Here is a 144,179-nt window from a genome sequence, read left to right as displayed (position 1 = left end):
GCCATTCACCGTGCAGACCGATGCAAGTGAGTATGGCATCGGCGCAGTCTTGCTTCAGAAGCACCAAGGAAAGCTTCACCCTCTGGCTTTTGCAAGTCGCACTCTCACAGGAGCAGAGCGGAACTATACCGTAACAGAGAAAGAGTGCCTAGCAATTGTATTTGCACTAAAGAAATTTGACATGTATCTGGATGGGGCTGACTTTACTATTCAGACTGACCACCAGGCCCTGACGTGGCTGTCAAAGCTACAAAACCCAGCCGGCCGTTTAGCCCGCTGGGCCCTCTCTCTTCAGAAGTATAATTACAGAGTAGAATACAGGAAAGGCACCTTCAACAAGGTAGCTGACGCCCTGTCCCGAGCACCACTCTCCGGGGATGGCGAGCCGGCACCCGAAGTCCTGGCTGTGGCAGTGCCTGTGGACGCCTGGGGGACACTGATCTCCCGCCAGCAGCTACTCGACGCCCAGCTATGCGACGACCAGTGCAACTTGATACGCAAGGGACTGGACGGCGCCAACCCTGCCGGTAGCGGCAACTACGACTGCTACATGCAAGCAGACGATGGCCTGCTCTTGCGGTATATACCTGCTGCCGATACGGATTGCGGTGAGTCCCCATTCCGCGTCGTTGTGCCTAGGAAGCTGCGCAAGCCTTTTCTAGAGTACTTTCATGACACCCGGCTCGCCGGTCATAGCGACGGCAAGAAAACATTCGAAAAGTTGTGTCGCGTCGCGACATGGCCGCACATGAGAAAGGATGTCTTCAGATACGTTCGCACATGTCCTACCTGCCAGACCGTGAAACCGAGGGGAGGGAAGCCACCGGGCTTCATGCAACCAGTTGAGAGTCGATACCCATGGGAAATTGTGGCATGTGATGTTATGGGCCCATACCCCAGGTCAGCTAAAGGGAATCGATACTTGTTAGTGGTTACTGACCATTTCTCCAAATGGGTAGAGCTGTACCCGCTACGCAAGCTGGATTCTAAGATAATCTGGGATAGGTTGTTGGAAGCATTCACCCGTTTCGGTTTCCCAGCGCAGCTTATCACGGACAATGCCACGTATTTCACAGGCAGGATATTCGTGGACACCTGCAAAGCTCTTGGCGTGCAGCACAAAAGGACGACACCATACCACCCTCAAGCCAACATCACGGAGCGTGTCAACAGAAACCTTAAGACAATGCTGGTGGCTTTCACCGAGCGGCACAAGGACTGGGACGTTCGTATCCAGGAGATGGCTTTCGCCACAAGAACCACAGTAAACCGGTCGACAGGGTTTACGCCAGCGGCTATTCTTCTCGGTCGCGAGCTCCGTTTTCCTATTGAGCATGCATTCACCAACGGCTCTGAATTGCCAACTTGCAATTACTCCACGTTCACACAAAATCTTTCCAGCCGCCTGGCCCACACTCTGAAGGAGGCCAGGGAAAACTTGGACCTTGCCCGCCTGGAACATGGCAACCAATACAACAAAGGCAGGCGGCCCCTGGAGTTCGCGGTCGGCGACGAAGTGCTCCGCCGAACGCACCCACTCAGCGATGCTGCAAAAGGGTTTGCTGCTTCCCTCTCGCCTAGATGGGATGGCCCTTACGTGATCACGAAACGTATTTCTAGCTTGGTGTACCTACTGCGGGAAAAACATGGCAGCAGAGTAGTAGGGCCCGTCAGCTTGCACGACCTCAAAGCGTACTACGAGCGCCCATCAGACAGCTAACCGTGCTTCCGTCATTATACGAGTCCAGCAGTTAACGCGGCTGTGTCCTACATCCGGTATCTGTTAATCGCGACGTTTTTACATATGCTGTCCTTGTAGATATCCTCGCCTTACGCAGAATGCCACGCTACCACTCCAACGGGTGTCACCAGCCTGGCTGCCACGGCGGCCCATCGCAACATCACCTACGTCGTCGGTCTCTCACCCAGGCGACCGATGTGCACTAGCGTCGGTTGGGCGAAAAGTGCATTGTCTCTGAAAGAGCGCACGCCTTCAGCGCATGCCAATTGGAGCCGTCACGTGCAGCTCCGAACGACGCCAGACAGCATTCCAGCCCATCGCGTGCCAACTGCCCCGAACATTTTGCTTCGCAACAGCCGTGATATACTCGACTAGGACGATGCATGGTGCTGTTGGACATAGCGTTGGACATAGTGTTGTTGCATAGTGTTGTTGCAAAGTGTTGTTGCAAAGTGTTGTTGCAAAGTGTTGTTGCAAAGTGTTGTTGCAAAGTGTTGTTGCAAAGTGTTGTTGCAAAGTGTTGTTGCAAAGTGTTGTTGCAAAGTGTTGTTGCAAAGTGTTGTTGCAAAGTGTTGTTGCAAAGTGTTGTTGCAAAGTGTTGTTGCAAAGTGTTGTTGCAAAGTGTTGTTGCAAAGTGTTGTTGCAAAGTGTTGTTGCAAAGTGTTGTTGCAAAGTGTTGTTGCAAAGTGTTGTTGCAAAGTGTTGTTGCAAAGTGTTGTTGCAAAGTGTTGTTGCAAAGTGTTGTTGTATAGTGTTGTTGTATAGTGTTGTTGTATAGTGTTGTTGCAAAGTGTAGTTGTATAGTGTAGTTGTATAGTGTAGTTGTATAGTGTAGTTGTATAGTGTAGTTGCATAGTGCTGTTGGACACCCAGGTGGGTGTCCGGTCTTGTACGGGGGGGAGTGTCGGGCCCTTGGTCCTCTCTGCAGCGCGCACGGGGGAAGCCTTTGAATCGCGCGCCACAACGGCACTCGTCGCATGGAGCATGCGCATCGATCGCGGTAACGTGAGAACTCGCGCGGGGACTGCCGGGAAGGCGGCTGCCCGATAAGAAGGCAGCGGAGACGGCACTCGGGGCTTTTTGCGGGGCGCGGGCTTGGGGAGGCGCTGGTGGGGCGTGGCCCGTCTAGGTTTCTTTTACCGAGCGTGCTGCAGAGCAGGGGGAAAAGCGTCTTTGCATTGTGTCTGCATGAAAGAGTGTTGTTGTTCTTGTTGTTCGCTTTTGGGACTGTCTGCGCGCCTGGTTCGGTGCTTGCTTGCTTTCTGCGCTTTATGCATTCGGTTATCGCCCGAAAGATTGTGTTGGTTGATGGTTGGTAGCGGCCGTTCTTTCGTCTCTCCCTTTCGCTTGTATATTTTGTTGCCTCGCTGTTTTGCTGCTTGCCTCTTTGCTTTTGCTGCTTTTTGCTGCTTTGCTTCTTTGCTGCCTGCTTCCTTGCCTTGTTGTTTTCTGCTATTGGCCGCGAGGCTGCGGTAATTTTGAGTGTTACATTCTATCGTAAATTAAAGCGGTTTTTGTTCCTTGCGCCTTTGGTCCTTTGTCGTGCTGGTCGCGGCTCGCGGACCCCCTGAGCGAAGGCCGAGGGGGCTTCAACATTCAGGAGTGTATAGTACACAGCCAGAAGCTTTTGCACACCCCTGGCAGAGCCGATTGGGTTAGCTATTTCCACTGCATCCATGCACAGAAATATGTGAAGTATCTTAGCATTGGTGCAGGGGAGCACAGTGTTCACCTGCTGTTTATAAGCTGAACCATCCCGAAAAGTGCGAAGTGTAGCGCTGCCATCAACTTCAGTCCTCATAAGGTGTTCAAAAACATGTTCACACTGTACAAACTGACTTATGACACTGCCAACTGAAATGCACTTATACGAGGCACAGTCATCACCTGCATAGGCGAGCTGCTGTGCCTCTATATATGGAAAGTTGGCTTTGGCGTAGCGGAATCATTGGTACTGAGATCGAATCTCATCAAACAAGCCAACAAGAAAGTTGCAGTCCAGAACCTGTGTCAAACTTTCTGGCACAACACAGCCACATTCAATGAGTGCCTGTTTTATGTACCCGGCAAAAGTTTGCAAGAGTGAGTGCACCAGAGATTGCACTTCCTGAAGCAACCTGTCACAGACTGAATATGGTACTTTTCGGCTCGCGGATATGTTAAAAAACACCTTTGCCAGGCTTCGCAGTAAAGCCGTCGCGAAGCACTGCAATGTTGGCGGATCCGATTCTCGGTCAGACGTCCCAGGTTGCGGAAGTAGCTCCCTTTGCTGACCAGGGGAAGAGCGACCGTCACTATCTCCGTCGTCCGGACAAGCTCTGGCAGCTAAATCAGAGGAATCATTGGGATCACACAATTCTTCTGAAGCTTCCGTTGCTGAATCACCGTCACATGTTGAAAGCCATCGCTGGTGTTGACGGTAGACGTGCTTTCGAAAGCTTCCAACGATTTTGTAAGTGTTTTGGCAGCCTTCAATGCCACAAGTTATCTTGAAGTCTGGGTCCGACGCGTGTGCTTCACGTAGATGCCAAATTACACGTGTGAATTTCTGTGCAAAAAATGGGCATCGCGGGCACCTAAAGTTACAGACGGAACTCATCACTCACTGAAGCGTACCCGAGCAAAAAGGCGCAGCCCTTTGCTTTGTCTGATAGTAATCACGACTAATGCGAATTTGCAAGTTTGCCAGCGCCCACAGGCATGCAAGCAGCTACCGCGACGGCGCAAATATAAACTTGTTACACTGCCTGCCGTCAGCTGCAGAAAGTAGCGTCTCAAGGAGGGCAGTCGCCTAATCCAGGAGCGGGCAACACGTGGCAGCCGTCAACAAAATACAGCTTTCTACAGCTGACCGCAGGCGGCGACACAAGTTTATGCTTGCCCCGTCATCGCAGCAGCTCGCATTCCCATGGGCGCTCTCAAATTAGCATTTTTTCTTAAAACAAGGCAATTAACTGTGCCAAGTGTTATACTAAACAAAGTCGTAGCCAAAATGCGATCGTTCTGCAAAATTTGAGTGAGAACAGTGCAGCGATGAGTGCAAAATTTTTTTTGTAATACGCACAGCGAAATATTCGGGACCCTGTACAGTGGCTGACTTATGGCTTCCGTAATTACTTCGACTTTGGATTCACAACTGTGAAAAGCGCGGCAACGGCTCCTTGAAATCGCAAACCACGGCGACAAAAGGCTATCAAAACGCGAGGGGCATTCTTCTGTGAAACCTGACAGCAGCGGCAGCATGTCGGTCGATCCGCCTTTGGCAAACTGCTCGCCGACTGATGCAGAACAAGCGGTTTGCCTCGTTTCGCACGGGCCGTCAAAGAAAGTGGTGAAGCTCGCAGGCGCCCGGAAGCTCGCCGACCTTCACGAAAGCCTGCGGACGGGTGGGTTCACGCACCTAATGAAGGGCGCCGATCTTCTAATACAGGTGAGTGTGAATGTTCTGCGCGGTATGGAGCTCAAAGAGGATTTGGTCACTGTTTGATTCATATGGGCAAAATAGCAACAATTTGCGTAGCAGAAACGTCGAGCACGATTAGTAACTGTAGGGTTGCCGCGCGTTGAACTGACAGATCGAGTGTTACGAAATTGCTCTGTGTCACTTCACTGTGCTGCCAACTACTAATATTTTTGTTTCGTCACAGCCAGTGCACTTGACCTTAAATTGATGTGCAGGGCATACATGCCCGTACGAACACAACGCTGCTCAATTATAATTATTGCTGTGTCGAAAAGCCGCAAAAAACTAGTCGTTTTCACGGCTTCCATCCTCTGAAAACTTGCGCGGTTGGTTTACTACTAATATTCAGGTCAAGTGTGCAATCGCTACCCTATTTGGTGTGGGAAAGTGAAGTTCTAACAGCTTCAGTCAATGCGTAACCGGTCGTAATATGCCATATTCTGGAAATTTCTGCAGCGTTTGTCCTGTAAACAGAAAAGACGAGGAAAACAGACTTGTTGTGTGCCTATTCAATCTTTTTCTGTTGTCATTTGGGTGCTGCAGCAATCACGCAGCAATGAAGTTAAGTTGAACCCACTGAGGAAAAAAAAATCGTTGGCATTTTCAGCAATAGGACTCTGAAAACCTTGTGCAATCAGCAATATGGTTCTATCTGTGAAATCATCGGTTCTTATACACTGATGGTTGCTGACATTGGTAAATAAGCTCAGCCTTGTATGCTTAATGCGTCCTGTAGTTAGCTCACATATGGGCGGCAGGATTAGTGTCGTGCTGTGCTGTGATGGCTCTAAATAACAAACCTGTTTGGGACAGTACAGCGACCTCAGAAAAAGGCGGTTAAATAATTTATGTCTGTTCAGTGTCCACTGCTTCACACTTAATGTGCAAAACTATCGATAAACCATCTGGCTTTGCTTTCAGATCTTCAACGACCGGTTTCAATGCTATGTCGACATGGATGAAAGCACCACAGTGCATGATGGGGCACTGATTAACTTGGTTGTCTCCCCAAGCAACTCCGAAGCATCAGAGGCACCAAGAAAGCCGTATGCACCGTGTCTTATCCAATCTGTATTCATGCATTAACTGTGTACAACATTAAAATCTGTCGTACGTCGGAAGGCTAAAATGCCGGTATTTGAGCAATACATTTAGCGGCCCCTCACCCAGCTACGTAGGCAATTTGGTTTTATGCTGGAAGTTACGTGCCCTCTTCGGAGCGTTCTACTGCAAAAATTTTCAAAGTGGTTCATCAATAGCTAATTGCAGTGCCATGAATCCATGATTTCAGGAGTCGAGCGTCACCGCCAGAAAGAACACTTGGCTGTCACTTGCCAATCCACTAGTGGAGAAAAGGCCGCATGTTGTTCCATACATGCACAAAGTGGCCCACGATTTAAAGAAAGTGACCAGCAGCTACAAAGTAAATTTTTTTTTGCTCCACAGAAGCGCACTGGTTTGTGCCCATGCATCTGAGACCCACAGAAGCTGACCATATATGGTAAAAATTATACAAGGCCACATGTTACTTGCATGGTGGGTGTGGTGTACGAAATTCCACCTAATCACAGCTGGGTGCATATTGGCCAGACAGGACGCTGCATAACGATTTGGCATGGGAACATGAGCTGTCTGTCAAGAATAAAGTTAATACACTATTGCCTTTGCACCGCGATTCCCGCACGTGTGAGCCAGATCTTTTCCATACCCGCATTCTTGGTAAAAGCAGATTCGCTGGCATGGGAATTAATGGAGGCCTGTTTCACCAACATGAAACATGACGTCTGTGTCATCGATACATCTGTGGCTTTACATAGCACTGAACGGCAGTTTCTGCACTGTATGACTAGATAATGATGCAAGCTTATTTGAGTATTGTGTGTAAACATATGTGCGCACATGGCCACTTTCACCTATAATTATGACGCCATCTGCTTTTATTAAAGTAGTAGCAAGTGACACTCATCCCTGCCCTAAAGCTTTTTTTTCTGCCCTTGGTTGCATCTTAACTTCAGGGAATAAGCTTATGGGAATTTAGTAAACAAATAAATGCATGCCATAGGGGCAATTCGAGTATGTAAAAACAAAAGCTTCTCCCCTAATATTTTATGTATTTATGTAGTCCTAGTTCCACCTGTGCAGCATACCACTGTCCTTGTTCAAAATTGGAATGCTCTGCTACTAATAGAGATGACAAATGAGCTGTATTTGTGAAAACATAAAAACTAATAGCTGCAATACATTTTTTAAAAATTTTGTGCGGTCTAGACAGCCCAAAATATAACATGCTATATGAAGAGCTGAAGAAGCACAATCATGTTCGCGACTCCTGAGTCGTTCCATACCACCTTTCAAAGTCTTACCCGACCTTAATGTTTGTATCTATCTCAGTAGCTCATATTTATGTAATGCTGAGGGAGAAGTCATCTTCCTGTTTGAAATAGTGGCCATGTTTCACAAAAAAGAAACTTGTAATAGATAACATGAACTTGCAAAGGCGCCAAGAAGTTATCAGAAAAAATACATTGATTGTAGTATTCATTCGTCAGCCACCAGAAATGCGATAGGTAGTTAATGTTTGGATAAACACATGTATTCGAGAACCAGAATGTTCAAGTAAAATTTTGTTCCATCATATCATCCTTGGCCTTTATCTAACTTACTTTTGTTCTCTCTTTATGTTCCGAAGACTTAATGCTAGTATGGACTTGGCACTTTATGACCCAGTTTTTGTCCTTCACAAAGCAGTACCTCTGTAGTCACTTATAGGTCGACAATGTAGCTAGCCACAAGTTTTCCTCAAAAGGAATGTTTGTAGGTGAATCATTCCGGTTGCTTTTTTCACCTTGGTGGGGGAGCATTTTGCTCATGATACCCATGTTTGTGAAGGGACCAGTAATGCGCCTTCCTTGTGCATGGTACCAATACGAAAACGGGGAGAGGGGTCACGGTGTGTTGGTAAGGAGGTATTTATATAGGGGACGGTAAAATTTTTCTCCAAATTTCGTTTAACAACCCATTCATTCTGTAATCAGTCTTGGTTGTCACAGTCCATGATTTTTGCTGTTTGTACATTATTATCCCTGAACAGCAACGGGCTCCATTTGCCACTGGCAGATCTGCCCATATTTGGATTGTCACTAACTATAGTAGGTAAATTTGAGCGTGTGGAGTGTTAGTCTGTGATACCATATCTTTTGTTTTTCTAGCTCTGTATTGTTGTTGATTTCAATGAATACTTCTCTTTTTAAGGCTGTCTGGTAGTGAAGTCGAACATAGGAAGAATGCAGTCAAAGGACAGTACAACGAATCAACATATACACTGCCTCCGATGCCCATTGAAATCGCTGCACACCTCCGAACTGTCACAGCAGGAGATGTGCCTGACAATCTTCGAAAGAAAATAATTGAGTGGATTGCCTGCCATTTGTCATCTCAGACAATGTAAGTTACAACACTTGCCTGGATGCGTAGGTCAGCTAAATAAGGAGAACTCACTTACACTCCCCGAAATTGTACTCAGCCAGGCTCATTCGGGCTAAGACTCACCGAAATTTTACTCAGCCGGACTCACTGAGACTCGCATTCAGAGATCAGTCTGAGCGAGCCGACTTGTGAGTCAGTTTGCCGACCTATGCCCAGATGTAAATAAATTTGGGCTTGAATGTATTTAATGAGAATTCATTCCACAGTAAATGTCTCATAATTATGTTTGGACACACATTTTTCTCAACCTCATATTGTAACATGAAAGTTAAGCACAATGTTAATTAGAAAGGGTATTGCCCTCCATGCTCATGTGGTTACGTCACTAAGGCAAGTGGGAGGTGTCTGTAATCAAAACGAGTTTTTGTTGCCTAATTCATGATTATAACTTAGTTGCTGCGCAGTTCCCCTTGCGAACTCTGGATAAGTGAGGGGAAAAAATTGTTTCCCTAAAGCTTTGCATTGGGGCAGTGAGCAATATCCAAATTGTGTAGTGCCTTTTAAGCGTGCAGCAGTGTGTACGGGATTGTTGGTAGAAAATGTTTTTATCGCTGATAATTTATTGACTAGTCCTGAATTATGGTTCACTCAATTTCTAACCCGCGAAATTTAAATATTCAATGGCTTTGTTGACATTGCAGCCCTGCGCCCATTTTTTTTATTCCAGCTAACAATACGAACCCTAACATTTCCAACACTACATTTGATGCATGTATACAAACACCAAGTGAATTGGATGGAAAGACAGTTGTGGCTAGCTGAATTCGTACAGCGCTGCGTGTGTCATGTGAAATTTGCGGGTTTGGATACCATCAGCAGCATTTATTCTACATACATTCCTCTTTACCCACAAAAAACTGTCACGAAAACTACAGAAAGGTTAACACTCAGTCCTAATTAATGTTGTGCTTCAATATAGCAATATCCTCCATGGTTTCGTTGCCATGAGTCTTGGGTTAATGAGGGGGCTAGAATGATGCGTTGGCTAAAACTTCCTTAGCTGCTGGTTACAGTTCTTGTAGGTAGTGTACAGCACAAAAGTAAACGAGTACGCTGACTTGCGTCCTGCAGCACTTTTATCAAAGTTTTTCCAATCCAATAGACAGAAGTGCCGACTGTCAACTGAGATGCTAATATCCTATGTGCCGAATTTACACAAGCGAGTGAAACAGCTACTGAAAAACTTCTGGAGATAGGAGCAAGAAAAACAGGCTAGTGGGCAAAAAATGGCGAACAATGCAGAAAATAGAGGTTAAGAAAAAAATTTAAGGTTGCATCACAAATGCCGGCCATACATGTGACTTCCAGAAAAGGAAGGAAGGAAAAAGTGGAGAAGGAAAGGCAGGGAAGTTAACTAGAAAAAATGTAGCTCTTTTATCTGATAGGGCCTGATAAGCCTTACCATGCAGATCACGTTTAAGATTTGGTGTCTTGACTCCACATAAGAGGTTGTGTACGAAATTTATTTCATGCGGTGCTTGTCACATGGGGCAGACTGCCAGATGCCTTCATGAGAGGTTGTGTGAACATGCATATAATGTGCCCAATGGCAGAGTAGGCTTTTTGGCACATCATACTAGCATGTGTGGCTGCACTGGTTGGTTCAAAAGAATGTCAGTTATTCACAAACACAGGGATGGTCGTACCCATATCATAGTTGAAGTAGCACAATTGGTGTGGGAGCAGAGTGCATGCGTCGGCAAGCCATCCATTGCCGTATCAGAAAAAGAGTTCACGTTTCTGAGAAGTGAAACCTATGACCAGCATTTTTTATGCAACGACATTTCTTCGTGTGTCCCTTAATGGTCTGCTTTGTTCACCTTTTTAGTAATTATTTTTCTCATAGCTATATGACTATTTTGTGTAAATTCGGCAATAAAACCTCCATTGGTAGTCAGTGCTTGCGTCTACGTCCTCGTTTAACCTTTGTACTGTACACGCAGGTTAATAGATTAACCAGTACCTCAATAAGCTGCCCTGCTAAATTCTTATAGAAGATGCTCTTTCAAGCTTGTATTCATGACTGATTTTCCCTTGTGTGCATGTTTTAGTAATAGCTCATTTGATATATTAATTAAAACATACTCTGGTCATGATTATCAGTGTATCTTGGCTATTGCAGGACAAAGGGATTAAATGTTACCCCTTTCCTTTGTCAAATTCATCTGATCAATGCTCTAACCTCGTTCTCATCACGCACCTAATGCTTCCATGGTGCAGCTTACTTAAGTTCTCCCGTCTTATGAATCACAGTTCAACTGTTTGATACTATTTCATGGGAATTATTGCGCTACAGTGCTGTTGTATCTTTTATTTTTTGTGTATTGTTTTATGTAGAAAGTTGATGCATGCTTTTGTAAACATCAGGTACCCAAATAAACTGTACAACGAACATTGTTTAACTGCGCGAGCAAACGAACCACAAAGACAGCGAGGGACAAGGACGGGCGCAGACTTGCAACTAAAGTTTATTCCACAAGGTACACATATAAATACACACCCGACATACACCACTGCGCGTGCGCGAAAAAAAGGAAAGGTAAAAGAAAAGTAAAACCTTGTATATGCGAAACGCGACCTACCTACGCTCGTCAATAAACCTAATCTCACTGGTATGTAAATAAACTGAGGTGTCACTGACACATTGTTGTCCCTTCTTTTTAATATGGTACGCCTCGAGTTGCTCTCTGGCTCGGCTATCTCGGCAGCGGCACAAAATCTTTGTTTCCTTCATGATCGGCTTGCACGTGCACGCCAGGCAGTGGACAGGCAGGTGCCCATTCGTTTTATTTCTAATAGACAATTCATGCTCACGCAAGCGCACATTCACACACCTTCCTGTTTGGCCAATGTAAACTTTGCCGCATGATAACTGTTTGTCTCGCTGTCTTTGTGGTTCGTTTGCTCGCGCAGTTAAACAATGTTCGCTAATACCTACCAACTCGCCCAACAACAAGTTCTACTAAACTGTACAACGTTGCTGCAAGGAGCCTCGTCAACCAGTACCCAGCACTGATGGACACATCGGACTCTGGCCATGTAAGAGCATTTTCTCATAACTTTCCTTCATTTTGATTTCTTTTGCACTTTTATATGTTAAGCACATCCCGGTCACGGCGGCCGCTTTTTCATGAAGGTGTAATGCGAAAACACCTGTTTACATAGATTTAGGTGCACATTGAAGAACCCGAGGTTGTCCAAATTTCCGGAGTCCCCCACTTCGGCGTGCCTCTTATTTAGACAATGGTATTGGCACGTAAAACCGCAGAAGTTTTTTCTTTACGTGCAGCGTGCTGCCAAAACCTTTGTTAGTACTTTGTAACGACCCGCCGTGGTTGCTCAGTGGCTATGGTGTTGGACTGCTGAGCACGAGGTCACAGGATCAAATCCCAGCCCCGGCGACCGCATTTCGGTGGGGGCGAAATGCGAAAATACCCGTGTAGTTAGATTTAGGTGCACGTTAAAGATCCCCAGGCGGTCAAAATTTCCGGAGCCCTCCACTACGGCGTGCCTCATAATCAGAATGTGCTTTTGGCACGTAAAACTCCATAATTTAATTTAGTACTTTCTAACGTTTATGACCATCCTTGCTTGCGGCTGTCCAGGTCTGTGTGCTTGTGATTGAGTAGAGATGGGGTGGTTTTAAAGCTTTGCAGCTTAATTAAATATGAAGGTGCGAACAGCACATCTGCATTTGGTATGCAAATTGCATGCTCAGCTAAATATATATTTGGTTAAATAATATATTCTTGTACCTGTAGCTGCTTTCATGCATTAAAGTTTTCACCAACACCAATACTGAAAGAAATTATCAGCTAGTTTGTTTAAAGGTGTGCTAAAATAGCTCAGTTGGTACATTTTGGAACATGAAGGAAACAGTGCAAAAAGCAAGCTAAGATTATGGCAACTCCATGCTTGATTGTGTACTGTCTTTGCAGTTTCTTTCATAACCTGAAAACTGGAAGTCATTGAACTGTTGTTTAGGCACGTAAAGTCAATTGCTCTCATTTAATTCCAGTTCACGTGGTATATGAGCCTCAGGAGCAAATACAAAAATATGCGAAAGCGAATGCCCCCAGCATGCCTTGAAGTCGATGCGGAAAAAGCAAAAGCGAAGGCAAAAAAGCAGGCGAAAGTTCTGGTACATGTTTAACATCTGGATTTCGAAGACAGGTGATAAGCTGCACGTTTGCATGCATATTTTATTTATTAGACTAACTGATTCTCCCTTCGTTATGTGACTTGAAACATTTAGTCGCTTCTTTTGATGTACTTGTTCATATCATTTACATTTTTTCTTTAACAAATGGAAATATACAATCAGGCTGTAGCAGCTATATCTGCAATGCTATTAGAGATTTTATAGGTGATTAAAGGAGCAAAATATCATATCGCATTGCCACCTTGAACCTAGAGTGAAACATTGGTTCAAGATGTAGTGGTAGAAGCATTTCTAGACCAGTAATACAGCATCTTACTGTAATATATATTGATATACATGCTAAGATGTAGTGAAAGGTGGGTAGCTATGCTACTCTGACACTTGAGTTGTTTTAACCCTTTATGTATACAGCATACCAACAAATATTTATTTTTCTTGCTGATTTTTGGCATTGAGTAAGAAGTTTCTGGTTAACTGTCTTGAGCCAACACTGTATTACTGACAGCAAGTGTCATTTGTTGGTTTAAAGCAGGAAAACAGGATGGGAAGTAAGTTAGACATGCGACTCGCTTTCTTTTGAAAGCACGGTCAGAGGAGACAGAGCGGTATGAGATCTCCGGCTGTAGTGATGTCAGACACACAATGTGAAGAAATGTAAACCTATAGTACACATATGCAAACAGATCTCTGTACAAATTCCAAACGCAGCCAGCCATATGTGGCTTGGGGAGAAGCCCACTTCCAGTTTTATTCCCCTATATTGCTAAAGGAATTTCTGCAAAATATTATTTTTCGTTGATTATGCTTATTCTCGACGTCTTTTGCACATTTAGGTATAAAATAATTTGTTTCCTATTTATATGTGCAGTCATTAAAGGGTTAAAGAAATGAAATGCTTCCAGTGAATGTGAATGTATAATTTTAGTGGCTCTTGTTGCAATGTGTTGATCATTCCACTGTCTTTGTGAGACCCCGAAACAGGAACTAGGTTGAATGAAAATCACTCTACAGTTCCAAGAAGGAGCCTTCAGCACTTATACGGTACCGCGGGATGCACTTCATCGACAATGTGGCTGTGGTGTCCTTTTTATTATTATGGGGTCTTCATCCTACTATAAAGAAATATTTCTGCTTTGCAAGTGCGTTGCAGTACTTCAGTACTATAATTGCTTGCTGCAAAAGGAAATGCACGTATTACGTAAGGATCATGTGTTATGAGGCAGTCGCTAGATGTGGCATGTCACAACACTAAGTTGCCTGCGGCCACTGTAATTCGCTATATTGTGTGACATTGTTAACTTGACAGAAGATAGTGGCCATTATTTGATCAATAAAGAATAATACTTAATTCTGCCCCATATTTAGAACTTTGTCTTATCTCTGTCAAGCGCGCAACTCACTTTTGATGTTACTGAGATGAAGTGACGCCCTGCAAAGCAGGAGGGTAGTCCTGTTAATGATGCTGTCACTTACACTTATGCAGATTGTTTAGTAGGCAGTAGCTCAGTGCCATTGCCCCATAGAATCGCAGCTTGCATTTCATTCATGTATAACAGAAACATTCTGCACATTTCATGTGAAAATATGACATTGCAAGGCATCATGCTATAAGTTCACAGCAGTGAGCCTCATTATTGGGAGACAGTTGTGTCAAATTACAGCGAAGTGAAGCCATGTACATTTAAATGTGTTCTGCCTACTGCGTATCCACACTAACCCAGGGTTGGTGTTGTCAGTTGTTGCTTGATTTTGGGTGAATATGCTGGGCTTCTTTTATTTCTTTGTCTTTTTCTTGCTTTTTTCATAAATGATTGTTTGCAAGTCATTTACCCATCACCTCTGTAGCACCCATAGAGGTCTGTGGGTGTGATAATAGACAAATGCTTAGAAAAATCTTTAAGTTTCCTGTTTTATCCAGAGGAATACTATTTTTCTTGTGCATTTACAGTAGTAGTTCAAAATGACTGGGTGACCTTACTCACGTTCTAGAAGTATAGGAAGGCCTTTTTAAATGATAACATGCAGTGTATGTGTTGCTGATGCATAAGTATGGTAAATCTTTTTCTCCTTGCCTTTAATTTTCCCAATGTTATGAAACCAAACTTTATTATACTGTCTTTGTTATCTCGTACTTTCAGACTGCTGTGAAGCCAGCATTTGAAGTAGATGAGGTCTTCGCCTCCGAGACAACAAATTTTATGAAAAAAGAACTCAAGAAGGGAAACCCCGACATGGACAAAATAGAGGACTCCGTGAACAGGACCACAGCTGCTGGGAGAGCAAACACAGAACAACAGGGCATTAGTCTTGCCGCTCTTCTAGACCTCTATCCAGCTTTAAAGCTAGAAAAGGAGGTGGGCGTACCTAATTGTTCAGCACTTTATAGTTTTTATTGTGAAATTTCTTCAGTTGCCTCATTGGCAATTTTTATCTTGCATTATCATAGCTGGTCAGTTCAACTACCTTAATAATAGCTTTAGTCCTACAGGGGAACCATTACCTGAGCCTTCTCTAAGCAAAAGTCAACACCAAGAAACATATCCAAACATATTCTTTACCTTTATGTTATCTGTCGAAAATAATTAATTCTAATACAGTACACAAGGCTTCTTTGCACTATACCATAACAATAAAGCACATTAAGAAATGCAAACGTGTAATTTAAGAAACTGCTGGCACAAACTATGATTCTCACTGTGTTCCTTGCTGGGTTACTGTATGTGATCAGAGCTCGACCCAAGAAATTATCACCATTGCTGTCTACTCTTCCCATTTTGCTGTTTTGTGGCAGCCTAAATCTCCTAATTTATTTAAACTGCACTGTTTTTTCCACTTGCTGCTACATAGCAGTCAACTGCCTCAGAGCTGCTCTTGTAAAATCCTGTGAGCACTAAGTACCCTGCAGCGTGGAGCAAAAGCCAAAGCATTTGCGTAGTGCTGGCTATCTGGAAGACACTTTGGTGCCTGTAACTGAGAGCCCATAAAAGAGGTAAAGGTGCCTGCACAAAGAAGCATGCCATGCACTTTGTGGATTGCAAGGTTGTTGAGGTGGTATACAATATTCCACTTTCATGTGGAAAATGCTGTATAGACCAGTCAGGGAGATGCCTGAAGGACCTCATAAGGGAGCACCGAACCATTGTCATCACCCTAGCTGCAGCTAGTTACTGAGCTGATCAGTGCCACAAACACAAATGCTCCCCATGCTTTGCTAATGCATGTGTTCCAAGGCGGCTCAGTGGTCAAATTTATAGGAAAGTGTTCGAAGCTTTTTTGCGTACTAAAAACAGGTAATAGATGCGTAAGCACACCGTCTTTGGCACTCACAGGGAAATTAGTCACGTGTCTGGATATGAACATTTGCATCAATAATCCGTAGTGGTTTATCATGTCTGGCTTTATTTTATTTATTGGATTGTTTGCTTATTTGTTCATGCTTACACACAGGCATCCTTGCTGGTCCTTGATTCATTAGATTTCTCAGTTAAAGTCCCGTGCACTGTCCTATCCCCTCTCTTATAGAAATTGTTCTCACACTTATAATTATTTCGCTACAAAAGACACAGTACCAACTAACCCAACTCTCTTCTCTAGTTTCCAATTTGCTGTGCATGCTGTAGCCCTCAAACAGTAAATATGACAAGTTATTAGTGTTACAAGCATGCCTGAATGGCATTCACTTGCATACCATGAAGTAACAGCAAATAACTGCATGCTCCTGCTCCAGCGAAGCTCCTTCAATCGAATTAAACAGCTTTGTGACACTAACTATTGTAACAGTTGTGTCACCACTCACAGCACACAGCATTTCTTTTTTAATCCTCATGGAATGTAAAGTAATCAAAGTTACATTTCTTAATGTTCAGCTTTCGATGATTTGTTATGCAGAGGAGTCAGCCAGAAACTTCACATTTCTCAACAACTGTCCTTTACTCTTCTGCAAGACTGCGCTTCACTTACTGTGACCACAAATAATCACATTGTCTTAGCACTGATGTCTGCAAACTGGCAGTACCTTGGTACTGTTGACCATGCTTCTCATTGTTTCCATGAACTGGTTTCAAGCTATGTTTTAATTCTTACAGATCTGCAATGAATGCTGTCAACTAACCGGTGTACCACCTGATAACGCACCCGCCGTGGTTGCTCAGCGGCTATGGTGTTGGGCTGCTGAGCACGAGGTCGCGGGATCGAATCCCGGCCACGGCGGCCGCATTTCGATGGGGGCGAAATGCGAAAACACCCGTGTGCTTAGATTTAGGTGCACGTTAAAGAACCCCAGGTGGTCAAAATTTCCGGAGTCCTCCACTACGGCGTGCCTCATAATCAGAAAGTGGTTTTGGCACGTAAAACCCCAAATATTGTTATTACCTGATAACGCATTGCTGAAAGCACTGAACGACTGCAGCGACCATATTGTCACGTGGTCGTGACGTCAAAGAACACAGTAGAAATACTGTGAAAGGCAAAACTAGCTTTTATTGGGCGAACCTGTGCCCACAAAACAGGCTACACTAAAAGCACAACGAGAGCGGCGAACACAGTCGGCGATCGTCGTAAATCTGATCAGCGGGTCAAGCGCGTAGGCTTTTATACAGCAATCATCGAATGTTCCAGATTAAACGTTGGGACCCGCATGCCTTCTAAAATGTGCTACACCATTCGTGTCAAGCGATGAAATCAGATAACACAACGTTCGGCGACAACAGACAGCCGATAGAAGCATCGATAACTTTCCAGAAACTTCGGATACATGTAGGCGCGTCCCGCGCTGTGCGATAACATTTGTTCGGCGGCAAAACTTGTCGCCCGATAAAGACAAGTACACGTGCCAATATTCTAAATGCAGCAAGGCTCAAGCGAGCAGCGCAGTCAACTCTGTGCACTATGCTGGCAGAAATGGCTGTGGAGAACAGAATTGCGAGAAACTGTAAGTCGTTAAGGCTCAAGGTAATGCGTTCTTCTAGGGGGCCAAGCACACAAATTCTTTTCCTGCATTGTATTGCAGTTAGTGCATTGCCAGTGTTTATAAGCAGCTTTGGAAAAATAGAAGTTTGAGGAGTCCAGGGATATATGTACCATATTATACTTTTCCGGCATCAGCACACCTCATGATGTAGGTGCATAGTCAGATTGAGCACATTTTGCCTCTTATGACACTGTTAATTGCTGTGACATATAATGTTCGGCTAGCAGTGTTCACTGGCAATAACCCTTTCAGTCCTAATGCTGTCTTATCAAGATGCAGCTCTTAAATATCGTGATAACAACTAAGTTACAAATATTGAATATGGTACTGATTATGAATGTAAGCTTCTACTAATGCTAAACGGATAATCACTGTAAGGCAAATAATGCCAAACAACAGTATCTTAAAAACATAACACCATGTTTCACAAAAAGGCAGAAGTGTTGCTCTGTATCATCGCTGCTATTTAGTGTTCTTGTTTTCATTAGAAGGACCTTAGATCAATAACAGTGTCACCTACTTCTCTAACAATTTTAATTTTTTTTCGTGAAATAATGCATCTAAACTATTAAATTTTATATTCAACTTTTTGTCTAACGGTGATGACTGGCCTGACGTCACTTAAATATCATCCTACAGGCTGACATTTCTTCTGAGTTTGCTTTGTGTTTGCAGAGTTTTGTGCATATTGAGACCACGCACTGTCATGGCTGAAGGGATAAAGTTATGTGTTGCTCATGAGCTATATTTCAGCTTTAGTTAAGGAAGCCACAAAGTTATTTGAACATAAAACCTATTTCCATTGAATAGCTTCAGCTGACTGCTAAGGAACCGTGGAGGGCATTACATCTGCAGTATGGTACGCAGCATAAGATTCACTCTCAATTGCTCGTTTACATTGCATTAAAGTGAAACGCACTACTGAGTAACGAGGAAGCATGCCATAAAGGACAGACATGATACCATTCATTGTTTGTTATTGTAGCTTAATAATGCATTTCACTTCAACATGTATTACAAACTAGCCCCGTACTAAGGTAGGAACAGCGCTAAGGACACAAATTGAAGGCACACAGGAAAATTACGCATTGTGATGTAAGATTTTTTCTATGCGTCCTCACATAATCCATGTCTTTAGTGCTGTGTCTGCCTGAAAAGGAGTAAAAAACTAGCTGATGTGTTCGTATGAACTAGCCCAATCCTTAAGCTTTCTACAATTAGCATTACATATTTCTATGATAACTATGAACGAGAAGAAAGGGGGGTTAACTGAGGGGCCCGATTTTTATTAGTCATGTCATAAGAAGCCAACAAACACTGACACCAAGGACAACATAGGGGAAATTACTTGTGCTTAATAAATGAAAATAAAGAAACGATGAATTATTGGAAATTAAAGTGGATGAAAAAACAACTTTCCGCCGGTGGGAACCCAACCCACAACCTTCGCATTTCGCGTGCAATGCTCTACTAATTGAACAAATAGTTACCAATTGAATGAATGAACCAATTGAACAAATAGAACAACCTTCGCGATATGCGAAGGTTGTGGGTTCGGTTCCCACCTGCGGCAAGTTATTTTTTCATCCACTTTAATTTCCACTAATTCATCGTTTCTTTATTTTTATTTCTTAAGCACAAGTAATTTCCCCTATGTTGTCCTTGGTGTCAGTGTTTGTTGGCTTCTTATGATATGACTAATAAAAATCGGGCCCCTCAGTTAACCCCCCTTTCTTTTCGTTGATTACATAACGAGGGTCTCGAATCTGGCAACATTGATGCCTTCAGGTAGCATATGTGGGTTTATGGACCAGTTGCTTTCACCCAAAAAAAGGTCACGTTCTCGTGACGCCTGCGGCAGAAAGGACGTTCCACGTCCGCCGCCAAGGTCTGAGTGGTGGCTCTGGCTAACACTCCCAGGGTTCTACTAGGACACATAAATACCCAAGAAAGTGGATGGGAAAATGACGCCGTGGTAACTCAATTGGTAGAGCATCGCACGCGAAATGCGAAGGTTGTGGGTTCGGTTCCCACCTAGGGCAAGTTGTTTTTTCATCCACTTTAATTTCCATTAATTCATCGTTTCTTTATTTTCATTTATTAGGCACAAGTAATTTCCCCTATGTTGTCCTTGGTGTCAGTGTTTGTTGGCTTCTTATGACATGACTATGAAATCTAAAGTAATTTGAATCAGTGTCTGTATTTTATGCCTTTGAAATACATAGTTATTGATAAAGTTTGTCTAAAACAAAAAAAAACAAAGATCAATAGGAAATGAATAAGGAAGGTTTTCATGTTCGATCCAACCATAGAAAGCCTATGGTTCAACAAACATGTTTCACAGTCAACCATTCCCAAGGGTGGTGCTAGTTAACACTCCCAAGGTCATATCTAATAAACATACATAAATGCTGAGCGAGGTGAATAGGAGAAAATAGCCTCCATCGTAGCTTAATTGATGTAGCATCACATGTGTAAGGCAGGTTACGTGGCAAATTGTTTTTTTTTGTCTACTTTTCCATTTTCTTAATCAGTTGTGCATTTCAATAAAATCATGATTTTAATTTTCCCTGTGCTTTCCTTGGTCTAGATATTCGTTGGCTTTACACACTCTTGATTAACAAAGTCTGGCCCCTTCGTTCCCCTTATTTATGTTTGAACCACTTGCAGTACATTTCCAGATGTAAGCATCATACATCAAATGGCTAAACAACACATCTTGCAAATATCCTTATTGTAGACAGCTATATGCAGTTACTATTTGTTCAATGCCCATTTAGTACTGGATTGTGCCACTGAGATTCCTGAAGTGTACTGCTGAAGTGGACTGTACGAATCTTATAAACTGTTAGTGCTTGCAGTTTCGTTGCACTTGCTAATTTACTGAATAATCGCAAGCAGCGAAATTGGTCAGCAGCTGCAGCACTTTCACTGGTGTCATTTTTCTCTTCAGATGCAAGAGGCGTGGGCGCTCTGATGGTTCTACCATTCCTTGTCAATGAGCGAGGGGACGACATGTTCACAAAAATGGTTAGAACTTTGAGCTGTCAGCATGATAAGTACATAATATCCACATGGGGCCATAAAAATAATGTAGAACTGTGGGGAAATTTGGGAGCTAGAAAACCACTAAGATAAACAATTGAAGTATAGCCTTAAATTGAAATTGCGTAATTATGTTAACTTACTCAATAAGGCATAAGAAGTATCAAGTAATTTATCCTCGTGCGCAGGCACTTTATCTATGCCATTCTATGTACTCGGATTATTAGCGTGACTTTTTGCTGGGCTTTGAAAACATTGAAAGTAACAAGGGAAACCATTCATGCTCTCTACCTAATAGAGATTATCAAAGGAATTATATCTTGTTGTGCAATCATCCATGGATACACATATGATCTTGCAAAATTAAGTTATTAAAATTGAACTCCAGCATATTGCATTTTTTGTAGCACACTAATATAGGCACTTTGGCTTTTGAAGTAAATGCTTAGGACTGTTCTGCCCTAATTTCTTGTAATACCGTATTTTACTTGCATAATGATCCACTTCCATAATAATCGCAGCCATGAATTTTGTTCTCAAAGTTCGATTTTGTTCCTTTCCTATGTAATGATCACACCCCGAACTTTCCGCAGTCATATGTCGTGCGCCAAGTCCAGCTAATGATGATCGCGCTTAACATCTGTCGAATGCTGTCGAATGCTATGCGAACAACACTTCAAGACATACCAAGCAGTCTGCACGCCCGAACATTCTTAAGCAGATGCCCCATTTCGCTCCTTTCATCACTTTCCGCACTTGCATGAAAAAAGGCTACAACCAAGCTCACCTTGGCTTTATTATTTATAGGCTTTATAATGGTTGTGGTCAACAAGAACAAAAAAGGTACTTTTCAATTCTTCTCACCTGCACTTGTGGGCATGCAACAAATCGCGAGTGGCAACGATAGTAGCCACGTTTTCACTGATACGTTAGAAGTGTACCCTATTCATATGCCGATGCTTGTAACACAGCTAAGATATTCGCCTACCCATAGTGGAAGCATGCCATATCAAGATAGCAGTGAAGGCATATGCCACAGTTTCCGCAGCGTGCCCACCATGTGTTTCTGTCACTGGCAGCTAAGCGCGCCCATCTCTCGTTCTGTTTCCTCAAAGTGGTCCTGGCTACGTTATTGCCACAAATTTGCCGATAGTAACAATATTATGCATTACTGATACGGAAGAAACTGTGTCAATGCATATAATGTACTCACGAGAAGAAGAAAAAATCGCATTCGGCGCGTCTGGCTTGCTCCGCCAGCCACCATTTTTGTTTTGGTGTCCCGCACTGTTACAGTGGCAGCCGCCTATGTGTTGACCTGTTGTCATCCCGCAGCAAATGCGGGATAAATAAAAATGTTTTCTTTTCGCAGGAAATATAACCGGCGTAATGATCGCACCCCTGAATTTGCATCAATTTTTTTGGCAAGAAAGTGTGCTCATTATGCAAGTAAATGCGGTATAACAAACCATTTCTCCCTACTTCAAACAAAAACTTACACTTTTGATCTTTTGCACTGCTCAAGTTTTCATTTGGACAACCCTTCACTAAAATAAAAGTCAGTTTTTTAATATGTCACTGAGCAACCCCATTTGTTTTTGTGCCCCAAGAATTTATGTTCTTTATATGTTTGATTTGCGGACACCGGTACAGGAGTTTGCCCACCCCACATTACTGTACAGTCGTAAAATTTATGAGCGTGAACACGGGAAAGCGTGCCGAACTGTACAATCAGCGCAGTCTAGCGGACGCTGGCAGTAACTTCGCGAACGAGATATTCGCGGCTAAGGCTGTTAGATCAGCGGATGCACTCCCAGCCAGCTCCCGCTCACAGTCTACTTCGCGCAGCGATAACGGATAACTGATAAGAAAGGCGCGGGCACTAAGCGGCTGTCACTTTCCCATGCATGCGCAAAGCGATAATCTGATGCGGGTTCCCAGCCGCTAAAGCAACATGTGTTCCTTTCCAAAAGGAGTGCCTGGATCTTGGGCGTGCGAATTTGTAACCAATGGCAAGGAAACCTATGCATATGGTCATTTTGATGTTATTACCATTTCATCGCCGCTCAGATATTCTCAACAGTGGAGTACGGTATACCTTATAATTGCAGATCGACTTTCCGGGTGCGAAAAGAAAATAATAAAATTACGTTTTAAAATAACCTTTACCAGTGGTTTCATCGAGGTGGCGCCTTCAACAGTCATGCACTACTACAACTAAAGATACGTTTTGACATCTCGAGGAATGCCATTGCTGCTTCTCTCAATATTTCGCATTGTAGTGGCCTCAGTTGTGTGAAAAATTGACCAGAAGCTAAGTCTGCGAAGACGCTCACGTTTTTCGTTCTCTTATGTGTGAATATATTTTATATATACAGATATGCTTTCAAGTAAAACACTACTGACTAGTTTGCGTGCATATATGTCAACGACAAAACACAAGCACTGCACAGTTTGCGGTTAGGAGAATCATTTTATTGAGAGTGGAGGAGAAAGAAGAATTTAGCAAAAATCAACTGCTACTCGCACTACAGTGAGAACTGTGGAAAGCATCCTGCACTTAAGGTAACTGTGAACATTTTCGCCTGCTTCTAGTAGCGAGTAGCACAGCCTTTTAGGCGAATGACATCAGCCATCCTCTTCGGTAAAGAAGAGTAGAGGGAGGCAACAAATGCGCCATCTTCACGGAGCCGCTCCCATTCTTCTTGCACCGCTTGCCAAAGGCCGTCAGCATTCGTACTTTGAAGCGGACGCCGCACCAAGCGTTGCTTCATCCGCCCCCAAACATTCTCTATAATATTCAGGTCAGGACTTTTTGGAGTCCACTGCAGGACCTCTACACTTTCGTCTTCCAGCAGCTCCTTGACACGGCGAGACGTGTGTATAGGGGAAAGGTCCTGTTGAAAGATGAAACTGCCATTGGGAAAGGGTCCTTGGCGAGCGTAAGGCAGCATAACGTCCTTTAGAAGTTCGCTGTAACGGGCGGATGTCAAGTGGCCCTCGATACGGACCAGCGGTCCCAGTCCGAGATGCGAGAGGGCTCCCCAGGTATTTACTGTTGTGCGGCCGCTTGCGGCTACGCTTTGAATATTGGTCGGATGGTGCCTGCAAATAAAGAGTGTGCGCACGGACAATAAGCACAAATGTGCAAAGAGGATATAAAGCTTCTTGAATGAGACTGGCGAACACTAAACTGATTCTAGCATTTGCAGGAGAAGATTTCAATTTCGAGCTGCAGTCGACATCGTTAATTAAGAAGCCATTGATTGGGTGAAGCTTTTCTCCTCTTCCTCCTCCTACATTTAGGACAATTCTATTGAGACTACTCAACGGGAAATAAAATACAAATGCAAGCATCACCTCTCGTTTTCTAGCCGCCAGACTCTCTTCCTTTGGGCTTGTTTGGTGCAAAAGGTGGATTCATTTGTAAATATTACTCTTTTCCACTCCTCAGACGTCCAGGACACGTGTTGTTCTGCAAACTGGAGTCGCTTGCACTTGTGCGTACTGTTGAGGAAGGGCTTCTGTGCGGCGACGCGACTGTGCAAGCCCGCTTCTTTCAGCCGGTTCCGCACAGTGGCTGGGTGGGCATTGACTCCGGTATTTTCCATGATTTCATTCGCTGTCTGAAAAGGATCGTCTGCCACAGCCGCAATGATCAATTGATCCTCCTCTTCCGTCGTTGCTCTTGGTCGGCGCCGGTGTGGAGCATCGCCGATTCTTCCTTCTGTCTTATAGGCTTGACATATTCTGTTGACAGTCTTGAGCGGTCGGCCGGTCATAGCCACAATAGACCGTTGGCTGTATTCTTTCAACGCTAGGTCAATGATGTGCCGTCGCTCTTCGTCGGGTACACGCGCCATGGTGTGGCTCCCGAAGAAGTGAAAGAAAACCGCTCAAGGAATGTTTTTATACGCAAAACTGTATCAGCGTTATCAAAGCATGTGTGTTTTATTTTATGATCAAGAAATTCAACCAATCACAAACGTCTGAACCAGCGAGCGACGCAGAGCTCTTCTTTCGGCCGTTTTTAGCTGCACGGGCCCTTTCACTCGGTTACACTGGGAACGCCGACGGCGGCGCGGTTAAACCAAAGGACGGGCGCATAAGAGCTGCGCTGTAAACAAAAGCACAAAAACTCCAGAGTTGGACAGCACGTCAGTATTCTTATCGTTACGCGCTCGGCATGTAGGGTTCATATCAGTGCGCCTTTTTTGACCTGTTATCACCACGTGTTGCAGATAGCTAACGCAGCAGATTGCGGGTCTAGAAGGGACAACAGACCGCATTGGTGGCAGGGAGTGCATCCGCTAATCTAACAGCCTTAGCCGCGAATATCTCGTTCGCGAAATTACTGCCAGCGAGCGCTAGACTGCGCTGATTGTACAGTTCGGCCCGCTTTCCCGTGTTCACGCTCATAAATTTTACGACTGTAAACTGGCGACAGCCCCATGTCTTCCGAGGCCATGTGTGTGAACCCATGGTGTGTGCCCATGGAAACTTTTTATAATGCTCCGAATGCTCTATTATTCACATTGGCTATGATTATGGCGATAATTATGTACGCGAATAGGATTGCCACAAATTTAAACAATTTTTTCTCGTTCGCGTACATACAGCGGCAACAGGCTTGTGCTGTGCGTCCGTCTGTTCTTCAAGCCACCTTCGCCGTCGTCAGGCGACTTTCTCGTCCTCAACAGCAGCATGGCTATCTGGCGAAAATAAAGATTTTTATATCACAATACCGATGCAGCTACAACTGGGTCAACATTTAATATTCACTCATCTTAAATGCGTATACTTGCCGACGATATTTACTGCCTAATTTACAAGAATACGGAACATAACGCACTTCAACACGACTTCGTACGTATTCGTGAGTGGCATAAATCCTGGTAGATCACAATTAACATTTCCAAGTGCAAATTTATCACAGTTAGCAGTGGCCCTCACTGCTCGAGCTAACTGTATATAACTGGCGAATACATTGTGGAGACTACTCCACCGTACAAATACTTAAGAACGAATCTTTCTTCTCACGGACATGTTTCAATCTTTTCTAGCACATACGGGTCATGATGCTGTTTATGCCGTAACCTCCACGAGTCTCCCTCCAGTGTACGTCAACTAGTATTTCTCGATTTCACTCGCTCTCAACTTGAGTTCGCCCTCAATTTGGCCGCTGTATCGACAATATCTTATCGATATGTAAGAAGCCATTTATAACAGATCCAGTCGGTTCAAAGCACACATTTGCCGCTACCACTTCAGGATAACCACAATAAAACATGATTTAAACTGCTCGTCATAACATTTTTATTTTATAGCTATTTCGCAATTTTGCTGACAGTAGTATGACATCATCCATACATCATAATCTCGCTTATCGAATTTCAAGTATACTCCACAAGAACTCTTGCTTAGTGCGCCTCTACGGTGATACTGACGCGCTCATCTCGTCTAGGCACTCTACGTTTATGAAATTGCATTTTCGATAACGCTGAATGTGAGTGAGAGTACATTAAACTTCGCGACAACTTTCAATAGCATATTTAGGCCCTAAAACCTGATATACCTTATTTGCCGCAGCAACCATTCCCTCTTTCTATAGTAGTGTTATCGATGTGTCCATCTTTTTATTCTTCTTTACGTGAAAGCGATCTTTTGTGATCTTTTCTCTCAGAAGCACTATTTGCTTTGCGTTATATGCGCGTTTCAGTTCTTGTTGAGTTTTTGTTTTAGATACTGTCGTCGCTCCCTCGCTTCCATAGTGTGTTTCGTGTTGTTGTTGGGTTTAGATAATGAAACTGTTGTTTTGTGATGTTAAGGGGTCATTTCTTTAGATTTTTACGTATCTGTACTTTCCCGTTTGCGTTACAGTAAAGAATCAGGCTGTGCCACAACGGCTAGTGACTAAACTTGTGCACGAATTGCTAAATATTTTGGTGCCAGTGACAGTGACAGGCGAATGGTCTCTTGCAAAATACATAAAAACGTGTTTTGTTTCTTCTATATTCTCTTCTCAGCTAAATAAACCAAGGTATTTGGGAACAACTGCAGCAGCTGCAACGGCGTGCCCTTCGAAGGGCATGTCATCAACAAGCCATGCCCGCCATGCGGTACTTTACATAACTTGATCAAAATAAAGGCAGTGCATGAAGAAGCATGTGTTGCGTTTGTGGCATTTGTACAAATGAAAGAACACAAAAGACCTAAAACCAAAGATCGCTTGCACCTTGTTTAAAGCTTCGATCAATAAATTTGGTACGTCGCGGCCTTTCATTTATTTCATTTGTTACTTATATCATAGCTTCATATTGTTAGTTACTATATCGTGACATCATCAGTTACTGTATAAGTAGCCGTACCTGTTTAAAAGAAAAAAAGCATCAGGGCCCGTATTCACATAAATATTTCAACACTTCTCTGTTGAAGCTTTTATGTTGTGATTGGTGTCATCGTGGTGACTTCTCTACACACATATATATGAGAATATGAATGACATGTCTTCAATGACTTGAGATGAGATGCGTGATATAAAGACATGTCATGCTAATCATGACACGAACTACACAGTATGATATCTCATCTGTATCATGTTCTGACCTGACAAACATTACGTTAAATGAATTACATGAATGATATTCATGCCATGCCATATTTGACTTAGCATGCACGACATAACATGCATGTGATGCCATATCATGCACCCATATTATTCACGTATCGTGTAAGATTAGTATCCTGCCATGCGCGCATGCCGTGAGTGCATGTATTTTTAATCATGTTCTCGAGCTGGTTCAGTGGCCAATGTTATTAACTAGCTTGTGCCAGTAGGTTGTTGCGCGACGTCATTGTGCTGCTATGGTTGTTGCATTGTTCTCATTCTAACTTAGTCCTCCGACTGTCGCTACTGACTCACGCGCACTAGCAGCGCTCCAACAATGTGGTTGGAGTGAGATCCGGGCATGTCATGCGTTGGGCCTCGTATGATGGTCATGATCATTTGAACACTGATTCAAAAACACGTTTCCCACGTATGTTGATGTGCGAAAGCCACAAGGTATTGCGCCCGATCCGCTAAGCGAACTAATTGCAAAATTCTTCGCATAACATCAATTCCCAATGTGCGAGGCATCTGCAGAATGTTCGTGCATTTTCGCCAAAAACATTTCTCTGCAGGGACGCCAACCAATTCTCATAATACATTTAGTAAAATCGGCGTCACGATGAAAGAGCATGCGATCCAGGTAATGCATAACAAGACGGTTATAGAGCAACAACGTGCTCTAAAGTCTGTGTCCTGTTTCATCAAGGGAACTCTCCAAAAGACGACTCGCAGGTTGCGTGATCTGAATAAGGCATTCCTTAGGTTATGCGTTTTTGAGCCTAGCTCACTGATGCAACCTCTTGAGCAAAAGTAACTCCTTCGAATTAGCTGAGCAAAAGCAACCTAAACATTTGAGGCACAAATGGCAAGCGAAAGAGAAAAAAAAGATCTCTGTATCTATCCTAGTTTGCTATCGGTTCCAGCTCTGTAGTTTTATTAGCTTTCTAACCAAACTATTTCTCCTTTTTGCAACTGTATCAGAGGCTGGAAAATGGTAAACACATCTAAGGGAAAAAAAGCAGCCTTTGGGACTGCGTTCACTCTGGTAGCTACAGTTTAAAATACAAATGCGATTCTACTACCTATTTTTAATCTAATGCGCAAACTAAAACAATCTTGTCCTTAACTGAGATACCTTCTATATCGTATAGGCGATGCTCGAAAAGTGAAACGATTCGAGCGAGAAAGATAAACTGCTACTTCCATATATTGCTTACTTTATTCCTTATTTAGCTTCACCTGTTAAATTCGCCTGATAACGCAGTTATTTTGTCAAAATTACCTAGAGAGCGAGTTGCTTAGACCAAATCAAAACTGTTGTGGAAAGCGACGAAAGGACAGTATTTAAGCACACGGGTAATTATCTCACATGGTTCAGCCATAGCACTTGTGAGCACAAAATTAATATACTGTATAGGCAAGTACAGGGGCAAGGTAGACAACACAGCTACGGTTTCATATTATTTTAGAAAGTTCTTATATCAATTTCGTCAATTGTTAAACAAGAAGACAATTTACTTCAACTTTACTTGAGAGAACAGTTCAGAACATATTTCTCCACCGAAAAATTCTATCGACACAACAATTCTATTTTCGTTCATTGTACATTAACCTTCGGTATCGAACAGACTGTCAATGGCAGAACACCAATTTCTATAATTTAAAACGCACAGATCTTTCAATAAATTCTAATGTGCAAATTTTCAATGTTTGTCAGCAAAATACTCAAGGAGTTTCAGCGAACGCACAACACACTTTCGAAATGCTATGTTCACATTAAACAACTGAAATATATCCTTCCAAACAGTGACCAACATTTCTTTTGGCTGAAGGCCGCAATTTTTTTAAGGAATAGCGCACGATGAGGAACAACAATAGCTGAATAATTATGCTCAAGGCTCCTAATAAGGCCACCAACATTACACTTTCACAGTATATTGCCACTCCTTGCAACAAGCATTACTGGATTTGAAAGCAGACGAAGACGCTTATGTCCGCGTGCTAGCAAGTATTTTGACGGATGAGAGTGATGAAGCAGACAAACACCCATAGAGCAGCCTGCCGCGCTTGGATTTTTTTCTTTTTGTGTGTATGTGTGTGCGTGCTCGGTTGACGGCTTGAGAGTCAGACTGAACAGTTCAACTAAGGGTCGGCTGTATTTCTAGAACGTGACATTTCTGTTGGAGCTTCGGGGTAACGTTTACACATACAACAGACCCTTCCAAGCAGCAGGAACCCCCTGATATTGTACAATCTTCTGAGGAAACAATGGCCACGGTGGAAGATATGCAGGTAACACGTTACTTTAAGAAGGTATGCGTGTCACACTTTATTTCCAGGAGAACTTTTCCGAAGGGGTGAAAGACTCGCTGGACGACTTTTGGGCTCGTGGCAGCTTTCACTAAGTGGGAAGACAAAGCGAAACTATGGAGCGTGTATTTAAGCCTCGAGGACGGTGCTCTCACCTAGTTCGAAAACTGCAAACAGGCATCGACATTATAGCGTCTGTTGCGTCGGTGACCCTTGGAGGCCAATACCGATCTCTGTTTGCAGAGAGCGAGCAGAGCATGCCCTCCATTGGCACGCTCATAATCCTGATGAAAATGTGACAGTGTGCTTGGAAGATTTACACGTCTCATCAAGCGAGCCTATCCTAGCATGTCGGTGTACAAGAAGCTCCGTCATTTGATCCGAGGCGTGAAAGAGCAACTTTTCGGTGAACATATTCACAGTCCATCGAGGACGGCTGCCGAGTTCCTCACAGAAGCCGTTGCCATGAAGAAGCCGCTACAGCTGCAGTCGAACCATTACAACAGACAACTAAATGCTCCCTCGGCAATCGTCGATTTAGAAGCTTTCGCGACTGACATTCTAGTGCTCCTGGGGATTATACGTTTGGTAATTTGCGACCAGCTGTAACAGCTACACTGGGCGCAGCAGTGTTAGGCCTATTCTACGGTGGTATCGTGCATCGTTATGCGGTGCATGCACTCGGAGTACCTCTAACTCACCGCGAAAAAAACACCCCAGGCGAGTGAATTTCGGCACGCGACTTACGCTGACACGTAGAGGCTCAGTTTTGCTACATCTATACCACCATCTAAGGAGAGTGATTTTCAGCGTTTGGCTCCATAATGCTCTACAATTGGCAGAGGCGGCTCCTTGATTTAAAACCACTCACTCTGTTAAACGTAAATTGGGCTTTGGCGCCCCGCCGACCGACGAACACTTTGGTTTCATTGTGGTGAGGCGGGACAAATATACAGAGAGTGCCTGTACCACCAACTTGAGCCTGAATGTTTTGCTGCCAATTTACCCCCCCCCCCCCCCCCCCTTCAGACAGAGGGCACCCGAAATCTAAGTGTTGATCACCAAACAGCGCACTCTGCCGTCCACCTACACGCTAGATGGTATCGCCATCACAAGGGCGATTCCATCCAAGTAGGTCAAGCACATCGAGGATAAGCAGGGACGGTCTCGGAGCCCTCGCCTGGAAAACCTATGTCAGCTACCCCTTTGAGGCGAGGTCACTGATACTCGAGGCGGTGAAGACATCCAATTGACGTCACTTAGGCCCGATGGACATTCGATGACGCCTATACCCAGAAGTTCTACGGCGCCTGCACCTAAGCTTCGAGACAAGTTCTCAATAAACTAATCTGTGCTAATCAATGATAAAAATGCGAGTGCGCTAGTAGACAATGGTACTGATTACTCAACTATTAGTGCAAAATAGGCGAACGTTCTCAAGAAAGTAATTATGCCAAGGACAGGCACGCAAGTTCGCACAGCTGGCGGACACGTCGCACCGCTTGGCGAGAGCACTGCTGGAATACGAATCCCAAATTTCTTGTTTCTCGATAGGTGCGTCGTTATGGATGTGTTGTTCCGTAATTTTATACTTGTAATGGGTTTTCTCCGCGAATATGGTGCTATCATCGCCCAAAGGAAGGGTTGCATCACTTTTGGTACGAGGAAAGCTGCGATCCGAGGTGATGCGTGCCACCATATGGCCGGTCTTCGTGTTTGCAACGACAGGATCACGTTAGCACCCCGATCGAGAGTTATGGTTCAGTTGATATGTGAAGGGACGCACTTTGGTAACGTCCTAGCAAAGTTAAAATTTCCCTTTTGCTGACTAGAAATTTGTGGGGTACGAGGTATTTTTGATGGTCCAGATGGGCGAGCTGTGTAATCGCTTACAAATTTTACCAGTGAACATCGGCTCTTATTTCGCAGCACCGCCATCGCCCACGACGAAGCCTTGGAGGACGTCATTGAGTGTTTTTAGTATGAAGAGATTCATCATCATCATCATCAGCCTGGTTACACCCACTGCAGGGCAAAGGCCTCTCCCATACTTCTCCAACAACCCCGGTCATGTACTAATTGTGGCCATGCCGTCCCTGCAAACTTCTTAATCTCATCCACCCACCTAACTTTCTGCCGCCCCCTGCTGCGTTTCCCTTCCCTTGGGATCCAGTCCGTAGCCCTTAATGACCATCGGTTATCCTCCCTCCTCATTACATGTCCTGCCCATGCCCATTTCTTTTTCTTGATTTCAACTAAGATGTCATTAACTCGCGTTTGTTCCCTCACCCAATCTGCTGTTTTCTTATCCCTTAACGTTACACCTATCATTCTTCTTTCCATAGCTCGTTGCGTCGTCCTCAATTTGAGTAGAACCCTTTTCGTAAGCCGCCAGGTTTCTGCCCCGTAGGTGAGTACTGGTAAGACGCAGCTATTATACACTTTCCTCTTGAGGGATAATGACAACCTGCTGTTCATGATCTGATAATGCCTGCCAAACGCACCCCAGCCCATTCTTATTCTTCTGATTATTTCTGTTTCATGATCCGGATCTGCCGTCACTACCTGCCCTAAGTAGATGTATTCCCTTACAACTTCCAGTGCCTCGCTGCCTATTGTAAATTGCTGTTCTCTTCCGAGAGTGTTAAACATTACTTTAGTTTTCTGCAGATTAATTTTTAAACCCACTCCTCTGCTTTGCCTCTCCAGGTCAGTGAGCATGCATTGCAATTGGTCCCCTGAGTTACTAAGCAAGGCAATATCATCAGTGAATCGCAAGTTACTAAGGTATTCGCTATCATCTTTTATCCCTAATTCTTCCCAATCCAGGTCTCTGAAAACCTCCTGTAAACACGCTGTGAATAGCATTGGAGAGATCGTATCTACCTGTCTGACGCCTTTCTTTATTGGGATTTCGTTGCTTTCTTTATGGAGGACCACGGTGGCTGTGGAGCCACTATAGATATCTTTCAGTATTTTTACATACGGCTGGTCTACACCCTGACTCCGTAATGCCTCCATGACTGCTGAGGTTTCGACAGAATCAAACGCTTTCTCGTAATCAATGAAAGCTATATATAAGGGCCGGTTATATTCCGCACATTTCTCTATCACCTGATTGACAGTGTGAATATGATCTATTGTTGAGTAGCCTTCACGGAATCCTGGCTGGTCCTTCGCTTGACAGAAGTCTAAGGTGTTCCTGATTCTATTTGCGATTACCTTAGTGAATAGTTTGTAGGCAATGGACAGTAAGCTGATCGGTCTATAATTTTTCAAGTCGCTCAATCGATCAATCCTCGGTTTCAGGCATTGACATCACTAACGAGCTTCTGGAGGATAAAAAGCAGACAACGCACAAAGTGTTATATGAATGCAAGGCCCGATCTGTTGGTTCATTAATGTTAATCAAATGTAACTCTCGCAATACAGAATAATCGCCTACGATGAAGCACGTCCTATTCACCAGCAGCCGTATAGCGTCTCGCAGAGAAGGCAAACCAAATAGTGCATAACCAAAAGATTGAAAATGGTAGTATCCAGCGTTCAAGCAGTCAGTGGTCGCCAACGGTCCTAATCGTCGAGAAGGACGGCACCCTTCGTTTCTGTGTTGATTGCCGAGTCTCAACAACCTTACAACAAAATACCTTTCGCCCCTGCAGGGAATGACATAAGCAATGAACGCGTCTGTCCTGATTCCAAAGAGAACTGTGGCTCTGGCCGCTTTTGGAACCCCTACAAATGAGAATAGTGTCTTCCTGGTATTGTGCGCGTACTACCGCTGCTCCACAAGCATTTTTCAGACATTTCCGCACCGTTTACGTGTCTTACAAAAGACGATGCACAGTTCATTTGCAGCTCTGGACAAGAAAGGGGTTTCATCGAGCTCCGACACCACCTATCGACGCCGCCCGTTCTTGGACATTTTGACGGAGAGGCGGAGAATGAATTTGATACAGACGCCAGTAAAATTGGCTGTCTGTAGTATCCACATACACCGCTACGGGCATCTTTGGTGGTCTTTACCAAGGCGCCAACTGGGTCGTACGAATATAAAGAAACAACAGTGCATCGAGACGCAACACTACAGCCCCCACCACTGACAAGTACAACCTCCGCCACTGGTCAGGAGATCGGGTTATGGTCTGTACCTCTGAAGACTGGAAATGCCTGTGAGGAAATCTACGGCGGTACTTCGAACTTTACAAAATGTTGCGCCCAGGGAATGACGTCAATTACGAACAGAGGTGGGTAGTTAGCATAGGAGAGTGTCATAAAAGCTAGTAGGCGAATGGGAGATAGTGCATCAGATAGCTGGGCACGGATGGCTTCTTGCACGGCCGGAGTCAGCATTGGGGTAGGTTTATGGCTGTGAGAGAATAGCGACAGCTGGCGGACCACTTCCTCTCGAATGAAATCCTTCAGAAGTACGAGAGTCGAATGATCAAAATAGTAAGCGGCAACTGCTATGACCCAGATGGAGCCAGCCTGTGGGACGTTTTGGCGGGCGATGTTACGTTGGGGCGCAATTCGTCGAAACTCTGACACAGGTTGAAGAGAACGATGACGCTGATTGGAGTCTCGGCAAAGAGCATTTGAAATGCGTTGTCCTCAGGGGCCTTCAGATTATGTTGGATTAACACAGCTGCAAAAGTCCGATACATCCTCAAGATAGCTGAGAAAAGTATCGCGTGGCTGCTTTGCTCGCTGGCGTATACTGTGTTCGGCGTGTAGCTTGCGGACAGCGGGAGGGCAATAGAATTCGGTGAAATACATTTATGTCCTGAATGCGAACCAACCAGAAATGTCAGGTTCGGGATTCTTAAATCATATCAGGGTTTGCGACGCAGCAAAGTAAAATATAATATTATGTTTCATCTGGTCGTGTCGCGTATTATGAGCGCTTACACTTTCACAGGAGGGCAGGCAGTCTTTGACAATGACAGGAGCAGCCATGAGTTCAGTTGGTGCGTTCGCCGCGTCAGTGATGGGGGGCGGGGCGACTGGGAGCGAAATTCTAGCGTGTTTTGAAGGATTCCAGTAACCTATACCAAATTCAATTGATTTAGTTACAAAGCTGCTAATCAGTCTAGGAGCAGCATAGCAGCAGCGATCAACGTTCTCTCTCATCATCACCACACTGGTCGTCATCGTGGTCTTCGAGTGACCAGCGAAAGCACGACGCGCGCCTGATTGTTAACATTATGAAGGCGCGTTTCGGGTGAATGTTTCCGCTCCTGGCTAGCAAATGCGGGCGCGGTCAGTTGCGCCATCTACGAAAACTTCTCGTTCTGTTTATTACAAATTACGCATTGAAACCATGCTAGGTGGCTGCAGAAATAACACCTCATCGTTTCGTAAAATACCTGTGGCTTTTGTGACGGACCTTAATCTATTGAACACTTGTTTATTGAAACTAGAGATGCCATTTTATCCTGGGATGTCCTGCAGAGAAATTTTCAAAAAATATTTTGAAGTAAATTTTCACAGTATCTGATATCTTGTTATTTCATGTGATTATGCACCATAGGATATGATTTTAATGATAGGCCTGCATAGCCTGTGGAAAACTTATGCAACACCGCAGTGCAGCAAGAAAATTTTATGAAGATTGCCCTCCGTTCAAATGATTAGGAACATAAAGAAGAATGTCAGCCGGATTGTTATCAACTTTTGATTAGGTGTTTAAGTTCTCATTTGAAGTTTTACTTGTGATGGAAGGTGTTGTTCTGTGTGGCGCTTTCTTTGTATGTACTGCTGGGTGACCTGTCATTAGGTGTGACCATATGGTACTCACAACATTGCAAATGGTTCCTGTACGTACATCATTTTGTTGACTATGATATGTACTATAATAAAGGAAGTGTTCGCGTGGTTCACTGGCAGAGTGGCTGACTCCCGGGCAGCGGGCCCGGGTTTGATTCCGGTCGTAACTAGGTATTTTTCTTATCTCATTCCCGCCGACAGCTGCGACGGACACCATTCGCTGACATCGTCAACCGAAACTACTAGTGAAATGAGTGACTAACCCCTTACGCTGCGAAAGCACTGCATTCTCTCCTGTCGGTAGTTAGCACCTGGTTTCAGCCCGCAAGGTAATTGCAAGGAAGAAGAGGTGCAATCCTGAGCGTCAACAATTCAGACATGGCAATCGTGGTAATCATGTTGTAACTTTTGCAATCATAAACGTACGCTACCAACATGTCTTCACCGAAAAAAATGTTTACCGAATTTGCTAGACAAGAATTGTACCGCGTAGCTTCGTCAAATAAATGTTTCGCTGCATTGCTGGAGTATCTCGTGTTTTTTCGTATATGCTAAACCTAATTCGTCATTGTAACCCCGAAAGACACCTAATCGTATCTAGCAATACGATGTTAGGCATCACCGTTATTTAATGAACATTCTTCATACCTCCCTAGAAAAACTTAAAAGAAATTATACTGAATGTCCCAGCAAGGTTTCTTGTCGGTGGTTGTCATTGCTTTGTGATAAGCATTGCCAAAATAAAGCTTTCCATGAAAGTCTAGTAGAACTGCCACTCACCTGTTGATTTTCAGTATTTCAAGATAATAGCTTTCTCTGTCTCTTTCGCGTCTTTTCTTGGTTGGTGCTCGGTTTGTTCTAATATCCTGCGTGACCTCAAAACTGTTCGCCGATGCCTCACAGGCAAAACAAAGGCACCAATGGAACGTTTGCGTGTTTTTCCCAATCAAGTGGTGGGGGTGCAATGGGAGTTCTCAGCGAATACCAACTCTGAGGCACGCGTCCTTTAGATGCTGTGCCAGACGCTGTTTAGACACTCTACTCACGCCACCCTCACTACTGCGGCTGCGGAAGCTTCTGCGATGGTAAAGGAGGATAGCAGTTGCCTTCTGTGGTGGCGGTCTCAAAGCTCACTAAGCGCTTAGCAGTGCTCTCTAAAGTGTTGCAGTAAATAGCGCCAGATCCTCATCACAATAACTCCCTCTTAGATTAGCCCTCGTATGGTGATTCAGCTTATGAGTTAATGACTGCCACAGATGTGCTGTTTGACGACGCTGTTCTCTTCCAAATAGCTCAATGAAAGAAGGAGCGTTTCCTAAATGTCCCCATTTCAACAAATAAGCACCTTCGTCGTACCATTCTTTAATTAAGCGAATTGTTATCTAGAGGCTTTTCGCTAACATTGAACATCATTGTCGATTGCATTGGTGTAGTTAATTTTTATCTTTATGCATTTCCTTCAGGCCAACAATCCTTTGTATCCTTAATCACAATTTCTGGGCTTCGGCAGTAATGGTTTAATATGAAGTCACAAGCCCAGTGCCGATTCATCACATTGCTCTTCTTGACCCAATAGGTGCAGTATGTTCTAACTGGAAAACAAGAAGTAAAACAAGATTACAATAAGTCCCTAGTTTTGGCACAATCTCGTAGTAATCATTCAAAGAGAACAAACGATTTTTGGTCCCTATGAGTTGCTACAGGAATACCCGTGCCCACAGAGAGCCTCGACACAGACAGAGAGCATATGTATAAACCAAACGGCCTTTTAATTGTTAGTTATGTCCCTTATGTTGAGCCCAATAGCTGACATGTTATCAAGCTGCCATACTTAACTATCAAATACGCCGTGTCTTAACAGCTGGAAAGATCACAAGGCGACCTAACTGTGGCCGACGAGATTCCTTGCTTTCTTTGCTTAATCTAAGCTGTGGTATTGAAATTGGATTGCTGTTTGCAGAAGCGAATATTCGGGCAGATGGACAAATTAAGGTGCACTTTGCGCCATGCTCACAAAGCAAAAGGTACGCTGCCCCTCAATCAATGGGAATTATAGTTCACCATCCCGGTTGGTCAATCCGTAGATTCAGCCTAGAAATTGCAAGTTAAAAAAAATAACGTGCTAGAACTGCTGTGAAGGTTGCAATCAGCGCTCCGGTGGAAGAAACGCCGACTAATTTTCCCTGCAGATCCAGCGACAGGCAACAAAGTTTCACCGTAACATTTTTACGACGTCGACCACTGGCTTGCATTCTCTTAATTTCGTGCTTCCATTTAAGACCATCTTTTAATAACACATTCTGCTACGGCGCCAAGCCGTCGCAGCCACACGAGCAGCTGGTTTCTCAAATAGGCCTCAGTGTCGTTGCAGCTTGTCTTGCGTGCACCTGAATTTGGTCACGGTTAAGCAACCCATACGTGACGGTGTCGGATTGCTTGCGGCTCCGGCTCCCTCACCACGGCGAGCCCTTTCGCGTGCGAATTCCCACCGCTGCTCGTCCAACGCTGCCAGTTCCCCGGGGTAATACAGAATGGGTGGCCTTGCCACCCGTTTTATGATAATGAACTGAACGGAAAGAAAGCCGGCGCAGTGCGCGCGACACTGTTTTCTACCCTTTCCCTCCCTGGAAGAAGCGAAACGGCTCTGATTGGCTGCGGGCGTGGCGTGAGCGCGTGCTTATGCAGCTGAAATCCTTGACAGCGACTCACGCTCCGGCGTCGGCGCAGCTGTCAACTCATGAAGCTGCCCTTTGACGCAGCTCTTCTGCTATGGGAGCAGCTGGGCTTTTTGCTTGACCAGACCGCCACCGAAGCTTGTGAGGCAATACACGCTCCGCTTGAAAAGAGAATGCCAATAGAAATGCATACGGCTTTACAGAAAATGCATGCGGAAGCTTCCTGTAGGCATGGGCGTACTTGTAATTTGGGTCTGGGCCAACTTGAAATTTTGGGGTGGCCGAATGTGCGGGCAAACAAGTGAGTTTTCTTTGAATCTTACCGAGGCGCAGTGAGAAAGCAGGCGAGAACATGACTGGAGAAGGAACGCGGCATTACACAGGCTTGCGAGAGCCACGGCGAGGGTGACATGGCTCCGCGGAAATGCGCTCTGCCCTGACGCAACGCCTCACGCACTACTGCGTCAGCTGGTGTTCCCTTTCAACCGCTCCGCTCGGTCGAGGCGCGCTCGTTCCCGACGTTCCGGCTCAATTGGTACGATTGCATTGAAAGGGCCGTATGCGGCGTGAAAATCCGACAATTCTATATTAAAGTTTAAGCATGCTTCGCCGCCAACGGAAAGGCCATGGGTGCACGTGGATGAGATAGGAAACCGAAGTAAGCAAAGTTAACAGAAACGGAGTCATAGCCGAAGCAAACAATGATTACGCGGTAGTAGACAATTCTCAGAAATTGTGTAGCTTTACTTGCAAGAATGATGCTGCGTTTTTGTGGGGCCGAGTGATCTACGTCGCGGAATTTTGGTTTGGCGCCGGAATGCAATTCCTCCTGCCTATTTGAGATTATTTATGGCACTTGTACAAATATTACTGCTATACTACTGATCGCAGTTTGCCGCGTTTGGTAATTGCTCTATGCGACCTTTGCGCATCGTCCTTTGTGTGAGAAACGCCAATTTATGCACGGTAGTCTATTTTTCGCGACGGTTCTTTAAAGAAGCAGCCTACAGCTTTCGTTTGTGATGATTATCTAACAAGGAAAAGAAGAGCTTCCGTCAGTTTCTTGTACAATATGTCTGGCTACAAGATTTCGAGAGCAAGCTATTTTGTATGTGGGCCTATATAGAACATCAGAGCACAGCTTCTCGTGTCCCACGGGTACCATGAGCTTGAACTGCAGTAGGAACGCTCTCCATGACAGAGAACCGTTAGAACAGCTCCCGCGTAGTACGCACTCATGTTGGTGATTCGCAGAATCGTTTATCCGTTAAGAGAACCTCCAGTAGCGGATGTGTAGCAGTACCACTATCACTCTTACGCCAGGGAAAAAGGACAGGTCCACAATTATCTTCTGAAGTTGTAACAACCAAAGTCCGGAAATTCCATCTTTGAAACATACTTCTAGTCCAGCGCACTGCTGTGGTTGTGGCTCCCATCTTCAAGTTTTTCCAGAACGGCACAAACGGTGCGTTTTTATTACACTCTACAAAATTGAAAAAAAAAATTGCCTGTGCCAGGTAACACATTTTAGTCGTTGAGCTGAACATCCGGAAGCGGTGAATATTTCTTGCACGAGAAATCGGAGACACAGAAAAAGATGCAAATGAGAAAAAGGCAGGGTGGTTGACCAGAGTTGCCCTAAGCTAGGGGAAGGAAAATAGGAAGTATGGACGAAAACAAAGAAGGGGGGCAAAAAGAAAGGCGTAATAAAGAGGACGGGATGGCATCATTATGGTCTTTAGAATAGGCCACTGCCCCATAAAAAAGTCAACAACGACTTGACTGACTTTCGGTGCGACGACAGTTCACGTCAGCATTACAAGACTGTCTGTTCGGAAAGCGGCCTGTTGTCAAGGCGTGCCAACGTGATGGCTGGTGCGCGCTGTACTGAGGGCAGTGGCAAAGTACGTGTTCTATACTCTCCTCATCGCCCACGAGAAATCGCGATGCATAATTAACTAAGTAAGAAATTACCTGACTAGGCTAAAAGATATGCAGCCGAGTACATGGGCAATTACCATCAGTATTAAACAGAATATCTCTAGTCGCCAATAAAAGAAAACAGCATTAATGCCCTATCAACATCTGTAAAGCTTAGTTGCTGCAAGATACGGCAAACTGAGCGCCTGTTGCCACTACTTCTTGCCAAGAATCTGCGCCATCACAACCGCAATCAAATCTTTTCGACACGGCCACCCGAGTGACAGCCGGGTGCCTGCTGCCCCTGCTTGGTGCCAGGAATGACTCGAGGTTGCACTGCGACCATTGTTCATATGCAACTTGTGCACGCGTGGTTTGTTGGGTTCACGACCCGATAACTGTACGTGTCTTTGGATAAGTGATCCGAACGTTGGCCTCACACCGCTGTTCACCTTACATGAGCCTCCCAGAAAGTAGGAGGTCTGAAAGAACACGAAAAAGAGATTAAGCAGAAGGAACATGCAGAAGTGATGGCTGACCAAGAGATTAGAAAGCTACAGCTTGAAATTCAGAAGGCGAGTGCGGTAACAACTGAAGTAGACCAAGTTATTTCAAATTATGTCGTATGGACGAATAGATTAGACTACACAAGGTTGGCGAGGACATTGCCTTGTCCTAAGTTTAGTTAGAAAGAACTTGCAAGAGGTGTAACTTCGCTCCAGGCACATGGTCGCACGGGTCGGTGACTTCGTTGTCATGTGCAGTCCCAAAGCTCGAGGCGACTGAAGTGAGGAACTGCGAGGAAAAAATCACCGCCGCTTTCACTCCGTGAGGATGGTCGAGCAGCGAAGCTGTGTTGCACCCAGTGTTACACCATGCAAATCAAACTTCGCAAGCAGTTCATATTATTACGCGAACGAAGGATTAAGAACTGGCGACTATTTACAAATTATATTTACAAAGGATAACTGCAGCGCTGGCCAGTTTAGCCGACAGATTGAGAGCCAGAGAGTGTTTGTCGGCTTCGTCAGGGCGCCCGCGTGCATCGTCCACAAGAAACACGCAACGTGCATGCATCATTATCACTGGCGGCATATGCACCGTCCCGCGACATCTAAATATTGGTGAAAACAGGAGAGTAATACGCTTTGAGGTGTGCGACATGCACGTCTCAGCGGAAATCGGGGCATATTAGGCACTGGTACTGACTGGGTCGATGTCACATGTAACTGGAGTCACGGCACACAGCACTTGATGTGGACCTGTGTACCGATATATGAGTTTTTCTGACAGAGCAACGTGACGAGTCGGGGTCCATAGGGGTACCAGAAATCCAGGCGAAAAGTGGGCGTCTTTGGGTTGGCGACCGTACAAATGCCGTTGCTTCTCTTGGCAGGTCAGGAGGCGAGCACGGACAATTTGGCGTGCTTGGGCTGGCCTGGTGATGACGTCAGGTGCAGACTCGCTGGTCTCTGACGAGGCAGATAGAAGGGATGCGTCCAGCGGCAATATGGGTTCTCGGCCCAGCAACAGAAAGGACGGGGAATAACAGGCAGTGTCGTGATACGAAGACATATACGCAAAAGTGAAATAGGGCAGGGCAAGGCCCCAATCCGTATGGTCGGACGACACATAATTTGCAAGCATGTCTGTTAAGGTGCAATTCAGACGCCCTGTGACACCATTAGTCTGAATAGTAAGACGTAGTCAGCTTGTGCTTGGTTAAGCTGGACTGCATGATGTCGGTGATCAAATTAGAGAGAAATGTCTTACCACGTTCACTGAGCGCCTGCTATGGAGCACCATGCTGCAGAATCACGCCGCGTAAAAAAAAATTGGTCACATCCGTGACGCAGCATGTTGCAAACGCTCTGTTGATGGCCTGGCGCGTGGCGTAATCTGTCGCCACAGCGACCCACTTGTTGCAGACGTGGATAGAGGAAAATGCCCATGTAAGGCCAAGCCAACGCGAAGGAACGGCTCCGAAGGAATTTCGAGTGGCTGAAGGCACCCAGCAGAGAGCATCGATGGTATTTTTCGGCGCTGGCAGTTTTCGCACGCCGCAACGTATTTCCGGACGGAACGGGCAAGGCCTGGCCAGAAGAAGCGTCGGCGAATCCGGTCGTAGGTGCGGGAGATGCCATATTGACCTGCCGTTGGTAAATCGTGAAGTTCTTGGAGCTCACCGGAGGTGCTTAGGAATGACGAGGAGGGCAGGACCGTAGCGGCGTACATTGTGGCGGTATAATACACTATCGTGGAGAAAAAATAGGGGAAGAGAGGAATCAGAAAACAAAGATTACAAGCCATCAATGATGGCGCGCCAGGTGGCATCACGCCGTTGCTCGTCGGCAACGTGTGGCAGCTGAGAAATGGAGAAAACGAAAGCGTCAGCATCGGGGTCATTGTCCTCAGTAGGCTCGTCCACTGGATCGCGTGATAAAGAGTCTGCATGTTGATGTCATTCCCGACTTGTACACCACTGCATAGGAATATTCTTGCAGCCACAGAACCCAGCAACCAATCCAGCCGGTAGGATCCCCAATTAAGGAAAGGCAGCAGATCACTTGGTGGTCCGTGTACCGAGATGTGCGTGCCATACAAGTTTGGGCGAAATTTGGAAACCGCCCATGTGAGAGCCAGGCATTCACGATCTGTAATGGAATTGTTGAGCTCCGCTGCTGTGAGGAGGCGGCTAGCGTAGGCGGTAACACGATCTTCACCTTGTTGGTGCTGGGTTAAGACGCCTCCGATATCGCGACCACTGGCATTGGTGTGCACCTCTGTAAGAGAGTCGCGTCAATGATGGCCAGACAGGTAGCGTGGTGAGAATGTTGGTGGGGTGGGCAAATGCGGCAGTTTGAGCGCGGCCGAACGTAAACGCACGTCATTTTTCAGAAGATCAGTAAGTGGTGGGGCAGTCGCTACACAGTCTTTAACGAAGCGTTGGAAGCAGAAGCAGAGTTATACAAAACTTCGGACCTCTTTGACAGACTGAGGTAAAGGAAACGACGTGACAGCACGAATCTTTGCCGGGTCTGGTTGAATACCAGAAGCTTCGACGAGGTAGCCCAGCACTGTAATCTGCTGATGACGGAAGTAACAGTTCTAAGGATTTAGTTGCCGCCCAGCTTCGCGGACGAATAGAAGAACAGCTGATAAGCGCTGAAGGTGTGTCGCAACTGTAGGCGGAAATACGAGAACATTGTCTATGTAGCCGAGGCATGTTGACCATTTGAACCTTTTGAAGCAAAGTGTCCATCATGCGTTCGAACATTGCTGGAGCATTGCATAGACCGAATGGAATAACTTTGAATTTATATAGATCTTCAGGGGTAACGAACGAGCTCTTCTATTGTTCCTTTACATCTAGATAAATTTGCCAATAACCAGACCGAAGGTCAATTGATGAATAGTAGTTGGCACCGTGGAGACAATCGAGGGCTTTGTCTATGCGTGGCAAGGGGTAGACGTCTTCCTTTGTAAATGGTTAGCATACGATAATCTACGCAGAAACGCTATGTGCAAGCTTTATTTTTAACAAGCACAACAGACGACGCCCAAGGGCTCGTCTAAGGTTCAACAATGGCTTTTGCCAGCATCTGGCTCACATTATGTTGAATAACCTTATGCTCTGAAGCAGAAACTCTATATGGCCGGCGGTGAATAGGACTGGCATCCCCAATATTTATGATTCTCCCGATCCACCCGGGTTCGTGAACAACGGAGGGCTCGAGGCACCCTCCGTTAGACGGACGCTCTGCAGCGTATTGGGGACGAACGATGACTGACCGCCGAGCAGCTGTGCTCGCTGGTGGTTATTGGTGCGGTGGCCAATATTGCCTAAATGACCCTGGCAGGCCACCGAGCCTGGCGGGCCAATGAAGATTACGCCCGAGGGGGCGTCACATGCTTGCTACACCCGCTTACCTCAGTTTGTTTGTCGCGAACAAAAAAAAAACGTCTAAGTTCAATGTTCGAGGCAACGCCTCCATCCTAGCAAGGCCGACGCCGCCTGCTATTCAGGCTAGTAACGGTGCAGTGGCCTCCACCGTCGAGTACTCCGCCTGGGCTCCGCTGTTGATGGGCCGGGTGTGGAAACGCCTGGTGCTGCTTCAGACAGCCCCGCTCCCCCCGGAGGGTCCGAAGTGGTCGGCCTTGTCAGTGGTGACTGGCATCACACTGGCCCAACGGGCGCCGCACCACTGGCAACGCTTGCCGCCTCCGAGGTGGGTGCTGCTCCGCTGGAATCGACTTGTGCTGCCGCTAGTCCTCCTGCGGGTTGGAACTCGAAAGTGGCAGTCGAGGGTGCTGGCCAGGTCCCGAGGCGAGGCCTGACGTGGTCGACGTGTCTGTGCGACGTGGCACTGTGTGGAATGCGAATGAGCAGCGATAAGGCGCTGGCAGGAGACCACCTGTCCGGCGGACCAGGTTCGGCCACGACGGAAGCTTCTGGCGAAAACTGGAGCTCCCGACTCCGGCAAAGGCGCGGGACGGCGCTCTTGGTCAGCAGCCAGCTTCTGCTTCAGCTGCTTCAGGAGTGCTGTGGATCGGAGGTCCGGATGCAACACATCCAAGGATGCCTTGACCATTCGACCCAGCCGGAGCTCACAGGGGCCATGGCCAGTGACATCGTGGGGCATGGTACGGTAATGAAACAATATCCGGGCAATCCGCGTCCCGAAATCCCCAGTCTGGCTCTTTTTGAGCTTGTCCTCCATGGTTTCCACCACCCGCTCGGCTTCACCACTCGAAGCAGGGTGGTACGGCGAAACCATCATCTGACGGATTCCGTTCTTCTTCAGCCAGGCCAGGTACTCTGTGCTGGCGAAAGCAGGACCATTGTTGGACACGATGACGTCCGGCAACACCTGGGTGGCGAAGACCTGTCGTAGCGCAGCAATGGTCACGCCTTCTAATGGAGTGGTTACAGGTAGAACCTCCACCTACTTCGAAAAAGCATTCACCACCCCCAGGAAGTAACCGCCCTTGAAAGGTCTACTTGTCTACTTGTAACATGGAATGGCCGGGGGTGATTTCCACATGACGTGAGGCCGGCTGATGATCCTGCAGATGTGGCAGCTCTGCACCATGTGAGCGATTTCCTGGTCCAGGCAAGGACACCAAACATGGGACCGGGTCATCATCTTGGGCTTTCCCACGCCAGAATGACCCGTGTGCAGCAACTGTAGGACCCTGGACCGGAGACATTGTGGGGTCATCACCTTGGAACCCGACAGTAGGCAGCCCTGCTCCAAGCTCAGCTCAGCGGCCTTGAGGCTATAGGCATGCTGAACAAATTCATCCCCACGGGACACCGCTTTGACCACCTGAGACAGGACTGGGTCACCGGCTGGTCGCTTGCGATGCCGCAGATCTGGAGAGCACATCCGGGTACGCGTGCTCCAGCATGAACATTTCAGCAGGTTCTGGAACAGCGTCAGGCAGGGACCGGTGGCTCAGGGCATCAGCAGCTCCCAGGTCCTTTCCCGGACAGTAAACCAGCTCGTAACTGTAAGCTGCCAGCCTCAAGGCCCAGCGTACCACTCGAGGTGATGCCTGCAAAGAAACTGCCTACTCAGGCCCCAGCAGCCTCACCAGCGGCTTGTGGTCCGTGACCGCCTCGAACTTCCGGCCCAACAGATATTGGTGGAAGCCTTCAACACCGAACATGAATGCCAAGCCTTTCTAGTACAGCTGGCTGTAGTATTGCTCTGCAGCATGAAGCTGACGAGAAGCAAACCACAGAGGGCGTTCCTAGCCATCCTTGTCCCGGTGCACCAGGACGGCTCCCACGCCGTACGGCGATGCATCTACGGTAAGGATGACGTGATTGGCAGGATCAAAGTGTACTAGAACTGGAGCCTTGGTGATGAGTTCTTTGGTGCGTTGGAAGGCCTGGTGCTGCTCCTTCTTCCATACCCATTGCTGACCATCTCGAAGCAGAAAATGGAGTAGCTGTAGATGCTCCGACAGGTTCGGCAGAAAACTCCAGTAGAAGTTGACGAGGCCGAAGTAGTTCTGAAGCTCCTGCTTGCTCTGGGGCTTAGGCGCCTTGAGCACAACATCAACTTTGCGGGGAGCTGAGGCTAGGCCAGCCTGGGAAATGACATGTCGCAAGTACGCAATACTGGGGGCCAAGAAAATGCACTTTTCCAGCTTGAGCTTCAGACCGGTGTCCTGCAGCTGTGCCAGGACGTTGTGCAGGTCTTGTAGGGGGTCCCTGTCGTCGCTGCCAGTAACCAAGATGTCGTCCAAGTACACCGTCACGTCCCTTATGCCCCTGAAGAGATTGTCCAATTTCCTCTGAAATATGGCTGGGGCTGGGGCCACGCCACACGGTAAGCGCGTGTACTGGGAGCGCCCTGAATTTGTCGATATTGTGACATACTTCCGGGAGGCATCCTGAAGCACCAGCTGCTGGTAAGCATCCCCGAGGTCGAGCTTGGTGAACTTCTGTCCACCGGACAATGTTGACCAGATATCTTCAATCTTGGGCAACGCGTACTTCTCGACGGTAGCGACGGGCTTGATGGTAACCTTGAAATCCCCACAGATCCTGACATTGCCATCTCGCTTCAGGATTGATACGATGGGAGCGGCCCATTTGGATGTCTTGACGGGTGCCAGGATGCCCTCTCGCTGGAACCGTTTCAGCTCCTGGATGACCCCGTCCATCAGGGCGAGCGGCAGTGCGCGAGGCTTGAAAAGACGAGGCCGGGCTCCCTCGGTACGTAGATGGCAGCAGTCGTGCTGGCTAATGTGCCTCGGGCTGGAACAGGGTCTTGAACTTGGTCAGGAGGGTGGGGAGGTCTTTCATCCCATGCAGGCCTGGTTTCCTGGTACTGTGGCAGACAAACGCCCAGTGCATGAATCCAGGTTCGGCCCAGCAGCGTCGGTGACGAACCCTTGGTTAAGTAAAGGGAAATGGTTGCCTCCCTGTCGCCAAAGCGAACGCTGATCTGTGCCTGACCCTGGACCTGGGAGAACTGCCCGAAGTAGCTGCGCAGCATCACTCCCGAAGCTTCGACGGACACGCCGGGGAAGGTATGCTTCACGAGTTTCCCGGACCTTACTGACACGCTGACCCCTGTGTCCAGCTCCATGGTAATGGGGTGCCCGCAGATTTAGACGGTCAGCATGTACGGCGGCACAGACGACTGTGCAATGCCTGTGTGCCGCATGTCGAAAATCGGCAGGTCCTCGCCCACGACGTGGAGCCTGGCCGCGGAAGAGCTCGAGCCTGCTGCCGCACGCCCCCGCCACGTACCCTTGCGGTGGCTACCCTGGCCGCGGGCTAGTGTGGTGCATGAGCTTGAACCAGGCTGCTGCTGTCCGTTGTTTGTCCTGTCCCTTCGGCATACCCGTGCCAGGTGCCAAGTTTTCCATCACGTGAAGCATTGTGCTTGAGAGAACTGGCACTGTGAGGGGGAGTGCTCTTTTGTAACTTTTTTTCTTATATCCTCCATAAACTTGTATATTTATGAAAATAAGTTAATTCATATGAGTTGGCACCACCACAGCGACCGCAGGTACTGCCCTTTGTCGACAACTGGTTGACCGGCGCTTCCGCCGACGGTGAGCCAGTCGCACATGAAATCTCGCCGGCGTTCTTGGCGGCAGCTTTCATTGCCAGCGCTGCCTTCACGGCGTCGTCCAGCGAGTGGTCGGGGAGCTCCAAGAGTCGTGTCTGCATGGCGGTGTTGTTGATGCCGCAAACGAAACGGTCCCGGAACATCGAGTCCAGTTAGTCCCCGAAGGCACAGGCGCTCGCTAACCCTCGTAGCACAGGAACGAACTACCCGAGCGTCTCTCCTTCCCCGCGGCTCCGGTTGTTGAAGCGGAAACGTTCCATTAGTGTGGAAGGTGCTGAGTTGAAATGCGAGCGCAGTATGGCGAGCAGCTCACCCAGCGTCTTAACATGCAGCGTGGCTGGCTTGAGAAGGTCGAGCAGGAGACGCAATACGCGGGTCGCGCAGCTGGCCAGGAATTTGTCCCGCTGTTTGGTCTCGGGTGTGTTGTTGCCCGTAAGAACACGTGGACTTGTTCCTCGTAAATTGGTCAGGCGGGCCCATTTCCTTCGAACGACTCGAGCCTTCCGTACAGCGGTGTGGTGGCAGCAAGGGGGGGAGTGTTTCGCCCCTCGCGGTGGTGTGGAACGAACCGTGGATCCTCGTCGCCAGGGTCACGATGCGCTTGGGTTCGCGAAGAAGGCAGGGCTCGAGGCACCCTCCGTTGACGGACGCTCAGCAGCGTGGTGGTGACGAACGATGACTGACCGCCGAGCAGCTGTGCTCGCCGGTGTTTATTAGTGTGGTGACCAATGTTGCCTAACTGACCCTGGCAGGCCACCGAGCCTGGCGGGCCAACGAAGATTATGCCCGAGGGGGCGTCACATGCTTGCTACAGCGATGCCTAACAACTGCAATATAGCAAAATTTGAGATTGTGGAGGTCCAAGATGTCTTGGTGGGAAACCAAAAGGTGAGATAGAGCTGCTGGTTGTTCATGCAATAGATCCGCAGCAGTCATCGGAGGAAATGTGCCTTCAGGGCAAGTGGAATCCCGTGGACATGGGGAATAAGCTGAGCAGACGTCTGCTGAAAATGCCCTGGCGTGACGATCTCCAGTAGCACGCAGCGTTGCAGCCGAATTGCCTTCGGGCAGAACTTGCTTTGTCAGACCAAAATTGACGACGTGGAGGCATGTCAGCTTTTCGGAGACGGTTATGAGGAACTGGGGCACAGTGATATTGTGCATGAAAAGGACATCAGGGAAAGCTGAGGCGACGTAATCACCATTATTTTATTTATTTTTATTTATATTTATAAATACTGCGATCTTAAACAAGATCTTAGCAGCGAGGTACACGAATAAGTTCACGAAACAATATAAATACAACAATGGGGAATTGCACTCAAAAATTCCTCAAACCAGCGCTTCACACAAGCGTTTCACACAAGCGCAGAAAACAGGCGCAGAAAACACAGGCGCAAAAAAAACACAGGCGCAAAAAATCAAGCGCTTCAAGGTTACATCGGTGATCTTTCCCAATCATACAGTAAAACAGTGCTATCACTGACAATCTCAGCAAGTGCACAAAAAAAAAGTTAAAGATATGTTTCAAAAAGTGATAGTGAGTCCTGTGTTACAGTTTTATCGGGCAGCTTATTCCAATCTACTATAGTTCTTGGAAAAAAGGAATACTTGAAGCAGTTGACACGTGTTGTAAATGGTGTTACAGCTAGTGAGTGTCGCTGTCTGGTAGCGTAACCTGTTGCATAGGTGATAATGCGAGACGTGTCGATGTTGTAGTGACCATTTATTATTTGGAAAAAGAACTTTAAACGACATGCACGATTTCTGTCACTTATAGAAGGCAAGCCGCTCCGAGATAAAAGGTTAGTAATAGAAGTACGCCCATATGTATTGTAAATGAATCGAACTGCTTTTTTCTGTAAGCTTTCTAGCTTTCCAATATCGCTTTTAGTGAACGGGTCCCATATAACTATAGCATATTCTAAAACGGGGCGGACTAGTGTTTTGTATGCCAATAGACGTACTGTTGGTGTGGAAGATTTTAATACGCGTCTTAGAAAAAACAACTTACGGCGACAATTTGCTATTACTGTGTCAAGGTTCTTTGACCAGGAAAGATCCTTTGTTATGTACAAGCCAAGGTACTTATATTGTGTTACCTCTGCCAAAAAAGCGTTTTCTGTGCCATAGCGATATACCAGTCGCTTCTTTTTTAATGTTATCCGCATATATACTGTCTTTTCGAAATTAATGCTCATTTGCCATTGTCTACACCACTCAACTACCTTATTAAAGTCCCTGTTTAACCTAAGTTGGTCTTCTTCCGTTGTTATTTCATCGTACAGAACGCAGTCGTCAGCGTAAAGCCTAATTTTAACAGAGAGGTTACTGACAATATCGTTTATATATACCAAAAAGAAAAGGGGGCCAAGAACGGATCCCTGTGGGACACAAGAATTTACAGCAGCTATATCAGAGGTTGTTTTATTTACAGTAACAAACTGGTGGCGGTTTGTAAGGTAGGCTTTAATCCATGCTAGTATTTTATCATTTTTAAGCACAGCTCTTAGCTTATGAAGCAATTTAACATGAGACACCCTATCAAATGCCTTGCTGAAATCCATGAATATCGCGTCTGTTTGTTTCCCTTTGTTTACAGTGTTAGCAAAGTCATGTATGGTTTCAACTAGTTGAGTAGTCGTCGATAGGCCACTTCTAAAACCATGCTGCATGTTTGTGAAAACGTTATGTTCGTCTAGAAATCCAGTTATATGTTTATGAATTATATGTTCTAAGAGCTTACAAGATGTTGATGTCAATGAAATCGGTCTGTAATTATTGATGCGTGATTTATCCCCCGATTTATGTAAAGGTTTTATTCTAGCAATTTTCCAGTCTTCCGGTAGTGATCTTTCGTTAATTTACTTCGCAAATAGAATGTACAGATATTTTGCACACCATTCAGCATAACGCTTTAGAAAACAGTTCGGAATGTCATCTGGTCCTGGAGACTTCTTAATGTCAAGCTTTAACAATAAATTTAGAATACCCTGTTCCGAAATAACAATGTCGGGAAGGGAAGGCAGTTCAGCAGAAAAGCATGGTAAACAGCCATCATCACTTGTGAATGCACTTTTAAAATGGTTATTAAAAGCAGAACACACAATTTTCTCATCCCGCACACTTTCACCGTTAATAAAAAAGGTGTCGGAAGACGAAGAGGCGGGCGTCACAACCCTCCAGAATTTCTCGGGAGATGATCTGATAAAGTCTGGTAGTAATGTGCTGTGATAATACTCTTTATCTTTTGCCGATAGCCGATATTGATACTCTTTAAGTTATCAATATCGGCTTTAAGTTCTTCGCCGTCCTTCATTAGGGCGCGTTTCTTTTTTAATCGCTTAAGTTTCCGCCTCATCTGTAACGTCTCCCGCGTAATCCATGGATTGCGGCTCTCCGACTTCTTCACTATTTTAGGAACGAAGCGTTCCACGCAATCAAAAATGAGGTCTTTAAAGAAAAGCCAGAGGTCGTTTACACTACAATCAAGGCCTTGAAAGTGATCGTAGTTAAAAGCTAGTGCATCTATTATAGAGTCATCCTGTGCTCTTGAAAAATTTGGAAAACATTGAACGTTATTGGTGTGATTTATTAAAGCACTTTTCAACGTCAGGACAACTGCTTTATGATCAGAAATACCAGATGTTACTGTATGTGAGATGCAGTCTTTAATGGTGCCACTTACAAAAAACAAATCAAGAATGGACCTTGAATCATTTTGAATTCTTGTGAAATCCTGCACAATTTGCAGTAGATCAAAAGTAAAAGCTATATTAGTCATAACACTTTCCGCACTTTGAATTGGACACGAAGAAAAAGTTTCCCAATTGATATTTGGCAGGTTGAAATCACCGGTTAATATTAATTTATCTTCTTGCGTTACATATGAATGCATATAAGTTGACAAGCGCTCCAAGTAATCAACAGTGGCGTTAGGAGGTCTGTACAAACCTGCAAGGATATATCTAAAATTATTGACATATAATTTACAAAATATGCTTTCTACATCCGGAACATCAGGCATTGTCTGCAGCATAATGGAAGATTTATACAGTATAGCAATACCTCCCCCTCTTCTATCCCGGTCCCTACGTAACACTTTATAATTCTTTGGTACGAATTCACTGCCAAATATATCATCGCTTAACCAAGTTTCAGTTAGTACGGCCACGTCGGGTTCTAGTGAAAAAAGCATGCTCTCAAGCTGGACAGTCTTATTCACGACACTGCGGCAATTCATGTTAAGAATTGTGAAAGGCCTGCTGTTTATCTTCTCAATTCATTTCTTTTTTAGTAATTTTAAAGCGCTTATCTTTAGCTTCGTCCCAGCCAAACATTACGCCGTCCACGCTTAACTTATCAAAGAACAACTTCACCTTAGCATTAATTTCTTTTTCCTGTTTCGCACTTAGCCACAATTTTTTTCGTATTTGACGCACTCTGAATGAAAAGTCTTCTGTTACGGAAAGGTTTGTTCCTTTTAACTTTGAACAAGACTTGAGAATTGTTAGTTTCTCACGATAATCCAAGAATTTAATTATCACTGGGCGGCCTTTTCTGCTCTTTTTGCCTAGTCTGTGACATCTCTCCATGCCACTAACACTGAGTCCCAGCTTATCCTTGAAAAGATCGTCTTGTAGTATTTTTATTAGGCTATCCGTTGTTTCATTGTCATGTTCCTGTATCCCGTAAATGATCAGGTTGTTCCGTCTACCTTGTGGGCTCACAGTACGTCTCCGCGCACGGCGTCGCCAAGTGGCCCCCGAGAAGTGGAGCCTCACGACGCGGCACGACGGCGCACGGCGATAGACCCACCGCAGGTTCGAGCACCGAGCCGAAAGACCTGGACGGCTCTGGCCGTACGCATGGGCGCTCTCCCAGGAACACACGGCGTCCAGGACAGTTAAGGCGTTTATTGATCACCAATGGCCAACATGTACCAGACTGCACCCAAACACACGGAGTACACTCGGCGCCCGCGGTTCCCGATGGCGAGGAAGGCGGGTTACACGCCGCGTCGAACAATGGTTTACGCGCGCGGGCCGAAATGCGTTCGCAAACGCTACCTAGCGCATCCCGTCACCGACAATGGTCTGCGACGGTTCGGACACGCAAAATGTGATGCACTGAGCGCCTGCGGCTACCGCAAGGGCGGAACGCAAAGCCACTCAGCAAGTCACACTTACGCAAGCTAACAAAGCACGTGAACGTCCCCAGGCCGGGGCGTTGGGGACACAAATAGCTGGTCGCTCACGTACCTTGCAGCTTGCCTCTCGTGACCGGCGCTCGTCCCTCTCGCAGCACGACTCTGCCGCGCACCGCGATCGTCCCCAGTCGGGGCTTCTTCCCTACGTCACGCCCCACGACCCAATCGCAGGGCCGCGTAGCATGACGTCGCGGGACGCGGCCGCGGCGCCCGGGGAAAACGGCGCGCGGGTCGAGGGGCAGGCATTTGGGAGAGGTTTTCCTCGCAATGGCGAATAAGTCCGGAGCCTTAGGCACAGCAACGACTGCGCCCCGGTAGACCGAAGGAACTCCCACATCCCTCTCCCCTTAAATGTCCCTACCAGCTGAGAAATAAGTCGGCGACATGTAACACAAAGGAAAAGTCCCCTGTGTCAGCCAGCACTAGATATTGCAAGGACTGCTAACCTCCTGCCTCCGTTCCAGCCCTTAAACACATATTAAAGAAAACGCGAACGATACAACCAGGGCAAATACACTAATAGCACAATTATTTAACACGTACAACAAGCCCAGTGAAAATCGTGTACAACCATATAACTCAGAGGGAAAACACCAACGCAGAAACATACACACACACGCACAGAGACACACGCTCACAAATAAACATTTAAAAAAGTTAATGAACCCAACGTACAAAATAAAACGGCAAGACGTCCCCGGAGCCTCAGCGCTGAGTCCCGAACGTCTTATACCAAAGCCGTCGCGGGCACTTGGTCGGCGGCCACCACGTTCGGATTTGTTTGTTTCAGCGCATTAATCCGTCGCTCTCTGTGGGCCACCTCTTCATCACCTGGAGCTCCCTGCCGAACGAGCGCTGCGAATCCGGGGTCCTCCCGCATCTTCTGCCGGCACAATTGGGCCAGCTCGCCGTCTGTCAGCGCCGTCGCCGCGCCAAAAGGCACCGGGGGATCTCCCGCCGCACTCTTCTTCCTGTCCTCCGGGTGCATCCGGCCGGTGTAGTGGCTATGGTGAATAACAAGGGTCCCACACTTCCCGCAGGTAGCAGCACCAGCAGGGAGGGGCAGGTGGGCGCCGTCCGCGGCTGCCTCCGTTAGAGTGAGCGTGTGCCCCTTAAAAGGATAGGGCACGGGGTGCTGGCACCTCTCCACTCTGCGCTGCGCGGGCCATGCCTTCACCGACACGTACCAGAGGGGTGCCGATACACCCTCCTGGCACGTCCAGGTGGCAACACTCCGTGTTTTCGGACTGGTCTCCGTAGCTGTGGCAGGCGGGACAGTCGTTGGAGCAGGGAGTATCCTTGCGGCTGGAGCGCCTGGCTGTGGAACCCAGCGCCGGCGTCGGCTGCGGCGGCGGCTCGAAGGGGCGACAAGGGCAGACGGCTTGCCCATCTTGAGCGCGAGTGCGCTGCAACTCCAAGCTACCGACGAAGGCGACTGTCGAGAGAGAATGACAGCGGGAAGACAGTTCCGGGCACCGGCAGCAGCAGTGCCAGCAGGAGTAGTAAATGCTGACGCCAGTTGTTTTCCAGAAGGAGCGAGCAGAGATGGGGGGGGGCGCAGGATGGAGGGTCGCGAAGCCAGCTGGACGTGGTTTTCGTCCCCTTTTGCACGCGCACACACGAGGCACCCGCGACACGTGCCCTTAGGGCTTGCAACGGATTCGGGCGCAGGCAACACCAATGTCTGAGGCGTCCAATGTCTCAAACCTCACTCTCATCTGACGCTCCCGTGGTCGCACGCCCCCGCTTTCCGGACACTTACGCGGCGAGTCTCAAAGACGAGACAACAAAAGAATGAGGGCACCAAGCGCCCCTCTACAGCTACGTACAATGGCGATGCGGGGTAAGAAGCGGGGCACTTTGAAAACAAGGCTATGCACACGAGGAAGGCTAAACCTATTATTCAAGCAAGAAGAAATACAAGCACTGAACAAACGGGCAACCTTTTTGACATCTAGTTAGGGCGGGCTGGAACCATGGCGCGCTGGCCTCTATGCGGGAAATCCCGAGAGAAAAGAAACACTCGCTCGCAGAGGCAGAAAGCAAGAGTAACGCGTTTCTTTTACCAGAAAGGTCTGGCAACGCGAGGGCGAATTCACAATGGTGGTCGTCGCCTGAGGGGGTATCGATGCGACGGCCGAAAGCGGTCGGAAACACCGGACGTGCTCTGTTCCCCGGAAAACCCGAGATCGCTGGGCTCCGGCGCCGGCTCGACTGGCCTGCAATGGTAGGCTTTCAAGTCGGCAATGTGAACGCGGCCCCTGGTTCTCCCCGTCTGAGGATCCGTCAGCTCATACGCAAGTGGTGAAAGTCGTTTCTCCACTCGGTAAGGCCCCAGCCATTTAGGAGCCAACGCTGCGGAAAACCCTTTGCTGGCGTCACTAAGAGCGTGGTTGCGTTTAAGCACCAAGTCACCGACCTGAAAGCAGACGTCGCGATGACTCTTGTCATACTGAGCTTTCTGCTGGGCTCGGGCGGCTCCCAAGCTGTCCCTTGCTCTAGAGCAAGCGCGGGCAAGCCGGGAGCGAAGCTGCGCTGCGTACGAGGAAAGGTCCCCTGGCGCATTCTCAACCCAATAAACGCCTTAACTGTCCTGGACGCCGTGTGTTCCTGGGAGAGCGCCCATGCGTACGGCCAGAGCCGTCCAGGTCTTTCGGCTCGGTGCTCGAACCTGCGGTGGGTCTATCGCCGTGCGCCGTCGTGCCGCGTCGTGAGGCTCCACTTCTCGGGGGCCACTTGGCCACGCCGTGCGCGGAGACGTACTGTGAGCCCACATTTTGGCGCCCAACGTGGGGCTTCACGACGCGGCACGACGGCGCACGGCGATAGACCCACCGCAGGTTCGAGCACCGAGCCGAAAGACCTGGACGGCTCTGGCCGTACGCATGGGCGCTCTCCCAGGAACACACGGCGTCCAGGACAGTTAAGGCGTTTATTGATCACCAATGGCCAACATGCACCAGACTGCACCCAAACACACGGAGTACACTCGGCGCCCGCGGTTCCCGATGGCGAGGAAGGCGGGTTACACGCCGCGTCGAACAGTGGTTTACGCGCGCGGGCCGAAATGCGTTCGCAAACGCTACCTAGCGCTTCCCGTCACCGACAATGGTCTGCGACGGTTAGGACACGCAAAATGTGATGCACTGAGCGCCTGCGGCTACCGCAAGGGCGGAACGCAAAGCCACTCAGCAAGTCACACTTACGCAAGCTAACAAAGCACGTGAACGTCCCCAGGCCGGGGCGTTGGGGACACAAATAGCTGGTCGCTCACGTACCTTGCAGCTTGCCTCTCGTGACCGGCGCTCGTCCCTCTCGCAGCACGACTCTGCCGCGCACCGCGATCGTCCCCAGTTGGGGCTTCTTCCCTACGTCACGCCCCACGACCCAATCGCAGGGCCGCGTAGCATGACGTCGCGGGACGCGGCCGCGGCGCCCGGGGAAAACGGCGCGCGCGTCGAGGGGCAGGCATTTGGGAGAGGTTTTCCTCGCAATGGCGAATAAGTCCGGAGCCTTAGGCACAGCAACGACTGCGCCCCGGTAGACCGAAGGAACTCCCACAACCTCTATTTTCTTGGTCATCTAACTTATTCTGTAAATATGACACCTGTGTTTGCAAAGTAGCGACAGATGACTTCACCTTTTTAAATTCTTGTTCTAAAGATTGCAGAACAGAGGAGTTACCCTCTAAACAGCTTAGTCTTTCCTTCATATCTGTTATATCTAATTCCATTCTATTTTGATTCGATAATAGGCTATTCATGGTGGTCATCATGTTATTCTGGCCATCAAGTAGCTTCATCAAGAGTTCCTTCTCAGTCGGACCTGGGTTCGCCTCAATATCGCCACATGATAAAAGATTCAACACAAACGGAAACATATCAGACAACAGCAGTGGGCATGGCAGCAACATCAGGAAACGGTTGTCACTACGATAGCACTTCGTAGGTAAGTAAGAACTAACCTGCACCGAGAAGCAGAGCGGATTTTGAAGCAACATTCCCGAAGCGCTGCTGCCGAGCCCACAGGAGGCAACTTGCAGTGCGACCCGTTTTAAAGGCGCTGGAAGTCCCACGTGATGTGATGTCACAGATGAAGGCGCAAGCGCAGATGTCAGGAGCAAAGGCGGGATGTTCTCGCTGATCTCGCACATGTCACCATCCACTGATACCTCGATGACGCTGTCACCAAGATTGTGGCAATGAAGTCCGTCCGATGCACAAGCCTGGTTCGGTGACCATACTGTGATTAGGGTAGCGAGAACCTGCACCGAGAAGCAGAGCGGATTTTGAAGCAACATTCCCGATGCGCTGCTGCCGAGTCCACAGGAGGCAACTTGCAGTGCGACCCGTTTTAAAGGCGCTGGAAGTCCCACGTGATGTGACGTCACAGATGAAGGCGCAAGCGCAGATGTCAGGAGCAAAGGCGGGATGTTCTCGCTGATCTCGCACATGTCACCATCCACTGATACCTCGATGACGCTGTCACCAAGATTGTGGCAATGAAGTCCGTCCGATGCACAAGCCTGGTTCGGTGACCATACTGTGATTAGGGTAGCGAGAACCTGCACCGAGAAGCAGAGCGGATTTTGAAGCAACATTCCCGATGCGCTGCTGCCGAGCCCACAGGAGGCAACTTGCAGTGCGACCCGTTTTAAAGGCGCTGGAAGTCCCACGTAATGTGATGTCACAGATGAAGGCGCAAGCGCAGATGTCAGGAGCAAAGGCGGGATGTTCTCGCTGATCTCGCACATGTCACCATCCACTGATACCTCGATGACGCTGTCACCAAGATTGTGGCAATGAAGTCCGTCCGATGCACAAGCCTGGTTCGGTGACCATACTGTGATTAGGGTAGCGAGAACCTGCACCGAGAAGCAGAGCGGATATTGAAGCAACATTCCCGAAGCGCTGCTGCCACCAAACCAAGATGACAGCAAACCAATGAAATTCAAGACTATAGGCCACTGGCGGGCGAAGGCGGTCGTACTAAAGTTGCTGGGCTGTTCGGCACGAAGATGCCCAGGTAGAGGAAGTAGGAGGCACAAGGTAGTGGTAGAACAGTCGATCAAAGCTGAATGCGCCATAGAAAGTCGTCGTGTCCAAGGACTAGCTCATGAGGATAATTGGTCAGCACTGTAAAGCAAACAGCAACGTGGTGGTCGTCGATACTTATGCGGTAAGTATAAATTCCAGTGACGGCAACAGTGCTGCCATCGGCCATGCGTACGGCTCGTGTAGTAGCAGGCTTGAGAACCTTGCTGAGTCGACGACGGAGATTACAGCTCATCAGGGATACCCGGGCTCCAGTATCAATGCCGTAAAAGAGGCTCCGTCGACGGGAACATCAAGTTCTGGTTCGTTGGGAACGTCAATGGAGGATTTCGACACGGCGAGGATAATGCAGCTATATAATAAATCTTTTGTTTCAGCATTCTTTCACCTAATTTTCACTTTTGCGGTACGCAGGCTCTTCCACAGGAGGACATACTACTTGTGGTCTTCCCATAGCTCTAGCTAGGATGTAATGTATAGAACCACTAATCCGAAGCTCCGTGTATTGGGCGCAAGACTCACCACTGGAGATGCGGGTGCTGCAGTCGTTTTGAGGATTGGGTATATTGGGTGGGCTTGGCTGCCGGCACTTCTTGCTGGCACAAAAAGGGCCGGCAGCCACGCGTTCCTAGTGTCGCGTTTCAATCCCTGGGTACTATTCGTTGACCGTAAACCACTAGCACAAGATTTTTTTTGCAACAGGGGGGAATCAATATTGATAATTGTGGTGGAATCAGGTAGAATCAATAATTCGATAAATTCGATGCCGATCTGGTTCGATCACCGAAAATGAACCCTGTGACTACCGCGCAAGATTCGCATATTTTTAGCATTCTCACGGGGAAGAGGTGTCACTCCGCCCCCTTTCCCCTGCCGAACTATTTTTTTTCCGCTAGGTCACGTGGCCCCTTTCTTTAGTGAAGTCCATCACAGGGTCCGCATAAACAATTTCGCGGTAATAAAGTCAACGCTCTTGAGGAGAAATTTACTTACACCGGAAGCGTTCAGGCAGCCTTTCAGACGGGCGAACAAAAAGCAACCAGGTTCAGTTTTTGACGCCCGCAAATTATCTGAGTTTGCGCAAGGCCTGAAAGTGAACCTCGTTGAGTGGCTTAAGGGTGCCTTATTTTACGAATATGGAAACAAGATTTTAGAATGCATGTACCGAACAGCTCGAGCATTCCGCAGGGAGTGAGGCCTTGGGTGCGGGATAAAAAGGCTGTAGACACGATAGAAAAGACGGCTCGGCAAAATGATAAGTACGCGACGCGGCAAAGACTCACTGCCGAGGACACGCATTCATATGGAAAGCATAACCCGAGACGGCATTTCTCCCAAAAAAGGCAGGCATAATTGAAGCCCACGGAACGAGACGAATAAAAGACCCAAGAGCCTAAGATAATGGCGCTAGTGACCCTAAGGAGCACGTGAGAAACAAGGTTGTCACGAAAAAAATTTTGAAGAGACAACCGGTACGGTGTTAGAGTTGTCACCTACTAGGACGTTCTTCGGGACGAACGCTTGGAGCTTCTGCGTTCATATCTTCAGGAGCTTCAGACAAAGGGAAAACCTGTGGGCTATTAGGGGAGAACTAAGGACATAATTGGGCGTCTCGAAAGCGCCACCCAATGACTTGTAGCGCCAGCGCCATCGACGCGATCGTCTTAGGAAAGATGACGAAGTCAGGAGAGGCCCCGAGCGGCGCGGTAGCTTAGCTCGCGCTGGGGACAAAAGAAATAAAGATTAGTAGAGTTTGAGCTTTAGTGCTGGAATAACGCATCATCGTATCTCTCTCATGTGCTGTACAATTGGTCACTTATGACGTCTGGATCAACGCGGACCTTGTACCTGGTAATAATGCGCCACAGGAAAAGGAAGTGGAGGCATGTCGAACATCGACAAGAAACGCCAGCAAGCCTCGACCAACCGGGAAGCCGCTGAGCTCGTTTCAACCGCTGCGCTTGTCTCGAACGTCATCGGCCAGCCAGAATTTTTGGAGCCGGACCCGGTGGCCTAGTTTGTCCAAGTAGAGGCCCACTTCGAGCTTTCGCGAATAACGTCACAGACCCGCAACTACCTCCTTGTGGTGGGCGCACTTCCTGCGGCCGCCATCGACGTAATTGCCACGCTTCTTTCGTTCGTACATACCCTCACAGGGTCGTCTTATGATGCAATCAAGGGCACTTTACTGGATCGTACAGCTTCACTGGAATGTAAACGAATACAACAGCTACTTTCATTCGAACAGCTTTGCAATCAATGCACAAGTCGGCTACTGCGCCGAATGCTTAACCTTCTCGTCCTCGCGCTTTCACCATGAACAGCGCCTCTTTACGTGAGCTATTTATTCAGCGCTCTCCCACTCAAGTCCAGATGGTGCTGGCCACTGCTTTAACCCAGCATCTGTCAGAGCTCGCTGCATTGACCGTCAAGAATATGGAAGTTGCCAATCTCCATCGGCTGGTTGCAGCTGTGATGCCGGCGTCAGCGTCGCACACTGCGCATTCTTTGCCTCCAAACGGGCGAGAGAGAGCATCGAGAGGATTTCCCGTGGCTAAGCTGTGCGATAGACTGGAGGAGCTTGTAGTTGCGACCACTCGTAGGAATGTTTCTTCTTGTTCACACCTCCATCTCGTCAGCGGGGTACGTCCAGTGAGCGCCAGCGCTACCATGCAGGAGATCAGCCAGCCATCTACTGCTGTTACCAGCGTTTTAGTGCGGAAGCAAGTCGCTGCTTTCTTCCTTGATCTTCGTCGGGAAACCGCCCGACGTACCGCTAATGCCGATGAATGGTCACGACCCCACCCCAAGTCACCTCTTCTACGTCATCGAAAAGGTCACTGGGCAACGCTTCCCGACCGACATGGGGGCACATTCAGCATTCTATCTGTTTGCTACACAAGCGCATCGCACAGCTACTCCTATTCTGTAGATGCAAGCCGTGAATGGAACTCGCATTCCGATATTTTGACAGGGCTCGTACACACATAACCTGATCCTGCAAAGAGCGTTACGATGGTTGTTCATGGTTGCCGACATCACTTCTGCAATTATCGATGAAAATTTCCTCCCCGACCACGGCCTGATTGTGCACGTCAAACGACCTATCGATGTCTAAAACGACAACCAATCTCTCTGCAAAACATTGCTGTACCCGAAACCCCAGATTTAGCGTTCCCTTGCGTTGCGGTTTCCAAAGAATCCTTCTCGGCATTGCTGCGATAACTGCCTGAACTCGCCGCATCGCCCTCCTGAAAAAAAAAAAATTGTCTGCCATGACGCGCGACATCAAATACCTTCCAGACCTGCTGCATTCTTCCGGCTACGTCGGCTTGCTCCGTACAAGCTCAAAGTCTGACGTGCAGAGTTTGGCCGCAAGTTCGAATGAGGCCTAAATCGGCCGTCCACCAGTAAGTAGGCCGATCCACTCCACATGGTGCCTAAAGAATCGGGTGACTGCAGGCTGTGTAGAGACTACAGATGTATCAATACTGAGACTATACTGGATCAGTACTCTTTACCGAGCATGCAAGATTTCAGCATCGCTCTGCACGGCGCCATTATCTTTTTATTAAGGCAAAAGCCTTTCTAGGCTCATGGTGAAGTTTGTGTCAGCAGACCTGACCGCCGGAGTATCCGCCACAACGCCATCACGCCAGATGAAGGCAGTTTAAAGAAAGATTGAAGAATAAAAAATAATTGATTGGGACAGTTAGTGAATGATAACATTATAATAGGGATTGGTAGAGGTTAAGAATGAACAGTAATGACTAACAATGACTGCTAATGACTTGTAATGACCACAATAGACAAGAAATGACTCAAATGTCTCATAATGAGTAGCAATGACTGAAATGAATACTAATGATTAGTAATGACTACTAATGACTATGAAATGACCAATATGTCTAATGAGGGCTTGGAATGACCACAATTGATTACAAATGCCGAAAAATGCTTACTAGTGAGCAGTAATCACTAATAATGACTGAAATTACTTGTAATCACTACTAATGACTATGAAATGACTAATATGTCTAACGACAGCTTGTAGCGAAAACAGCTGATCATAAATGACTAAAAATGCTTAGTAATGATCAGTAGTGACAAATAATGACTGAAATGACTTGTAATAACTAGTATTGACTACGAAATGACCAATACGTCTAACGACGTATTACAATAGCTACATTAGGTTACGAATTGTTAAAAATGTTTAGTATTGAGAAGTTATAACTAAGAGAAAGAAGAGTAAGAGAAGAGGAAAAGCGAAAGAGCCGATTGATCAGAGAAGGAAGAGTAGGCTTACGCCGTTCACCTCTGAAGAGAGATATTAAGAGACCCTGTAGTTTTAAGATTGCCCTCCCACAAAATTACTGTGGCTGAGCAAGACATACCTAAGACGCCCATTGCAACGGCATTCGAACTCTTCGAGTTTCTGCGAATGCCGTTTCGTCTCAAGAATGCCAGCAAGTCTTTTCAGCGTTTTATTCACGCGGTAAATCGTGGACTACCTTTTGCCTACGTCGACGACTTGATTGCAGCGAGCAAATGCGTCAAAGAGCATTTACAGCTACTACGACTTTTGCTCCAACGACTATCTGAAGATGGCGTTGTCATCGACGTCTCCAAGAGCTAGTTTGGTGTGGCCAAATTTCCCCTCGATGCCAGTGGTATTCGCCCACTTTCACCAAATATCTAAGTAGCAGAGAGGTTCCGCGAGACCACAATGATCACAAAGCTTCAACAGCTCCTCGGTATGGTCAAATTTTACCGCCGATTTATCATGAATTGTTGTGCTATAGCAGCGGCTTTGCATCGCCTCCTTACCAACAAAAGCAAGATTTCCATGGTGCATTGGGACGCCGCCACTGAAGACGCCTTCATCAAGGTCAAGGGCGAACTCGCAAACGCTGTACTTCTCGCACATCCGAACTCCACAGCATCATTCGCCCCCATGACAGACGTGTCCAGCAGAGCCACGGGTGCGGTAATTCAGCAGCGCATCGACCGTTCGTGGCAACCTCTAGCCTTATTCCCCGAGAAACTCGTGCCAACCCAAGCACTACACAACAATTTCGATTGGCAGTAGTATGAAATTTACCTCGCCCTCCCGCCCCTTCGCAATATCGTCGATGGCCGACTCTTCACCATCTTAATGGGTCACAAGACCTTGACGTATGCTCTTTACAGAGTATCGTCAACACATACAGCATGAAAAATCCGCCATCTCTCGTTCATTTCGGAATTCTCCAATGGCATTTGACATGTCTGTGGTGACCGAAATATGCCTGCTGACAACCTTAGCGTTGCGAACGCCGTGATACCAACTGCTTGTCCTAGGCCAGTACATGTGCAGACACTCGCCAGGATATCAAGCTAATGATTCTGGGCTCCTTCAACTGCGCTCTTCGAAAACAGCAGTATGGCTGGTCGATATCCTGCTTGGTGGAGTCACACTCATCTGCGACACTTCTACAGGAACACGGAGACCACTTGTCCCCAGCACGTTAAGCAAGTTGCTTTTGAACACAATGCATCAGCTCGCGCACCTCGGTGTTCATGCAGCACAACACCTTATTTCATTGCGCTCTGTATGGCCACGGATGAATGACGATGTAAGCTACTGAGTTCATGCATGTGCACCCTGCTAACGTGCAAAAGTTCATAGGTATCCTGTTTCACCAGCGCGCCAGATTCCCCAACCTGATCGTTTTGACATTGTGCACAATGACATAGTTGGACCGCTAACACCGTGTCAAGGATTTCGCTACCTGATCACCGCTATTGAGAGGTTTACCCGTTGGCCAGAAGGAACGCCTCTCCAAAACAGCTCCGATGCACCGATCACGGCAGCTCTTTTCACAGCATCGGTTACCCGCTTCAGATGCAATACCAAAATTGTTGCTGACTGAGCGCAGAAATTGAAGTATGCGCTCCTTCAAGAGCTTCTGCACTTGATTGGCACGGATCGGCTGAGGACGTCTGCATACCATACCTAAACCAACGGCCTCGTGGACCACTTTCATGGTAATCTCAAGGCATCGCTGATTGCTCATGTAACGCTGCCGCAATGGGTTCAGCGTCTATTACTGGTTCTTCTGGGTAACCGGTGTGCTTTGAAATAGCATATCGAGTGCTCGAGCGCGGAGCTCGTCTACGGTAGTGGGCCCTATGGGCCCAACGACTTCATTTCACCCCAACTACCTTCGGCTGCTTTGTCTATTCAAGAGCATGTGTCCCCTCTTCATCACCTCTTCCAGCATCTAAAACCCTGTCCGCCGCGTCCAGTCCCAGCACGATGACTTCTCGCTTCCAGTGTCCTTGCTAACGCAACCCGCGTCCTAGTTCATAAAGGACCCTTTCGGCCTCTTCTCTACCCACACTATATCGTACGCTTTCGCGTACTGGAGAGGCCGGAGTCGACATACATCGTGGACATTCATGGTAAACCTGACACCAGTGCACTCGACCGGCTGAAGCCAGCCTACTGCAAGGCGACTCGCACACTCACATCACTCGATTCGGCCCCCGACATCTCCATTCCAGTCGGTGCTCACGCTACTTCAGTCCGCCGAGTTTCATGAGGCTCCTGATATAGTTCGCAGACCATACTGCTCTCTAGTGGGGGAGGTATGCACCACCAGCAACATCGATGCGATTGCCTTTGGAAAGAAAACAAGGGCAGGTGAGGCCACGAACGGCAAGGGAGCTTATGGGCTGTTATCGAAACGTCAATTTCGTCTGCCGAATTGATACCTCCAAAATCTAATTCGTTCAAGGTAAAACTGATCTTTAACGATATTTTTTCCAAAACACGCAAAAGTTCTTTCTGTGCGCATACTTGATGGTCTCCTTCAAGGTCATCTTTTTCACTTTCCGTGTCACTTGATAATGTTAACGCACGCATCACATAATTTGGAGAAGGCCGGTGGTGCCATCTTTTCAATTTGGCGTAACTGGTTATTTGTTCTCCGTCTCCCCAATTACACTCCATTATGCCTTGCTGAATTCCTTGCGATAAGTGTGGCCATCCGAAAATTGGGTCCACAAATATCTATGGTAATTGTGGTTGCAGGCGCGGTTTCGGTCCGTACACATTTAACTTTCACTAATTGGTCACACCTGTTGAGTATATTTTCTACTTTTGTCCCAGACAATACGTCTGAAGTCCGCATTGCCTGGGTACCCGGACATAGTGGAATCTTTTTAAATGAATCAGCTGACTCGCTCACATCGTCATCCCTAAATCGGCTGTTCTTAAATGTTCTTCCTGATTTCTCTTTTATAACAGGAGCCAGATTCAAATGCATTTTATTGCTGACTTGTAATGAATCACCCATACTTTCCGCAGATAATTTTTCAACATCTGAAATTTCAGTGTACCACTGGCAAATGCCTTTCACGCCAATGCTAGATGACGCTCACAAGTTTCCCTTGTCGAGGTCATGGAGTAAATTTTTACCCTCATAGATCTTGCCTGTCCATAACTAACCTCTGCTCTTCTTGTAGTGAGCCAGAAACTATTGAGCATTTGTTTCTTTCTTGCGCCACTTCCCTCCTTTTGCAAAATGCTGTCATATTTCAGAATAGAAAACTAGGTTTAGCACTTATACCAACAGACATTTTGGCTTTTTGTGCCTGTCAATTAGGCACAAGCCATGGTCCGATGATTAGTGCTCTGCACAAGCTCATTCCGGTATCCGGAGTGTTACGCTGCTAGGATAGGGACCATGACACATTTCATTTTATTCTTATTCTTCTCATGTTTCTCAGTGTCGTCTTACTTTAATTTATTTAGTTCATGAATAGGTACTCACAAAAAGGTTGTTATCAGTAGTCTGCCAAATGGGTTGTTCTAAATGTTCGCCTTTAACCCTTTTGGTATGCTGTTGGGTGTTCGTTTCAATATATCCAGTGTGACCAATCCCCTTCGTGGGCATAAACAATGTTTTGAGGCAACAACGGTAGATTAGCTGGCGCTGAGGACCAAAGAAATAAAAAGTACTTGAGTTTGAGCTTCAGTGCTGGTATAAATCTCGTTGTCTCTCTCTTATGTGCTGTACATACTATCTGTGCCTCTTTTCAAACCACTCGGCTCCTTTGTTGTGAACAGGGTCAGGAGTTTGGAGAAGAAATGGTGCCCTTCAGGTTGCTGCTCAGCTAACGGAGAAATCGAAATCAGCCTAGGCAGAAAATGATGAAGCTCTACCCGAAATAGAGCTTACGAGAAGTGAGAGAAAATTAAAAGAGGTATATGGGAGGTTCCAATCGAGATTATACACGACTAAAAGTCATGTAAAACTTTTTTACAATGTTAATGGTCCGGATGCTTTAAGGATATGAGAACTATATAAGATCATGTGATGCGTGTCAAGGAGTTGGAAAGCTGGGAGATAAACAAAAACCACATTTGAAGCTGGTTTTCCTGATCGTAGAGTCGTTCTGCCGGCTCGAAACGATACAATAAGGCCTTTGCCGCAGAGCAAGGGCTCGTGCTTATAACTTTCTTATAACTTTCAACCATGTTTTGTCCCGGGATAAAGTTTCCCGAGGCGACTCATTTGAATGACGTGAACTCTGTCGTGATTGTCTACGCTCTGCTTTCCAAATTTGCGTGAATAGGCTTCCTGGTTGAAATGCAGGCTGATCTGGGGACGGTCTCTACAAGTGCCTTAACAACAATACCATTGGAAAGTTGTGGGGTGCGGCTTATGCACACATCCGCCTATCATCAGCAGTCAAACCATACTGAGAAGTTGCACTCGGTAGTTAAGAAGGTACTGCGCGTACTGTGTCATGGGCACAAAACGGACAGGGTGGTTCGTTATACCCACCACTGTTGCCATTGAGGGCAGTTCCATAGAAAGCAACATTGTTCACCCAAGCAGAGTACATGTACTGCAAAACCCTGGGTTCTCCCTTCAATCGCGAGAAATGTAGGAAGGAACGTACGAAAGCCAGTCGTTAGTAAACTACGGGTGAGCTTGCTGGACTTCCTGAATGTGTCATGTGAGCTGGTAAAAAGAATTCAAAGGATACTTAAGAAAGCAAGAAAGAGTGATACGACAGCAACGTGCGTAGCTGAACTTTCAGGGTGGAGACAAAGTGATCATACTAAAGCACTTGCGGAAAAAGAAACTAGAAGTGTTGTGGGAGGGGCCTGTAAAGGTTACATACAAGATCTCGCAATCTAACTTTACCTTAAAATTTCCACGGAAGCATAAAGTAAGCATTTACTGCTGCAACTTATTCAAGCCCTATTTCGGAACGGAGGAGGCTCTGAAAAGAACGTTCAATGCATCAGAGAAAGTAACGGCCGAAATTGCAGTTTTGGACAAGGAGACAAGCGTGGAGCATCCCGTAGTTCACATATTGGATGTGTCTGTAAACCTATTAGCCTTCACCACCGAGCAATTGAGAGACCTTCGCGAGCTCTTTGATGAGCTTTGCCAGTGTTTCAATAGCTGGGCAGGAACTCAACTCATGATGTTAGTTCAACTCCTGATGTTGAACTAACATCAGGCGAGCCAATGAGGTCTAAACCGTATCGAGTCTTCCCTCGTCAGCGAGAAATAATGGAGGAATAAATAAAACGGATGCTTAACTCCGGAGTAATTAGGCCTACGGACAGTGAACATACTTCCTTCGTGATTTTCGTTGAAATGTGTGGGAAAAAACTTCGTCCAGGCGTGGGCTATAGCAAATTTGACGCAATCAAGAGCAAATTGGACGCGATCAAGAGATACCTGACAGAAGGGTCTAGCCGAATAGCCGCAGAAAATGGGGCCATGGACTCAGGGCTTTACCCTCTGCGGCTTCACTACAAAACAACAAGTAATGTTTTCTACTACTACTACTTCTACTGCTACTACGAAGGGCCATGTTTACCACATACGAAACATAGGACAGAGGGTAGAACGTGTGAGCGTCGCCAACAAAATGTCAACACTTGATTTGGTAAGAGGCTACTGGCAGGTACCCTCCGAAATGACTGATTCGATCAACCAACGACCCTCAGTCCCCAGCAGCTGCGGAGCACCTGACCAAGGTGGCGGTCAGACCTGTTATGCAGCAGAGGGTGCTACGAATCTGTACCGGCTACCATTAGAAACTCACCTTCGCAACGTATAACACCAGAACTTTAACGAGAGAAGCTAGCTCAGCAGGACATTTTGAGAAGCTATAAGGCATTGTTTGGGATATCATTAACCTTGCTTAGGTTAGAAGAACTGGTGGGGGCTATACAGTTCAGACTAACGGCCACGTCCTCTGCTATGGCGGACTCCCAGATCAGAAGTTTTACGGGGTAGGATTCCTAACGATAAGGACATAGCAGGCCAGATTGACAAGATCTACAGCAATAATGAGCGGATAGCAGTAGTCGTAATCAAACTTAATAACAGGTATTGAATAAAGATAGTACAAGCCTGCGCTCTAACATCCAGTCACGACGATGAGGAAGTAGATCAGTTTCATGAAGCAGTTGAATGAGCGATAAGAAAAGTGCAAACATGTTATACTGTAGTAATGGGTGGCTTCAATGGAAAACGCGCGGAAAATGGAGGCTACTGCACAAGCAATTGGTAACTACGGCATCGCTTCTAGGAACACTAGAGCAGAGATGCTGGCAGAATTCGCTGGAAGAAATAAGGTGCGAATAATGGACACCTTCTTCAGGAGGAGGAAGGGAGGAGGAAAAGGAAGCAAGGAAAGGTAGCGAGGTCAACGAGACGCACGTCCGGTTAGCTAACCTTCTTCAAGAAGCATAGCAAGAGAAAGTGGACCTAAAAAAGCCGTAAAGTGAAACAAGATATAGAATAGATTTCATGCTCGGTTCCTGGGTCACACGGCCGGAATCTCTCCCCCGGCTCGATCAACCCCAGTGAGCTGGCCCATGACCAGGTGCGAGGTCTCGCCAAATGCGCCGGTCCAAGACGACGGCTTCGTAGGGGATCGACCAAACCACGGACAAGGCTGCTTACTTTCCAGGATATCACTGCTCACTACCAGCTGGGACGCAGGCAGCTTCCGGCTCCTCTCCAGAAGCTAGGCAGACCTAAAGCCCCTCAATCTCCCAAAGTAGCGCCATTCGCTTCCCTCCTCCTCCGCTTGGCGCGGCCTCGATGGTGGCGCCGCCGGTGGTGGGCCTGCCGTAGCAGACGACGGCTAACACGTTACGGGAGGAAATCCGCAGAAAAGTTCGTTCGAGTCCTGCGGAGCACTTTTTTCAATCGAGATCTTTCTTCGTCAGTCGGTAACTGGCCTTTAGAATTTCGTGTTGGGATTGCGGGATAAATAGAGAAAAGGACCATTATTCAAGGCGTATTTAAGGCGTAAAGCGCGCGACGTTGAGAGTTCGTGTTGCTGAAACACGACGCAAGCACGCGGTGTACTCAAACACGCGCGTAATTACCAACGTTTCAGGTGTTGACAGCGTGAAAGTATGTGTACGTGGTTTCGTACGTTCATTCACGTACCTGCAGGACACTTTTGTTCGGTCGGCGCGTGAGAGATTCCGGCTGTGTGCGGTCAGCAATGCCTGGCAACAGGGCCGTTTTTTTCATTGCGGGGTGCTTTGGTAATCGTGACGATATATTGCTTTTTTTTTACAAGTACTGCTCGAGGACGGCACATGTAATGGCTAACGGAGGCCTCTGAAGAGCACGTAGCGTTACCCTAATGCAGGCGTCGCAGGGAGTGTTCGTATACAAAAGTGGCTGTCCGCGATCTTATACCCTCTTGGCATGCATAGGTTTCGGCGAGCCCCATCCAGCCATGGTTCTAGCTTTGGTGTTCCCGTTGCCGCTTTGGTGCCCTGGAGGCACCGTCAATAATACGAAATAATGGCAAGTTGTTACAACTAGTAAATAAAATTTATTGAAGAAATACAATCGCGCCGAGGTGCCAACTTCTAAAGCAGCGCTAGTGCGCAAGTATTATGAAACGCCAACGAGGAATTTACCGGCCCACGTACGACTCTACGATCAAAGTGCACGTTAAACATCCCCAGCCGAGCTAGATAAAGTTATCCGGAGCCATCCACTACGACCTGCATCCTAGCTTTAGTCACTTCGGAACGTTAAAAACGTTAATCACCACAAACCAAATCAACACATGCGGGCGTACATTCGAAGCTAAAAGACTGCATCGTAAGTCATATTAAGCCTTGCAAAAGCGTCGAAAATGTGCTAACTTCTGGTGGAGTTCAAAACACACCCTGAATAAAGTCGCTTTTATGTCACAGGCGAGCTGCAGATGCGTGCATTTCACCGCAAGACGAAACTACATGAAACAAAGAGAGCACATTAAAAAAAAGTTAAACAACACGCTAAAAACCACGCAGAGCATGAACACACACTTTTTCGAAGCGGAAGGCGGGAACTAGGCTCGAAATAAGAGGTTCTGAGTAGCCGTGGCCCTTACTTCACTAAGCCGTGCGTTCTTTGCCACTTCCTCGAAGTTAGCCCGCCCGATGCTGCGACTCCACACTTCCTTTTGTGTTGCGCCCGCCGGACGGCAAAGCAAAAAGCTGTTTGACCTCACTGTGTCTGTTGCGGCAACCGAAGGCGCAGCAGCATGGCATCGCAATTAGGTTCTCGGCCCTGCACATTCGATTACGCTAACGCGCTCCTTCAGTCCGCCTGCCGTATTTTCGTCGCGCAGGCCCAACAATGGAGGTCGGCGCGCGCTGGAAAGAAAAAAAATATACAAAAGCGCGGCGCCTGCTCCGCGCTGGAAAGAAAAAAATCTACAAAAGCGCGGCGCCTGCTTCCCCGTGACACAGATTGGCCAATAGGGGAGCGGAGGAGGCTGGGGCGACAGGAGGCGTGGAGGAGGACGCGCCAGGGTGAGTGGGGTGGCGGAAAGATCTAAGAATGGCGCTACGTTTGAAAAATTGAGGGGCTTTAGGCAGACCCAGGCCTCGGTGCTGAGAATGCTGCAGACGGGCACCTTTCCGTCTCGATTCAGTCTGAGCCACTACATCTCGGTTGTGGGTACCCGCTGCCTCGACAGCGGCTAGGAAAGGTCCACCTTGAACCACATGTTGTGGCAATGTTCTGCGTGGCGCCATTCGCCTTTCAACAGGCAAGAAGACTGGGAAGAAGCCGCCAAGAACGACGACTTTTAAGTCCAGCTCCGGGATGTCCAAAGGGCCTTCGACCGGGCTGAAGATCACGGTCTTCCGCCCCCGGCGCGGGTGCGGCCCGCGACTACGACAACGTAGTGCCTTAGGACCAAATAAAGTTGCTTGTCTGTCTGTCTGTCTGTCTGTCTGTCTGTCTGTCCGTCTGTCCGTCCGTCCGTCCGTCCGTCCGTCCGTCCGTCTGTCTGTCTGTCTGTCTGTCTGTCTGTCTGTCTGTCTGTCTGTCTGTCTGTCTGTCTGTCTGTCTGTCTGTCTGTCTGTCTGTCTGTCTGTCTGTCTGTCTGTCTGTCTGTCTGTCTGTCTGTCTGTCTGTCTGTCTGTCTGTCTGTCTGTCTGTCTGTCTGTCTGTCTGTCTGTCTGTCTGTCTGTCTGTCTGTCTGTCTGTCTGTCTGTCTGTCTGTCTGTCTGTCTGTCTGTCTGTCTGTCTGTCTGTCTGTCTGTCTGTCTGTCTGTCTGTCTGTCTGTCTGTCTGTCTGTCTGTCTGTCTGTCTGTCTGTCTGTCTGTCTGTCTGTCTGTCTGTCTGTCTGTCTGTCTGTCTGTCTGTCTGTCTGTCTGTCTGTCTGTCTGTCTGTCTGTCTGTCTGTCTGTCTGTCTGTCTGTCTGTCTGTCTGTCTGTCTGTCTGTCTGTCTGTCTGTCTGTCTGTCTGTCTGTCTGTCTGTCTGTCATACTTTCTGTCGATCCCAGCATAGTGTGGGATGTAGACGTGCTAGGCAAGGTAAATTGGAGTGATCATAGGTTAGTGATTTCTAGGATTCAACTCAGTTTAAAGAGAGAAAGAGTCAAATTGGCCCGGAAGAGATAGGCCATTCTAGACGCAGTAAGGGTAAAAGCATTCCAATTCACACTTATACTTGCAAACAGATATGCAGCCTTAGAGAAGAGAGATGAAGATGACACAGAGTTAATTAATGAATGTGTAGCTAGGCTGGCTTCATAAGCAACAGTTAAACTGGGAGTTCAAAGCACTAAGACCAAAAGTAGCTAAGCTCTCCAAAGTAACAAAGAAACTGTTAGGAAAACAAAGAATGAAAGTGTCTAACTCAAGATATAACATGGAATTTGCGGAACTATCGAAACAAATCAACAAGGAGAAAATAAGGAATAATTGAAATTCTAGCGTGAGAGAGACTGAGGAAGCTGTAAAAAATGGCCGCTGCATGAAATCACTGAGAAGGAAACTTGGCAAAGCACAAACTAAGATGTACTTACATGCTGACAGATCAGCAGGGAAATAATATCAGCAATCTCGAAGATATAGTAAAAGCAGCAGAAGAATTCTATACTGGCCTGCACAGTACCAAGAGCAGCCATGATACCTCCACTCGAAGTAGTATTGAACATGCCACACAGGCTCCTATAAAATATTCATCAAGATAACTTCCAATGGAATAAGGGCAACACTGGGTATTAGTCAACAAAGGAAACAGGCTGGGTTCAGGAAGGGTACTCTCCAATGGATCGCATCCATTTCATTAATCAGGTGATCTAGAAATCCGCGGAGTTCAATCAGCCTCTGCATATGGCTGTCATTTATTACGAAAAGGCATTTGATTGAGTAGAGAGAGATACGATCAGTCATAGAGGTATTACGTAATCAAGGAGAACAGACTGGTTACGTAAATATCTTAGAAAATATCTACAGAGATTCCACGACTACACTAATTCCACACAAGTGAAGTTGGAAGATATTAATAATTTCTCCAATCCTATTCACTGCGTGCTTGAAAGGAGTATTCAAGCTATTAAACTGGGAGGGCTTAGGAGTAAGGATCGACGGCGAATATCTCAGCAACCTTCGGTTTGAAGATGACATTATTTTATTCAGCAACACTGCAGAGGGGCTACAACAAATTATTGAGGACCCTAACATAGAGAATGTAAGAATGGGGTTTAAGATTATTATGTAGAAGGCAAAGATACTGATTAATAGCCTGGCAAGGGAACAAGAGTTCAGGATCGCCAGTCATCCCGTGGAGTCTGTGAACGAGTACACATACCTAGGTCAATTATTCACAGGGAGCCTTGACCATGGGAAATTCACAGCAGAATAAAAATGAATTTCAGCCGATACAGCAGACATTCCCAGCTCCTGACTGGACGCTTACCTATCATTGAAAAGGAAGGTGTACAATCGGTATATTTTGCCGGTGGGGTATATTATATAGTATATAATCGGCATTTTGCCGGTATATGTTGACATTTGGGGCAGAGACTTGGAGACTGACAAAGAAGCTTGAGAACAAGTTAAGGACCGCGCAAAGAGCAATGGAACGAAGCATACTTGGCAAAACGTTAGGAGACATAAAGACAGTGGTTTGGATGAGAGAGCAAACGGGTATAGCCGATATTCTAATTCACATTAGGAGAAAAAAATCGAACTGGGCAGGTCATATAATCCGCAGGTTCGATAAGCATTGGACAATTATGGTTTGAGAATGGATGCCAAGAGAAAGGAAGCCCATTTCTGGACGGCGGAAGACTAGGTGGGGCGATGAAATTAGGAAATTGGCGGGCGGTAGTTGGAATAAGTTGGCGCAGGACATGGGTAACTTGACATCGCAAGGAGAGGCCTTCGTCGTACAGTGAACATGAAACAGGCTGATGAAGATAGTGATGACGAGTTTCAATTTTCAAGAGCACCGAATAGTTCATTTTCGAATACGAATAGGAACAGTTAAAACGTTTTATGGGATTTGTTCTCGAGCATTCGAATATTCGCCCATCCCTACTTATTCAAAATAGAGTGAGTGTGTTGGTACGATTTGTTCTTTAACAGTTTCGTGTGTGCGATTGATAATGTTACGCTAAAGCGACAGCAAGGCGGAAGAAGAGGACGACCGAGCACGCTTGTGTTTGAAGCGGTTACGTGACGGCGCAGCAACCCTTGTGTCGAATACTAGCGTCTCAATTCTGTGACAAAAATGATGTGCATCTACTTCTCGTATCGATGATGTTACCGACTGTCTGGATTCCATATCCTAATCTCCATATGTGGACCTCCGACCTGGTTACTGCCAGATGTACAGTCGACCAAAAAAGTTTACGGACCATAGGGTCTCAGAAAATGCGAAATTAACGAGCAGCCTTTAAAAACATCCAGTAAAACCATACATCACAATGTTGTTCACATATACCAGTAAAGGCTGTAAATGGGAATACCAGGCTGCGTTTTGAGGCTGCGGAGATATTCAGATTTTCGTCAGATCTCTTGGTCCGCAAACTTTTTTGGTCGACTGTACATGCATTCAGCCGAAAAAGACAAAATCGCTTTTGTGACACCAGGGGGAGTGCTTCAGTTCAACGTCATGCCGTTTGATTTAGGTAACGCCCCTGTCATATTTGAAAGGTTTATGGCCACAATACTGTGCCGTCTGAAATAGTAAATTTGGTTATCTTGACGACGTCTTCATTTTCCGTCGCACTCTTGCAGAGCACAATCATCGACTTCACGTTCTTTTGATGTGTCTTGAAGAAGATGCCCTTACTATTAACTCAAGGAAATGTCACTTGGGCCAAGGAGAGGCGCTTGTACTTGGCAAGCATGGCGTGCGATCACACCGACAAATGGTCACTGCCGTTAATGACTTTGAACAACCGCAGTCACAACGCGAGCTTGGATGTTTCTTGTGCCTTTTCTCGTACTTACGAAGTTTCTTGCCCATCTTTGCCCGTACCGCCAACCCCCTGACTTTGTTGCTGCGCAAGGATAAGCCTTTTACGTGTACAGCAGTTTGAAATTTCTCGTTTCGTCAGCCGGAGTTCTTGCTATCTTCTGTATTCAGCGTCGTTGTTTTGACGCCAGTGCCACAACAGAATCGCACACCGGCGCGAGTCGAATCGGGCTCCGCGCCATCCTCGTACAGCGTTTTGATGCCGCCGGGCGTACCGTTGCCTACGCCAGCAGTTCATTGAGCAAGGATAAGCGGAACTATAGCATCATAGAGCAGAAGTGCCTCTCTGTCGTTTTCGCTGTCCATTAGTTCCGCCCGTATCTATTAGATGTTTTACGATCATTACTGACCACCACTCACTATGATGACTGGTTGGTCTCCGTTATCCATCTAGTCTCTTTGCTCGATGGGCGCTACGTTTGGAGAAATTTCACTTTTCTGTCCCTTACAACAGCGGCCGCCATCATAAGGACGCCGACTTTATTTCGAAGCTCCATATACATGCAACTGCATGTGACGCCGACAGTTTGGAGGAGATTCTTACTGCCATCGACGACATTCTTTTTCCTGACCTGGCCACCTTCCGGGAAGAGCAGTACAACGACCGCAGTGTGGATGCCCTCTTCACGCCAGCTGCTCAGCTGACCAGTAACAATGGCTTTGTTATCCAACATGGCCTGGTCTACAAAAATAACTGCGTGATTGAGTGTTCGCACCTCCTCTTAATGGCTGCTATGAATTTGAGGAAATAAATGCAAGAGCACTGAACACGCCCGCGTACGGCCCGGTCCGCGGGCCGGGGTCGGGTCGGGTGAAGTATCGAGTGTGGGTCCGGGCATCGGTCAGGCCCGTAGTGGCCCCGGCTCTCCATCAAACCTGTAATAGGCCCGGTATGCCATCGGTAGCTTTTGAAAACTACCGACTACAGGTAGCAAAACTTTATTCCGTCTCCATAAGGCGTGGTGATTAGGCGTGCTATATTCAGGTGGAACAAGTGGCCGTCCATTGATGTTTCACGGCTACCTCCTCAGCTCATTCTATGATATAGAGTTTGGTGTCCAGGATAGACGTGCGCACCGCAATACTCCGTGCTTCAGGTGAGGAAGTGGCCATGAGGTTAGGAGAAAGCTTGTCCTCCTCGCAGTGCGATAATATGTGATTCAGTGTCGCTAGTTACTCACATCATCTGCAGACTGGGCTCAGTCGCGTTGATAGCGATTTAAAGTCTGTGCTATGGCAAAAGAGGAGAAACGCACTTATCTCTTCCCCTACCCATAGCGCGTGCTTACTTTGCCCCTGCTCGCGCATAGTTATCTTTTGATCAGGTGACCTGCAACATGTGGCACGCTGGACGATGGGGCAACAATTTGGCAAATGTACCACAGGTTTTCCTGTCGCAGCTTAAGGCACGACTATAATGGGTTGAATATATAATGTATATTTCCATTTTACCTGTTCATTTATGAGCAAAATGTCTGACAAAGTACTGACACAGTCAAAACTATCTCTAGAAAATGTCCTCTGCCACGGATGGTATCTTCACAATTATGGAAAATTGGACCATGCTTTGCTCACGCTCAAGGACTAATGAGACGAACCGGGCCGGGTTAGGGTCGGGTTTGAAACTGCTGAGACGGGCTTGGGCGGGCCGCCGCAAAGCATTTTCGGGCCTCGGAACGGGCCCGGGCCTGAGGAAGCGGCCCGTGCAGCGCTTGAAGACGTGCTTCGTGCTATCCACGATGACGCGACCATGCGGTTCATGAGTTTCAGCACAACATACCATCGCATTCAGGGACTATTATACTGGCCTTGTATTCGGTAGAATATAGAAAGGTATGTGGCCATTTGTGACGAGTGCCAGCAATTGAAGCGTCTTAATACTACTCCGGTTGGACTCCTTCACGGCATAGCACCACCATCATCTACTTTCATAATGCTCGAAGTAGATCGTCTCGGCGCATTCCCGCACTCAGCAAACGAAAACCGTGGGAAAGCAGTGTGCGTCAACCATCTGACGCATTAACCTGAAAAAGCAGCGATGCCAACGGCCACGGATATCGACGTTTCGAGCTTCCTGTTGCTTTTAGTTATACTGTGTCATGGACACCTCGTTTGATTGTGAGTGATCGTGGTCGCGCGTTCGTGGCCGACGTTGTCGAGGAGATGTGTCTCTGTGCTTGTCAGTATCGCCTCTCGACCCCGTATCACCCGCAAACAAATGGTGTCGTCGAGCGCACCAAGAGAACTTTGACGAACATGCTTTATATGTCAATACCAGGCACGAAAATTGCACTGACATCTTGCCCTTTATCGCATGCGCCTACAATACTGCAAAGCATTAAACCATCAGGAACAGCCCCTCGTATCTTATTTATGTTACACCCTCTGCAGCTTCCGTGACGCCATTTTGTTTTTTACTCCTCATGCGGACTCATATGGCCCAGGAATTCCACCATGCTGAGGAAGGACGTCGTATAGCTCAGCTCCATAAGCTGGCGTCCCAGCATCACCCCAAAATGAGAAACGGTTCACGGCGTATGAATGTGTTTTAGGACAAAAGGGACATAATTTGGCTTTGGACATTACTTCGCAAGCGCGGCCCATACCACAAGTTTCTGTCTCGTTACGCCGGGCCTTTAGTCATCACCGATCGCTTAAGTGGTGTGACATGTTTCTTTGTGGCTCGTCTGGTGTCTCACTGCTACCGTTCTAAGAAGACGCAGCTTCTTTAGCTCGCCCTCCTGAAGCGCTGTCATCACCGTGTCTGTCAGTGCACGTGACAGTTAGTCGCCCAGTGGGCTCCGTCTGAGAACAGAGGAGTCTTACGCTAATCTGAAAGCAGGGACAGATGAAGAAAAGGACGAAGTGCGCTTGTCTTTGGAGCGGCTTGTGTGGGCGCGGCAATCCTTGTTTCATAGTTAAATAAGCCCAACCCATTGTAACAATATGATATGGACACCACAAAGGCGCATAATAGATGACAGCTAACGGGCCCAATAACTTTGATCGCAGAGAAGCTTTATAATCCGCTACATACTTGAGAACTGTAATGTAAAGGTTACACTGTGTCAGCACATTACATGAAGTTATGCCAACTTAACATATGGTGAAGCAATTGCAATGGTGTTCTTCAGATTCTTCAATGGTTTTTGTAACCTTCATAACAATAGATGCGTGCTACAGGATCTTCTACATGTTCCTTGTACGGCGCCCTGTAGTCTTCTTTCTGACTACTTCGTGTGAGAACAATCATTTATTAAAAATTTGATGATAAAAACTTTAAATTAAAAACAAAATGGTGACTGCCATTACTGTTTGAAGTTTGGCTATATTTATTTTTTTGTAGTATACACATATAGATCCTTTACAACATGGATATATGAGTGGACGTTAAACTTTATCTAAACACATCAATGTCTTGTTTACTTACGTGTTGGCTGTGGCACGTTACCGACAATAATGCAGTGTTTCGTAGCATACAAAACTTCGTATTTTTCGTACACGTGTTTAGGTGGTTTTCGTCCCGCTTTGAAGGGTGGAGGAAGAGGGAGGCGGGGCAAGAGCCAGAGTTATTTTGCAGGTGCTAGTAGCATCTCTCATGCACTAAATAATTACACAAAGCTAATGGTTTGTTTCCAGCATTTTCATGTATCGGGTAGTAACTGTAGAAAGGAAGCCAAGGTGGTCAAAATTATTCTGGAGTCGCCTGCTATGGCGTCCCTCATACTCATGTCAGGGTTTTCGCATGTAAGACCCAAGAATTGTTTTTCGAATGAACTACTGATCGCGTAGAATTGTGAAGCAAAGACAACACTCTAATCACAACGATAGTGCCAAGGACTGTTGCCGTTCGTTGAAACTAAACGTGAGGGGTGAAGAGCATACATTATTTATGCAAATATCTCCATACATTGCAGAGTTATCGCTGCTATTCCCGTTAATTCGAGAGTGTGCAACGTCGTGCGCTAAGTCTGATATGACTAGGCTCTTTGACATATAATGGGCTACGACGTTAAAGAAATATAGGACGCAGCAAGCGCGCATTTGTGCCTGTCGATAACTTAATCATTCTAATAATCCTATAAAAACAGCATGGTATGGGCGACTATCTCCAGCTGAACGTCGGGTTCTCGAGTCACCAGTGTCATGCCCGGCACAGAACGCGTGTCCTGTTGAAGTAAAATTATGCTATTACACTTTACCACACCAATGAGCGGCTACAGAAATGGCACAAAGTGAAATGACGGTGCACGATCCATTCTGGCACAGCTGTTCCTTAGGAACTTTGCGAGCCAGGTAAAGGCATTGTTGCGTTTATTTTTATACGTTTTTGTTAAGCCTTTTTTGCTCTTTTCCCTCGTAACTATCGCGGTCGTTGATACAGACTTTTCGTATTTAGCAAACAATAATTTAGTATATAGCGTCATCAGACTAAAGACAATACGGCTTCAGGAATTGCTCAGAAGCTTTACTGTCACTTTGTAATTAGCAAGAGCAGAGCTAAATCCTGCCGTACTTTCATACTTACGATTGATCTTTATATCAGCTGCCTTTCCTTGCTTGTGCATCTCGACCTCCAACGTAACATTACTTTGCCTGAAACATAGCGCACAGAGGAACCACTTAGTGAAGATCGTCGCTTCACTACCGTTAGAAGAAATATCGACAGAGGTCACAACTCCGCACCTTCAGCCTTGCATACCAGGTGTTTATTAGGTGCATGAAACGAAAGAAAATTTCCTGTGGCTGATAGCATAATTTCAACCATTGAGCGAAATTATTCGATGACGTGGCCATTACTTCTGCGAGAAAGGCAAACGCTAAATTGAAGAATTAACATGATGGCACTAATTACATATTGAACAAACTAATTTACGGCACATGTTTCAATTTACGAATGGTAGCCAGTGAGTTCACAACGAGTGTCGATTTAATGCAGATTCTCAAGACTATACCAGTTTCGAGATAATATTTTCAAGATGCCCGACGAAAGGCATTGGCGTTCCGGTTGCCTTTGTGCTGAATTTCATAAAGGGTTGTTTTCTTGAAAAAATTAAATTCAAAAAGAGTCCATTTTTGCCGCAAATTTGACTGCGCATATATAGAAACCGGTGCCATGCTCAAAATTCTTTCCAGCTGAATATTCCTTGCAAACTCACTAGCTGCGTACGATTCTTAGAATAAAATTAGTGCCCTATATTGTTACCTAAAAAGTAACTCGCGTAAATATGTTATTTATTAAATAAGACGCTTCCATTCCTCATACACATATTTGTCGCATTATCAACTAATTTAGCTCGGGGGTTACAATTATTACTCCCAAATCATCGAAAATTTGGGGCAACGAAGTAATGCCAAATATGCGATGTAACGGAACATCGAGCAACCAGCACGCGGTTTCAGCAAATAGTATGTGTAGAATGACGCAAAAATAAAAGGTTTAACTGCTGAAGTACTAGTGAAAAGTAACATAATTAATGATACCGAATGTGGCCGTTCATAATTGCCACACGTTTTGACTAGGTCAGGCGAGACAACAGGTCATTTTGTTAAGGTGTATGGCCGCTGTATCGTTGTCCGTGCCATCGTGGTCTCGTTTCTGAATAATAAGTAATTCTCTGTGGCCAACTCAAAAAAGCCGTAAGGTGAAGTGATGGGAACTGTATTGTAGTACGCCAACCTTAGGTCAACGCAGTGTACTTAATGATGGGAATATAAATTACTGGAGGCGACTAATGTACAAATAAAATAACAGGATGCCGTAGCCATACGGCTTACAATCTTTTCAGCCTGTGTAATGATTTCGCGACTTTTTTCGTATGTAAAAACTCATTACCTACGCAGGAGATAAAACATTGTTTATGTCACTCATTTTGATGCATGCTCACTTTGTAGGTTTCTTGATCTAAAGGCATCCGCCTGTAGTTATGCGGAGAAGCTTTGGACAGGAAGCAGGTAAAAAAGTGAGGGCATTACCTTCCTCATTCTTGACGCTAACTTACGAAACAAGAATATATTGAAAGGTACTTTATGAATATCCAAGCATACGCACAGACGACCCTGAAAGACAAGAAAAATGTTAATGTTACTCTTCGCGGCTAGCCAAGCTATGGCTCAGCAATACAAATGCCGCAAATACACATATTCCCTTCACCGAACAGCATTCACTGCTCGGTCATCTAACGAATTTGTCCTAACACTTGTACGTGATGTCTCACAAAAAGCGAAGCGGTGAAAAAAAGCCGCTATCTTTTGAAGTTTATTTGTTACTGCTAAGCTGAGGACACTGTCGAACGTTAGTGTTAACATGGCGCCATGGGCCACGACATGCCTACTGCCAGTTATACAGTGAATACAGCTCCAGTTTTGCTGCCACATATACTTCAAATTCGGTTTCCTCTTTCGGGCCTGTGAACCTTGGCCTCTGGTTCCTACAGGCCTGGACAAGTTCTCCTTTAGAGCGGGCGCATACACTGTGTGGGGAAGCGCTACTTCTGCATTCTGTGCAAATAAATAACACATTGCACGAATTAGTGCCCTTATTGCCATCTGTCAGTCCGTGGCCGCCTACACCACCCTCACTCACTTGTATCGTGTTGTGGCGATTCTGCGACATACCCAATGTGAGACAAATAAAATTGTTGGGCTAAGGAAAAAAAATTGCTGCTATTTACGTCATGTGTGACAAGAACGAAAAACGCCTCAGTGTGTCACCACTCCTAACTCTGAGAACAACATTTTGTGCACGGCGCTTTCAACGAGGGCGAACGAACGCTCTATAAGACTCGTACAGCTGCGTCCATCCAGGTGCATAAGTTTGAAGTTATCTCTGGGATACCGACTACTTTAGACACTTTGCAATCTAAGACATAGCTAACATGTCCCGTATGTGTTTGTTTACTGGAGAAAATATGCAAATATATAGTATATTTTGTTTTAGTTGCCCATTTTAGTATTCTAAAGAGCGCCGAGAGCATTTACAATATTCTTTCCTTAGATATGAATAATCGTAATTCACATACTTCAGGCTATAAGACGTGAAGCAAGTCATGGCTAATGGCATTCAGTTTGTGATTGGAAGCGTCTTCAGAAATCACTCACAGCAGAAGGCCTTCATGGCCACATAACAGTGCCATTACATGGCTGTGTGCAATGCCCACTTTCTGAAAAAGCAAAGACCACTGATATATCTCTCCTGCGTCAGCCCTTCCCGAATAATTTGAAAGCATGTTTTATCTTAGCTGCAAGTGATAACGTTGACATCTGCAACCTTGTAGACTAACGCACAAGCTAATCGACCTTGCGGCATCTTCCATCTTGGCCATCCAATCTCACAGATTCGGGGATCCAGCGGTAGGGCTGGGCTAACAGGTGCTCCACCTTCCTGACTTTAATTTGTATATGTTCATTTAGAATGAAGCCATCTGTGTAACCTACGCCACACTAGGACCTCTTCTCATGTCGCCAGGCTGTGCCGGTACGATCTCCGTTTCGATGACACCACCCCGTCTGTGCTTTTCCCCGTAGTGACGCGAGAGCAGGGTAAGTCACATGATTGACAGGGGTAACTGCCACTCTCCCACCTACGTGCTGCGAAATCGTTTATGGATTCGTCACTGGAGCCTACTTCTTGGTAGACACCGATTGCGAAGTAAGCATCCTACCGACCACGGCTACCGACCACAGACGTTCGCCGACTTCGTACTCGAAGCTGCCGAGGCTGCAGTATGGCAACTGACAGTGATAATTCACTGATTCTGAGCCTATCGTTTCTTGCCTCTCTTCATTATCTTTCACAGTCGGCCACGTTTAGCGCCCAAGCATCGGTGCAGGTATCCTTTGTTATTATAACAACCTCTTTCATGTTCGTCAGCAATGCTTTGATATGGTGCATGTGGTTTTCGTAGAAGAGGCTTGGGTTATGTCTTGGTACCCATTAACTGAATTCAGCTGCCTTCACCTCGTCTAGCTTTATTGACAGATCTTCTCCAGCTTCCTAATCTGATTCTGTCAACGTGCAACGGCAAGGCAATCAGTGACGATATTCTGAATTCTAAAGACCAGCCTCTGCACAACCACATGTGTCGCCATTGATATAAAACATTCAAAGATGCACAGAATGAGTTACAACACGACTTGGTGCACGGCAACATATTATGCTCAGAATCAGAATCAAAAATTTATTATTAGAAGTTGGGTCACAATTACAAGTGCTTAGTATGCAGAAGGAGGTCCCACAGTCAAAGACTGTATCGGGACCTCCTGTATAGGAACAGTTATTGTAGTTAACATCTAAAAGCAACAACAGCATATAATAAGGAAGTATGCAAGCAACAAGAAAAGAACGGTTACAGAACAAATTGGTTATGAACACCTTTTCGTCCGCACCATTGCATAGAGAATTAAAATGTACACCTGTACCATCTGAGATATATCTATATGCATTGGAAGCAACTGCGGGGAGACTATATCTTTGGAGAAGGCTGTTGTCGACGTACGCGACCAGCGAACATTTTAGATGACAGCGGTCATCCCCCGTTTCGGCCTTATCACCTTGTGCGGATTTCTCTCGACCGTTGAAACTTGGCGCAACGCTTTCAGCCCTTGACCAACAAAGTTCTGCGCAGTCTACACTTTTGGAACAGCTACCTCGACGACGCACTGTGCGGGAATAATGAGCCACAAGCAAAAAGGTGAAGCATTCCGATTGTCTCCCAGCGCCTAGTCTCTAAAAGACGCATCCCAAATATCGGAAAGCGCAAACTTAAGTGCCATATCTAACTTTCATGCTGAACCCTTGATTTCTTTTTGATCCGTCCACTACAGTTCAATTTTCTGGCCTGCCCAGATTTTCCGCAGTCACCTGCACGACACCAAAGACGAGATTTCAATTTCATGCCAGTTTCTTACACTCAATTGAGCTCGCACACAGACACCTGTGAACGACCTCATGACATCAGCTTGCCAACCATTTGACCTGTAGATAACCATATATATGACTTCTGCGATCTCGATTATTCATACAACGGCATAGCGAGCACTATTGACAGCACGAACATTTCACGTCTCGCAAATAATTTTCCCAGGAAAGGGCTGCATCACGTCCACCAGAGAGGGCTTGGCAGCTAACCGAACAGTTCGTTATTTCCGCCCCTTTCTCGATGTAAGCTGGTTCTGTATCCCCACCAATGACAAGATGTTTGTTCATCAGACCTGCGATTGCTAAGTTGGTTATGTGCATTATCCTGAGCACGCCGTGAGCGATAATGATTCACATTGGTGGTGACCACGTTTCGGTGCAAGAAAAATGCTATGACGCTCATTTACGGGCTTTAGGTTCATGTAGAGAGCCGCACGTGACCAAAATTACACTTATAGACACCACTATAGCGTTACACCACTATAGCGTTCGTCATAACCCTCTATTTATTGTCATATTTGAAAGGAAGCTCAAAGTCAATTATGGAGCCAACAAATGGAATCATGCACTGTGGGATACAAGCTACATTAACAGGGATGAAGTGCATCAAAAGGGTAGCCTACGTTTCGAAATGGGGACCTTTGTAAAAGGAGTCGAATGGTAAACAGTTTACTCGGTTTTAGCATTGAAAAACAGAACCTGTTAACACCACATCAATTTGGTTTTCGTAAGAAAAAATCAGTCGAGTTATGATTAATAGAGCAGAAAGAATATATATTAACAGAGTATGAAAACAAATCCATAGTTGTTGGATGGTATATAACGTGTACAGCATAAGATTGTTCGATTTTTTTATTTCGTATGGTCGTACGTCTGTCAGTGAGCTCATTAGACGTGACGCAGTGGATTACCATCAGTGACTCTGCGCAAACGTGTCTGCTGTATAACGTTCCCCTTTCAACTTGTAAATGGTCATTAAAACGTTAACACTTACATGTTTTTTATTTATTCATTAGTTTCTGAAAGTAGACGAAGGCCTGCGCTAACAATAACCTTCTTAAGCGCACGAAATAATTGTTTGAAATAATATTTTCCCCTATGACAATAACTGAGTGAAATAATCCTAATATTATTCCCGGCAATGGCCACCACATTTCGATGAGGGTAAAATGCAAAAACATTAGTGTACTTATATTTAAGTGCACATTAAAGACTACCAGGTAGTCCCCATTTATGGAGTCCTCAAGTACGGCGAGCCTCATAATAAGATCGTAGTTTTGTCACGGAAAATCCCATAATCAAATTCTTTAAACAAATCAACATAATTACGATATTGTTACGTAGAATTTCTCAGCAGTTTTTGAAAAATGCGTGCCTATATAAATGAATTTTTGTGTTTATGTGTTTGTATGTTTTAATGTATTCTTTACCCGTCTTTATAATTAGTTACCAATGCTAGAAAATGTCTGCAATTGTCATGAATTTTGATGTGTTTCCAAGCTTGTATATATTTTTGTAGGCCCCCTCTGCTACAATCTGATATCACATCGCTGTATCTATCATAAATAAATAATAGCGATAAGGGCTTAGAATGCTCCGATGAATTGCGATAATGTTTATAAGGGTTGATAAAGGTCGAGTAAAGTGCAATAATGTTAATAAGCACCGATAACGGTTGATAAGGTTTGGATCAACTGGAATAAGGCTGATAACGACTGATGAGGGTTCATAAGAATCAGATCGACTCCGCTAAGATCAGCTCGAAACAGATCGATTCGCTAAGTCACCAGTGTGTCTAATCATTTTACAATGATGGAAAAATAGCTGCAATTCTTGTGAATCTGTGTGTTTACATTCTTGTATATTTCTATGTATGCACACTCTGCTGTTAGCTGGTATCAAGTCGCAGTATCTATCAATAAATAAATAACAGCAATAAGGACTTATAATGGCGGGAAGAGTTCTGCAACGCTAATAAGGGTTGATTAATGTTCGCAAAGTCCGATAATCTTGATAACGAGTGCAAACGGTTGATAAGGACCAGATTATTTCCAATAAGGTTGATAAGAACAGGTAAAGTTTCGTAAGGATCAGATCAACAGTGATAAAGTAAATAAAGATCGATAAGGGCTCATAAGAATCAGATCGAGTCCACTAAGGTTGATAACAATCGATGAGGGTTGGTAAGAGTCGGACCGAGTCCGATAAGACTGATAATGAGCGACAAGGTTTATGAGTGTTTACACTGTTCACATCAAATTGTATAAGATTGTGAATAACACCGGGCTGAGTGGAGGTCAGCAAGCGACATCATGCTCACGCATACCTAGAGAGCTGCAGTGTAGTTTCTGCATAACTTTTGTACAACTCTTTCGTAGTAAACTCGAATAACCAATCTGTGAGCGCTTATCTTTTATCGCCTACCGCTGACGGTGACCAAATGCCCCCGAAGACAGGCGAAATAGCTAAATATAAATATTCAATTGCTGCAGTAGGCAGGCTCGCAAATCTACCATAATTGGCGGCTGTGACTTTCGGAATCTTTTAAGGCATGTGACTACCTTAAGTGGCAAATTCTTGTACCAAGACATTTGTGCTTAGGTACGTTACATGCGCACTTTGCAGACCTGTGATATACATTTGGTGCAGAATTTATCAACCTTGTTTCTCATATTTTAGATTGACCATTTTCGCGAAATAAACAACATACTCCAAGCAATTCTTGCTCATTCTACTTTTTAAAGTGGCTTGCAACATAACATCTTCGTTGAAATGCAACCAATTTCATTCAAATCGAGGAAGTGGTTGTCTCATAATATAATTGAAGTATGTAGGAAAATGCCCCGTTTGCTGTTCATGCATAACCCTTTAGCACATAAACTAAACGTTTTGCATGCCACAGTACTGAACCAGCTATCGTCTAGACGAACACACCACACCGGAAGTCATTGACTGGAACCAACTTTTGCAAGAACTGAAACCTTCAAACACTTTTTTCCCGAGGACTGTTTCTGACTGGAACTCTCTTCCGGGGGCCATTTTCTGGTCCCCTAATTTTGTGAAAGCTCTAGAAGAGCATTTGTTTGAGTGAATGGGGGCCGTATGTGTGTGTGTACGTGTATATATGTATAAATATGAATATGTGTATATGTATACATATTTTTCTGCTTGTTTATTACCGGCAATCTTTTAAACTGCCGTCATTTTTTTCTTTTTATGTCACAGTGTATTTCCATGGCTTGTATAGCCCCTCTTGCATAGGCCATACCTGTTGGCCTGCAGTATTCTGAAATAAATGAATAAATAGTGTCTGCGTTTTCCATACTTGCACGGGAAAATTAAAGTTGGCCCCGAGTTAAAGCTTTCTCTCAGAACGTGTGAATTTTTTGGCAGTAATTGCTTGTAGTGACCTGCTATAATCGAACTGTGAATTTTGGTCGAGGGCGGCATTTGGTAGCAGCCAACATTTCTACAAGGGAAATTGTCTTCGTCAAGGCCATGTCTTCATGTGGCCATTCCGCTTTCCATGCCAAGGAAAAGTCCGTCATACAGTCCACTGGCACTTTGGTTGCAGGTTCTCTGAGAGCCATTGATTTAGTGTAGCTGGATAACTTTATTTGGAGGTGTACCGTTCCTTCCGGTCGTGTTGTATTTCATGTGTCGTCCTAATATACTGGGCTAAAAATGAAATATAATTGGTGAAAACGTAGGCTCCCGCGGTATTCCGTGTTAGACCAATATTTGAAAATTCAAGCCTCTACTTCATTGTGGACTTCTCGTTGTTGAAGTAACTCATTGTAATGTCGTCACCACTATTATCAGCCTATTTTATTTACCCTTCAATGCAAAGTCATTTCCAAGCAATTTTTCATTAGACTTGTCCTGTGCAGTTCACGCCTACTAATTTTCTAATTTCATCACTCCACCTAATTTTCTGCCGTCCTATACTGCGCTTGCCATCTCTTGGGACTCATTCCGTAATTTTGATGGTACACCTGTTATTCACCCTACGCCTTACATGGTCTGCCCAGCTGCACTTTTTTTTCTCCTAATGCCAACTGGAATATCGGCTATCCCCGTTTGTTTCCTAATCCCCACTGCTATCTTCCAGTCTACTAACGTTACGCCTAACATTTATCGTCCCATCACGTTTTTTCCGTGGTCTTCAGCTTGCTCTCTAGCTTCGTTGTGCACCCTCATGTATATGCACTATATGTTAGCATGACTACAATAAAATCATTGTAAACTTTTTTTTCGGGGACTGTGGTAAGCTCCCAGAAAGGATTCGGTAACGTCTGTTGTATGCGCGCCAACCCATTTTTATTCTTCTGCAAGTTTCCTTCTCATCATCAGGGTCCACTGTGAGTAATCGACCTAGGTAAACGTACTCCTGTACGTATTTTTTAGTATTTCCTTATAAAATGTTTCAGTGTCCGAGGCGTGGCGCAAAGTGTGCATCGTTTCCCAAAAGTGTACGAATTATGTTGCGCCTTCAACATGTGTGTCTGTTATGGTATGGTTTCCTCGGCGTTCCTGGTACTGCAGACCTCGGGATGGGGAGTACAATTTTTTTTAAATGGGCAATCATTTCTCTTTCTTCTAAGCGACGAAACCCTTCCTTCCCTCCTATAAGACGATTTCCTATAAAGAAATAAATGTATAAAATGAAATAAATTCGAAGAGAAAAACGTTCGTCCTGTTGAGCTTCGAACGGAAAAGCCCACAATCAGATGTCGAGTGTCTTATCAACTGGGCTAAAACTGCTGCCTTCTATTAGGTGAACCATATGAGCGTGCTGTACGGAGGGTACAAAAGGAATGCCAAAGGAGAAGAATTTATATGAAGTCTTTCTAAAAAGATTTGGCGATGGTGGAATAAATTCCATCGCTGGGAGTACACGTAAAGACGACTTGGGGCATTGCATACATGAGTTCATTTCCAACTTTGTGAAAAGATAATAACAAACGCCCCGCATCCCGGTTGCTTTTCTGTGGTCTGGGGAGGCGCCGTTCATTAGGCTGATCCTCTACCGAACGCAATGCCACCTATCTCTGAGGGCTCGTGCGCTTTGCGTAGCGCCACACTGAGCAGATAAGCTGTTAATGAGTTGATAGGGATCATAAGGAGTGATGAAGGTTATACGGTTCTCATTACTGTTGATAATAGTTCGACGCGGATGGATTAGGTGCTAAAGAGCTATAATGGCTTATCAGGAGCGGATCAATTCAAATCATGTTGATAAGAACCGAATAGTGTTGACAACGGCTGCATCGAGTCCGCTAAGATTGATAAAAGCGATAATGGTTCACAAGGGTCGGGTGATGACCGATAAGCTTGATATGAGCTGTGCAATGACTTGGATAGCTGAAATCGACTGTTTCTAAATGAGGTTTTTTGGGTATGGGAGCGCAATCGCAATGCCGCCATTTCTTTCCTAGCAAGGTGAGAATGCAAAGATCTAATGTAGTGTTTCACGCTCGCGAAAATTTTGCCACACTTATGTAGAGAACAACTACCCTGATAAATCTGCGCAGAAGTTTTTTTTGGCTACAGAAGAAAGCGATGCGATGGGTCAGAAACATTTTGTAGGCCGTTTCTACCAGGCAATTCTTTTTCCGCTATCAAATCATGAACGCCACGCTGATATAATAGTACCACCTAATTCACTCGTTTTTCTTATCGAACAAAAACAATAACAGTTTTTTGAAGAGTCATTCCAGGCTGAAAAAGAAATAGGCGATTTTCGAACTAGAGGCAACGAGATATATTTGGTACCGCGATGACACACATCTTGTCTCAAAGGCCCACTGACCTTTAATGCCCCATATCTTTTGAACAAACATCAGCAGCGCGGAATCAATTTTACCAATGTTTCTAAAAAACCTTTGGCGCGAATACTTCATTTTTGAACCGTGCTGAACATTTCCATCAATTTCTGGCCTCTGCAATTTCATTTCATTATACCTTCTTGCCATGATATCTTTTGCATGACATATTTACCTGCCATATGTGTTTTTGGTTTTGTATTATTATTATTATTATTATTTTGTCGTCTTTACCAAATGCTACTGTGCTGTAACTGTGATATCATTCCTAAAAACATAAAATATGGGACTTTATGTGCCACAACCATTTTCGAATTATGAGGCATGCCGTTCTTTAATGTGCACCTAAATCTAAGCACACGGGTCTTTTCGCATTTCGCCCCCATCGAAATGCGGCCGCCGTGGCCGCGATTCAATCCCGTGACCTATCATTCCTATGTTTTCTACTTCTATTTACACCGACTCATGTTAAATGTATGCATTGGTTATGTTTCACGGCATTTTAAGTGATCAATTTTTCTATAGTAGATAAAAGTTGCTTGTTCGTTCTGTATGCTATGTTTATTTGCATGTTATCTGTCTGTAGTACGGGCTCCCAGGAACCTTCAATCTGCATTTTTTTTCTCTTATCGCCTGGGGTGTCCCTCGACTATTTGGGTGCAAATAAAATGCTTTGAATGATCGATTCATTGAAGCAAACATAAGTGTTGATAATGATCGGATCGATTGCAGTAAGGTTGATAACGGCCGATAAAGGTTAATAAGGGATTGATCTAGACCGACAAGGACTGATACATATTTATAGTGGCCAAATCAAATTTGATAAGATTCATAATGACACTGCGCAGCGCGAAGATGACGAATTAGAACAATGCGCAGACATATTTAGACAACACCAATGGAGCTTCTGTGTGAATTTGTTTTCTTCATTCCAGAGGGCGTTTTCAACTTTTGCAATACCAAAAGAACTCACCTAAATGCCCTATAGTAAGCATTATCTGACCATGTAACATTATCTGTATGCGTTAAACATTGACCGGACTTTCAGTCTTATTGCACACAGGGCCAGTACACGCATACCATTGCAACCTGCCTGAACTAACGAAAATTTACTTAAATGTCAAATAACACCAGATAGTCATTACACAATCTTCAATGGCTGTTGACATCCCTGGTTTGAACAGAGGACTTTTGCTCAGCCTGTTTCAGCAGCATGATAAATATTTCTCAAATGAACTGCTTCGGAATGTAGCTCAAAAGAAAAATGGAACGGTACTCACGTAGCGACCTGTTTCGTATTGTATGGTGCGCTGGAGTTTGTTATTCTTATAGTCAATAAATTCAGATTTGAAGCAGCTGACAGGAGCCCATCGGTACATGTCTCCCGAAACGCCCACCATGATGAGGTCTTCTTTGCTCGTCAGCAGCTGCATACAAAAGGAATATTTCTTATTGTACTCTCTGAGCACGATAGATGTCTTGGGTATGTGTGTGACGAGTTTCGCCGAGCAGATGCGCGGGGGAGCGTGGAGATTAAAAAAAAGTCAGCCTTCGAATGAATTCAGATGCCGTAGAAATCAAGACAATATGACACTTTACTGCGAGATACAGTTTTTAGCTAAAATATAATTTATTTTTCGCTCCTTGGTTCCATAGGTAAAGTGCTGCAAACACTGGAGCTGGGTGTCAGTCGCCAAGAGCATTGGAAAGTAGCCTCCATAATAATTAGCAAGATGTGATTCCCAACTACTTACCCTATCTATTGTGTCCGAAACAATCATGTCAAACCGAATAATCACAAGTAAGCCACGCAGCTCACCCAGTATACTGCTAAATGAGCGAACACGCAACAGTTCATTAGTGCGCGTAACTAGATAGATTGGCTTTAAGACAGGGGCTAAGGGCTATGAAAGAAGGATTGAGATGACAAAAGCACATGCACAACAGACAGGTGAAAGGAGCAAAAAAATTTTACAAATGTAGCTAAAAGGGAGCAGGTTAGAATGAACAACGTGATGTATCCTGATAGTTAACGTCAATGAAGTGACGTCATCGATCACTCGTTCTGTGGCGGTATGAGGGAGCATGTAGCACTTAGATGTCGAAGGGAAAGTGATTGGTCTTCCATTGTAAATAATGTATTGTCCAGAAACAATCATAGTTGCATCTTTCTTCGGTACTTTTATGACTGCAATAAGCGAAGTGAGCGAACCAACTAAGCATTGTATGGCGTTCCTCCGAAAAAGGCGACGACTGCCGGAAGGGACGCAAGGAGTTGCTCACTGAAAACCTGTCATAAATAAAGACAATATACGGCTGGGGCCCGACGCTGCATGTCAAAAGAAAGGACGGAGAGCTCGGGCAATTAGCAACCTACAGTGGCGAAAAAATCACACGACACCTAAACACTTCCTATGAATTGCTGAAGCATAGGCTTTAATTTCAAATTGAAGGCCGGTGAGCGGCGTTATATCGAGTTTTGGCCCGCAAGTAATGTTTTCGAATTTCCCTCCGGGTTATGGTAACAGGTTTTAGATTTATTTTCCTTGGAATATTTTCTGTGGAGCTTCTAAATTAGCATGTTGGCTGCATTTGGACGATATTGCTGAGAAACCACGGTCACCGCTTGCACGGTAGCAGCAGCGGCCAACAAGGCTGGCATGCGCGCACAGCAGCTAAGCGCAGTGTGGTTGACAGGCGCGCGCCGGCTTCGAAGAGCGAGACGGCGTTGTCGCAAGCATGTGTCACGCGACTGCCTCGACGAAGGCGACCCCTCCCGCCCCGCGGATCTCATTGCTTTATCTGCTCCATCGAGGCGCCCTGGTGACGTGTCTTCGTAGCGATGCCACCTGCCGTCACGCAACACCGGATAAACTAACGTAGTAGCAGTTGTTCACTTTCACCAACTCTGCTTTGTTGAGGCGCACGCGGGATGCGGCATCACAGCCAGTGCGAATTTAGGTGCCGTTTCGCTGCTACAGACGCCGCCTTTTTCGCTGAATGGGGCACTTGATATTTTTGGATGAAGAAAAAAGATTGATGAAAACCTAGCACAGATGATTCTCAAACTGACGAATATATTTTTTGTGTGACCCTGCTGCCTGCCTCCATGCCATCCCACTGCCCACAGTAAACCTCCTAGCCACATCTGCACATGCACTATGCACCAAGTCAACGCAATGCATGTTTACTTCAAGATACGGCGGTGCCGGTGTATATGAGACACAATTTTGCGCACGCGCACACTGTGCTTTATAATGACGTCATTGTACTATGTCAAATCGCGTGAGTTTTTGGAAACGAGATCAGGTGTAAATAGGCTGTGCGCCCTGTGTAGGTGTTTTTGTGATGACGCCAAGGAAGTTTTGAAACCAAACCGGGTGCACCCAGTGTTCACGCTTTATGCGAATCAGTGCGAATGTCGAAGGTGACGTCATAACAGGTTTTAAAATTCTATCCCCCACGCATCATGTTCACTTCGTGTGCACATTTCACGATCACGTCATGTCAGGAGTTTATGTTTGGCACGTACATTCCTTCCATTCTTTCTCCCTTCTTTAAGCGATGTCATGGAGAGCGCTCTCTAATCAAGTGATCTGTTCTTCGCATGACCATGCCTGCGCCTCCACCACTCGTTCTTTCTCCACTCCTACATACATCATGTCCCCATCTATACCTACAGAGGAAAGAAAGGGTCAGTCATGAGTAATGGGCGAAGTAGCTGAAGAATGCTGCAGCTCTAAAGCAGTGTTTACAAGATTGCCACAACGGCATGAGACATTTGGTGAGCAAACACTGAAAGTGGTTTTGGCAGCTCTGGATTACCGACCATGGGTCGTAATCTCGGACGATCACTTTGGGCAATACTAACGCATTCGTTTGATGTTGCGCTCAACCAGCCAATGAGCCCATCCGGTTTTGCTCAACCAGTGAATAAGCGCGCGCTGAAAGTGATGTCACAGAAAGCGACCGTCAGATAAGCCGCAGAGCTCAAGCCAGCGGAGCCCTAGACTAGGAGCCCCGACTAGGGTGAAGACCGCTCGTCCTATTTTCTACAACAAATGTTTTCTACTACTACTCTCTATCATAGCTGCGAGATTTTGTTCGCAGAAGGCTACCACTAAGACACAGGTGCTTCATCAATTCGATCCTTTCTCATAACCTGTTTTGGCGGACGCCGTTAGTGCATCCGCCGAACGGGCTCGGCTGGCATCTCATGCTACGTCAGCCAAGCTCTGAACGGTGATAATGAATAGGATATCCGGCCACTGCCGGTACCTTTAGCAGGTTGTACGCTGTATTACCCTCTGCACAGGTCAGTGCTTTCATATCCAGACCGACCATTCTGCAACTCACTGACTGGATGTCGTGCCTACTTATCTAGTGAAAGGTTCATGTTGCAATGACGAAGATCACACAAACATTACTGCGGGCGCATGGCTCCTGAAGTGAGGAAGATAAATACCAAAGGTTCGGTGTCGCTGCTTTGGCTCGCGCTATCCTTTGGCTGGGACTGCTCGGCTGCTCTATGTGCATGACTCAGTAACCCGCTAACCGTCGATAAACCTCGTAGCAACGTACGTAAATATTTGCTCTTTTGTTTGTGCGTGTTTTGCGTATTAACATCATGCGTTGTTTGTAGGCGAATCAATAATCACCGTCATTGTACGTTGGGGAAGAAACATTTTCTAAATACGAGATCTGTTGTCTGAATTTGAACGCACTGAACATTCGGTCCTTGTGGCTTGTAGCCGTGGGAACCAGAAAGGGCGCTGCTTTAAACAAGCGGTGCAGCCTCCATGGACCACCATCGGAAGCTGAACCCTACAGAGCAAGGGAAACGCATCCCTGCGCTGACATCTGCAATCAAGATAAAATGTTTCTTCTCATTCAAGTCGCCAATGCGCGATAGTACCCATAATAACATGATCAGTGGATTAGGAGGTGTTTACGGACAGGGAGGCATTGAGACGGTTTCGTACATGCATGGTGCAAATTTAGTTACCGAAACACCTGCCCTAGTTAACAGAAATTTATGCTGCGGCCACAGTAATTTCATGAAATAATGTCCAACAACTGAAGCTATTCATGGCCTTCCTGGGATACCTCACTAATGCTGAAGAGTTATTACTGTACTTGGCCTCATTATTTCTCATGGCAGATAGGAGCTGATGGAGTCCTCGTGTATCTTATTTGATCCGTTCAAAGCTGATTGAAAAGCATGTGCCAAAGTTGTGCGCATTTCTTTGCGAAATTTAAATCCCAGGTCTTTTCTCCAAGCACGTTGCTCACGGCATGTTTTCGTACTCCCTGTGTAGCCATTTTATTATTGCTGATGTCGCCCTCTCCACGTAGATTGAGGACCATTTGTGCGTGTGACGCCCGCCAATATTGAGAAAGTTGCAATCTCCATAGCAAGGGCTGTCGCCAGTAAATTGTGCTACAGCGGGTTGTGAGAGCTTCGGTCACGCGGCAGCTTGGCAGGTGAGTGTCCGCAACGTAACAACACTCATTCGGGCCAACTCTACAGAATGGAATTTTGAATGCTTTTACTAACTGTTTGTTCGCTTGGTACTTGCGTACCATACTGCCTAGAAATCCTACCATTCGCTCGAAACCTGCCCAGAACCGAGCTCCGGTCTAGTGTTCGTCATCCCTCCCTAAGTTACTATCTGGTTTGGGCAATCCCAAGAGAAAATCATGGTACATGTCTCACGTGCTCATGGTCGTGTCTGGATGCATTGCAATGATTGTGCAATGCATTGCAAAAACAACGGAAAAACAACGCAAGAACAACGGAAAATGCAAGCAAAACTAGTGTTCTCGTCAAAGAAGCACTGGTTAGGCGAGAAAGAGACGCCAGTTGCGACGGCGCTACCGCGTCACACGTACTACTCCTTCGGGCCACGAAAGACCTGCAGAACGCAAGAAAGAGTGCGTACACATAAAATGCATGGCGTCCAGAAGAACTTGTTGGTACGCGTGGCGCCGCAAAAGAACAAGGCGGACAAATAAAAGCACACGGTGATTGCGAGAACGGGGCCGTGAAGAAATGAGAATTCGGCCCTCTCAGGAGAGACAATGAGCGGGAGAAAGAATCTGTTGAAGAGAAGCTCATCTCCTGAAATGTCTCTTTTTAATGGGAAATGAATAATGGCTCATGAGTCGGAAATTCGACGTTGTTGGCGTGACCAAAGGCTACGAACCTTATACCAATGGTGGAACTGGAAGCCAAGGCTTTGGTATTAATTAAGGCTGCGTACCCTTGACCTGCTGTCTTAGTTAAGGCGAAGGTAATTAAGACAGAATTAATTAGGATGCATTTATTGAGGAATTCGAACCCATGATATTTGGCTTTTAGAGGAGGTTAATTATAGCACAGTAAATTAAGATATAGTTAAGGCAATCGAACGAAGGACATTTGGTGGGAGTCGAACATACGATCTTCGGCTTTAGGACGAGGTTAAGTAAAGCATAATTGATAAAGACACCTGAAACAAAGACATTTGTGTTAGTTACAGTGAAGTTAAAGTACGGTGAATTGAGGTAGATTTGTTTGGGGACTCGAAGCAATGATTTTTCTTGGGAGTTGGTCCACCGACCTTTGGTTGGAGTTGAACCCACGACCTCGTGTTTCGCCATAATGCCTACGCATGGTGCGGTGGTCGCAATGCTTTCAAATTCATCCACGTTGTTGTAACTAAGTGCACATTGAAAGTTTTACTTCAATACCGGCTACTACAGAATTCATAAATAGATATCGTCATCGGACAATTCCTTAACGGGCAGTCTAAACCAAATTCATGGTGGCAACCTGAATTGTTGCCCCTTCATGGGGACACAATATATAAGCGAGAAAAATCTAATGTTACATTTTTGAAGATGAAATGGAAGAAGATGCATAAAAAACTGGTCGTTTCCCCTGGAAAGTGAAGCAATCAATGGTTGGCATTTGACTTGGTTTCTTTCATTTATGACGTCTACTGTGGCATTGAGCCACATAATTATTGGCTCGGCAGTGCAGCAATTTCTTATGAAAAATGATCAAATGCGATGTTTAAATGGTTTTCTGGCGTTTCATTTCGTGTGATTTTCAGTGAATTTCTCGTTCCTCCTAATATTACTTTGCATTCATGTTCACCTGGCATTTCACTCTTAAGGAGCACTTACTTTATAGTAGCCGCGAGAGTTCTACGCTTATATCTTGCAATATTCCTCCCATCTCTTGATCGAACCTCCACAATGGGTATAAACCATAGTTGGATGGGCAGCAATTTTAGCGACTTCCTGAATGGTTTATAGCTGTACGCGTACAGTACACATTAGCCGCCTTCCCGTAAATGCGATAGAATTAGACAGTAGAGCATCACATTTCCGGGCACATTACGAGTGATTCAATGCGCCAGCATGTACATGCGGTGTGTTACCTCTGGTGCGATGGTGGCGGCGCATGGTACCTCACATCAAAGGCAAAGCAGCGTTTCTGGCGTCGCCATCGGGGTCGCCATTTTCCCACCGATCTTGCTCTCCCGCCGATTGACGAGTGAAGAAGATGTGCACCTAATTACCTTGCCATAATTCCTAATGCGATCTGATTGCGTTTACATGCAATCCGGAATTTTACTTACACATAATAATCCAGCAATGTCTGGTGCATCAATTTAGGCGCTTTCCTAGCGCATTATCCCCGCCCAAATGAATGCGATGCGCTCGAACGTTAACCTGATGTGATGAGATGCGCCAATGTTCGCATTCATTTAAACGCGGCTATGTAACGGCTCTTGCACGTGCGCATGTTTTTTGTCGGTGGTTAGTGCATCGTAGTTATATACTACAGCTCATTTGTTGGAATCCTGTGGTCGTTCGACTTCGTATATGTTTATTTAATTAAAATGAGACACACTTATCCCTATTTGGGAAAGATGATGACAGCGGCGAAAATTCTCCTGCAGCGTTGATATAATAGGGGTCGCAATAAAATTACGAATAATCTACCTGAACTGCTATCCAGAAATCCGTTAAAGCTCGGAGGTGGTTGCATTTGACTGTATGTTGCACCAAATGTAATATGTGGCGCCTCCTTTACCTCCATGCCTTTCCCGTACGCGGGATCAAATTGCTGATTTGAGATCCAATTCGTCAAAGATAATGTTGGAACACTGTGCAGCTTCTGGGACCACTTCCAGTTACTGACTGGTACGGCGACCCAGGGCAGGCAGCATATCAGGGACTGGGTCTCCCAATGCTTGCTCTCTCGAGAAATGGACGTGAGACCGATTATGACCTTTACTGTCATCCCCTTTGAACCGTAGTGCACACCTTGCATGCTTGATGTAAAGAGGTTTTTCTAATATATGTTGTCATATAATTTTTTGGAAACTTATCTGTGTAGCTAAAACCGCTATTTATATGGTATCGTATTTATGTGAATGCTTCATGTAAAGAGGTTTTTTCTAACATACGTTGTCATACAATTTTTGGAAAGTTATCTGTGTATCTAAAACCGCTATTTAAATGGTATCGTTACATATTTTATATCTCCCTCTTTGTTTTCCTGCCAACAAGCTAAACATATCCTACTTCATCATAATCATCATTATCAGCCGCAGCAGCAGCAGCAGCAGCAGCAGCAGCAGCCTGGTTGCGCCCACTGCAGGGCAAAGGCCTCTTGCATACTTCTCCGACTACGGCGTGGCCGGGGAGCTAAGCCTCGCGTTAGACTTAACCACACACGACACCCGGGCGGGCGCCAAGTAGGTCGAAACGACAAGGCATCGACCGAAATGGATCCCCGGTGCGCTACCAACTCTGTGACAAGCAATTTTATAGCCGGGCCAGAAAAAAACCCGGCAGAATTCCAAGATATCGAAGAGGCGCCCGCCGCCACGCACTCGAGCATGGAAGAAGCGGGCACCGGAGCCGCAGTAGAGCACCTCATGCAGCAGGACGCCACGGGCGAGGCGAGCTGGCCGCAAGACGAGGAAAAGAAAACTGGCAAATCGACCATTCCAGGCGCCAGAAAAAGAATCTCAAGTCCGCTACGCAGATCGACGCAACTTTGAAGACGAGAGCACCCCAAGCTACGGAGAACACTAGCAAGATGGGGCCGGCAGCCACAGCTGGCGGCGGCATGACGCAAGACGGCGCGACGGGAGCGCCGCTGCAACAACTAAAAAAGGTGGGAGCGCCGTGGCAGCCGAGGCAGAGGTTGCCACCTGCTACCGATGGACGACGCGAAGATCATCATGCGGCCTAGGGGGAGGGGGGCGCTGAAAATCAAGGACATGAAACTATATCAAGCGATGCAAGCCATCATAGAGGCCTGCGGGAGGAAATTCAAGGAAGAAGACTTTCTGGTCAGGCTGCGACTAGGGTCCAACAAGCGCTTCCAAGGAAGAAGTTGCGGACGTTATCAGGAAGATCAAGTACCTTCCATACAACGGAATGAAATACGAAGTAAACGCTTACGTGGCCATGCCTGGGGACGTAAAGCGGGCGGTAATCCACAGGCTACCGGTAGGACTACCATTTGAAATACTGGAGTCCAAGCTGCGACTACGCACTCAAGGAATGGAGATCCTGGTGGCACGGATGCTGGGAAAGTCGAAGACGGTGCTAATCACCTTCGACGGCCTCATCATTCCCAAGTGGGTCATCTTCAGTGCAGTAGAAAACAAGATATAACCCTACACACCAACCAGGTAGGTTTGCTACGTCTGCGGCACGGAAGGACACCGCTCGGACGTCTGTCCAATGCCGGGAGCGAGAACCTGCCGGTAGTGCGGAGCAAACAACCCAGTTGAAGGTCATCAGTGCCAACCAACGTGCCTAGTATGTGTAGGCGAACACGCCGCCGGTCCCAGGGACTGCCGGATGTGCCTTAAGAACATCGACGAGCTGCGAGGACGAGCCCGGCAAAAAATCCTAGGTCGGGGCCGGAGTCGTAGGCGTCGTCCCAGGTGGCTGAGCTCGGAAGGAGACCAGAGCCGCTCGTGAAGCCGGGGCCGCAGCCAAACGCGGAACCGGGACCGGAGCCAGTCAAGGGACAGCTCCTTCCAACCGATGGGCCCACCAGCCGCGGCCAAAGGGCTGAGGAAAGAGCAGCAACAACCTCAACAACAACAAAAGAAGGCGGGGTTAAGGTAAGCAGGTGGGGTAGGCCCTCCCAAATCAGTGTTACCGCACTCGGATAATAGCAATAACGACAACGAACATAAACAACTAAAAGAAGAAAATAAGGATCTAAGGCGAGAACTAGAGCAGAGTAGGAAGAAACCAGAACCACTATAGGAGAGAATTAAAGAACTGTTCAGGGAACTGCGAGAGCAAAGGATGGGTAGCCCGCCGCGACAGCAGACCCCACCTCCAGCTATGGAGCAACAGCCACAGCAGCCGGAAAAGGGGAACCGTAGAAATGGAATTGCAATCCTTTATGGAAAAATGCAGGAGCAAACAAATTTAATGCAACAAAAGATCGTAATGCAAGATGAAAGTTTTCGCAACTACATAAAATGAAAATACGCAAAAGATAACAAATGAGGCTAGTGATAGACTCTATCACGAAAAAAGATTAGGCACCGAAAACCAAAGTATACCAACCAACGATAAACCAACATGGCTAGACACAACACATTAGATATATGGTCGTGCAACTGCAGAGGCTACTGCAAAAACCAAGGCCTACTGCATGTATTCATAAATCCACAGGTAAGTCCTCCTGACATAATCGGGCTGCATGATACAAACACCATGCCGACACTCAAGGGATACACATGCCAAGAAAAAGGTCAAACGGCCACCTTAATTAGTAAAAACTAGTCGCCATACCAGACGATGAAAAACCGGACATGCGAATAGAACACATCGTGAGAGAGATAATTCCAAAGAAAAAGAGAAAAGAAAAAAGCACTTTTATAGTAAACTTATACAGTCCACCGCGACAAAATTACGGGGATTTTAAGGAACTTTTCATTGGAGCCAGCAAGCTAGTGAAATCCAGCACCCTGCTAATAATGGGACACATTAGAGCCAGGGGGCTGAGCTGAGGATATCAAAAAGACACTAAGAAGGGAACGCAAGTTAGCGCAGCAGCAGAAATCACAAGCTGCACCCTCTTAACGGACGCAAACCAACAAACGCATATAGGTAACAGCGTTAGTCCCGAAACATGCCCAGACCTGACAAACGTCAGGGGAGGTAGGCAAGCCACGTGGAAGAACCTGCTGGGGAATCTGGGTAGCGACCATTACATTATATTGTTACGTAAGAAGACGCAAATGAAAAGCTATATACAAGTATATTTACAACGTAATACGCCGCACTTGGCCAAGAGGCAACAGCCCGCGCTAGCCTCCAGTCGTTGTCGTCGTCTTCGTACTGCTCGCCTCTTCGTCATCGGTAATACTATTCCGTAGCACTACCCCCGGCGGCAAAAGCGCCATCCCGGAGCGACTAAAGGCCGGACTTGGAAACAGTGTAGTAGGCCTTGAGCCTACTGACGTGCACAACATCACTAGGTGCCACAGTAGATGACGAGGTTGAGCTCACAGGGGCAATTTCGTACGTCACAGGCGTCACCTGGCGCAGCACGCGGTAGGGTCCTGTGTATCGCGAAAGGAGCTTCTCTGAAAGTCCGACGTGACGGGAGGGCGACCAGAGGAGCACGAGCGCACCAGGCGAAAACTGTACGTCACGGTGGCGGGCGTTGTACTGACGCTGCTGAGTGGTTTGCGAGTCCGTCAGTCGAGCACGGGCAAGCTGGCGTGCATGGTCGGCGAGAGCGATGGCGTCGCGCGCATACTCGCTTGTTGACATCGAAGCAGGAGGAAGAGCCGTGTCAAGGGGCAAGGTCGGTTCGCGACCGTAGAGCAGATAAAAGGGAGAAAATCCGGCGGTGTCGTGCCGGGAAGAATTATAAGCGAATGTGACGTAAGGAAGGGCAATGTCCCAGTCGCGGTGGTCCTTGGAAACGTACTTTGACAGCATATCGGTAAGAGTATGGTTTAACCGCTCTGTCAGGCCATTGGTTTGAGGATGGTATGAGGTAGTCAGCTTGTGTTGAGTGGAGCAGGAACGTACAATGTCGGCGATAACTTTCGAGAGGAAGTTACGACCACGGTCAGTGAGCAGCTGTCGCGGGGCGCCATGAACTAAGATAATGTCACGCAAGAGAAAGTCCGCGACGTCAGTGGCGCAACTGGTAGGGAGAGCCCGCGTGATAGCGTATCGGGTGGCGTAATCAGCTGCGACGGCTACCCATTTGTTCCCAGAAGATGACGTGGGAAAGGGACCGAGGAGGTCTAATCCAACACGAAAGAACGGTTCCACAGGGACAGTGATCGGCTGGAGATGACCGGCAGGTAGCACCTGAGGTGTTTTCCGACGCTGGCAGGTATCGCAGGCAGCAACATACTGTCGGACGGAGCGAGCGAGGCCAGGCCAATAGAAGCGGCGGCGGACGCGGTCATACGTGCGGGTTACGCCAAGATGTCCTGCAGTAGGTGCGTCATGCATCTCAAAGAGCACAGTCTGTCGTAGATGTTTTGGCACGACAAGAAGAAGATCAGATCCGTCAGGAAGGAAGTTCCTTCGGTACAGAATGCCGCCCTGGAGGACATATCGGCGAACGGATGCGTCGGTAGGTGTAGAGCGCAGACGCTCGATGAGTACTCGCAGCGATAGGTCTCGGTACTGCTCATCGGCGATGTTAGCGAAGGCAGACACAGAGAAAATGCCGTCGGCGGTACTACTGTCGGCGTCGTCAGGCTCGTCTACCGGGTAGCGAGAGAGGCAGTCAGCGTCCTTGTGTAGTCGGCCAGATTTGTAGGTGACAGAGAACGAATATTCTTGGAGGCGTAAGGCCCAGCGACCAAGTCTTCCTGAAGGGTCTTTCAATGAGCATAACGAACAAAGCGCGTGATGGTCTGTGATAACGGAAAAGGGTCGGCCATATAAGTATGGGCGGAACTTCGCAACCGCCCAAACTAGGGCCAGACACTCACGCTCAGTGATGGAATAGTTGCGCTCCGCGGGCGACAGGAGCCTGCTGGCGTAAGCGATAACACGGTCGTGGCCACGCTGGCGTTGTGCCAGTACTGCGCCAATTCCGTGACCGCTGGCATCAGTACGAACTTCGGTAGGCGCAGAAGGATCGAAATGGGCCAGAACGGGAGGCGTTGTGAGAACGTCGATTAGATGCGAGAATGCAGAGGCCTCGTTATCGCCCCACTGGAAAGGAGCGTCTTTTTTCAAAAGCTCGGTTAGTGGTCGTGCGATGGCCGCGAAATTTTTCACGAAACGGCGGAAGTAGGAACAAAGGCCGATGAAGCTGCGCACATCCTTGACACACTTCGGAACAGGAAAGTGCGTAACAGCATGGATCTTGCCTGGGTCCGGTTGCACTCCGTTCGCGTCAACGAGATGCCCAAGGACGGTAATCTGGCGACGGCCGAATTGGCACTTCGATGCGTTCAGTTGCAGACCGGCGCGACGAAAAACGTCCAGGACTGCCGAGAGGCGCTCGAGGTGCGTAGCGAACGTTGGGGAGAATACTATGACGTCGTCCAAGTAGCACAGGCATATGGACCATTTGAAACCGTGAAGAAGGGAGTCCATCATGCGTTCAAAAGTGGCAGGAGCGTTACATAGACCAAACGGCATCACTTTGAATTGATAAAGACCGTCCGGAGTTACAAAAGCAGTCTTCTCGCGGCCGAGATCGTCCACAGCAATCTGCCAGTAGACGGAGCGGAGGTCAATAGAAGAGAAGTAGCGAGCACCATGGAGGCAGTCAAGGGCGTCATCGATCCGAGGTAGGGGATACACGTCCTTTTTGGTAACCCTGTTAAGGTGCCGATAATCCACGCAAAAGCGCCTTGAGCCATCCTTCTTTTTTACCAGTACAACCGGTGACGCCCATGGACTACATGACGGTTCTATGATGTTATTGGCAAGCATTTTGCGCACTTCAGCGTGAATAACTTGACGCTCAACCGGTGACACTCGATACGGGCGGCGATGAATAGGAGGGGCATCGCCGGTATTAATGCGATGTTTAACAGTTGTAGTTTGGGCCAAAGGACGATCGTGAAAGTCAAAAATATCGTTGTAGGAAAACAGAACGCGGTAGAGCTCACGAGCGTGCTCGGACGGCATGTCGGGCGCAATCATTTTCTGTAAGTCGGCGATGGTGCAAGTTGTCGACTGAGATGGTAGAGGAGGATCGGCTGAATGGCTGTCTACCTCAATAGATGCTATTGAGTGATCTTCGAATGAGCAAAGCTGGGCCAGAGACATCCCGCGTGGCAGCACTTGTGTCGTCAAGCCAAAATTGACCACGGGCAGGCAGACGCAATTAGCCGTAATAGATAAAACGGTATGAGGCACCGTGATCCCGTGTGTAAGGAGGACGTCTTGTATAGGAGCCGCGATATAGTGACCGTCGGGCACTGGTGGGGATGACACTAGGTCAACGTAAGTCAGTGCCGTAGGTGGCAAGCGAACAAAGTCGACGGAACTGAAACGACTGGGGTGTGGTTCAGCGGGATCCAGAACAGGCAGGTCAAGGCGGAGAGTACTGGCGGAACAATCAATTAGAGCAGAATGTGCGGAGAGGAAGTCTAAGCCGAGGATGATGTCATGGGGACAGTGGGCGATGACCGTGAATAGCACGACTGTTGAGCGATCGGCGAAGGAGACGCGGGCGGCACACATACCAATTACGGGGGCTGTTCCGCCATCGGCGACACGGACAACAAGCGTCGTGGCGGGTGTGATTATTTTTTTCAGGCGGGTACGAAAGTCCGCGCTCATTACCGACAAATGCGCCCCAGTGTCTATAAGAGCAGATACAGGAACACCGTCGACTTGCACGTCATGAAGGTTCAGATGAGTGGGCAACGTCAGTGGAGGATTTGGCGGCGTAGGGAGCAATGCAGCGTCACCTCGAGGCGCTGCCTGATTCAGTTTTCCGGCTGGGAGCGGCGTCCGAAGGGAGTCGGTGAAAAGGAGCGACGGGGCTGGGGAGAGCGACATTGTCGTCCTTGGGGCGAAGGTGAACGAGAATAGGGGCGGTTCGGCGCAGGAGAGTCAGTGGCGGCATTATCGGAGCGTGCGGCATAGGGACGAGAAGGGCCACCCCAGGGGCGAGAATAGGCAGTATAAGCAGACCCGGTCGGGGAAATCCAGCGACTTCGACAGTGCCGAGAAATGTGCCCGATGCGACGGCAGTGAAAACAAATGGGCTTGTCGTCAGCAGTGCGCCATTCAGCTGGGTTGCGGAAACGTGGTGGGTAACACGATGCGGGACGGGGCGGAATCGAAGAAGCCGGATGGGTATCAGGGTGATGGGCCGAGCAGATGGTGTGAAGGCCCATGTTTTCGAACTCCTGGCGGACAACTGCCTGGATCAGGGAAACCGTGACTGCCGGTGCGTTGGTGGGGCTGGAGTCGAAGGCAGCCGGATAGGCAGCCTCAATCTCACGCCGAACGATCTTGGTAATATCGCCGGTGTTGTTGGGACGAGGAGCGTCGGCACAGGAAGAAGTCGCTGGGGTGTTGGGCAAACGGGCAAACTGCTGATCGATAGGTCTGCTTTTAGCGAGTTCCAGGCGGCGGCACTCTTTGATAACAGCATCCACCATCGCGACGTTGTTGAACACGAGCAAGTTGAAGGCGTCATCGGCAATGCCTTTGAGGATGTGGGATACCTTGTCTGACTCAGGCATGTGTGCATCAACTTTGCGGCACAGAGCCAGGACGTCCTGAATGTACGTGACATAGGGCTCTGTTGACGTCTGCACACGGCCGGAAAGTGCCTTCTGCGCGGCAAGTTTGTGACCGTAGGGGTTGCCGAACAAGTCTCGGAGCTTTTGCTTGAACGAATCCCAACGGGTGAGCTCCTCTTCGTGCGTCCGAAACCAAACTCCAGGTGTGCCACCGAGGTAAAGGACTACGTTGGCGAGCATGATAGTAGGGTCCCACCGGTTATTGCGGCTGACGTGTTCGTACAGGCTGATCCAGTCGTCGACGTCGTCCCCATCTTTGCCCGAGAATACGCCAGGATCACGAGGAGCAGGGAGAGAGATGTAGGTCGTCGAAGTGGCAGGAGGGGTCGGAGGCGGCTGAGTCGAATTGTCATCGCCGGGAGCCATGAAGCTAGGCTCGACGTACCGTCCACTGCGAAGCTCCGTGACGAGGTACAGGGAACGTCCACCTCCACCAGATATGTTACGTAAGAAGACGCAAATGAAAAGCTATATACAAGTATATTTACAACGTAATACGCCGCACTTGGCCAAGAGGCAACAGCCCGCGCTAGCCTCCAGTCGTTGTCGTCGTCTTCGTACTGCTCGCCTCTTCGTCATCGGTAATACTATTCCGTAGCAATATGAACGCAAGTGTCAACAGGGAACATCAAGCGCAAAAAAGGAGCAGCAAGAATAACGGACAAGAACGCTATTCGCAAAGAATGCAAGCACATCGAGGGGGGGATAACCTCCATAGAGGAATGGTGCAAACAACTTAAGGAAATACAACAACAATATACCCAGGAGGTGGAAAGGTCAGAGCACATACCGGATGTAGACTCTCGACTCCTCCGGCTATGGGAGGCAAGGCGTGGACTAACCAAAAGGTGGAAGAAACCATGACTAAATAAGAAGTTAAAGGAGAAGATAGCAGAGGTTGCCAAGGAGGCAGAGGAATACGCAGCCAAACTCACACGACAATGTTGGCAAAAGTTTGAAGACTCGCTGAATAAAACCCTCGGCACCGCAAAGACCTGGCGTATGGTCAAGGCTCTAATGGACCCAATCAAGACCAAGCCAGGAAATAAGACGGTAATCCAAAGACTAGTACACGAATTTGAAGGGACAGAAGAAGAGCTACTGGAAAAAGTTCGTGTAAAGTGCTACGGGCGAGATAAACCCGAAGCGTACACGGAGAGATACCGAGGCGAAGAAAACCCCGACGTAGACAGACCCATCACCAGGGAGAAAGTTTTCGCAGCCATTAACGTATCGTCCCGGAACATAGCAGCAGGCGCAGACAAGATTAGGAACGCACTAATCCGCAACCTAAGTGATGAGGCGGTCACACAGCTGACGAACTTCCTCAACACACATTGGGAAGCGGGGACACTGCCAGAGGAATGGAAACATGCGGAGGTAGTTATGATCCCTAAGCCAGGGAAAAAGCTGCTAGTAGACTACCTACGGCCGATATCACTCACTTCGTGCCTTGGCAAGTTGTACGAGCGAATCGTGGCAAGGAGGCTACAACAATATATGGAAGACGCAGATCTGCATCCCCGCAGTATGGTCGGCTTTCGCACCAAATTATCAACCCACGACGTCCTACTACAAATTAAAGAGGGGTTCTAAGCAACATCTCCTACAACGGAGAAAACATAGAGAGAGAGAGAAAAAACATTTATTCGGACCACCAAGGTGGTTGCTCTTGAGGTCGAGTGGGTGGGGTCCTCATTCCAGGACTCCACTGGCCGTGGCTGCTCGACGTACTTGCTGGACGAGAGCTTCTTGTCCCGCCAGGGTATCGCCGGTCAGCTGTACCTCCCACCGCTCAAATGACGTGCTAGGCGTCTTTAAGTGTTGAGGTTTGCCCTCGCACCCCCACGAGATGTGAAAGAGTGTGGGGCGTGTGTCGCCACACCAGGGGCAGATGCCGCGATATGTATGTGGGAACATTTTACTGTATCTGTGTAGGTTTGGAAATGTGTTGGTCTGTATAAGTTATGTATATAATATGTATATATAATATAATAATATATATATAATAATGGCACTCGATGTGAAGGGAGCGTTCGACAACGTCAGCCACGCTGCCAAATTCAAGGGACTGGACAATCTCAACAGCGGACAAAGAATGGACGGCTACGTGACAGCGTTCCTATCAAACAGAACAGCCACGGTAGGGTTAGGAGACCTGCGGACAGACAAGTTCCACGTGTCAAGCGAAGGAACCCCGCAGGGATCAGGGATCTCACGGACTCTTTTCAACATTGCAATGATTGTGGTAGCCCGGAAGCTGGAAGAGATCGACGGCATACATCGCGCCATTTAAGCCAATGATATCACAATCTGGGCTAACCAAGGCTCGCTTAGCCAAACAGAAGAACGACTACAAGCCGCAGGGACATGCGTGGAAGAATGAGTTAGGGAAAGAGGCCTCGCCTGCTCGACGGAGAAGTCCGAGCTCCTGAGAGTCAGAAGAGGAAAACGCTCGGAAGAACAAATAAGCGTCACCCTAGAAGGACAGAAGATACCAGAAAAAGAAGCCGTCAGGATTCTGGGAATGTGGGTCCAGAGCAATCAACGCTGCACACACGCCATAAACCTATTCAGCAAGCGATAGCACAGGTGGCACGTATGATCACCCGTGTCTCGCAAAAAAGAAGCGGCTTGAAGGAGGAAGATAAGGTCAAGTTGGTTAAGAGCCTCATAATCAGCCGGATCACTTACGCCCTTCCATATTACTACACTAACAAAGGTGAACGGGACCAGGCCGATGTCATCATAAGGAAAGCATACAAAACAGCGCTTCACCTGCCGGCCAACACCTCGACAGAGAAGCTTCTGGCCCTCGGACTCCACAACACGTTTGAGGAGCTCAAAGAATCACAATTAGGGTCGCAGCTACTCAGACTCCAGCAGACTGCCACGGGCAGAAAGCTCCTAAAAAGCTGGGGCACAAAGAAATTGAAAGGGAAGAACAAACAACGGCAAATCTACCCGATGAGTATCGCACCACCATCCAGGTAGGGTTCCAGCCCAGAAACAAGGACTGGGATTTACCTACAGCCAGGTGGAACGCTACGGCAAAATATGTAAAAGATACCAAGCAACCAAGGCGAACACGGTATACAAGGACGCCGCGGTGTATCCTCGAGAACTAAGGGGAACAGAACAAAGAGTCGTCGCGGCAGCAATAGACTCGGGCTATAGGGTAATCGCTTGCGCGTCGGCACGCGATTGTGCGGTACCTGAGGGAGAGGAAATGGCTGTTGCTCTAGCAGCTGTGGAAGGCTACCGCAAAAATAGATCCCTTATTATTGTAACAGACTCCAAGGAAGCATGCCAAAACTATATTAATTGCAGAATCGGTCAAGAAGCGCTCCAAATCTTCCTCCGCGCTGGCCGACAGAATAAACGCATTAGATACGCCATCTTTTGGGTACTTGGGCACGCTGAAATTGACGGCAACCAAAGGGTTGATAGGATGGCTCGCGAGCATGCAAACCGAGCGGACCTAAACAGAGATCCTGAGGATTTCTTGACAGTGATCCCAACGTACTCTGACATACTAAATTACCATAGAGGTACGAGGGCCAGATATCCCCCGCCCCACAATACACTCACTCAACAGCAGGCAGTTTACTGGCGAAAGCTGCAGACAGGAACTAAACATATACATATACTGCATTTTTATACTAAACATTTTTATATACTAAACAACATGTTTCTAAGTCAATACAGGGACACATGCCCGTGGTGTGGCGCAATACCCACACTTTCTGACATCACATGGGAGTGCAATGAGAATAAGCCATTCCACAAAATAGAAAATCCAACTGTGGAGCAGTGGGAGAGCGCGCTCTCCAGCTGCAACCCTAGCCTGCAACAGAGGCTGGTGGATCATGCCCGACGAGCAGCCACGCTCAGTGGTGCCCGGGAATAGGGGCGTCAACCATGCAGGCCGGAGATGGTCATCAACCAATAGAAGACAATCCGGCGTGACCGCTGAATTACTCTTTCTAGAGCAATAAAGTTTACTTCCTCCTCCTCCACCACCAACTACCCCGGCCATGTACTAATTGTGGCCATGTCCCAGCAAAGTCCTTAATCTCATCCCCCCACCTAACTTTCTGCCGACCCGCCGTGGTTGCTCAGTGGCTATGGTGTTGGGCTGCTGAGCACGAGGTCGCGGGATCGAATCCCGGCCACGGCGGCCGCATTTCGATGGGGGCGAAATGCGAAAACACCCGTGTGCTTAGATTTGGGTGCACGTTAAAGAACCCCAGGTGGTCAAAATTTCCGGAGTCCTCCACTACGGCGTGCCTCATAATCAGAAAGCGGTTTTGGCACGTAAAACCCCAAATATTATTATTATTAACTTTCTGCCGCCCCCTGCTATGTTTCCCTTACCTTGGAATCCAGTCCGTAACCCTTAATGACCATCGGTTATCTTACCTCCTCATTACATGTCCGGCCCATGGCCATTTCGTTTTCTTGATTTCAACTAAGATGTCATTAACTCGCGTTTGTTCCCTCACCCAATCCGCTCTTTTTCTTATCCCGCAACGTTACACCCATCATTCATCTTTCCATAGCTCGTTGCGTCGTCCTCAATTCAAGTAGAACCCTTTGCGTAAGCCTCCAGGTTTCTGCCCCGTACGTGAGTAGTGGTAAGACACAGCTGTTATGCACTTTTCTCTTGTGGGATAATAGCATCCGGCTGTTCATGATCTCAGAATCGCTGCCAAACACACCCCAGTCCATTTTTATTCTTCTGATTATTTCAGTCTCATGATCCGGATCCGCGGTCACTACCTGTACTAAGTAGAAGATGAGTATCCTACTTGTAGCGTTCCTAGTTAAAAGATACAATAGACGGAAAGTATTGCTATGGAACTGGCGTCCATCTTGTCTACCATTTTATTCTCACTTCCTTCTCCTCTTCTCCTGAACCCGGACTCCTGCGCTTCTTCATCTTCTATTCCAAGGCTCTATACCGCTTCACCCTTCCAGGTTTCTTTTGCTAACTCCTCCTGGGGTAATACTTGAAAACGTTTCCAATCGAAGCACATTAAACTGAGCCACGTTCGCCAATGTACCACACAGTCTTCAATATTCCTTTCTGAGTGGCTGTCTTTATCACAGAGTAAGGACCATAAAATTTGGCATTGGATTCTCTTACTCCTTTCCTAACTAGAATGAGGTCGGTGACTTGAATGTCTGGGATATCTGAGCAATGTCTCTTGTCGAAGTTTTTTTTCATCCGTTTACGGTACCTCTCCTCCTGCGATTTCTGTTTCCTCTCCTCGACGATCTTGAGATTTTCTAACAGCCCAAGTTCACGGTCCGCCTGAAGAATAGGGGTTTCTCCTGAAGAAGCGATTTGCGGGCTGCATCCCAAGCCACTGGTGTAGGAGCAATTGTGATGTCTTACAGCTGCTTCTAAAGAGCATTTACGACCACGAGGGAAACTATCGTACATCCTGATGTATTGTTTAACACCTCGTATAGCATGCTCTGCAAGCCCATTCGCTGCGGGATGGTATGGCGCACTGAACTGGATTGATATATTATGGTCTCGAGCCCATCTTGCTAGCTTTTCACTCTAGAACGCTGGACCGTTGTCACATACAATTGTCTTGGTTGTCCTAAACATATCCCGTTCGAGAAAGGCGATGACACTATTCGCATCTTCTTTTCCTGCCCGTGCCACGACCATCCTGGTGCATTAATCTATGACCAGAAGAAAAGCTTGCGTTTTTCGGATTCCTTCTCGTTTCTTATTTAGCTCGGCGAAATCCAGGTGTATAACTTCAAAAGGCACGTTCGAGTGGCAAGGTATTATCATGGCGTCCGTAGGCTGCTTATATTTCACTTTGTTGACTTGGCAAATGTGGCATGAACGAACGTATCGATTGACGTCTTCTTTCATGTGAGGCCACGTAAATCTCTTGACTAGCTTGTTGTAGGTGCGCCAAAATCCGTTGTGTCCTCCAGATTCTGGGCTATCGTGGTACAAATAAAGCACCCCGGAAACCAGTGTTGGCGGGACTTGATAGCGATCTTCCCTAAAAATCAATTGTTCAGTGCCTTCCCACAATTTATTTCATTGATTTATTCCGATTGTTCGTTGTTGGCCTGTATCATCAGTCTAGACAATGCATCTGCATCAGTCAAAAGGGGTCCAGGTCTGTGGGAGATGGTGAAATCGAACTGCTGCAAATAGTTCACCCATCCGGCGATACGTCCCTTAGGTTGGGTCATATTCAAGAGATGAGTGAGGGCCTGGTGATCGGTGAACAAAGTAAACTTCGCACCTTCTAGGTACGCACGGAAGTACTGAATTGCTTTAAGGACTGCAAGAGCTTCCTTTTCAGTAGTGGTGTAGTTGACTTCAGGTGGCTTGAGGGTGTAGCTGTAGTAACCTACTATGGGTCGCTTTTCTCGGCCGGATGCTTCTGGACATTTCAAGTACAAAACTGCACCTGTCCCATAGTGCGAGGCGTCGGTATTCAGTTCAAAGGGTAAAGTGAAATCTGGTATGCGTAGAATAGGGTCAGCAGAGATTCTGTGCACCAGATCACGGTAGACTCTCTCACATTCCTCATCCCACTCAAATGGAACTTCTTTCTGTGTTAGGCGCGTGAGGCATCTTTTTTTGATGGCAAAGTCTTTTATGAAGGGTCTGAAATGTCCTGCTAATCCCAAAAACACACGCAATGAGTGTACGTCATATGGTTTTACCAGTTGGGATATCCTCTCGACGCACTCTTGTTTCGTGCTTTTGGTAGTCCCATCAAAGACTCTTCCAAGAAACACCACTTTCTTTGAAAGAACGCGCTTTTCTTAAAATTAACCTTGAGGTGTGCTAAGCTCAAGGCATTTAATACCTGGCACAGGTGTTCCTGATGCTCCGTCTCTGTTTTGGAGAAAACGATAACATCGTCTATGTACACGTTACAAAAGACATCTAGGAAAGGCTTCGGGACTTCGTTCATAATCTTCTGGAACCATGCTGGTGAGTTTTTCCAGCCGAAAGGAAGTCAGTTATACTCGTACAGGTCGAAGGGCGTGATAAAAGCAGTGTACATTTTTGTTTCTTCGGTTAGCGGGATCTGCCAGAAACCTTTGCACAAGTCAATACGTGAAAAACATCGGCAACCACCTGTCTCATCTATAATGGTGTCTATCTTCGGCATGGGAAATGGTATAAGTTCTGTCTGTCGGTTGAGAACCCTGTAATCTGTGCACAGTCCGAAAGTTCCATCTTCTTTCGGCGCAATAGTTATGGGAGAGGCGAAGGGTGACACCGCAGGCCGGATTATATTGCCGTCTAGCATCTCCTGCAATTCCTTCTTCAACCATATCTTGCGTTTTCTTGACATGTTGTAAGGTGATTTTTGGATGACGGTCTTGTCGGTTAGTTCGAAAGGCACCTTGTGTGACGTCATCGCCGGTGGATAGCTTCCTATGCATACCAGTTCAGGATAGGTCGTTGCAATATCCTCCGCGCACTTGACAACTCGCAGGTTATCTTTTCTATCCGACTGTGTCTCTTGCCTTGATAGTCCTTCCACTAAAACCGCATCGTCCCAGTATACGTTGATTTTTAGTTTCTTTATATCTGGTCTGGATAGCAGAAAGTCATACGTCACCCCCTCAACCACCAGTACTTCACTCTCTATTTCATGACCTTGGAACTCGATGTTTACTGAGGCCCACTGATTATGCAATGTCACTTTTCCATCGTAGCCTTGCACCCGTAGCACTCTTCCATTATGCAGGTGATTTGCAGCTACCAGCTTGGCATTTATTATAGACACAGAAGCACCGCTGTCAACGAAAGCCATCATGTGTCTGTTTCCCACTTTGACAGGGATGTGAAGTAGGCTAGAGCAAGTTAAATAAACAGTCTCAGTTGTGGTCATCGGGTCGGAATGATCAACCTTGTTTATCAGTTTTTTGTCGGTGGAGCCTCTTCAGCGTCGGAAAGTAGGGGGACAGGGTCGCTGTCGACGTTATTCACCCGACCTCTGGGAGCGCGCCAACCTAAGTTCTCTGTGCCGCTTGCAAGGCGGCGCGGTTCTCGCTGATTACGGCTTGACCAATCCGCGCCGGACCGTATTAAGTGACTGCTTGAGCGAGCGCTTAGATTTTCTTCCGAAGTAAATGGTATGTCCTGAAGGCACTCCAGGAGCACGTCCATAGTTTTAGGTGACCGTATTTGCACTTGCTTCAGGACTTGCGCGTGCAGTCCGTGCATTATTAGTGCTACTACGACAGAAGGAGGAAGCATAGGCTCGGCCAGCTTTAAAAGGCGGCGTTTGTCAAAGAAATATTCGACGAGGGAGCCTTGCTTGAATTTGAAATTAAGCGCGGCATCCCACCTTTGCACTGGGTTGCTTCGGAATGTCGTCAAAAATTTTTCTTTCCACTGATTCCAAGAGTTGCCAGCCTCTTCAATAATGTGCAAATCATAGCACTTCCGTGCAACACCGCTTAAGTAACTACGCATGTTAGTAATCTTGTCCTTATTAGAGTGCCAGTTGTTCTTCCCAGCGGCATATTCATAGAATTCAAGCCAACCTTCTGGACTTGAAGATATGCCGTCGAACGCATCGGGTTCTACAAATTTAGTCACCGGCTTCTCAGCGTTTAAAGAGCTTATAAGGGATGCCACCAGCCGGTTCTGTTGCGAAATCTGTTCTTGTTGTAGCCGAAGAGCTTTGAAAACGAGGCTCGCCTCTTCCGTCGACGACTGTGATCCAGAGTCCTCTCGACGCATCGGTTGAAGAACTAATTCGTCGACGATCGCCAGAGGCAAGTTCACTTTCACAGCACCCTTCCGACATAGTTCATCAGTGTCCATGGAAGCCTTCTCTAAAACCAGGTGCACGAGTTCTGCCGAGTTGAGTTCGCGAGGTAGTTCCACCGCTGGTTCATCTTCAGCTTGGTATCTCGAAAAGATGATCTTCTCTGCGGAGGTCTCCTCAAGGAAGAATGTCACCCACATGTTGGAGTCCGCTGTCGACTGCGCCAAAATAATGTAGCGTTCCTAGTTAAAGGATACAATAGACGGACAGTATTGCTATGGAACTGGCGTCCATCTTGTCTACCATTTTGTTCTCACTTCCTTCTCCTCTTCTCCTGAACCCAGACTCCTGCGCTTCTTCATCTTCTATTCCGAGGCTCATACCGCTTCACTACTTATCGAATGTTAACCAGTTATTCCTCCTATCTTTGAATTCCAAAACTTCTACAAGACGAACACTCCCTACGAGTCATGATGGGGGAATATCTTTGCATTCAATTTCGATGTGTGAAGTCCTTTCGGGCTGCTCTTGCTGCACGCAGGTGCGTCATGCTGAGGCGCATATTCGTTTCGATATGTTTTTTATCAGGCATCCCGCTCAGGCCTCAAACAGTGAGACATAGCTCGTTGCGTCATTATACAAGTTTTTTCTACTGATTTTTGTTTTTCTGCTTTTCTGAATCCCCGTATTGTTATCGTTCCCACCTTTTCTATACAATTTACCATTCTGTTTCTCGCCTTCTTTTATGACTCCGGGTTGTAAATTAACGGTTTCAATTATGCTGTACTTTACAGGCCTCTATGCTCCTCTTACTACCGTGCAGCAGTGCACAGTACCCAGGGTAACACTGGTACAATGGTTGGGTCATAGCATACCACCGTGTGGTCTTTACCACTCGCTTAGTTTGCGCATTCTTGTGCATGCGCTTACGTAAAAGTATGACATAAAAAAGTACCGGCTATCTTTCAAAGAAAGAAAATGCTTTGAAATCCCGAATATTGTAAATGTCTACTGTGTATGTGTCGTCGGCATGCGGGGAATGGCGCGCGGCAGAGCCGGCGGGGTCCGTAGCTTTTACGCTCCTGCGGTGGTTTGCACTTTAGTTTATCGGTTTTTCTTTGGTTGCACTTCCTTCTCTTATCTCTTTTTGTTTTGCTTGTTTGTTTGTTTGATCCAGAACAAGAAATGATTGTGCCCGTGTCTGAATCGTTTACTTTGTGTAGCTGCATGGATCCATAACACTCATCTGGCTAAGGATCCACACGTTGTCGCATACCAGTTTTGGTTATTTGACAAAAGTTGCTGTGGAATTGAGTTGATAGTAATCTGTATGGAAGCACTGTATGTGTTTAATAGTTTCTTCGCTGTGGTAGCTGTGTGGCCCGACAAAAATATGTTTCCAGTTATGGCGATAACACTCCATGCAAATGTTATGCAGCAAGGAGAACAATTTGCATGAAAGTACACGTGATCCGCTACTTACGTGCATTGGTTCCATCGTCCTGTGTTCTTTAGGGTTATTCCAGTCCATATATTAGTGTCGTCATACCATAGAAAACAAGACAATAGAACAAAGATAAAGGCACAAGCTTTACAACAAGGTAAATGCATAAGGGTTGGAGATAATGGTGTACTCTCATTTATGCATATTTTTTGTTGCTCAAGCATAGGAGAGCAGGAGATTGAGAGGCAGGCACATGTAAGCGCACGAGTGGTTTCAATTACCTGTTCTCTATGTGCCACCGTTGTGCACCAAGGCAACTTCCATCTGTCCATTTAATTTCTCGTTTGACTATCAGAACTTACCTTCATAGGCTGTACAGGGCTGTCAAATTTTATAGGCAAAATCTTAAACAGCCCTGTAGTGCTCACTGTGATATGGGTAGAAGATGTGTTTTACTATATTGGAAAGAATCCGCTCAATAGTATGCAATGCGCAGGTATCTAGTATTTGAATGTGTTTTATCAAGTTTTTTGCAAAGTAAAGGCTGCTACGAGCCTCACGATGCTAATAAAGTTGAGTGCTTGCTCACTTAGGGGAAACACGGGGCTTGACATTGAAACTCGCACATAAGACTTGTGCCTCCGCATAACATCTCGTTCCAGTGTTAGTTGCGGAAGTAGTGCGGCGCTGCGAAATAATGTACCATCCACGCCGTAGCACATGCTTGGAGTTGAGGGAGCGGCTGTATCGCACGTGCCAGCGGGTGCACCAAGTCCATCGCTGGATTTTTTCTCCTCCTCAGATATGGAATAAATTTCATTCGGAGTGTCGTGGGTCGGGGGTTTCTGTATCTTCTGATGCCTTTATTATTCCGGAAGGATGAAAAAAGAGAAAGGAAGAAGAAGATCGCGAGACGCTGGCTGCTGCGTGTACTTACTGGTCAGCCATATTAACCACATTGTCCCTGCTCTTATGTATATTGTAAATACATTCTGTCTATACTCACAACATCCACGTAACATATCTTGTGGGAAGTGCCGGGTACCACGACTATAAACGGAGCTCCGCAGTGCACGTCTCATCATCATCCCACCATGAATGACCGCGAGCACACGGAATCAGCGTCGTTGCCGCCTCCAACGTCACCGTCGCCAGCTACGTTGTGGTTGTGGAACACAAAGATCCCAGAACTTTCTGCGGTACCGATGGCACCGACGTCGAAGAGTGGTAGGCGATGTACGAATGCCTGAGTGGAATCGAAATATGGGACGCTAGGCTTATGCTAGCTAACCTGTTGTTCTACCTAAGAAACGCTGCAAAGGTGTGGTACGAAAACCATTAAGAAGAGCTAATCAGTTGGGACCAATGCAAATAGAAGTTCACATCGCTATTTGGCCAACCAGACCACCGCAATATCGCCGCAAAGCACGACCTGGCCTCCCGTGCCCATCCCCCAAGGAATCCTCTGTCTCATACATTCAGGACGTGCTGGCGACAATCAAAGCCAATCACGACATGCCGGAAGCTGAGAAGGTTGGGCACGGGCTGAAAAGAATTGCTGATGACGCTTTTAATTTGCTCACGCGCTAAAGCTGCTCTACAGTTGATGGTGTCATGAAAGAGTGCAACAATTCGAGCAGGCCAAAAGCCGAGGCGTCCTGCAACCATTCACCAGATTTCCGATCCAAGGAAGCCATCAAAACCATGAACCATGAAGAAGAGCTAATCAGTTGGGACCAATGCAAATAGAAGTTCACATCGCTATTTGGCCAACCAGACCGCCGTAATATCGCCGCAAAGCACGAACTGGCCTCCCGTGCCCATCCCCCAAGGAATCCTCTGTCTCATACATTCAGGACGTGCTGGCGACAATCAAAGCCAATCACGACATGCCAGAAGCTGAGAAGGTTGGGCACAGGCTGAAAAGAATTGCTGATGACGCTTTTAATTTGCTCACGTGCTAAAGCTGCTCTACATGATGCTGTCATGAAATAGTGCAACAATTCGAGCAGGCCAAAAGCCGAGGCGTCCTGCAACCATTCACCAGATTTCCGAATACTGCCGCGATGTCGACGTGTGGAAATCAGCCCGCATAGCAGCACGCGTTGCCATCAAAGGACGTGGTGCGAATCGTTCGACGTGAACACTACGCGATGGCGCCCGCAGCTTTCTCTTAGCATAGCCCTTATGCTACCCCTTTTTCAGTTGCCCTCGCACAAGCCATTGCTCGCCGGAAACTTGAAAACATTGTTACCTTCTGTCTTTGCGGTCATGAAACCCAAAGCTTACGAACGCTCTTCCGCTATTTGTGCTCCCCACCTACGCTCTCTTCGCGTTATCGCAACCGAACTGAGTGGAGAACTTTGGACGGCCAGCCGATATGTTTCACCTGTCGCCGCATTGGTCATGTCGCCCGATACTGTTGCAACTCATGGGCCTGAACACCTAACATGCCGACCAACCTGAGCCGTTTTAATGGAAACGCCCGTAATGTTTCGTCCACCGCCGAGTCTAAAAACGCCGACAACTCTGCTAGGAACAGTGGTACCGTCGCCCACCATCGCCGCGCGGACAACAGTCTCGTTCGTCGCAAACGCGTCGCCCATCTTCCCGTTCGCCGCAGCCACGTCGCCTTTCGTCCCCTGTGGCTTTCGGCTGCACCCATTCGGAAAACTAACATATGCAGCCCTCGGAGATGGTGCTGCATTGCCTACTACCGCAGCAAATCCTCTGTATGTGCGCACAAGGAGAAGTTAAATTGACCTAAAATAGACGGCGTACCTGTCCAAGCACTCGTCGACACTAGAGCCCACTTAACTGTGATGAGCGCTAGCCTACGTAGACGTTTAAAGAAAGTCCTCACCCTAGCAGCAGCCCGAGTGCTTCGTGTGGCCGCCCGCGGTGTGGTGGTGTTCTTGGAATGTGTACTGCGCGTTTAATTGTAGCCGGCCGCCCTAATTTGGCTCTCTTTGCTGTGATCGACAACTGCCCTCACGACGTTATCCTTGGATTGGACTTTTTATCCATTCATTCTGCTCTGATCGACTGCGTAACCAACGTTCTTCAGTTGGAATTGCCTCAAATCGCCGATGCTCTGAGCACCACCCCACCGTACTTGTGCTCGCTTCAAGATGTGCGTCTGTCGCCCGAGGCAGTCACTTACGTCAATTTGACCGCACAGCCACATGTTCCTGACGATGAATATGTGCTTCGCCTCATCGTCGACGTGCTTTTGAACTGGAACGCTGCGGTTCCGCCTACGCTGGTCACGGTTAATAATAACAACGTCGTTCCTCCGCATCTGAATTTCAGCGTGTGCTCTCAAGTGCTTCCAGCCCGCATTTTCTTGGCCAGCGTTTCTAATACTTTCGAACTTGAAGTTAGAGTCTGAATGCCGAGAGTGGTTCACTAGGGCCAATTGCAGCTCACAGCTCTGTTTCTTTAACGGGTGATTTCGCGAAAATCTTTGCACCTGACCTCACCTCTGCACAGGCCATGGACCTACGTCTCGTGCTTAATCGTACAGTAATATCTTTGATTTTGGCGACAGGCCTTTAGGCCAAATATCTGTTGTTCACCATTGCATAAACACTAGAGACACGAATCCCATTCGTCAGCGTCCCTATCGTGTATTGCTTGATGAATGTAGAGTAATCGAATCAGAAGTGTACAAAATGCTCCGCAAAGGGGCCATGGAACTATCATCCAGCCCTTCGACTTCGCCCGTTGTGCTTGCGACAATAAAAGATGGTACCCGGCGTTCTTGCGTCGATGATAGGCTTTCAACAAGATCACCCGAAAAGTCGTCTACCCACTGCCAAGCATTGAAGACGCCGTGGACTACTTGCACGGAAATAAGTACTTCTCGTCCACCGATCTTCGATAGGGCTACCGTCTCATTTCAGTTGCTGAAATGGACCGCGAGAAGACAGCCGTGATCAGCCGTTGTCCTTCGCCTATGCACTGCTCCGGCAACATTTGAACGTATGATAGACTCTCTTCTGCAAGGCTACAAACGGACCACCTGTCTTTGTTATCTTGACGACGTTATTGTTTTTTCTCCCACGTTCGGCAGTCACTTTACGCAACTCACTGTTATTGTTGCGGTCTACTGAAAAGCCGCCCTCCAACTGAACTCCACGATATGTCAATTCGGGCGCCGTCAGCGTTGGGACACCTAGTTGACGCATCCGGTGTACAACTAGATCCGGAAAAAGTTCGCACAGATCACAGTTTCCCTTTTCAACGTTCTGCTTCTGACGTGTGCTGCTTCGTCGGCCTGTATTCTTGCTTTTTCCGTTTCGTCAAAACTTCGCCCGCGTTGCTCGGCCTTTGACAGATCTTCTAAAGAAGAACACGCCATTCTCAGGGGCACTGAGCAGGCTTACGCGTTCGCCGCTCTCACCGAGTTTCTGACCACCCCTCCCAGCATTCTTGCCCACTCTGTTCCATCTGCACTGACCGAAGTCCACATTGACGCAAGCGGCCACGGCATCGGCGCTGTTCTCGCCCAACAGCAGAATGGTACCGAGTGCATGATATCCAACATCAGACGCCTGCTGTCACCTACGGACAGAAATTACTCCATCACCGAGTAGGAGTCCTGAGCTTTATTTTGGGTTGTCGTGAAGTTCCGGTCATATTTGTAGAGCTGCACGTTTTTGGTCGTTACAGACCACCACGCCCTCTGATGGCTGTTTTCCCTCAGGGAACTGACAGGACGGCTTGGTCGCTGGGCTTTGCGGCTCCAGGAATTTTCATTTATTATCAACTACAAGTCTTGACGTCTGCACAAGGACGCAGGCTGTCTCCTTCGTCCCCTCATGGATCCTCCCGATTCGGCTGCACATGATCCGGTGACCTGCGTGATGGCTTTGACTGACACGACCGTCATGTGCGCTGAAACACAACGTGACGAATCATTATAGTAGTTCATTATCGCCGGAGTGCAATCTGGCAGCACCGACTACGCGTGCCGCAAGTTCGTGGTGCACGACAGTATCCTGTACCACCGCAATATCAACTCTGACGGCCCTGAATTGCTCGTTGTTCGTCCTCGTCATCTGTGATCCGTCGTTCTTGAACAACCTCGCGATGTTCCGACGGTGGGAAACCTTGGAGTTTTATGTACAAACAACCGTCGTCGTCTTCTGGCCCGGTCCTACCGCTCTGTCCGTCGTTATGTTGCAACATGCCAATAGTGTCAGTGCCGGAAGAAACTTCCCCTACCACATCTACATCTACCACATCTTCCCTTACCAATTGAAGTTCTCTCTGAACCTTCCTTTCGCGTACGCTTTGACCTGGTTGGCCCTTTTCCGACGACGACTAGAGGGAACAAGTCGATCGCCGTCACTACTGATTATGCGACACTATGCGATAAGAAAGGTGTGCGCGACTAATTGCGTAACTGACGTCGCCGATTGTATTCTCCACAACTTCATCCTCCACCACGGTGCAGCTCGGCATTTACTTACAGACCGCGGTCGCTCGTTCTTGTCTCTTGTTGTCAACGACCTCCGCTCTTGTGCCCCTGAGCATAAGCTGTCTACCACCTACCACCCACAAACGAACGGTCTTGCGGAACGTCTCAACCAAACACTCACAGAGATGCTGTTGATGTGCGTCTCTAACGATCACCCCAACTGGGACGCCATGCTGGCCTACGTGACATTGGCGTATACCTCGTCTCTACACATTATAGGAGGACATTCACCCTTGTGTCTTTCGTATGTCCGCGACCAGACATTGCCGTTTGACACCGTCCTGCCTTACGTGGCCCGTCTTGCAGCTGAGTACGCTCGTGCAGTCATCGATTGCGCTCACATGATGCGTCATGTCACCCGATCTCGTTTATTTGCCTCAGAGCCTATACAAAAAGGGCGTTACGACCAGTGCCATCACGATGTTAAGTTCGCTCCAGGTGCTTGGGCGATTCTTTTGTCACCATCTCGTCGGGTGGGCCCACTCAGAAGCTTCGCTCTTGCTACAGAGGGCCTTATGAAGTCCTAGGTCAAGTTAAGGATGTCAATTGCGAGACATCACCTTTACAGTTTGATCAATGCTCAAGTCCGATGCCTATCGACGTCGTACACGTTTTGGGGCTGAAGGCATATTTCGCTCGCAGTTCTTCGCCTAACATGCACCGAGACAGTGCTTGGCCACCCGGGGATCTTTTTACGGAAGGATGAAAGAAGAGAGAAGGAAGAAGATCGCGAGACGCTAGCTACTGCGTGTTCTTGCTGGTCAGCCATCTTAACCACATTGACTCTGCTTCTACGTGTATTGTAAATACAGTCTGTCTATACTCACAACATCCACGTATAGATATTATCAATTAAAATAGTAGGAAACTACAAACGAAAGTAACAAACCAACTTAGTAGTAGTATTTATCTGTACTCTACTTGAAATTTATTTGGCCCGTGGCCTCTGTTTTGTTGGCCGTTTTCTTGCATGGTAATACTTGCGTCATCGAATGGCGACCATTCTGACCGTGGTACCGCTGGACTTCTTCGGTTCAAGAACTCAGTAGGACAACGCCAAGCCACAAATGAAGAGATACCACCCGTAACGTTCACATTTCATAGCAATACCACCCGTACCTTTTATACACCGGCTCGAAAAAACTCTCTCTCACACACACACATGCGCGCACGAACACACACGCCAAAATAATTTCAAGCTTACCGCATGTTTTACGAATGCTAGTGCCGGATGTGAAATGATGGCTCCCTTCCTTCGTCATTTGTGTTATGGAAGCTCCTTTTCTCGTCTAACTGGAGTGTGATGTGGGCGTTACACCTTTCCCATTCGGTTACTACGAATATTCCAGCCGCTGGCCACGAAAGCGGTTAAAAGAGTCAAATACGGTATTAGTTTCAAAATAGATCTATTAGGGGACATGTGCGGCACTGTATCTAGCAGTACGCCTTGTTTTGCGCGGCGCTTGAAGCAGGATTCCAGAAAGTGTAAGAGAAGCAGTACACACCTGTGCGCACTTAAGAGGGCCCTCAAACTATTCTTTGACTAATCAAAGAACAGCTTCACGATTCATCGATGTTGTGCCGCCAATCTGATGCTGCAAACACTTTTCAAATCCTTTAAGTATTGGTGGAGTTACCACACCAATAAGCGGCATTTTCTCTCTGTTCGTCTCCGCTAGCGCACTAGAAGCCAGAAAGTAGCATGCCCGGTCTAGAGAGGGAGACGCACTTTCTCTTCCCGTCCCCGTCCCGTTGCCGTGCAGGGGAGAAGCCAAGAAGCCAAAGCGCGGCCCAGAAGTTGGGTGCATCCGCTGCGAAAGAGCTGGTCGTGGCACCCTGTCGCAGCCGCGGTAGACCTCACGCGATGGTCGTATCTACCATTAACACAGTGTTCGAGAAGCTTGTGGTTAAGCGATGAACTAAGTTCTGAGCAAACAATAAAATACCAACACCGCATCAGTACGGATTTCGCCCAAACAAGTAGACCAGAACCGCAGTTAGTTGTGTTACAAGCTACAATAACACTTATCTGAATAACAACGAAGTAGTGATCGGCATTTATTTAGACAATAAAAAAGCTTGCGACACCATCGATCAAATAGCAGAGCGTACACTACGACAGTGTCTCGTCTTACTTCCTCCCCAGTACACACAGCCTTCCGCAGGGGTCTCTTTTAGGTCTGACATTATTTTCCTCATACATCAACGGCCTACCCTAAAGGCTTGATAAGGGTGAGACAATAATCTATGCCGACGATACCACAGGTGTTTATTCTCAGGAAAGGATATCGATCACGTAGAAAGCACTCCTAATAGAAAACTAGAAAAAACTAATAAACTGGTTTATGAAAAACAAATTAACACTAAATAGATTATATTTTCGGCCTAGTAAATTTTACATACCACCAATAACTTTAACGATTGCGATGACAGCAATTACAGAAGCTCAAGAATATAAATACATTGGTATAACGTTAGATTCATTCCTTCCTTACAGGACACACATAGCAACTGTTTGCAGCCGGGTCAGTGATGCATGGTTTACTTTAAATCAGGCGCATCAGCGTTTTCCCGCTTGTACACTACGAAGGAGTTACTTTAGTACTTTTATAGTCATTTAACCTATTGTATTGAGACATGGGGGCGTACGTATTCATCTTATCTAGATCCAGTAATCAAACTGCTGAAAACATCCCTTCGAATTATGTACTTCTCTATTTATACGAAACACACACTGCCGCTATTAAAAAAACTAACATTACGCCATCCCTCATTATTAGGGATCTGAAAACAGCGTGCTCAGTTCATGCCACACTTTCGCACACAAACCCCTTTCCAAGAAGCATTATTATCACACCACACATACACACTAGGACAGAATGGGACAAACATTTTAACGTATCAAATGTTAGCAACTTGTATGGTAGGCGCAGGTTAGCCTACATTGGAACGAAAATATGGAATAATTTTCAAATAAGAATAAAAGAGAGTCCAAAATTTTGCGTATGCTTTTAACCAATTTATCATTCGTAATCAATATGTTTGTGTATTGTAATAGTAACAGAATTTGGGCTTGGTGGTTTCCCGCTATCAACGTTAGCGGAATCTGTACTTGCAAATCACATTGTCTGTTAACCTGAGCTGCAATGGTGTTTTGTATTCATTTACATTGGCTCATAACTAGCAGTATTGCTAAGGGCCCAGGTGATTTTCAGCAACGTTTAGTTATAAAAAGAAATAACTGAAAAGTGAAAAAAATGTAACATCGTGGTGGCTTCATAAGGAGTCTGCATGAGTACGTGGAAGGCATTCTAGAGCGGCGCTCACCCGGCCTTCTTCGATAGTACATTGCCAGTGCAACATACTATATGAATGGAGGACACTTATTTTTCACGCTTTAGGCATATCTTAGGATTGATTACTTGCCCTTTTCTTTCCTAAGTTGTGAGCAAGGCCATAGCCGACGCGATCAGAAGTACTAATCCGCTTATCTACTCACCGCATTCTCTATACGGCACGCATGCCCAGTCCATCCTCCGATACGTTCCATATTTGCAGCCGCAAACACATCGCTGCTTCTTTTTCCTGCAGTATGTCGCAGGAACACCGGGGCACAAATCTTCCGGCACTTCATAAGTGTAGCATATAACTTTCCATTCATTGTCTCGCCAGCATTCTAGCCAAGAGCAATAAGAAAGGAAGCTGTGTGTGATTAAGGTTGCTTTGCAGCTCTTGCAATATCTAATTTCCTCAGCTTTAATGCTACAATGACCAAGTTTTGATGGATGATATGTTAGGCTAAGAAAGGTTGTACAAAACAAAATGAAGATAATTTTGGAAGGAAGCTGTGTGAATTTTGGCCTGGGGCCATGGTGTTCGGTTTTGTGTGTTTCTATGCAGTTTTTATTGGTCATGATTAATTTTGTTCTTCCATGTAGACGCGTATCCGACGAGAATATCTTTTTATGGCTTGCGCGCTGAAGCGCATACCGCCTTTTCAGGGCAAAAGCCTTAAGTGGCTCGTAGCAATGACTTGCACCCTAAAAAGAAACTACGTCTATTCCTTTGAGAAAAATAATGTCATTATCAGGAGTGGCTCATACTCCTGTAAGTGCGCAAGCAAAGATACCATGCATGAATGTGAATGAAGAAACTAAAGAAAGAAAGAACAAAGGAAACAGCAAACGAAAGAAAGACGGAAAGAAAGAGTGAAAAAAAGAAATAACCTTTAGGTACTCCACTGGGCGCTCACATGTGTAATTGAGGACGTCGAGCGAGAGCGCTGTAGGTTTACTTAACCCTACGGCTCGTTATGTGTTACAAGAATTCTGACCCATCCGATGATATAAATAATGCAGAAGCATGAGTGCAATCATGTGTGCAGTAGGCTTTCGGCTTCGTCTGTTACAGGAATGTAACCTGCTGCCGAACACTTTTTTTATTGAGTTGTCAAAATGGATATGCTGGTGGACGAATGCAGTGCAAGCTCCCCTCCATCGTTTTCTTCCCATTTTTTAGAGAATGTAAAATGTGGGGCGTTAAACCGCAGCCTAGAAGCGGCTCTACCACTCTTACAAGTTGAAAAAACAAAGAGATAAACGATAGGTAAAATACAAAACACATACAGAAGTACATAACAATGTGGCAAAAGACTAAAACAGGAATTCTGTGTATGGTGGAAGAGTGAAGCAAGAGAGCTTAAAGGACTAGAGAACACAAATACATAGACGGGTAATAGGTTCATAGAGGAAATAGCAGTTTATATTAGTTTTGCTCACGACGAATTCATTTCATTGCTGGTAGCAAAAAAATTCGTGTTTCTTTTTTATTTACGGTGGTTTACACATCTGTACAAAACTCATAAGATCACGTGCACCTGACATGTGTCAAGTGTCCCGGGAAACGTTGCACGCGCTATTAAACAACAAAGCTCAGTGTCTAAAGGCAAAACATATATTGGGATAACAAATTAGTAGACAGCTATACGAAGTAAGGATATAGTAGGTTTATCGTCCGTATAAACACGGAAGCAATCGCTTGCTAACTAAATTACGAACAATGATATCATACGTGCTCAAGCAAACATAAACACATCTCACTCAATGACGGTGGAAACTCACTGTTAGTACGCTGGTGTGAGGAAGCGTGGCAGCAGCAGAGAGCGAGTTGTCCTTTGTGTTGCCTCTCGCTTCAACGCGAACTAAGCGGCGAAAACACAGCGCACACGAAGCTATCAGCACTCGGTGCACTCTCTTCCCATCGCAGATCCCTTTCATGATAGGGCTAGTGCGACCGCATAAAGTGGAGCAGCTGCCGAAGTAGAACGACCCGCATCCCTCCCCTCTCCTTGGTGCTTTGCGTGAGATGCTTTCTCACCACGTTCCTCCTCTCCGGCGAGGTTGAGTCGGCTTCACTGGCTCACCCTTGCACGCATCATCATCATCATCATCATCATCATCATCAGCCTGGTTACACCGACTGCAGGGCAAAGGCCTCTGCTATACTTCTCCAACTAGCCCAGTCACGTGCTAATTGTGGCCATGGACCTGCAAAGTTCTTAATCTCATTTGCCCACCTAATTTTCTGCCTCCCCCAGCTACGCTTCCCTTCCCTTGGAATCCAGTCCGTAACCCTTAATGAGCATCGGTTATGTTCCCTCGTCATTACATATCCTGCCCATGCCCCATTTCTTTTTCTTGATTTCAACTAAGATGTCATTAACTGCTGTGATGTCGTTTCTAACTCCTAGATGTCATTTTTCTGCTATGAATAGCAGAAAAATATGATCTAGGCTACAAGATTAGGCAAATTGCAGTTCTATAATATTTAACTTACCGTCACAAATAGACGACACATAGCTTGCTGTTGCAATCAACAACACACTCTGCCATATCGTCATTTTACTTCTTTGTGTGCGTCGTAGCCGTTGACTCTGGAAACGAATTGGCCATGCAAAAAGATGCAACGAATTAGGCTGCATTCCATTTTTAAAGAAGAGGCACATATGGAAACCACAGCCCAGAATTGTTTCGTCTATAGAAAGAAATCCTTTATTATTTCATTTCAGACGGACCGTTAGCGTCACTGTGGACGTTTATCTAGCAGCTTACACAAACATTTTTATGTGCTGGCTATTTACAACTCGCCACAGCAATGTTTACTCTGTCGTAGCGACATTAACACCTGGGCAAGCCTACATGTTTTGTTATTGTGGTATATTTGGGCTTGAGTAGTTTCTTACACTCGTAGTCCCTGGCGTGGTGTGCGCCACCGCATAGGGCACGATGTACAGCGCACTTGTGGTCCTCAGGATATTGGTGGCCCCACATTGTCTGCATACCAAGGCGTTTGGTACGTGACATACATCGGATGCGTGTCAGACATGTTAGGGTAGTTTATAGGCGTGATATTGAATTATGCCCGCGCAATAGCATTGTTTCGGATTGTCGCTTGTTTAATTCAAGTTTAAGCATGGCATAGATGATTAATCGGGAAGATAACCGTGTAAACCCTGCCGCTCGCCGCACGGACCGTTATCGTCCTCTTCTTCAACCTCTGTGTTCCCGTAGTCAGAGGATACGTACTAGCATGTTTGTCAGCTTTCGATACGTCCGTTTAACAAGACCGTAGGTCTGTACACGATACGGCATTGAGTGTCGGAAATGCACAGCGCGCAGGTGAAGGAGCTCTATTAGAGCGTCGGTGATGAACGGCCCTCCGCAATCCCTTATGATCACGTGAGTTGGGCCATGTTGCAGAATCACGAAACGCAAGAAGCTGCGACGCAAGCATGGGTGGATGAGGGTATTGCTGCTGTTTCTGCGTACTGAGTTAGATGGCAAACGGACGATGACTCATCGGTTATTTATCGCTGGTCTATATATAACAGCTATTCACCATTTTCTTGTTCAGGGTCTATGAATAAAACGGTCTTGGCATTCATATCCAGTGTTCATGCATGAAACGTCTTGGTATTCACGCCTTAGGAACAAATCAACGGTGTGGTATCACATGCCATCGTTTCTACTTGGTGAAAAGCAGAGAATTTCAAGAAATATTTCAGCCTACAGCCGAAATCATTTTATTGATTCAAAAGAAAGGTACTTGATACTCAATGTTTGCGAAATGCCTTGTTGAATTACCGACGTAATATTTAGGTTAGCATAATATAATTAAATATGTATTGAGTTGGTTCTTAGGTAATTGCAAATCAACGTCCAATGCCGAATCTTAAAATGAAATTGCGAAGATGTCAAAAAATCGGCAGAACTCATCTCTCAGGTCTATCTATAGAAGATAAGCGTTCCAAGTTTTAGAGCATGCTGTGTTGTAAAAGAACACATGGTATATGCAGTGTGTAGGTGTCTTTTTCCAGAAATACGGCTTGTGTGTGGTTTCACCTACATTCTTCCTGTTTCGCAGCTGTCTAGATCTAAGAGGAGGCGCCATTTAGAAGTCAAAGAAAGCGGTTCTGCATTATCTTTCATATACGACTGATGACATCCATCGCATACATCCTAATTGCGAGTATTAGTGAGAGCTTTAGTCAAGCTATTTGGAAACGCAAATAATCTTGTTACTTATGTTTACAAATGTTTTGTTAAGCAAGAGAAATGGGGTAAACAAATATAGAAACGAAGTGGAAGTCCAGTTGACACACAACTTCTACTACGCTTAAGTAGAAAAGTCGGAGGAAGCTAAAAGAAGGTGCTTAATTTCTTTCTGAAATCTGTGAGCTTTGAGCATTTTTAAAGCAAATGGTAGTGCGTTTAAGAGAGGTAAAACTCCAAAGTGTTGTGACTGCTTACCATAGTTGGTTCGAATGTCGAGTAAAATGAAGTTCACATTGACTACAAATTGAGTATTGCTTATGTTAATAAGGAATGTTTTTGGCATGATGGTTACTGGAATATCGTTGTTTAAGGCCTTAGATAAATATATGGCGAGGGAATATTGAACAAAATCAGTGACATTCAAAATATTATGTTCGTGTAATACCTGAGCACTAGCGCTACGAGGTGAAAATGTTAAGCGAATAGCTCGATTCTGAATGACTTTCAACGAAGTTAGTTGACTGTTATAAGGGTTTCCCCACGATTCATAGTTATACTTAAAATGAGCATGAAAAAACACAATTAAGTGACCTGAGAGTAGAAAATGATAAATACCGTCCTGCTTTGAAAAACGGATATTCCATATGATATTATCTTTTTGTGTGCCAAACATAGCAAATATCAGCCAACACAATCGTGTTTTAGCGCTCATTTTGGCAATGATGTTACAGGCGTGATGTCGACTCGTCATTAAAGGTTCTGGCATGCTCAAGTTCAAAATACTGCATTTTTAAGATGATGGAAATTAGTAAATACGTTTAGTTGCTCACCCTCTCTGTCTTTCTTGTAGTTATATGCTAAATTCAGACCGAATGAGGCAGTCCGCTGACCATTGGGAAGCTCAGGATTTGAAATCGCGTCTGCGATAACTGAAGAAAAAAATGGGAAAGCTCGTTCGAGCTATCGACTGTAAAAAGGTTGCGCCTCCAATAAGCGGTTCTGAAGCTCGCCGGAGCAGGTGGGCGAGAAGTTTCAACTTGCATTGTTACGAACCGCCGGAAGCGTGTGCTGCCGACGCGCGTCAAAACAAAGCCTACGAAACTTGTGTAGCAGTTTTAGTGAAGCATACACGCTCCTATTTCTTTCCGTGGCACGTTGAAGAAGACGACAAAGATCAGCGCCGTCATTGCTTGAGTGTATATGATGCTGGCTGAAACTCACTCTCACAGGCCCAAACAGAACTTTCAAGCTTAGACACCACACTCTAAAGTCAGCTTTATTCGCGGACACAATATTCTGCGAAAAATACACCAGCAGAAAAATGTTACCTCACTTTTCAAAGAGCAAGAGCAGCAGCGAAAGCTTCGTGAGCGTGGTTGCTATGGCAATGTTGACATTTTGGGGTGCCTGTCCCAGTGGCCCTTTGCGAAAGACTGCACGTGACTTCCGCCACACTCTCTCCAACACGTTCGTGTTGGTCGGGGCCTGTCCTGGGTTTCCTTCCTCCATGTCGGTTGCAATAAACGTGTGCGAAATCAATAGCATGCGTTTCTTTATTCCTGCGTTCCAAGATTTGAAATAACAAGTGCGACCACTCTAAACACGCATATACAAGAAGACTATTAGCATAACTGCGAAGAAAAGTATGGGATGCTCATCTTATTCTGTAACGCAAAAGTGTCACAGTCAAAACTGTTATCCTCTTGGTGGATCTAGATGAGTCTTTCACGCTTCAGCATATGTAGTCTGACTTCTCTGGCAGATATCACCAATAATAGTTCTGATGTCTTGCTAGAGCCGCTACAGAAGTACATTGTAGCTGTAGGTGCCGGAAATATTTGCACTTGAAATCTCTCTCCTTTTATTTAAACAATTATTGTGGCCTGTTAATGCCTAAGAGACGTCATTCTTACCTTATTCTAAACATTGCTGCAAGAAGACCACGAGGGACAGTGCAAACATTGAAACATACTAGGTTTTGTGTGAAAAAATATGATGCATCTGAGGAGCATAGGACCACGTTTTAAGATTATAGCCGCAACCTTTATACAGTCAATACCTCGAACGAGCCTTCCCATTTTTTCTTCAGTTATCGCAGACTATATTTTAAGTCCTGTGCTTCACAAAGGTCAGCGGACTGCCTCATTCGGTCTGAATTTAACATTTAACTGCAAGAAAGACAGAGAGGGCGAGGAACTAAGCGTATTTATTTCTTTCCGTGATCTTTTTTAAATGCAGTATTTTGAACTTTAGCATGCGAAAACATTTGATGACGAGTCGACATCACTCATCTAACATAATTGCCAGCATGGTCACTGAAACCCGATTGTGTTGGCTGATATTTGCTACATTTGTGCCGTAATAAAGCAACAGATTGTTTTCTTATTCACAAAGTTTTCGCCGATGTCTAAATCTTAGATTACCTAACTGCACTCTGTACTCACCGGCATACCTTTCCAATGCCGCGTGATGACGCTATGCAGCTCACGGGATCGAACACTGCTATATATGAAGACTTTTTCCGTACTGTCCGTGATAAGCGAAAGAAATTATGGGCGTATGCCTAACAAAACAGCAAAGAAGGCTTGAAACCAGTTCTGAAGTTCTCTACGCTTCATTTGGGGAGCAGGCGTTTTCAATGGGGCAGTAAAGCCGGCGTTGCCCGGTAGCAATGACAAAGTACTGTTACGATGTGCCCCGTCATCCTTCTGTTAGTCAACTGCCGCAGTGTAGGAAATAAAGTTGATGATTTTCACTTTTTTCTTCGTACCGTCCAACCGACCATTGTTTCGGGAACGGAGTCTTGGCTTGACCCGACTATCGCAAGCACTGAAGTATTTCCGGACACGTACGAGTGTTTCTGTCGAGACCGATGTGCACGTGGCGGAGGGGTATTTATTCGTGTCTCCAATAGTATCCCGAGCGTGCAAATGGAATTTCCGGATAATGAAAGTGAATCGCTTTTTTGTAAAGTAAGGCTGCAGAATGGGAAAGCAATTGTTCTTGGGTGATTTTATAGGGCTCCAGCGCCTTCTGTAGAACCACTAGTTCATTTAGCCAATTTTCTTGGGACTATTAACAATGAATGCCTTGTTCTAGGGGTGACTTTAACCTTCCGGATATTGACTGGCCAGCTGGGGATTCATGGGATACTGCTCGAGAGAGCCTACACTCAACTTTCTTTGATAGTTTAGATTAGAACACTTTATATCAGTATGCGCACGAGCCATCGCGTACTTGCGGAACAGGTCACGTACTCCACCTTGTGCTCTGTAACGTACCTGATGTTGTATAGAATGCATGGATGTTGCCAAGTTTGAGCGACCACAAAGTTGTTTTAGCAGATTTATCACTTTTCTATGTGAAGATTTCTATAACACCTAGTCGAAAGATTTATGCCTAGAGCAGGGCGAACTACGAAGCGATTAGCGCTTTCGAGTCGTTCTTTCCAGCTTTTGATGCACTCGCAGACAATCTAGATATCGAGCAACTGTGGAATGCTTTCAAACTGAAAATGTTTGAACTACGTGAACCTTCTGTCCCATCACGAGTTATCTCAAGTAGGCGAGCTCGAGACAAACTCTGGTTTAACAAAGAGTTACTTGCCCTTGTTCGGCGACAACGACAAAATTATCAAAGATACAAAGCGTCTAACTCGCCAGAGCGTCTGGCTGTGCTGAAAGCAATAAAAATTCAATTTAAACAAAAGTCCGACATTGCTCAGTACTTGTATCTTTTTAAATCTGGGGGGAAGACTTGTCAGGGATAACAAAGAATTTTTGAGGTATGCGAAGCGTAATGGAAAGGACAACAGATCGATACCTGCTTTAAAGTAAACGAGGAAACAGTTATTCATGATAATGAGTCTAATGTTGAAATTTTTTGCCGTTATTTCTCATCTGTGTTTTTGCCGCCCAGCTCACGTACTGTCTGTTTTTACTTACCTGCCGAAGTAGACCACATGCCGGAAGTCACGTTTTTGTGTCGATTGCATCCGCAAATGGTTAAATGCTGGGAACCGAGCTAAGGCATATGGCCCTGATGACATTCCTGCCGCTATCATAAGGAAGTGTGTGGACGCGTTATGCTTTTATTTCAAGTCCCTCTATGAAATAGACATGCCTGATGATTGGAAATTAGCGCAAGTCATGCCCATACATAAGAGTGGGGCGCGAAACACCGTTCAGAACTAGAGGCCCGCTTCCTTAACTAGAATAACCTGAAAAATTATGAGCATGTAATATACAGTGTCGTTATGGCTCATTTAACTAAGCATAATATCCTAAGCCCCAGTCAGCGTGGTTTCAGGCGTGGTTTATCTTGCAATGCACAGTTGGTCGAGTTTATTCACGATTTAGATCACGGCAGTTGATAAACAACAAGTTGTGGACTGTGCTTTCCTAGATTTCCCTAAGCATTTGATGTAGTAGCACACAGTGTCCTACTCTCCAAATTAAAATCGTGTAACTGGCATGGTAAAATATTAGCGGGGATTGACGAATATTTGTCATTGCGGAAACAGGCTGTTGTTCTGATCGGTATGTCTTCGCAATATGCTTCAGTTACGTCGGGAGTTCTTCAAGGCTCAATGTTGGGCCACTACTGTTTTTTTGTAATTATTTAATATTTATTTCAACTGGTACACAGTTTTCATTCAGGATGTTTGCCCATGATTGTGTTGTTTATAGAGTCGTAGATGCCATTTCCGATTCACAAATCCTGCGAGTTGACTTAAATACTTTAGCAGACTGGTGTGTGCGTTGGGACATGTCATTAAATATAAATAAGACTGTACACGTCACCTCGACAAGAACGAGCTAATCATCCGTATAAATATCGAATTCATGATTGAACTCTAAAAACAAGCAATGAATTTAAACATCTAGGCGTGTTTTTTACTTTTCATCTACGATGGAACAAACATGTTAACGATATTAGAAAAAAGGCAGAATCAGTTTTGGGATTCTTGCGGCGCAATTTTAGTCATTTACCGAGTAACTTAAAAGCGCAGTTGTATTTCAGTCATGTACGTTCAATACTTGAATATGGATGTGTTTGTTGGGACCCACAGACATCTGAGCTTATAAATAAATTAGAAAAAATCGAGACTAGGGCAGTAAGATTTGTTCCTGGTCACTATAGCCGGCAGCTTAGCATAAGAAAAATGAAACAAACTCATATGACAAGAGCTGTAGGATCATAGAAGGCATATGAGAATAAAATTTTTCCACGATATTTATTATTCTAAAACGGGTATCAACCACGAAGAACCTATGCAGGCACCACCCTACATACCTAAGCGACTTTACCACTGTTTGAAGGTCAGGTAATTTTCTTGTAGGGGTGACGTCTTCCGTTACTCTGTTTTTGTTACAACTGCTCGAGATTGGAACAGTTTGCCATCGAGTATTGTATACATCACAGAAAATGATGCTTTTTAAAAACGCATTGAAATAATTTGTTCAAGTATTTATTCAAGTCTGTCCTACGGGGACACGCCCTAGGGGGCGATGCAGGTAACTGATAAATAATAAATAATAAAATAACAAGGTTGAGTAATTGTGCAGGCGGAGAACGATAGGGTACTGATCGGTAATGTCAGTGGTAACAATGCCAGTGTCAGGTGGGTCTGTTAAGTTCAGTAATGCCTAATCAATTTAGGTGCCATCGACAATGTTACAACAGCCAGTGGAGAGATTAATTAAATATTCTTACAATAAACTATGGAAAATGCTTTATATCAAGAAGAATTAGAGGGTGTCCATGTGGTTAATGTTGATATCGGCGATGATGATTGTGGTAAAATTAGCGCATTATATTTTTTCCATGGCTTGGTCAAGTGCACTAAAGAAGTCAGTCTCTAAAGAACAAGGTGATCGATAAATGCAGCCGAAGATTAAGTTTTGATGTCTATGCAAAAGGCGGGGGAATCAGAGGTAACAAATAGTGATTCACGCAAAGTATTATTCAACTCTAAGTCATGGCGGTGTTTGTATGAAATGGTATCTGAGACAAATACACCACCATGATTACTGGTCTCTCTGTGAGAATACTCAAAATGTAGGAGTTCAAGCAGAATAAGTCCTTGTCATCATTACTAAGCCAAGTTTCAGGCACACATATCATTGAAAAGGTGTTTTAAGTGTAGAAAACAGCTACTGACAATCATGAAAAGGCTTGTGCAGATTTCTACCATTGAAGTGAATGATTGAATGGAAGTCGCGCGACATGAATTTATTCAGTGCAGATGTTGACAAGTAGGAATCCTTGGTGGATGTTAATAACAATTCAGGGTTAGAATAGAGGCAGTTAATTGAAATCGGAAACGCCAGACTCTTCAGCAATGCGACAAGCACGTCCCTCACTTGTATTTCTAGCCTTAATCTGAATATTATCAGTCCACAGTCGCTTCCAGTTAACTTTATTTAGCACCAGTGCTTTGAAAGAAAGTGTCTTATTTCGTGGTGTCAAGTGGTCATTTACAAGTGTAGGAAAGTTGTCATATTTACCGATGTCCCTGAAGCAGAGCCTTGCCTTTTGTGTCTTGCTGATAAAATCGTTATATTAGTTTGAGAACAGAATATAGCAAGTAGGTTTTTCTTGCCATTATCTTTAGTAGAGTGTATATGAACAACATCGATATCAGAGTAAGTCGCGGGACATCCAATTTTCCTGCCAGCTGTCTTCAATACCGCAACACAGTCCTCGCTCTGAGTATAGAAGATACTCTTTATCTCGTAGTTGTTAATGCTAGAGTACTGCTCGAGCTCGGAGACGTTGCGGGGAAGTAAGCAGTATTCGATTTTCAGGGCTTTGTTTTTTGTCACAAGTGAGGCCTTTTCACTGTGCAGCTTGTGAACCAGATCATTCATAAACATTAAACTGGACTAAAGGCTCTCCACGTGCTTATTTAGCTCCAGCATGTCAACCCCGCAGGTATTCACGTTAACATTATTCTTGTTCACATTGCGATCAGCCATCCGATGAGATTCATTAAGAAGCCTTAATTACAGTTCATTAATTCTCTTAGCGAGCTCCGGAAAAATGGGCATATCTAACAGGACGCAAATATAAACACCACACTAAAATCCTAAGTGTATAATAGCTGTGTCTTACCAGTACCCACCTACGGGGCAGAAACCTGGAGGCTTACGAAAAGGGTTCTACTCAAATTGAGGATGACGCAACGAGCTATGGAAAGAAGAATGATGGGTGTAACGCTAAGGGATAAGAAAAGAGCAGATTGGGTGAGGGAACAAACGCGAGTTAATGACATCTTAGTTGAAATCAAGAGAAAGAAATGGGCATGGGCCGGACATGTAATGAGGAGGGAAGATAACCGATGGTCATTAAGGGTTACGGACTGGATTCCAAGGGAAGGTAAGCATAGCAGGGGGTGGCCGAAAATTAGGTTGGCGGATGAGATTAAGAAGTTTGCAGGGACGACATGGCCACAATTAGTACATGACCGGGGTTGTTGGAGAAGTATCGGAGAGGCCTTTGCCCTGCAGTGGGCGTAACCAGGCTGATGATGATGAAAAGCCTAATGCAAGTACACAAGTAGCGTGAAAAACATTTTGTGGCAGCAGTGACAGTAACAGGACAACGAAGAAAATGACAGAGGCTGTCGTAACCAACCTGACAAGCAGAAAGGAATGCATGAGTTTGTGCACGAGCTGCTACTGCTGCCAAGAATGGTGAGATTAGATGAATACGGCCGTTAAGTGGCGATGCCGGTACAAGCGAGCATCACCTGGTGGTGTGGCCGTCTGTGAAGATCTCGCTAGTCAAGACAGCTTCCTTGGGAACCCAAACAAGAAAGAAAGGGTCCCCAAAATGTGGAAGTAAGTACTGGGTGGGAAACTATGAATGAAGGATAACTCGGCTTAACACGTGTACATGTCTGTGGCGGTGTTTGCGAGCATAAATGTTTCTTTTTATGCTTCAGCTTGCAAGAAAAAATTCGGTGTATTATTCACTCCAGAACCTGCTCAGATCTCAGCGCTTGAAGTCTAATGCTATTCGACAAGACCGCGTGGGGCCTAGTAAGACCGCGGAATAGAGGTCCACAAACACCTGGCTGCCAATATTATCTAAAGTTTTTAGTAGACGCCATCATAAGGTTGTTCCTCATTTATACGACATGCTACGTGCACGACGTACCACATGCTGACAATGTACCAGCTGTGTATACATAAACAATGCAGTACAGCAAGACGGGAGAGGCACAAAATTCCCTTGAGGGGCAACTGCGGTTGAGCACAACAAGCGTCGCCATGCACGCTGAAAAAACGTTTGATATATATCGTGCATCATGAAAAAATATGCAGACAGCCGCATTAGTGCTACATTACAATGATAAAATAAGGCGTTGAAATAAGAATATCGCTTGCATCCGCCTATTTTCCAATCATTTCGCACTCTCGAGCACTGTTTTGCAAGAGCGAAACATGCGAGTCATGCTTGAAACATAGATCATAAAACGTTTATAAGCATGAGCTTGTTTTCGATTTTTTTTATGATCAGCAGAATGTTTCTGCCACATGACGTCTTCTTATCCGGCAGAATTCCGTTAGACTTTTGAATACAAGTGTTCTTTCTTCTATATAATACTCGCCAGACTAAGACGGACGCCCCCGCTGAACCCAGTCAACCCCAACAAAAAAGTAGATGATGTATATTGTCTTGCACGTCTTCGCAAGAGTTACCAACGTTAGTCAGATTACTTCAAAAATTACTGAACAGCATATTTCACATTTACTTTTTGCAGCACCTCGTCAGGTTTTGTAAACGTCCTCGAAATCATTGGAAACCATTGAATATAAAATATAGCGAACGAAGGGCCGCTAAAATTTCTTAAATATCAGTGTGCTCCTTGAATTACGTTCGACTTTCGAACATTAAAAGCAACAAAGTCCTCGCAGGTCCGGGCTATGCCATGAGTACTTCCAGGTGGGAAACAGTACCAGACTATTTTCTTTTGGGAGCGTTGCTAAACGATTGCACGGTGGCGTGTCCAGAGCAATAAGTAATGCCATGATTGTTTAAATCACCGTCGCTACCGTGAAGATAGACAAAGGCACATCACTCAGCTAAGCCATGCCACCATTTTGTGTTTTGCTAGTTGGTTCACACATGCAATGACTCTGTTTTCGCGATGTAGGCCATAGAAATGTGGGAACTAACGACATTTTATCCTTTGCAATTAACATGCCGAGTATCCTTGGCTTAAGTAGGAAGATACTAAATATAATGCAAGAAGGTGATTTACATTTACAACGGCAAGGTTAACTTAGAAAAAGCGACTCGATGAGCGTGAAGAATGTGTACAACTCAGCAGCTGCAGAGTTCACTATTTTTCAGTGTAGGTATATGAAAGGTTTCTTTTTTTCACCTTAAATAGTGGCCTTCGGAATCCTTGGACTCCTTGAATTGTCCTCAAAGTGTGAGTCCAATGCCCTGTACTAACGTTGCCTTCGATTGTACCTGTCTTTCTAGTCATAATAATTACACCGCATAGATGCAGAAAATATAGTTCCTCGCACACATTTTAGAGCCTGCCTTATTTTGAATTATTTTGTTTTGAATTACAACGTATAGAAACTCAGCAATAGACATCTGCTGAGTTTACGTCTATATCAAGACAGACATTGTTAGGCATGAACAAATTCTGTTTTAATTTTGAAGCGTAAACATTAAGCACGATTAACGTAAAATGCAATGTTACGTTGTAAATGCAATGCCAACAATCGTATTATATAAGTTATCCGTTATAATAAAGCGAATTTCGGCGGCATCAAATCACGTTCAAAGTTTGTGTACGCCTAACGAAAGCGAAAGGCTGGAGCACACCTGTCAACACACATAGATCGTGGCGTTCTAAATTGCGGAGCCGAAGGATTTCGTTAATACTCACCTTCAGCTCAATGGCTAGGCTGAAACTACTCTCACTCTCTGCTTAGTGGAGCTTGTGTGCAGAGACGTAGCACGTTTGCACAGCCAACCGGAAATTGCGCGTTTCATTCTAATCACTACCTAATGCAATAGTTTTTATTCTGTGACTACTATGACCCATCTGAGGCGCCCACATCCAGGCACCCTAGAGCACTATCATATCGCTTAGTCACTGACCTTGGAGGCCACGAAATTGCCTGCTATTCTTCTGAGTTCTTCGCTTGATGAGCAGTTGTGTGGAAGTAGCGCAGGAACTTTTATACAAGTTCATATGGAATATAAAAACACATCAGCTGGAATATCCAGCGACACAGGTTAATGTACTTAGCTTGTTGGAGCCAATGTTTTGGGCAGCTAGGAGAACGTAGACCAATCTGCGGTAGAGACTAGTAACGGTATTTTGGACTGGTTGCTGCCGTTCTATACCTCCGAGCAGAGCTGCCACATCAGACGAAGCCGTATAAAAGTGGCCATGCGTCGAATGCCACGACATTTTGCTAGCAGTTAACGATTGGAGTCGGCAGCAAGTGAGAGCGTATTAGTTGTGGCCTTTCCTCCTTCGATCTTGCTGTCAATTTAAGATACGAAACATTGTGAATGTTCATCGATCATCATCTGTGAAAAGTGCAACGCGGGCGCCTTCCTATTCTCTGTAAACAATAAGTTACAGAACTGGAAGTTAGGTTCTATTCGTGTCACACCGATAAATTTAGTGTCACTTCTTATCTTAGCTTATTATTATTATTATTATTATTATTATTATTATTATTATTATTATTATTATTATTATTGTTATTATTACTTACACCAAGGCACTTGAGCCCACTGACTGTCACTTTAGCGACGCGCTGCTATACGAAACGAAATGCCCTTTCGAATTGATGGCAGTGGCAACGGAGTAAAAAGTAGCAAAACGTATATTTGTTATATTAAGCAGGGTCACATATAAAAACATCTTTAAAGCTAAACTTTATTCCACGTGAAGTAAATAATTGCAACCGCAATAACAAATCGATCATCACAAGACCAGACAAGAGAGCGTAGCATTCAAGGCGAGAAGAGGAAAGCAAATTCACACAGACAGTCCACTCGACTTGTGTAGGTGGGCATAACCACTATACGAATTGCTCGTTTCCCCGTAGTTCGATGTCATTATCAATCTTATAAAATGTGATCCGACCACTATAAGGTTATCAACCCTTATCGGTAGTTATCAATCTCATTGGACTGGATCCGACCTTTATCAACACTTGCGGTTGTTATCAGCCTTATCCGACTTGATTTCGCCAATATCAACCCTTATCAGTTCTTATGAACTTTATTAGAATTGTTCCAACATTTTTAGCCGCTTATCGATCCTCAGGACCTTATCCATCCTCGTCGTACTATCATCAACCTTCCAGATACCCATATAACCCGTCATCCCTCATCAACTCGTTGACTGCTTATCTGTCACTGTGGCGCGACACAAAACACATGAGCCTCAGAGATGGGAGGCATTTCGGTCGATGAAGCAACAAGAGGCCTCACGTGACCACCAAAACGCATTGGGGATGTGGTGTGTTAAAGAATAAATTTTCGCTAATGTCTACAATGCTGCAAGTTGGCTCTGCACGTGCTCCTAGAGATGGTTTTTATTGCACCATCACCGAATATTTTAACGAAACCTTCATGGGAACTGTTATCCTGTTACATTTGTTTTGCAGAGCCGGTACAACACACTCATAGGGTTCAGATATATTCACCTTGTCCATAGGTGAGTGTTTAGCCCAGTCATTCTGCTCTCACTCATGCAAGTGTGCGGTCACAGAATGGCGAGCTAAGTCACAGCTGCATCGGCCGCTATTAGTCGCAAGAACATGATTGTTGACGCTGCGGATAAGGATTATGAGATTATTATGCCGCATGTATCAATAGGTAGTGTTGATTTTTACACAATTTTTTCGCACGGAGACGTGCGTGTGATGCTCTTCGTGTGAAAGACTTCCGAGATGCCCTGATTAAGGTGGGTGCGCCTCCAGAAATCGTGACCATGGGCGCGTATAAAATTGAGCACGTCTGGGCTGTGACGATCTGCAGCCCCGAGGTGACGAAGAGATCCTCTGATCTAATGGAACTGCTGGTGAGGTATCGCCGCTTTATCATCATTCATCCGGGGAAGCCGCGGGAGAAATTTGAGGAACCACCGATAAAGGTGCCTCCCTGCAGTACTACTACATTGTGCACAATGCCTCTATGCCCTACCTGAAAGGAGGACTGTCGACAGGCCACCACCGCAGAACTCGTAACGTTTTCCAACGGACGGCCGTTGGGGCGTCTAGCCATACTTCCTTGAGCTAAAATAGTGTCGGCCCCATTAATCAGCATTGGTACACTACACGCTCGAGGTCTACCCAGGAAGCAAAAACTTACTCAGGTGTGTCGGTTGTTGTGGGAGCATGGCATCGATGTGTTGGCTGTCCAAGAGTGAAAGGTTGAAGGCGAGGGGCAGACCGGGAACATGGTGATTAGGTTAATTCCCCAGTACTAAAATGCAATCAGTCATGTCATTGGGAAGGCACCGAATGTAATTTATTGTACTTTAGGATGATTTGTTCTATATGAAAATTTGTCTCGTAGTTATTACCACAAGACACATTGGTGCATTATTTGTGTATTTGCGCCAAATGGTACAGACGAACGAGTTAAAGTTTTTTTCGAGTGCTAAACGATTTTGTTGCAAAACATAATAATTATTTTGGGGATTTATTTTGCCTGCTCAAAGCAAAATATAGAACTTCTTGTCGGGTCTTTTGCGACAGAAGTCAAACCTTATTAGAGGTCATATCATGCTTTGGCCTTGGTGATGTATGTGGACGTTTTGAAGTGTCACAAGGGCGAAAATAAGGCATTTTCTGGAGCGCAGTCATGCGCGTTTATATCGAATCTACTCGTTTGTTGAACTGATCTATAAATGTAACGTTTACGCAGTAACTCCTGTTCAGCTTTCTGATCACTCCCTGGTAACGTATCGAGTAGGCCCCTAGAAAAGGCGCGCTGCCTTCTCATTGGACGTTTCGAAATATAACTCAACTTTGCTGCGGGACCCAACATTTCACTAAATAGTTGTTAACGGGTTAAAAGATGTCAGATTTGAAGATTGGCGAATGAGACAATAGGATCATGTTAAATAGACAATACAAATAAAGCTACAAAAAGATATAGTACCCTACTTCACTAAAAAAGAAGTGATAGAATAGTGCTCAAGAAAATGCATGGAAACTTGACTGCGCTAGAGTGCAAAGAGCCGGAGGTTTTTGCTGAAGAACGTTATCGAGGAGTGCTGGTGGGAGCAAGCGCAGAAGCTATTGCATGTGGGAAGACGCCCACTAGAACGGCTGTGAATCTGGAGCGAAAGCATATCCAAGGAAAGAACATTAAAATTACCATGCATGGCGGAGTCGAAGATGGACATAATGAGGACATTAGGCACGCGTTCACTCGAAACGACAAATTCTGTTTTGCCTTTAAGTTGGTCATGTGTGTACGATTTATTAGAGTGTTTTTTTTTAACAATTGCTAGTTCTCAGAGGAATACTGAACTTGACGCAGAACTAACAGAACTGGAAGTGCAAAAGGCGATGGAAAGCTTCAATCCCGGAAAGTGTCCAGGTTGGTGTGGCCTGTATTCAAGAAAACATTTAAAGTAAGCAATATCCAGAGTTCTGATGTTAATATTTATTGAGGCGCATAAGCTAAATGAACTGCATCCGTCGGTTAGTGGCACAGTTTAGATTTCAAAGGCAGAAAACACTGGCAAACTTAAATTAATCTCATCCTACAAGCCAATATCTGTAACAATCTGCGATTATATTTTTGTTTTCTGAACGTTCGCGCGCGTCTTCTGAAGACGATAACAGATAACAGACGTATTTAGGTCACATCAGACGTGCGCAATACATAATCGTACCATTGTCGCGAACATGCACAAAGGGCTGTGTGGGTTAGAGTGCTGTGAGGCCATGCAAGCTGGAGTCGCTCTCTTTCAACTGGACCTGGAAAATGCCCTCTATTGATCATAGTATTTTGTTCAATATGAGGAATAATGTTAATCTAGGCACTATCACTATCATAACTAAAGTAGTGCCCAAGGCGTATTGTAACTGTAATAGGATATCAAAATCCAATCAGTCATTTTGGCCCCCAATGAGCTGAAGCGATTTGCTCGCCGGAAATGTCCAATCGCTCACTTTTATTTATTCTACATGTTGTCACTACTTACTTTAAGCAGAACTTGAAAATATGCGAATGCCATGTAGCGGGACACAACCAAGGTAATGTTGTTTGCCGTCCCTTGTGGATGCTCAAATGATTTTTATTTCAGTGCGCCTAAATAGATACATAGTACTTCATAATTATTCAACTTCTCACATATTATAATTACCTAAAAAGTCTGAACGAGAAAATTGTACAGCGACATGAAAAGCTCCATATACAGCTTTCTTTAGCTCAATACGTGCCACATAAAAGTGTTTTTCCATGCGTGAAAGAAGCACACCAATGCACGAAAAATTGCCGCGCCTCTGGTCCCTCGAGCCACTCTGCGTGCATTTGCCGGCCCCTTTCACGCTTTGAAAAGCGCTTTCATGTAACGTCTTGAGCAACATCAGGCTGTATTGTGAATTTTTCATGTATGTTGTTGTACAATTTTCTCATTAACATCTTTCATTTAATTATATTTGAGAAGTTGATTAATTCCTTACTACTTATTATCTAGCTAGGCGGAATTAAAAAAAGGTAATTTGAGTATCTCCAAGCTACGGTAAACAACACTACCTTCTTCCTGTCCGGCTAAGTGGAATTCGCATATTTTCAGCTACGGCTAAGGTTACCTGGGACACCCTGTATATCGAAAACCATGTTTAGGGGTATTATTGAAAATCAATCCATTCGGGGGTTTCGTGCACAAGGCTCTGAAGTAAAGCTTCTGGCGTATGCAGACGATGCAGCTGTATGTTGCATTGATGAAGAAAGCACCCAGACAGCAATGAGTAATATATAAAGCTATTTTGAGGTCACGGGCTGCTATGCAAACCTAGGGAAATACATGGGGCTCTGGCACGGCTAATGGCAATCAACCGTTGCTTTTTCGCCAAGGTGAAGTTGGTCACAACCCCTCGTAAGTATTTCGACGTCCCATTCGCGTCTTACAAATCAAGTGAAATATATTCGCAAAAGAAAACAAGAGCGGTTAAAGAAAATGTGGATAGGCGGATGGCGGGACATCTCTCAATAGTTGCGAAGGCCACTGTATTTTCTCTAGGCTTTGTATCGAAGCGTTCGTAAACAATGCAAGTGCGGCATTGCTCTCGGGTTAACGTGCAGAGGATGCATGGTACTTTCGTCATGTTTGTGTGGGCTTTTACCTGGGAAAATTGTAGTCGCACGAATTTACTACTGCGATGGCAATTATATGTACACTCAAGGGGAATGTTTTTCCGTCGCCGTCGACATCCGCGGGAGGTTCCGTATGGAGTCCAAGGCCGATAATACCGTCGCCGCGCGCCACACGCTCTATGTGCGCGTGAAAGCGTGCGATGTGTGAGCCGGCAATCGCGGCTCAGTGCCG

At 46.2% G+C, this 144,179-nt stretch overlaps 2 long non-coding RNA genes across 2 annotated transcripts; both read right to left on the bottom strand.

Annotated features, from left to right (window-relative positions):
* Window positions 1-23,319: 23,319 nt before the first annotated feature.
* On the bottom strand, window positions 23,320-24,326 carry LOC139048421 (uncharacterized). The gene is made up of 2 exons (XR_011507692.1): window positions 24,227-24,326; window positions 23,320-23,971 (listed from the first exon to the last, which is right to left on the bottom strand). It is a non-coding gene; the product is annotated as an uncharacterized lncRNA (long non-coding RNA).
* A 12,589-nt stretch (window positions 24,327-36,915) lies between these two features.
* Window positions 36,916-138,988, bottom strand: LOC135896779 (uncharacterized). The gene is made up of 6 exons (XR_010562810.2): window positions 138,749-138,988; window positions 126,900-126,996; window positions 124,564-124,740; window positions 115,619-115,644; window positions 90,851-90,997; window positions 36,916-37,144 (listed from the first exon to the last, which is right to left on the bottom strand). It is a non-coding gene; the product is annotated as an uncharacterized lncRNA (long non-coding RNA).
* Between the last annotated feature and the right edge of the window lie 5,191 nt (window positions 138,989-144,179).

Source organism: Dermacentor albipictus, chromosome 8 (genome assembly GCF_038994185.2).
Source record: "Dermacentor albipictus isolate Rhodes 1998 colony chromosome 8, USDA_Dalb.pri_finalv2, whole genome shotgun sequence".
Taxonomy (NCBI): Eukaryota; Metazoa; Arthropoda; class Arachnida; order Ixodida; family Ixodidae; genus Dermacentor; species Dermacentor albipictus.
The sequence above is the reverse complement of the archived record's forward strand: the minus strand, read 5'-3'. Positions and strand labels throughout refer to the sequence as shown.